The following is a 112,249-nucleotide window of genomic DNA, read 5'->3' as shown; positions in this document are numbered from 1 at the left end:
GCTTAGTAATAAGGGTGTTAGTTGAGCGGTCTGGGTTTCACAACAGTAGAAAGAGCACTGGAGTGGGAGCCAGCGGGTCTGGATTCAGGTTGGGGCTGGGCATCTTATTAGCTGGGTGGTTTTGGGTAAGTCACTGATGCTGAGCCTTAGATTGCTTGTATGGGACTAATAGTATCTGCTCCCACAAAGTTGTTCTGGGAACAAATGCTAAAATATTTTCAAAATAGTAAAGGTCAGAGCCATGGCCGTATGAGAGGTTACCCCTATGACTATCTGGAAATAGAACAGGGTCTCCAGAATCTGCCAGTGTAAACCCAGCAGAATGCCTAGAAGATGTGAAATTAGAATAAAATTTCATTTAAAAAAAAAAAAAGACTGGGTGCAGTAGCTCATGCCTGTAATCCTAGCACTTTGGGAGGCCGTGGCAGGCAGATCACCTGAGGTTGGGAGTTCGAGACCAGTCTGACCAACGTGGAGAGACCATGTCTCTACTAAAAATACAAAAAATCAGCTGGGCATGGTGGCGCATGCTGTAATCCCAGCTACTCGGGAGGCTGAGGTAGGAGAATCATCTGAACCTGGGAGTTGGAGGTTGCAGTGAGCCAAGGTCTCACCATTGCACTCCAGCCTGGCAACAACAGCGAAATTCCATCTCAAAGAAAAAAAAACCAAACAGGACGTGATTTGGCAGGAGATAGACAAAAAGGTACAAAGAATAACCTGGAACAGGATCTGAGGTGAGGGAGCCAGGTGCCCTGAAATGGCGGAATACTTGATACGTGAGCAGAGGGAGGGACTGAAACAGCTGCATTTCCCCTCTGGGTAAGGCGCCGTTGCTTGAGACAGAATTTGGGGCTGGATGAGGTGGCTCACACCTGTAATCCCAGTACTTTGGGAGGCCAAGGCAGGAGGATTGCTTGAGGCCAAGATGTTGGGGTCAACCTGGGCAACATAGCAAGATTCCATCTCTACCAAGAAAAAAAAAAAAAAAAGATTGAAAAATTAGCTGGGCGTGGTGGCACCTGTAAACCCAGCTACTTGGGAGGCTAAGGCAGGAGGATTGCTTGACCCCAGGAGTTCGAGGCTACGGTGAGCTATGATCATGCCACTATACTCCAACTTGGGTGAGAGAGCAAAACACCAACTCCAAAATAAATAAATAAATAAAAGGGGCCAGGTACAGTGACTCACATCTGTAATCTCAGCACTTTGGGAGGCCAAGGTGTGCAGGTCACCTGAGATCAGGAGAGTTCAAGACCAGCCTGGCCAACATGGTGAAACCCCATCTCTACTAAACAATAAAATACAAAATCTAGCCAAACGTGGTGGCACGCGTCTGTAGTCCCAGCTACTCATGAGGCTGAGGCAGGAGGATCACTTGAACCCGGGAGGTGGAGGGTGCAGCACACTCTGGCCTGGGTGATGGACTGAGACTCCATCTCCAAAGAAGGAGGAGGAGGAGGAGGAGAACAACTTGGGCGGTGTGTCACGGAGGGAACAGGGATGGGCAAGGGTGGTAGGCAGAGCCAGCAAGAATTTGGAGTTTTGAGAGGCAGAAGCAGGACTGCTAGGGATTGGGGAAGGAACTGGAACGTGGGCCTGAGGGAGAAACTACAGGTAAAGAAGACCCTGAGGTTGAAGTGCAATAGTGAAGAACAGGAGAACCAAAGGCACTTCCGCCATAGCAGCTCTTAGCCGGGCTGCCACACACTGCTTGGAATGCGAAGCTGGGCCCATGGAGTTGAGGCAGGCCGTGGAGGTTGTAGTGGTTTTATGCGCTATGCTCACTGGCGCTGGGCTTTGCTAATCAAGTTCTGTACCAGGCAGTGTCTTACACAGCACTTCGTACTGCACACCAGCCAGCACAGCGCCCGCTCCCTCTGCACCAGTGAGAAAAGACTGCCCACACTCTCTTCTCTCCAGGAAACGTGATTCCCACTGCTAGGAATCGTGGCCCCGTGGCCCTTCCTGTGGGCCTCCTACCAACCAGGCTGAAGAAGATGGAGACAAGACTAGAGTGATCTTTACTTGTTTCACCTAGTTAGCAAAATGAGACGACAGAGAGTATGTTTACAGACCTTGATACTATGAGCTGATGGTACAATGAGCAGAGCTCCGTGATAAGTAGATGTAAGGTACAAATACAAACAATTTATGTGACTGTCCTAAAGTGGTTCACACTGCATTCTGGGCAGGGGAGGTTGTATACTGCCCCCATCCTGCCTCCCACCACGCTGAAGAGAAGCAATGAGACAGCAAAAGGGACTATAAAATAAGAGACTAGGGCCAGCTGCAGCGGCTCACGCCTATAATCCCAGCACTTTGGGAGGCCGAGGGGGCAGATCTCCTGAGGTCAGGAGTTCGAGACCGGCCTTACCAAAATGGAGAAATCTCGTCTCTACTAAAAATACAAAATTAGCCGGGTGTGGTGGTGCATGCCTGTAATCCTAGCTACTCAGGAGGCTGAGGTAGGAGAATGGCTTGAACCCAGGAGGCAGAGGTTGCGATAAGCCGAGATCGCACCATTGCACTCCAGCCTAGACGAAAAGAGCAAAACTCTGTCTCAAAAAAAAGAGCCTAATGAGCCCTGAACTGAATGGGCATGAGGGTTACAGAGGGCTACCTTGGGCTGGGCCCTGGAAAACAGGTAATCATGATAGTCCTTCTAATCTTCCTTTAATGTTCACAGAGATACATTTTTTTTTTTTTTTGGAGACAGGGTCTCCCTTTGTTGACCAGGTAGGGGAGTACAGTGGTGTGACCTTGGCTCACTACAGCCTTGAACTCACAGTTTCAAGCAATCCTCCTACCTCAACCTCCTAAGTGCCTAGGACTACAGGCGTGAGCCACCACCCCCGGCCTTTTCTTTTGAGACAGTTTCACACTTTGGCTCAGGTTGGAGTGCAGTGGCACCATCATAACTCACTACAGCCTTGAACTCCTGGGCTCAAGAGATCCTCCCACCTCAGCCTCCTGAGTAGCTGGAACTCCAGGTGTATATTCACTTTTAAATCACTTTTCTGCCTGTTATTTTAAGAGAAAGCTCTTTGGCCAGGCGTGGTGGCTCACACCTGTAATCTAGCCAAACGTGCCTCTTGCCAATCTAGCCACCTCGGCCTCCCACTACTTTGGGAGGCCGAGGTGGGCAGATCCCTTAAGAGAATTGAATATCTTCCCCCACTGACTGTTGCTGGGGGAAAGCCACAATCATTGGCAGCGAGAGAAATCAGATGACATCTGGAGGTCAGGAGATGGAGACCAGCCTAGCCAACATGGTGAAACCCCGTCTCTCCTGAAAATACAAAAATTAGCCGGGTGTAGTGGTGTGCACCTGTAATCCCAGCTACCAGGGAGGCTGAGGCAGGAGAATGGCTTGAATCCAGGAGGTGGAGGTTGCAGTGTAGTGAGCCAAGACCTTGCCACTGCACTCCAGCCTGGTGACAGAGTGAAACTCCGTCTAAAAAAAAAAAAGAGAAACCCCTTTGCCCACCGAAAAGGGTTCCCACTGGCATAAGTAAGTTTTTCTGAGAATGAGACTGAGCTTAGGGGCCACCTCTGTGATTGGGTAAGTAAGTGGAAGCTAGAGTGAAAGAGGGGCAGAGAGAGCTAGCTTATCAAAGAGAAGTGATGGGCATGCCAGCCCTCAATCCCAGGCAAGGCCTGACCCATTTCTGGAATGGTCTCTGCCTTACCACTCCTCCAAGACCCAGGTTGTAGGTAGGCTTTACCTAATAAGAGTCTAACAAGCTCTTGCTAGGGATGGGGCGGCTGTGGGGGCACATATTTCCCTGTAAGAGCCACAGTGAGCTGTTTCCCATCTGCCTACTTAATGCCCTCATGGGCCTGAGCTGGGGTGTAGACATATAAGGAGGAACAGAAACAGGAATAACAGGAAGTAAGGAGGCACTGAAACAGTTCAAGTATCTGGTCCTGGAGGTGAAAAGAGGAAGTGGAAAAAGAAGAGGCATTGAATGACAAGGGAGTGAGTGCCGTGTCCCTGGAGAAGTTCAAGCAGAATTTGGGAAAGCCATTTTGTGGGATGGCATGTGTGGTGCATGTTTGAGGTGGGGGAGGAAGCTGAAGCAGTAAGTTGAGCCAGTTTCTTAAAGCCCCTCCTGCCCCTGAGATTCTCTGCTTCTGCGGTTCAAACAGAGGAAATCTGGGCATTTGTCCAGCCACTATGTTTGTAATGGAGGTGGGAGAGCCAGGGTTCCTGGAGGGTGCTGTGGAATGGGCACTTACACTTCTCTACCATCTCTAGTCCCACTTCTGTAATTTTTGTACAGTATTACAGTATTTTGTTTTCTAAAATACCAGATTGGCAGTAAGTGACAAAACCAGCATCTCATTGGTCAGGGCTTATGGGGGAGGAAGGGAGAAGAAAGTGGATTTCAATGTATTAACGTTTTATTGGCTGAGAGGGTGTTTCTGAACCAATTAAATATCTTCCCCATTGACTGTTGCTGGGGAAAAGCCAAAATCATTGGCAGCAAGAGAAACCAGATGACAGCTGGAGGAAACCACCAGCGCTAAAAATGCTCAGAGAGAGGGGGGTCAGGGAAGGCGGGGGAGAACAACACTAAACAACTTCCCCAGGCAGGACCTTACATGCGGACAGGGCTAGAGTATTTAAGTAGAATTAGGAAGGAAAGGGAGGGGAGGAAGTAGAGTTAAGCATCCCTCACAGTCTTGGGACAACAAACAGGCCCCATACACCCACACCAAGAGTGAAACATTGACATACACACATCCAACTTCATAGAGACACACTAGAATATTCTCTCTCTCTCTCTCTCTCTTTTTTTTTTTTTTGAGACAGAGTCTCATTCTGTCATCCAGGCTAGAGCGCAATGACATGACCTCGGCTCAATGCAACCTCCATCTCCCAGGTTCAAGCAATTCCTCTGCCTCAGCCTATCGAGTAGCTGGGATAACAGGCATGCACCACCATGCCTGGCTAATTTTTTGTATTTTTAGTAGAGATGGGGTTTTCCATGTTGCCCAGGCTGGTGTTGAACTCCCAGGCTCAAGTGACCTGCCCGCCTCAGCCTCTCAAAGTGCTGGGATTATAGGCATGAGCCATGGTGCCTGGCCAACACATGCTCTTGATAATGTAAATGCAAATAAGCAGTAGGGAGCTGAAAATATACGAATTTTGGCCTGAAAATGGATCTGAAGAGTAAAAGATACTAATTGGCCTAAACTTGCATTGTGAATTGACTGTTTATCCCATTTATTTGTTCAATAAATAAGCCAATGGGTTGTAAACATTGTAAACCTTCCACAGTGTGTGGAAAGGACATGGATTTTTGGAGTCAAACTGAATCCAAGCCTTGCTACTTACTCCCATGTAATAATGCAACCTTAGTTACTTGATCTCTGTAAACCTCAGTTTCCTTATCTATAAAATGTGTGTACCATTACCTGGCTCATAGAGAGGCCCAGACTTAAGAATATAATAATGTAAATGCTTGGCACTGTGTCTGGCTTTTAGCAAGTGGTAGAAATAAATAAATAAATAAATAAATGCCGATTCTCCTTCCCTTATATCTCTTCCTTTGCCTGTTCCCCCACTTCTAACCCCTGCATCAGCATGAGAAAATAGTTATATCAAGGAACTGTCTAGGTCACATCTAAGGGCCATTTTGTAAATGTGTGCCAAAAGTTCTGGCTTACACTGAAGGGATGATAAAAGGAAAGACATGGTCCTCATCCTCAGAGAGTTCACAATCTGGTGGCTGAGATAGTCAGGTAGGACAAAAATTCCAGACCTGTGTGATGGGTGCCATGATCGAGGAGGGGCACCTAGCACAGAATATGAGGTCACAGAAGTGTTTCTGGAGGAGGTGTGTGTCTCCCCTTCTAGCAGTAAGCAGTAAGGCTAAGCACAGTGGCCCATACCTGTAGTCCCAGCACTTTGGGAAGCCGAGATGGGAGGACCACTTGAGGCCAGGAGTTCAAGACTAGCCTGGGCAACACAATGAAACCTGGTCTCAAAAAATACAAAAAAAATAGCCAGGCATGGTGGTGCACACCTGTAGTTCCAGCTACTCAGGGAAGGGGGCGGGGGCTGAGGTGGCAGGATCACTTGAACTCAGGAGGTGGAGGCTGCAGTGAGCTGTGATTGTACCACTGCATTCCAGCCTGGGTGACAGAATGAGATCTTGTTTCAAAAAAAAGCTGTAAGACTGCAGGGAACCCAAGGATGGTGGGAGGGTGTCAGGGGGGCATGATTTCTGTTTGTTAGGTCAGGTTCAGTTTCTTCTACGTTATACAGAACCAAAGGGAGGGGGCGCAGGGAGGTGGGGCTAGCGCTCCTGGGGGCAGAAATTTAAAGAAAAAAAAACCAAAGTGAGGTAAAGAGACCAGAAACTGGAGGATAATATGGTAAGAGAAAGAGCTGAGTGGGAGAGAGATCTGGAAAAACAGCGTGGGCTGAGGGGAGTTGGAAGGGATAGTTTTGGGGAGAAATACCCTCCCAGTAGAAAATGTTGAATGGGAGAGAGGATTTTTTTTTTTTTTTGATGGAGTCTCACCCTGTTGCCCAGGCTGGAGTGCAGTGACACAATCTTGGCTCAGTGCAACCTCTGCCTCCTGGGTTCAAGTGATTCTCCTGCTTCAGCTTCCTGAGTAGCTGGGATTATAAGCATGTGCTGCCAGGCCAACTAATTTTTGTATTTTTAGTAGAGATGGGGTTTCACCATGTTGATCAGTCTGGTCTCAAACTCCTGACCTCAGGTGATCAGCCTGCCTCGGCCTCCTGAAGTACTGGGATTACAGGCGTGAGCCACCGCGCTAGGCAGAGAGAGAGGATTTTAAGATGTTGGGCTGTCCATTAAAATGTGCTCCTGATCCACTGCCCTTTCCCCTGCCTCTGATGTTTCCTTGATAAATTAAGTAGAGATTTAAATTAGTTTTGGATTACTAGACTGGGTTTCTTCTGTTGTGTTATGTGTCCTGACTGGGTCACTATGGGCCCCAGGATTTATTCAGAATATAAAAAGACAGGATGTTGTGGTGGAAACCAGCATGTGAAAATTTAAGTTTTCAGAAACATAACAGTTCTAGGTGCTAAGTCCAGGGTGTGGCCAGGGTGAGACAGAGCGGAAGTGAAGGTTCTTCAAAACAGGGAGCTCACAAATTAATGTAAGGGAATGGCCAGAAAATAGCAGATAGGCCTTTGTGGTGGCTCACAGGAGGCTCACTTGAGGCCAGGAGTTCAAGACTAGCCTGGGCAACAGAGCGAGACTCCATCTCCACAAAAAAACAAATTAGGCTGGGTGCGGTGGCTCACACCTGTAATCCCAGCACTTTGGGAGGCCGAGGCAGGTGGATCACGAGGTCAAGAGATCAAGACCATCCTGGTCAACATGATGAAACCCTGCCTCTACTAAAAATACAAAAAATTAGCTGGGCACGGTGGTGCATGCCTGTAATCCCAGCTACTCAGGAGGCTGAGGCAGGAGAATTGCCTGAACCCAGGAGGCGGAGGTTGCGGTGAGCCAAGATCGCGCCATTGCACTCCAGCCTCGGTAACAAAAGCAAAACTCTGTCTCAAAAAAAAAAAAAAACAAAAAACAAAGACGGAGTTTCACCATGTTGGTCAGGCTGATCTTGAACTCCTGACCTCAGGAGATCCGCCTGCCTTGGCCTCCAAAGTGCTTGGATTACAGGCGTGAGCCACCACGCCAGGCCAAAATCAAGGCTTTTTGAGTTATATCAGAAGCTACAAAAAATAATAAAAGTAAAACAAACAAAAAAATCAAGTTTGAGAGGTCACAGTGGGAGGATCACTTGAACTGAGGAGTTGAGGCCAGCCTGGGTAACATAGTGAGACTCTGTCTCTCTTCTTCTTTTTTTGTTTTTTGAGACGGAGTTTCACTCTCGTCCAGGCTGCAGTGTAGTGGTGAGATCTCGGCTTACTGCAACATCCATCTCCCGTGTTCAAGCAATTCTCATGCCTCAGCCTTCCGAGTAGCCGGGATTACAGGCACCCGCCATCATGTCTGGCTAATTTTTGTATTTTTGTAGAGACAAGGTTTCACCATGTTGGCCATGCTGGTCTTGAACTCCTGACCTCAGGTGATCCACCTGCCTCAGCCTCCCAAAGTGCTGGTATTACAGGCATGAGCCACCGTGCCCAGCAAGACTCTGCCTCTTAAATAATAATAATAATAATAATGATAATAATAATAATAAAATCAAGGCTTTGTCTTGGCTTCTACTTGTGCTCAAAAGTTTTCCATAGATCTCACTAATTATCACAAAACCCCTTAAGACTAGAGTTCATTTTACAGATGAAATCCAGAGAGTGTGTTGCTTAGTACACAGCCAATGGGTTTCAAAGCTGTTATTGTATTTAAACCCAGCATTATCTCATTTTGAGCCTCCACCAGCACCTCAAACTCATTATGTTTAAAGTTTGTCACCTCCACCCCTCCCCTCAAACGTGCTTCTTCCTAAGTTTTGTTTCTCATTAAATGGCACCACCCAGTGGTCCAAATTAGAAATCTGGATGTCCTTGTGGAGTCCAACACCTAAGCTGGCACATCCAGTCAATTAAGTCTGTTTGCCTCCTGAAAGTTCTCAAAGGTTCTTTCTTTCCTCTGGTCCCCTGGGTGTTACCTATTCTGCGTGAGCTTCATCTTATTCATGGATTTCTGCAGTAACCTTCTAAATAGTCTCCCTGCCTCCCGTCTTGACTACTTCAATTAGTGCTCCACATTTCCTAAAGCTCTGATCATAGCACTCTCTATTTACAGCACGTTAATGCCTTCTTCTTGCCCTGTGGATAAGATCCAAACTCTTTTAATGTGGTTTGTGGGGTCCTTCATTATTTGGCACCTGCTTACCTCTTCAGTCTCATATCTCAACATTCCCTTCACTCTACTGTCCAGCCTTGGGGGCCCAGTTTTAATTTTCCAAAGTCCGTAATTTCTTCCTCATTTCCAGACTTTTGCACTTATGGTGTCCTCTGCCTGGAACACTGCTCATCTGCTAAAAGTTAACTTTCAGACGGGCACAGTGGCTCACATCTGTAATCCCAGCACTTTGGGAAGCTGAGGTGGGCAGACCACCTGAGGTCAGGAGTTTAAGACCAGCCTGACCAACAAGGAGAAACCCTGTCTCTACTAAAAATACAAAAATTAGCCAGGCACGGTGGTGGGTGCCTGTAATCCCAGCTACTCAGGAGGCTGAGGCAGGAGAATCACTTAGCCTGGGAGGTGAAGGTTGCAGCCACTGCACTCTAGACTGGGCAACAGAGCAAGACTCCATCTCAGAAAAAAAAAATGAACACATTTGCCTTGAAGACTGGGTATTTGGAAAAAAGGAAAGGGAAGGAAAGGAAAAAAGAGGAAAGGAAAGGAAAAAAGAGGAAAGAAGGAAGGAGAGAGAGAAGGAAGGAAAAAAGAAATTAAGAGAAAAATGAACACGTGTTGATTTTACTTAACTCATGAAGAAACCAGCAGATGTTATAATACAAGAGAAAATCTAGAGAACAGACATATTTATGGATCAGGAAAACAGAAATGAATATGAAAATGAAGGCCCAGACTGCTTTTTCTTTTTTTTGAGATGGAGTTTCACTCTTGTCCCCCAGGCTGGGGTGCAGTATCTAGATCTCTGCTCATTGCAACCTCCACCTCCCAGATTCAGGTGATTCTCCTGCCTCAACCTCCCAAGTAGCTGGAATTACAGACATGTGCCACCATGCCCAGCTAATTTTTGTATTTTTAGTAGAGACAGGGTTTCACCACGTAGGCCAGGCTGTTTCCGAACTCTTGACCTCAAGTGATCCACCCTCCTTGGCCTCCCAAAGTGCAGGGATTACAGGCGTGAACACAGTGCCCAGCTCCAAGCTGCCTTTTTTTCCCCACAATGTGGAGAGTAGCAGGTTAACTGAACCTCTACCAGACAGGACAGAATTTGCATACAGATCAGTTACCTATACTGAATTGTAAAATAATTTCCATGAAAACAGACTCTTTAAAGCAGAAGGATATACTACAGATAAGTCCTTCAGATTTCCCGTTAGCCGTCACTTCTGGGAAGCCTTTCTGGCATCTCCATGTATGAATGAGTCGCCACTTGTAGGCCAGCATATTTATCACATTATATTGTTTACATCCCTCCCTCCATACAAGATACATAATATCATGGGCTTTCTGAGGCAGATTCTGTGAGTTATTCAAGTCTCTGATTGTTTCTTCAGCGTGAACATCTGCTTCAAAGGAACACAGTATATACTAGGGGGGAGTGTTTGTCGTAAGGTAAACATATTTCATATTAACGGAGCATCCATTTTACTCTAATATCTGGGGAAACACAATTTTACTTTAAAAGAAGACTCTGCCTTTCCCTCCACATTCAATGTTTCGTTGTTCTATTAACTAATCGTTTTTTTACTTCCAGGCCTGCGAGATTCCATGGGAATACAAAAACGCTCTAGAGCAGTCCGCAACGCTGTAGCCTGCGTGAGGAACAATTGATACTAAGTGGCACTAGGCTGCAGGGGGTGCCACTGACACTGGGAGAGGGCTCAGCAAACCCCAGGGTGATAATGAGGTCAGCGGGAGCACCAGAAACCCGCTCGGCCCAGAGGAAAAGCAAGGGCTTGAGCTTCTGCTTTTATAAATCTGAGGGGCAGGAAATGAAATCCCACTAGCAGTCTACGGAGTGGACCTGAGCTCCCGCTCCCGCTCCCCAAGGGGTAGCCTACGATGCGTTCGAGGCGAACAGTCTCCTGCGCCGCTCCCGCACCAGCCCCCGGCCACGCGGTACCTCAGCCCCCGGCCACGCGGTACCTCAGACCCTGTGCCTCCCCAGCCCGGGTTGCTCCGCCCCGAGGCCACGCCCCGTGACGCGAGGCCCCGCCTCCGCGGCGCCCGCTTCCAAGATGGCGGCAGTGATGCTTGCCCGGCTGCCGGGGTGGCGGTGACGACAGGCAGCAAAAGACCGGGTATGTACACTGGGGACGCGTGGGGACGGAGGTCTGGGATAAAGGTTCGGGCAGTCGAGAGGGTGAGAAGTTTGAGTAATGCCTGGAGACGAGCCTGAGCAGGGACGGGGTCCCAGGTGGAAGTAAGGACGGGGGCCGGGCGGGCTCACGTTGCAAGGTAGGGCAAAAGCTAGAGACTGGGATGGGATGGGCGTGCTCCGAAAGAGCTGGGTTTTAACCCCCTGTATAGCGCGGACCACGCCCCTCCAGGTGAGCCCTTCCGCCAACCCCGACCGTGGCTACCCCTGCTCTTCCTCTCCCCTTCTCTTCAGCAGTAACCCTCCTCCTAACCCCCCAGAACGGGGGAAAGGTTAAAAAAAAGGTAGAGGACGCCACTCACACCCTACTCTCTGCCGAGCTCTGGGGCTGTTCGCTTTCAGCTCCCAGGTGGTCATGGTCCCTGCACCTGAGGAGCTGGCGCCCAGGCGCAGGAAGAACAGAAGGAGCCTGTTTCCTACTTCACCCTGGGTACTCCTTAGTCCATTCCACGGTCCTGTCATGACCCTGTCGTCACTTGAACGGGTTCTTGGTCTGGGGGAAAACTGTTTCCATTAGCTGTCCTATCCCCACTCCCCAAACAAGTCTATCCTGTTGGGGTGGAGGTACGGGGGTGATTAAGTATGCACCTGACACTGTCCTTCCAGAGTAGCACGGGAGAGAGGCAAGGGACCCACCATCTCCTGCTCCTCCTCTTCCTTTCCAACCACTTTGCTTCACTTCCCCTGCTGGGAAACCGGCTTCACCCTGATCCTGATCTCTGGCGGTGCAGGTGGCTAGTTATCCTTTACCACTTCTGTTCCAGCTGGTCCCAGATTTGCTGCTGGAGTGCTAGATGGAGCCTTTCTCTGCCCTCTGTGACATTTCCAATATTAGATAATGCCTCACATCTCTGTCCCCCCGGGACCCCCTGGAGCCCCCATGATCCCCAAGAAGACAGCTTGAACCTAGGTGAGTCTGTCTCTTCCCCTCTAAAATTGGAAGAGGAGTATTCTTAGAGACTTCTGAAATGAACATGAGACTTGAATGATGTAAACATTCTTGGGGGTGAGGACGGACAGTAGATGGTAGGAGTAGTTTGCGGGGAGGTAGAAGAGAGTGACACTTCGGCTGAAGTGACAGGTGGTAGGGCTACTGGTGGTTACATTCTATTTTGTTTTCTTGTGTGACTGTGCACCTGTGTGCTCCCTTCTGTGACTTTGTTCTCTGCCTCTTTTTCCTCTTTACCCCTGGCACCACCTTCATCCCTACCCACTGACCTCTCTGCTGGCTTGCTCTCTTCCTGCCTACCCCTAGAATTCCCCTTTCCCTTCCTAGATCTCACCCCCAGGATGTTGCGGAGGCTGCTGGAGCGGCCCTGCACGCTGGCCCTGCTTGTGGGCTCCCAGCTGGCTGTCATGATGTACCTGTCATTGGGGGGCTTCCGAAGTCTCAGTGCCCTATTTGGCCGAGATCAGGGGCCAACATTTGACTATTCTCATCCTCGTGATGTCTACAGTAACCTCAGTCACCTGCCTGGGGCCCCAGGGGGTCCTCCAGCTCCTCAAGATCTGCCCTACTGTCCAGAACGATCTCCTCTCTTAGGTAAGTGCAGGAGGAAGGATGTTGTGAAAGGACAAGGTGTGGGAACAGGAGGCTTGGGGACAGGGAGGCGTGAAGTGGCAGGAGTGGGACTTAGAAGAGGATGATGGACTCTGAAGATAGGCTGAGGTTGAGATAGAGTGGACTCTGAATCCGGAGTTTAGATTAGACTGTTGCGTTTCCACTTTTTTTTTTTTTGAGACCCAGTCTTGCTCTGTCACCCAGGCTGGAGTGCAGTGATGCAATCTCAGCTGACTGCAACCTTTGCCTCCTGGGTTCAAGCAATTCTCCTGCCTCAGCCTCCTGAGTAGCTGGGACTACAGGCGGGCACCACCACGCCCAGCTAATTTTTGTATTTTTAGTAGAAACAGGGTTTCACTATCTTGGCCAAGCTGGTCTTGAGCTCCTGACCTCATGTTCCACCTGCCTCGGCCTCCCAAAGTGCTGGGATTACAGGCATGAGCCACCCTACGCTTTCTACTGCCTGCCCCTTTATGGGCTTTTCCTGCCCCAGGCTAGGAATTGTTTTCCTTGTAGATGAGCCCTGGTTTAATTAGTTGCAAGTCTTGTTCTCTCCAGCCTTCAACTGTAGCTTCCAACCCTGTGAGATAGGAGAAAGTTATGCAACCCTAAAATGAGAAAAGTAGGCTAGGTAAGGATCCTGCACCTTCCAGCCTTTGTAGAGCTGTCCCAGTGAAGGGCAATCAAGGCATGTGAGATTTCTGAGTGAGCGCTAAGAACTAACCCCCAGAACCAGACTGCCAGTGCCAGAAGTATTCCCAGACCCTAGTTTGATTCTTTTCTCTCTTTACCCCTCTGATCCCTCTACTTGCCATTCCTTCCCAACAGTGGGTCCTGTGTCGGTGTCCTTCAGCCCAGTGCCATCACTGGCAGAGATTGTGGAGCGGAATCCCCGGGTAGAACCAGGGGGCCGGTACCGCCCTGCGGGGTGTGAGCCTCGCTCCCGCACAGCCATCATTGTGCCCCATCGTGCCCGGGAGCACCACCTGCGCCTGCTGCTCTACCACCTGCACCCATTCTTGCAGCGCCAGCAGCTTGCCTATGGCATCTATGTCATCCACCAGGTACCCCCAGTCTCCGCTTCATTTTGACTTTCTTTCTTCTAAGGACTCCTCAAGCACATGCCATTCCACTCACATCTAATGGGTCCCTAGAATAATTTTAAGAAAGCCAGACTATCGATTGTGGAGAGGCACCCGGCACTGCTCTTCCAAATCTGTTAGTCCCATACCTCTCCTTAATCTGCTTAGGTTGTTCCCACTGTCCTGCACTTTTCTGTGATTTTTCCTTTGTTGAATATTGGACACAATAGGGCTAAAATTCTAGTTCTGTCACTTGTTACGTATATGACTGAGCAAGAAACTTAACCATCTAACGTGAGGAAAGAGCAGAAGATAACTACTACACACCTGTTCCACACCACACCATTGCTGGCTGCGTTGTCAGGATTAAATGCTAGACAGCAGCATGTAAGTATCAGGCCCATAGCAGTACGCAAGCTAGAACTGTCAAATGACTAAATGGAAAAAGAAGAAGATAGTCTTTCTTTCTCATTCTCCTTTCCCTCCACCCACTTTGATTTCTGTCTTTTTACTTTGATTCTTTAGCCCCCTCTTCTCCATGCCACCTACAGACATAGTCTGGTCCCCCTCCATTATCTTCCAGGCTGGAAATGGAACATTTAACAGGGCAAAACTGCTGAATGTTGGGGTGCGAGAGGCCTTGCGTGATGAAGAGTGGGACTGCCTGTTCTTGCATGATGTGGACCTCTTGCCAGAAAATGACCACAATCTGTATGTGTGTGACCCCCGGGGACCCCGCCATGTTGCTGTTGCTATGAACAAGTTTGGATACAGGTAGAGGGCATGGAAGGGTGCTGGGAAACAGGGAAGCCCACTGTCCAGTGGAAGGAGGAGAGCCAAGGGGATTGTGGTTGGGGATGTCTCCCCAGAAGACTTGTGGCATGCAAGAATCTTTCTCTCCCCAGCCTCCCGTACCCCCAGTACTTCGGAGGAGTCTCGGCACTTACTCCTGACCAGTACCTGAAGATGAATGGCTTCCCCAATGAATACTGGGGCTGGGGTGGTGAGGATGATGACATTGCTACCAGGTCAGACTTCCTGCCACCCCCTCCCACCTGAGCTCAGTTTGGATTCCTGTCCTCTAAGACCACCTCTGGCCATAGTCCTTCAACACTAACCTTTAGCTCCCTGGTCTTGCACTGAGCCCATTTATTTCCCTTAGTCTTTTCAGGATACCAAGGTCAGGCTTGCATGCTGCTGCCCATTGTGTCATCCTTCAGTCTCCTGTTAGTTTGTTCTTGGGAGAGGACGTAAGATCAATAGGACATGGTATCACTGGATTCCAGAGCTGGAAAGCGGCCCAGAGACAGTTTAGTCTTGCCTTCTGCTGGGGTTCCAGCCAGACCACTTCCTATGGGGTTAGGAGAGAGGGACTCTGCTCCATTGTATCCCAGAATCACTGTGTAAAAGGCCTGTGCCATTGGCACAGGGCCAGCTCATTTTAAGCATGTGAAACATTCTGACCTTCAGCCCCAGCTGACCCAATTTCATGTCTGTGGTATGAATATCTGGGCTTGGTATGCAGGACCAATTGCCTCCCTTCCCCCCGTGTCCTCTGTGATGACATCTCTGAATTCTCATCCTCTGTATGTGTGTGAAGCACCCTGTGAATTGTAAATATATATAAATATTCTTCTAGTTCCTTCCCAGGCCATCTGTACTCCATGCTTCTGTGTCAGAGGTGGATTTTGTTTCTTTCAAGGTCCTGATTACCTGGTTCTACCTTTTTCTTTTCTTTTTTCTTTTTTTTTTTTTTGAGACAGAGTTTCGCTCTTGTTGCCCAGGCTATAGTGCAATGGCGTGATCTCAGCTCACTGCAACCTCCGCTTCCTGGGTTCAAATGATTCTCCTGCCTCAGCCTCCCCAGTATTTGGGATTATAGGTATTCGCCACCACGCCCAGCTAATTTTATATTTTTAGTAGAGATGGGGTTTCACCATGTTGGTCAGGCTGGTCTCGAACTCCTGACCTCAGGTGATCCGCCCGCCTCAGCCTCCCAAAGTGGTGGGATTACAGGCGTAAGCCACCGTGCCTGGCCTCTTTCTTTCGAGGTTTTTTTTTTCCTCCCCTAGAGACAGGGTCTCATTATTTTCCTAGGCTGGTCTTGAACTCCTGGCCTTAAGTGATCCTCTGCCTCAGCATCCAAAAGTGCTAGAACTGCAGGTGTGAGCTGCTGCACCTGGCCTACCTTCTTCTTAGCATGGGGGATGTGGGGGAGAATTTGGGGTAGCTCAGTCACTATTCCAAATAGGAATTGCTGAGCTTGGGTCTGCAACTCCCAGTCTTTTCTTATCTTTTTGACAGAATGGCCTCTCTCTGTGTCCCTGTGTCCTTCCTAGACTGCAAGGGCAGCTCCTAGGAGCCATTTAGGAAGCCAGGGAGGAGGTGCAAACCTACCTTTGCCAACTGTTTAAAGGCTCCAGGGTGATTGGCACTGGGCCCTGAGGATTTGGATACATCCAGCTTTTACATTCTCTTCACCTGTTTCCTTCTTTCTGTTTGACTTCAGCCCTGGGCTCTTTTTTTTTTTTTTTTTTTTTTTTTTTTGGCTTACTGAGCAATAGTTGTTCGTTGTGTACAGAAACATGGAATCCGTTCTTTGCTTTCTTCCACTCTGGATCCTCCATGATCCCCTCACTTTTCCCATAGGGTGCGCCTGGCTGGGATGAAGATCTCTCGGCCCCCCACATCTGTGGGGCACTATAAGATGGTGAAGCACCGAGGAGATAAGGGCAACGAGGAAAATCCCCACAGGTAGGAAGAAGGAAGGACTGCCTGGGAATTGCTACTGGATCCTCAGGGTTCTGTACCTCTAGCCAGGAAACTCCTAAAAGTCCCTAGATTTCTGGCTCTTCCTTTCTGTGTCTTAGTCTCCAACTTCTAACCCTCAGATTTGACCTCCTGGTCCGTACCCAGAATTCCTGGACGCAAGATGGGATGAACTCACTGACATACCGATTGCTGGCTCGAGAGCTGGGTCCTCTTTATACCAACATCACAGCAGACATTGGGACTGACCCTCGGGGTCCTCGGGCTCCCTCTGGGCCCCGTTACCCACCTGGTTCCTCCCAAGCCTTCCGTCAAGAGATGCTGCAACGCCAGCCCCCAGCCAGGCCTGGGCCTCCACCTACTGCCAACCACACGGCCCTCCGAGGTTCACACTGACTCCTCCTTCCTGCCTACCTTAATCATGAAACCGAATTCACAGGGTTGTATTCTCCCCACCCTCAGCTCCTCACTCTTCTCAGAGGGGTGTGGGGGAACTGAACTCTGGTGCCGTGCTAGGGGGCAGGGGTCTCCGCACTGCTGGACTGGAGCTGGGCTCCTCTAGACCTAGGGGGGCCCCTCTTTCTAGGGTCTCCTGTAGGGTTTACGACTGTGAATCCTTGATGTCAGGATTTTATGTGACAATTCCTGGGAGTCCCTGCCCCTAGGGTAGGAGCAGGGCTGGACCCCAAGCCCCTTCCTCTTCATGGAGAGAAGAGTGATCTGGCTTCTCCTGGGACCTCTGTGAATATTTATTCTATTTATGGTTCCCGGGAAGTAGTTTGGTGAAGGAAGCCCCTCCCTGGGCATTTTCTGCCCATGCTGGAATAGCTCCCTCTTCTGGTCCTGGCTCAGGGGGCTGGGATTTTGATATATTTTCTAATAAAGGACTTTGTCTCGCATCTGCTTCTGCTTTCTGCATGCCAGGCACACTTTGCCTCTTTGATCCCCGCTATATTTTTATGCCTATAGGTGATAGAACAGCCAGACCAAGCCAAGCTCCAGCAACTTTTATTTTCATGAGTGAGAGTTAGAGATCAGCTGTTAGGTTCTGTGCCCACGACACTGACTGCTGCCTGGCGCCCACTCTCTATACAGTCATTAACAGCAACCCCCTCATAGGAGGCTCCAGCCAGAGTCAGGGGCAACCTGTGAGCGGCCAGGAATTGCCTAGCTGACTCTGGAAGGAAAGCATGAAAGGAATGTTATAGCTGGGGGCCTGATGCCCTTGCCCCTCCTCAACCCAGCTATTTTCCCAACTTACCTAGTTTTTGCCAGTGACCTAGTGTATACTGGGGGATGCAGTTCTGAGAAGAGAGCAGAGGATGCAGGGAGTTTATTATTGATGCCCCAGGCCTTGGCTGACATACAGTGGCAAATGTTCCAGTCCCTGTCTTCAAGGCCTTGAACGGAGAGCTGAGGGAAGTTTATCCCAACTTACCTTGTGTAGATGGACCAAGCAGTGACTCGGCAGCTCCTTCAGTCCTAATTGTGTGGCAGCTGCTTCCTGTGCCCGCTGTTGAAACAGCTCCTGAGATAAGACACAGCCACTGGCCTCCAGTGTCTGTAACCAGGAACCTCCCAGCATCACCTAGGGAGGGAATACAGCACTGATCAGTCTGGCCTTGCCTATACTAGAGCACAGAGGAGCCCTCTGGAAATGCCACTAGGCAAAGTTTCCTCCTCTCACAGTCACTCTGAGGCCAGCGGGGCTCCCATCCTGCTCAGGGAAAGCAACTGAGTCATACACAATTCCCAGGACGCCTGGATCTTCTGAAGATGGCACCAAGTGTCCAAATCCCTAGAGAGAAGGACATTCATGGGTCAGAAGGAAAAGGCTCTAGCTGAGCCTGTCTCTCCTTCTTTTTTTGCGGTGAGGGGAGAAGGGAACCAAGTCTTGCTATGTCACCCAGGCTGGAGTGCAATGGCACAATCTCAGCTCACTGCAACCTCCACCTCCCAGGTTCAAGTGATTCTCCTGCCTCAGCCTCCCAAGTAGCTGGGATTACAGTTGTGTACTACCACAACCAGTTAATTTTTATATTTTTCATAGAGATGGGGTTTCACCATGTTGGCTAGGCTGGTCTCAAACTCCTGACCTCGTGATCCACCCACCTTGGCCTCCCAAAGTGCTGGGATTACAGGTGTGAGCCACTGCACTCAGCCTCTCCTTCCCTTTTTTATCATACCTGGACAGGCAGATGAGCTCCTCGGTACTGCAGATTTACCACAGCTACAGACACAGCAGTGATGGCACTCAGGGCGCGAGCCAGAGGTGCAGCGTCAGCGGGCAGCAGGTTGCTGAGCACTAGCGGTAAGGCAGAGGCCTCGTTCAGGAGGTGTTCCCACTACAGCTGTCAGTCCTCTTTGGGATTAGACTCCCATAGAGATAATCAGTTCAGGGGCATGGTGTGGTCCTGCTGGCCCAAGAAGGTACAGCTTTTGCCTCTCACTGGTAGGGGTGGGGGAAGGGGAAGGTGGCTATCCCATTACCTGAAGCTGGAATGGCACTAATGACATGGTCAGCCTCCAGACTGCTGTCCCCTAGAGATACCTGAGAGAATGAAAACATTTGAGAGACCCAGAAAATGAGAATTTGATGAGTGAAAAGAGACTTCTGGTGCCTCACTCTCAGTTTCCCAGGCACCCATGTGGCCGGGAAGACTGCGTACTGACCCAAGATGAAGAGATTGGGTGACTGTGTAGACTTCACAAAAATCACTCCTCTGTGTACTCCAGGAAGTGGACCAGACAGGCCAGTGTGGCTGTTTGGAAATGTTCAGTAAAGCTGGGTTCTTTTTTTTTTTTTTTGAGACAGACTTTCGCTGTTGTTGCCCAGGCTGGAGTGCAATAGCACGATCTCAGCTCACCACAACCTCTGCCTCCTGGGTTCAAGCAATTCTCCTGTCTCAGTCTCCTGAGTTGCTGGGATTACAGGCATGTGCTACCATACCTGGCTAATTTTTTTGTATTTTTAGTAGAGACAGGGTTTCTCCATGTTGGTCAGGCTGGTCTCAAACTCCTGACCTCAGATGATCCGCCTGCCTCGGCCTCCCAAAGTGCTGGGATTACAGGCGTGAGCCACCATGCCCAGCAAAGCTGGGTTCTTTCCCCTAACTCTAAGCCACTTATAAGTACTACTTCTATCTACAGACTTGCATAGGGTCTTTGAGGAAGATTCACACAAATAGGGCCTAGGATTCTGGGGTAGCCCATGTCTAAGTAGCTTCTAAGGCATGAAAACAATGAGGAATTCCAGTCCTATTGGCCCCGGCCTAGTTAAACAACTCGGATAAAGATGGAAACATTGACAGGTTCATTACACTCCAGGGGTTCCCCTACCTTCCAGCGCCCTTCTGCCTGGATGCTGAGCCCACAGACTGGCTGGCCTCTGAGAACAGTGACCCCCCTACTAGTTAGGTGGGTTTCAAGGGCCTGAGGCAACATCTCTAGACCTCCACGAAGTGACCACTGGCTCCAGCGCTCAGCCGAGGCCTGACGAATAAGTGCTGAGTCTGGCTGTGGGGTCCGCCCTGCAGAGGAAGCAAAGAAGTATCATCGAGGGGCTGGGCATGGTGGCTCATGCCTGTAATCCCAGCACTCTGGGAGGCCTAGGCAGGCGAATTATGAGGTCAGGAGTTCGAGATCAGCCTGGCCAACATGGTGAAACCCTGTCTCTACTAAAAATACAAAAAATTAGCTGGGGGGAGTGGTGGGTGCCTGTAATCCCAGCTACTTGGGAGGCTGAGGCAGGAGAATCGATTGAACCTGGGAGGCAGAGGTGGCAGTGTGCTGAGATGGCGCCACTGCACTCCAGCCCAGGTGACAGAGACTCAGCCTCAAACAAACAAAAAAAGAATCATCGAGGCTGGATGTGGTGGCTCACACCTGTAATCCCAGCACTTTAGGAGGCTGAGGCAGGTGGATCACTTGAAGTCAGGAGTTCAAGACCAGCCTGGCCAACTTAGTGAAATTCCTTCTGTACAAAAGAAATACAAAGATTAGCCGGGCATGGTGGCACGTGTTGGTAATCCCAGCTACTTAAGAGGCTGAGGCAGAAGAATTGCTTGAACCTTGGAGGCAGAGGTTGCAGTGAGCTGATCTGAGATCACACCGCTGCACTCCAGCCTGGGAGGCAGAGCAAGACTCCGTCAAGAAAAAAATAATAATAATTAATAGCACCCCTTGTCCTCCGTCCCTCACTTTGGCAGTCCTTAATATCTTCACCCTTTGAACCAATCCCCCTCACCTGGCCCCAGCAGTAGGCCCAGTAATATGGAACGATGGGTTTGCTCAGCTTGGAAGAGAGTGGGAAAGCAGGACCTGATGCTGAGCTCACGGCTATTGCCTGCAAACACTCCACGGCAGAGACTGTCCATGGCTAGAGACGCCACCTTGAGGGTGAGACTGGGACTGAGGAGCCAAAGAATAATCTGCACCGACTCATTTCCACAGCCCCTGTGGTAGGGAATGGGGGTGGGATAGGGTTTGGGTTGGGGGACATTCACACTGTGACAGAAGGATGGAAGTGAAGGCCTTCACTCCCAATAATGAGTTTTGGGAATGATGAGGGGGTGGGGTATGAAGCGAAAAGGGCATCCTCAAGTGATACAGAAGAGCCCCTAGGTGGTGGGTTCGAATAGAGAGCTCTGAAGCTGGTTTAGGAGGGAAGAGGTTTGGGGCCTCTGAGCAGGTGTCACCTCAGGTCCAAGGCGGCGCTGGGCAAAACTGTGCACAGTCTCATCAGGCTCTTTGCCCCGGGGCTTGGTCAGCTCCCTCAGTCCAGCCCAAAACAGAGGTTTGGTAAACGGGGGTGAAGGGCGGAGAAGCCCCCTGCATGGAGAAAGGCATAGTGAGGGGGAGGCTCCTGACATACCTCCCCAGCTCCAGGAGCTAGGGTCATTTTCACTCATTTGGCTCCCTTTTGCTGGGAAGGCTGACAGGGAGATAAAGAAATATATGGAAGGTATATGAGGATGAGGGCAGAGCAAAAGGGGGTACAGTAAGGAGGTGTTGGTGTTACCTGAGGCCAGTGGGTAGGGCATGCAGGGCACCGCCCACGTAGAGGAACCTGTTCTGGGCAGCTGGGTGGTCTCCCCGGACAGGCAGCACTTCTGAATCCAAGCCAAGCTCAGAAACCTGCTCTCCACACGCCCTCAGAAGAGGAGAAACTAAGGGAAGATCTGACCCACCAAACATACTTCCTCTCCTAAACTCTATTCCCCAGTGAAAGCCCCTCCACAGCCTCTCCTAGACACCCACAAGCCTCTCACCAGGAGCAAGGTCCGGGCCCCTAGGGCTCCCGCTGGCCTAATTCCCCGAGGTCCAAGCTCAAAAATAGCGCCATTCGGCCCTCGAACGGAGCGAATCCAGCCTCCCAGACGCTCACTGCCCTCCACCAGGACCACCTGGCGACAAGAGAGAGAGACACCGCAGCACCTCCTGTAGCCGGGATCCATCTAGCTTTTGATGGAAATGGGAAAAGGGCATTAAATGAAGCTCCCTCTGGCAAGAATGGAGCACTCACCTTAGGGGGACAGGGGGCCCGGCTCAGATGGTAACTGGCGGCCAAGCCGCTGATGCCTCCGCCCAGCACGACCACGGTCCGGCCCATGGGGAAACCTAGGGAAAAGGGGGCGATATGGACAGGCAGACCGGGGGTATCCTGCGCTCCAGAAGCCCCGCCGATTTTGAGTTCTACCCCCGGCCACTCACTGCTTTAGGGGAAAACTATGCGTGCACGGATGGGCTGGTGGAACAGTGAGGTCCCCGTCCAGGGGCCAGGACTCACCCACAAGAGGTAGGGATGAGAGAAAATGAGGGAGGAGGTCGAGGTCCTAAGACCGTACCCCGCCGGCGCTCCGCTGGGTGTAGATAAGGGCCACACCCTAGCTATCTGCCCTCGCAAGACTCGGGCGGCGGACAGCACGCCTGCGTTCTGATGCGCTCTGCTTCCCACGCCTCGGTAGGCCAACAAGTGCTTCAAATCCGCTACTCCCACCCCCAACTCTTTCGGTCTCTCCGACTTTCCGTCCACTCTATTCTCGCGGCACGCGCCTGACCCCATCATTCCTACTTCTGGATTGGCGAGCGCTGGAAGGCCCCGGATCACGTTCACCAATGAAAACACTGAACTGGCAGAGGTGGAGCGACGGTCGCTGGAAGAGCCTGAGGTTAACCGCGTCAGCGCCAAGCTGGAAGTGAGCGGCCGTACCCGGCACTGCCCTCCCTAGGGCCGCTGCGGCGAGCGCTGGGGAGTTAGCGTTCTCCAGCACAAGCTTCGTACGCCCAGCTAGGGTGACAACCCTGGAGGGAAGGCCCCAGAAGCTTGGTTCTAGGGAGAGCGGATAGGGACACTGGAGACCGGTCCACGGGGAGGCGGTTCCATAAACAGCTCCTTGATGTTAGCAACAGACCGGGCCTACGGGAGCTAAGGCCGCCAAGCAACGTCCGTGTTTGTCAACAGCGTCAGCCCCCATCGCCCACCAAACCCGTCGCCCCAGAGCTTGCAGTCTAGTTCAGGCCTCCCTGCAGCCTCACTCAATGTGCCTTCCCTCTTTACTCCCAGTACTTAACCTTCACTGCTGGGGCGCACAGGTCCGGGTCCAGCACCATCCCCGAAACCTTCCCCCTCGGCTCTAAAGCGCCCCCACCTGTTACAGAGGGAACTGGGTCCCAGGAAGGCTCCGATTTAGCCCAGTCCTGTTTCACCCCCTAAGCAAAAATACAAATAAGCACATCATTTTTTTTCTTAATAAATTTATTCACAAAAAGTGAAATTGCAGAGGGTCTGGGGGCTGTACATGGGCAAGGGCTTGGTGAGCTCTGTACATGGGGCTGGGAGACAAGGGAGCCTCCACGTGGAAGGGTACTTTTTAATAAAAAAAATAATGGAGCTACGACCACCCCCTCCCCCCTCCCCGATTAAAAAGACACAAAAATAGACGTCTCTGAGGTAAATGGGGAGTCTGGGGCTTAAGGGTGTTTAAAGGGCTTCACAGGTGCCAGGGCTTAGAGAGGGCATCACAGGCACCGGGGTGGCTCCTGCATCAGTTGGTAGAACAGCACGTAGCCCTCGCTGGATGCCACCTGGTTTTCACTGACAGGGGAGACACTAGGAAAAAGGAGATCGGGAACAGGTTGTGGACATTCCGGTTTACCCCCTCCTCCCTACATCAGAGCATCCAGGAAGAGATCAGGCAAGACCTTCACCTTTCCTTTCACCTGGCACTCTGCTCTCCTGGGGCTGCACAGAAAGGGAGAGTGTCAGGGCTGCAGTGGGAATGGGGCAGGATGTAAATAGGAGGCTGTTCTCACCGAGAGTCGTTGTAGACATGCCAACCAGTCTGGCACCGGCACAGGGCTGTGTAGTGGCCATAGTGGACGCTGCCTGAGTGGTTGCAAAGGGCATACAGCTGGTATACAGGACTTCCTGCAGGTTGGAGATGATCAAGTTCTAAAATCAGAGCTGTGCCCCCACTCCTTCAGCTCCTTAGAACCTTCCCCACCAGACTCACCGGCTTTGTCACTGGCAAAGTCCCCTAGGCTCAGTCGCTGCAGCGGAAAGTCTACGCCTACTGAACTTTTCTTGATGGAGCCTCGGGAGGCAGAAAATCGATTCAGATCTAAGCCCTGGTTAAGGAGCATTTGGGAGGCAGAGGGCCTCTGAGGGGGACTTCTGTCCTGAAGGCTGTTCTTTCCCCCCTCCCAACACACACGCAGAGTGGCTTGTGGAAAGGGGGGTGGCAGGCTTTTCCTAAAGAAAATTCAATTCTCTGGAAACATGGAGAGTGAGGAAAGAGAATGTATGGGAGGTATCCTAAGAGAAGTAAGAATCTAAGATTAGGATATGGAGCACGAGGATCCGGGGGAATCTTTGTACTGTCAACTTTTTGGTACTTCGAGTTTTCTGCCGACATCGGTCACACACCTGAATAAATGGCAAACAGTGTTAGGTTAATGTGCTCCTAACCTCAATTGGCTTTTCTGACACCCCGATCCACATACAAACTTAGTGTGCTCCCAATTACGGCTGGATCCTCTTGGCCTCTCCCCTTTGCCCCAGGAGTACTAGAACGCGTCTGAGACTCCTGCATAAACCCAGATACATAAATATTATTCCCCATACTAAGGCATCATGCAATCCCTTTTATCCACATGGAGTCCCCCCAGGTATCCCACCCTTACTATAACCCTTGTGAACCTCCACATACTGGGGCATTCTCCGACTCTAGCTCTTCTTCCTTGGTGAAAAGGTTGAAACAATCCCGCAGAGACACCTTGCCCCCAGCAAATCCTTTCTGGGGGAAAAGGGGAAGAAAGGGTCAACATGTTCTGAATTTCCTTTTCCAACTCTTCTCAATCAATCCAGGCTTCAGTTCTGCTCCAGAGACCCACAGGGTTCCCTCCCACATTTTGGGGGTGGGTAGGCTTGGGTCACAGAGCCCTTGTCCTATCCACCCTGGAATCCTCTGGAATCCCACCTTGGGGATGGGCAGGGACAGGTCACAAAAAACCTCGAAGGTCGTGGAGCGATACCCACAGGCCTGGCACTTGAGACAACTTTTCAACTGGCCCACAAACAGGTCTAGATAGAAGCACAGGGACAGGAGAAAAAGTCAGTGTTGGATGCCATGAGATGATTTCTTGGACTTCCATCTCTTCCTGTCCCTTTGCCTGACCCTTCCTTTCCCACTACCAACACTCTAACCACCTCTTCACACAACTTCACATTTGCATCATCCAGTCTTGTTCCCATACCCCTTGATAGTATCGATTTCCTCCCCTCAAGCCTGTACCACCTCACACACTAACATTCCCTCATTGCTTTGCCCCGTTCCATACCCACAATCTTGCTGTCCTCTCGCTCCAGGTAACGCTTCCACATTAGGTTGGCTCGGTCATCATCACTACCACAGATCAAGGGAAGTGGGAAGCACCCATGAGACAGTGGGAACACTGGGAACCCCCAGCAGCCACCGAAACAACCCACAAAGCCCTATACCCCACCCACACCCTGCTCCTTCCCTAAATTTCAAGGAAAAGTCAGAGAAATAATGCCTCAGTGAACTTTCTAGGGAAATCCAAGGTGAGAGGAAAAGAAAGGAATGCACACAAGGGAAGAATATGCTGTCATCCTCTACTTGTAAATTAATTATCCCCTTCTCCTTCTATTTGGTGACATCCCTAGCATGATCTTCTGCCTCCATCTGCTCCCCTTAGACTCCCCCTCTTCCTTCCTTCCATTTCTTAGAAGAACTTCTCACACTATATTCTGCACTCAAGGGTTTCCCTGGACGCTACATCTTCAGTCTTGACTAGTTCAGTTCTATGAAGTGTGAATGCTGCTGATAAACTACTGGGGAGAGGAGGCAGGGGGAGCGACCCTTACCTTAAGTCAGGTTCTTCTAGCAGAGCCCCTCCTCGGCGGGGTGGAGAGGGAGCTGGACCGCTGGCAAGGATTGGTGGAGCCCGTCGGCCTCGGCGGTTGATTTCAAGGTGCAGCCGCTCCATGAGGAGCTTCAGGAACTCTTGGGCATCCTGCTGGCTACAGCCAGGCAAAGAGTATGGGCAACTGACCCCCCTCCTAGTCCACAGACACTATTCCCTGCCCAGATATCAGGCCCCACCTCCTGGATAAAGAACACCACAAGGCTCAGAACAGTGCTGCCAAGGCCCTTGCTTGGCCCTACCCCTAGACATAGCCAGAGAGAAACCCCATAGCCTCCGGCTCTCCCACCTGTATCCAGAGAAGGAGGGAACATATTTCTGGAAGACAGCTCGGAATCGAGTAGGATTCACAGCTTCGCAGGAGTCAGGGTGCCAGAGGGCGCCAATCACATCTGCAAAGGCTGTTGGGATATGAGAGGGGAAGGGAAACAAAGGTTAATGTCTGGAAGAGGCAAGCAACAGGTGGCTAAGAGGGCGAAAACAACCTTTAGGAAAGTAGGCACCGGGAGAAGTAGATACAACTGCCAGATTTAAGGGTTGGGGGCCACCAGCACTGGCAGATGGACCTGCAAGAGGTTGGGGAAAAAGGGACTTGAACAGAGGGAGCAGGAATTGTTGCCCCACCTTCGGTGAGCTCTTGGGCTCGGCCTCCTCCAGGCACCTCTTGCCGGAAGTCCCTTCTCAGACAGAAGTCCCGAAGAGGTCGAGTGCTGCTCAGACATTGCAGCACAGCATTCAGGAAGCACTGGGGAGCAGCAGGGACACTGCTGTTGTCTCTCCAGACCATCGCCCAGGAAGCCTTACAAGAGCTTCAGAGCTCTCCTTCCACATGCCTTCCCCAAGCTTGCGGGTTTTCCCCAGCCCCAGCACCATTTCACATTCCTTTTAGAGAGGAAAGATAGGAGAATGGCTCTCACCGTGTTTCCCAGGTTTCGAAGGCCGACATGACCAGAGCCCAGAAGCAGTGTGTGATGAGCCTGGAAGGTCAGAGTACAATCGGCAAGTTCCTATATATCCTAGCTGGCACTTTATCCTTTCAACAGCATGCTGCCCACTGCCTCCCTCATCCCATGCATGTTTCATCCCCAAACTCTACCCTATTCCCCTCACTAGGTATTCTAGTCTCCCTACCTCACTGGTCATGAGCAGTAAGCCCATCACAGCTGAATGTACCACGGACTCAGCCATGGCTGTCCCACCTGTTGCCCACTTACTCCTCTGCTCAGCTAGCTGACGTTGCAGCTCCTGGGGCAACTCCCCAAGGACTGGCATGGTTGCCCAGCTGCTCACCACTCCCACCTTTCTGCCCCCAAAACCCCCTCCTGCCCCCGTGGCCCCTTCTTGCCCCTTCTCCTGCTGACTCCAATTGCAATCAGCCTAGCTTACTTAGCTCAGACAATGTGCAACCACATTTGCTAAGATGTTCTGAGCCCGCCTCTCTTTAGCTCCAGAGATTAATTAGCCCCAGGCAGAGTCCCAGCAGAGAAGGTGCAGCAAGGGAAAGGAAGGGCCTGGGGACCCAAAGAAGAATTCTAAATAGCTGGGCTAATTCCCTGGGGACCGAAACAGCACACCATGCTGGGGAGTCACCAACAACCCAGAAAAGGGTCTGCAAGGCTCAAGGGTATGAGAAAGGAACTTGAAGGAAATGGGGGACAGGAAAGGCAGAGGATGGCAGAAAAGCATAGAGGAACATGGGCATGAAGGCCACGTGCACTGTCAAGTCCTCACCATCTTGTCATCAGAGTAGAAAGGCTCAGAGGACCGGGCGGATATCATGTGGAAGGAGCCATGGGAAGCAGGGGGCTCTGTCCGTATGCTGAACAGGGTTGGGGGTCCAGGAAAGCCCCCTAGGCGGCGGAGAGAAGTGCTACGTCTCAAAGTGGGTGGCTCAGGCCGGAGGGCCAAGCGGCTCAGTGCAGCCCCAAGCTCTCCGGTGCCACGGTGCCCTCCCAAGGCAATCCCCATTGGACGCAAGTCCCCACTGCTCACAGACTTGGAACGGGTTAAGTTGGTCCGAGATGGGAGAGGCAAAGCCACAGTTGGGGGTGGTGAGCCAGGCAGGGGAACCCCATGATCTGCTCGAAGGGGGCCTCTGGGACGAGGGCCTGAGGTACGTCCCCGTCCCAGCTCCAGTTTCTTGAGCCGTTCATCAGGGGGACCTGGCCGGGGAGGCAGAGGTCTTAACATGGGGTTTGGCCCAGAGGCTGGGTTTCTGCGCTCCTTGCTGCGGGCCCTGGGGGCAAATGGTAGCTTGGATCCCACTCGGGGCTGGATATTAACAGGTGGCTCTCGGGTCCGGCCCAGGCGGTGCTCAGAGGCCTGGGGCATTGTGGACACCACAGGCTGGACCTGGGAGGAGAAGAGAGTGTCAGCATTTGAACATGGAGGGAAACAGGAACCCAGGCTACTGTACTGCAACCTGCCACACTAATTTTCCCTTATTGCTTTGCCCCATTCCATACCCAATATCTTGCTGTCCTCACTTTCCACATTAGACTGGCTCAGTCATCACCACTCCCACATCAATGAAAGTGGGGAGCAGTATATGCACTAAGGGCAGGAACCAGGTCTACTGAATCAGCCATCATATCCCCAATACCTGGCATCGTGTTTGGTATAAATACTTAGTATCTATGGAGTAAACGAATGAATGAAAGATAGTAGCCCATGGCTTTGACCCTTTCTATACTCCCGTCCCCTGCCTGCAGAATACAGCCTTGCTGAAAACCCAGTGATAACTTCTATCTGGGCTCTAACATAACATGGGACCCCATACCTGGCTAATAAAGTAGGATGTGCCTCGGGTCACTTAAGACCTCCAACCAAATGATAGTGCAGATGCAAGAATAATTGCCCAAAAGACGGCCCTCCATCCTCAAATCTCTGCCCCTTTGGGCTGCTAAATGAAGCAGACTAAATGGGTGACTTACGATTCATTCCCTCCCCCACCTCCGACCTCCGACATGGTGTCGAGGTTCAGGGGGTAGTGATCGGGGTTGGAGGACGAACAACTCCTAGACCCTTAATCTCTGCACCTCTCCCACCACAGCAGGGCTTTAGCCGGGTCCGCCCCCCTCGAGGGCAGAAAGGCCGAGGCCGCTGATTGGCTAGGGAATCCGGCGGGGTATTCCCCGAGGTCCAGGGATGCTGTCCCTCCAGCCCAGTTCTCCCAGGTCCCACCGGGCCCCACGCGCCTTTGTGAAGAGTGTCCTCTCGGGTCTGGAGCAGTCTTCCCTCTGCACCCCCCCACCACCCCGCCATGCCATAACGCCCCGGCCCGTACCTGTCCCCCGGTGAGGCGGCGGGAGAGGCCAGCCGGGGCCAGGCGCAGCTCAGGGCCACCCCCTACTACCCCCGTGCAGTGCCCCCGTGGGCCCGGCTGCAGCTTTAGCCGCAACCGTTGCCCAGATCGCTCCCGCCGCAGGGGCCGCCGCCATCTTTGTTGGTCCCGCCCGGCCACCGGCCACGGGCTTCACCGTCTCTCAAAGCGCCTGCGCATCCACACTCGAACTCCTCCCACCCGGTCCCTTGGCGCTTGCGTGAGCCCGCCCCCAAGGCTCCGCGATCGACACCATGGAAACGCGGCCAAGTTTAGGGCCGCTAGTTCTCAACCCTGCCCAGAGTGGGCTTTAATCCATGACTCCAAAGCAAGTCCCTGAGGTATAGGGTGCCGTCGCCCCATCCTATAGGCCATAGGGATGGAGATCTGACAGTCGTAGTATGGCCACGAGGCTTACAGCACAGATCCTTTCCAAACAGCAGGGGTGCAAGTGTGGCAAGCTGCAGGCCTGGGTCCAGGCCGCAGACCAGTGGAGAAGCATTGCCACTTCAGAGGGATGGGAAGATCCCTGGAAGGCGACAAGTGCTGGCCCTGCAAAACCATTTCTTGCTGGCTAACACAGGGTGAAGCATGGATCACCGCTAAAGGATAAAGGTAGATCTGAGCAGAAGGGAGAACAGTCAACATTTCATTCCCCACTCCTGACCAGAGCATCCTCTACTTTCGACTCCCTCTCAACCCAGCCCAGCGTAGTTGTTCACGTGTCTCAGGTTTTAGCCCACTTGCCCTCTCTTAACAGCTCCCAATGAGAACCACAGGCTACCAGGGGAAGCAGCTTTTTATTTATGAGTTATCTCCAGAAACCAGAAAGACTATGTACTCACTTTCAGTTACTCCCTATGCCTCCAGGATCGCATGTTGCTCCACCTGGGGCGGATATAAATTGCCTCTAGATTTTCCAAAGCCCAGTCTTTCCCTTCCCTGTGCAGCCTTAGAAACTAAGCAGCCACACTGTTTGGTGTTTGCTTCTCCCCCAGCAATGCCTGCTGCAGCTACTTAGTAACAACTAGAGGTTGGGGGGTGTTCAGGGAAGCAGTTAGGTGAGTTAAGTGTGATGCACAGGAAAACAGGATCATAGCCTATCAAAGGTCCCTCTGCCCTGCCTCAGTGGCTTGATCCTTCATTGGCTGCATTTCTCTTTGTGTTGGATGACGCCCTTCTGAATCAGATCAGGGATTTCCACTGCCAGCCATGGACCCAGCTGCAATACAAGGAAAATCGTGTGAGATTACAACCGGTCAGTGCTTCTTGTTCCATTAGAAGCTCCCTCCTGGAGACATGCTTAAGGGACGACACTCTTACTCCTTTTACTCTTAGCTGCTTTTCCTATACTGCTCAGGGCCTAAGCCCCTTTTCTTCCTCTTAAACCAAATATACAAAACTTACCCCCAGAGCCATGAGATGAGCTAGTCCAAATTTGGGCACGTTCCTGGCCCACAAAGGTTTGAAGTGATCCGTCAGGCATATTTTTCCACCCCTATGAGAGGGACACATAGAAGGTATTGACATGCAAAGGTTTTTTTTTTTTTTTTTTTTTTTTTTTTTTTTGTGTGTGTGTGTGTGTGTGTAAGCTATTTATTAGAGAGAGAGAAGACAGCTCCCACACTGTTGTGGGAGGGGAAGACATGCAAAGTTTACCATAAAGCACAGCAGACTCTTGGGGGCATAGGAAGACTATGATTGATCACAATTGAGAACAAGGTCAGCTAAGTAGTTTGCCTAGGCTCAGCAGAGGAGAGCCTGGCACCCTACTAGGCCAGCGGACCCTGGTAAAATCTCTGCCTCCAAAGTTCTTTGTTGAGAGTTGCTGAATGAATGATAGAATATAATGTTTGCTAGGAAGAATGATGGCAAGGAAAACCTAGCCACCTCCCCGCACCTCCGCCCAAGTAGAAAACTACTTGGGGAATTCCAAAGAGGCAAGACAGATGAATATCATACACAAGTTAAAACAATTCTTTAAGCGGGGGCTATGTGACCCTGCCCCCATGGCTCCCTCGTGGAGAATACTTTCTAGTTTGTCCTTGATCAGTGGTAAGCAGGCACCAGCTGCCTACCTAGTTTATCTTGGTTCTCTGAGAAAACACAGAACACCTGTTTGTTAATAATAATCACCTGTTCAGAGAGACTACATGAGTCAGCGTCTGCTTGAGGCCCTCAGCCCAGAATGCTATCGGCCCCCAGAGGCTCTCAGCTCGGAAAGCTGCTGGCCCCCTGTATAGTCCCACTTTGCTGTTCTATCTGGGTGTCTGCTTCTCAATTCCTTCAGCACCGCCTGGGTGGGAGTCTCTATGGCTGAGCTGGTCTCAGTAGTTCTGCTTTTTTTTTTCTTACAGCTTTTAAGTTCAGGGGTACATGCGCAGGATGTGCAGGTTTGTTACATAGGTAAAAATCTGCCATGGTGATTTAATGCATAGATCATCCCATCACCCAAACATCAAGCCAAGCATCCGTTAGCTATTCTTCCTGTTGCTCTCCCTCCCCCCACAAAGTTCTTCCTTAAGGCCTTCTTTGACCCCTTGCCATTTCCTATTCAGTCCTACCTGTACATCTTTGCTGTCTTTCCATCAAGCTCAGGGACTGCAATTTCTGGGGCAGTAGTAGGATATGTGATAGGAATCTGGAGAAATTATAAAACCTTAATCAAACAGAATCAGGATAGAGAGGGACTAATTTAATCAGACATACATATTTCTTGATAAAATTGAAATGTTAAGCAAACTCCCCAAGCAGCATGTCCATACCAGGATTCTGGACACGGAGATGATTAACTGTAATTTACGCTTGCCTCAAACCTCAACCTTTCCCTTCCATTTTTAAAGTTTTCTTTGGTCCCTTCAAGAAAGGTTAGCTTGTTACCAATCATCTAATCCCTCCCCTTCTACTAACTTTCATATTTCCCACTCCATCATACTCACGTCAAACTCGATGTCAAACTCGTATTTCAGGAGATCATGGATATACCAGCATTTTCCAAACCACCTGTAACAGACCAAACCTCAGTCTAATTTGCCTACTCTTCCAATACTCAAATGACATCTTTGCTTAGGCCACCAGCCTGGGAGACTCATTGAATGGGAACTGGGGAACTCTGGAGCTGTGGCAGTGGAGACAGCTGACATGAGACAGGGCAGTTTTGGTAGTGGGCACTAGGATACCAAATTGCCTAAGTCATATAAGACTCCTACCCCATACTTCCCGAGAGACTCTACCTACCTAGTCCCTTCCTTGTTGGACTCCAGTCGGAACCAATCGTTGTCAGCATTCTTGTTGTTCTCCACATACTGGAAGCAGAGAATGAGGTTCTTTGAGAGAGGAGTAGGGGTCAAGAGCAGTCCCCCTCTCGAAAGAAAAGTGTGGGGTTACTTTAATGTTTATCTAATTTTTCTAACATAAAGCTGAAGACAAGGCTATACCGGTAAGTGGGGGTTTGTCCATAACAGAGAATAGAATGTTTGAGTTCCACCACTCAATTTAGCAAGCACAAAAGACCTGAAGATATCATCTGGATTCTCCTCTCACTACTGATAAGTGTCTGCCCTCATCCCGCACCCTTCCTTGAGTGACTCCCTTCCTTCTAGCTTCATATAGTCGTTTTCAACTAGCACCCACATGCTAATGACTCCCAGATTTTTATCTTTGGTTTAGGTCTTTCCTTAGAACTTCAGACTTTAGTATCCAACTGTATTTTGAAATTTCGACCTTCATTTCAGATACTTCAAACTCAGCATTTCCATCTGGAATTTATAATATTCCTTCGGATACACTTTCTGAATTACCAATTTCAGGTGGCAGTGTTAGCATTCACCCAAGGAAAAACCTGGGAATCATCCTTGACCCTCCCTATCCCTTACTCCACTAATCAATGATGTCATGCTGATTTTACCTTCTGAATATTCTTCAAATCTACCTCTTCTTTCTAGCCTTACTACAACTGCCTAGTTTAGATTGCCTTTTGTTTTGCTGAGATTAATGACAGCCTCCTAACTTGTCTCCTGCCTTCAATCTCGTCCCTGTCAATTCTATTTTCTCCGTATTGCCAATGCAACTGACCTAAACGCAAATCTGGCCATGTTATTCCTCAGCTTAAAATCCTTTAACGGCATCCCAAAGCCTCCGAGAGAAAATTAAAGTGCGCAAACCTGTCTCCTAGCTTTGTCTACCATTGCCTACCTCACATTTGATGCTCTAACAACTCAGGGCTACCTTGTTTCTTCAAACACATCATGCCGGTGCCATTTCTAGAGCCTATGCCTTTGCTCATGTTGTCCCTTTTGCCTTGAATGTCCTTCCACTCTTATGTTTTATCACGCTAACTTATGTTTACTCCTTAAGTTTCAGCGAAAGCATTACCTCTTCAGGAAGCCTTCTGTGACCAAATGCAAGCTGGGTATCTCCCCTCATGCTCTCAAAACATCCCAGCCATTTCTCGCTTTACATCTGTCCCTATCTGTCTCCGTCTTTCTCCACCTAAACACTGTATTCTAGTGATCTCGTTTTGTCTACCTCAGTAAGTCCTACCTTATTCGGCTTGGTATCTTCTCCCTAGGTTCTGTATGCACAGTAATTTTTTTTTAAGTGAATGAATACATGAGGTAGGAGAATTAGAACTGCTGGCCTTTGAAGCAGACCGAAACGACTACAAAAAGACAAACTTTTTTATCCTCCCACAGTAGAGAGATTAGGTGAGAAGACCACCCGTTTCTAACTATGAGCTAAACTCCCCAACTCTGTGTAGTTAACACCTACTTGAATTTTCAGCCCTAACGTGGTTTGAAAGAGTGAAGGAGGGAGCAGAGAGATGCGGACTGGGGCTTGGCGCCCTGAGGATTTTTGACCCTCTCCTACATCCAGGTGAACAAACACCTGGAGCCGGGGAGACACGTCACCTTCCGGGGAGGCGTATCCCAAAAATAACTGCTGCTTTTATTGAAAAAATTTTTTTTTTTGAGACTGAGTTTCGCTCTTGTTACCCAGGCTGGAGTGCAATGGTGCGATCTCGGCTCACCGCAACCTCTGCCTCCTGGGTTCAGGCAATTCTCCTGCCTCAGCCTCCTGAGTAGCTGGGATTACAGGCACGCGCCACCATGCCCAGCTAATTTTTTGTATTAGTAGAGACGGGGTTTCACCATGTTGACCAGGATGGTCCCGATCTCTTGACCTCGTGATCCACCCGCCTCGGCCTCCCAAAGTGCTGAGATTACAGGCTTGAGCCACCGCGCCCGGCCTAAAACTGCTGCTTTTAGCCGCAAGGTCTGGCCCCACTGTGCACCTCACCTGAGTCTTTTTTGCCCTTTCCCCACCACCCCTCCTTAGTCCCCCAATCCCGCAATTGTACCATTTCTATAATTTGGGCGTTAAACTTAAAAACCGGAAGCAGCTTCCACACGGAGCCTATTATTGAGGACACCTGATTTCCCGCAACCCTTCCGCTATGCGTTAGACAGTAGAAACTCAACTGACCCGGATAAGGGACTGATATTCCTCCTTCAGTCGCTGCACCCATAACTCCCGATCTCGGGGTCCGGCATTTGTCTTCAGCACCGGGATCTCTGACACAACACGTCGCGTGGCCTCATCCGCCATCTTGGACCAGGGCGCAAGGGAAACACGGAAGTGGCGTTGCTTGTAGCTTACTTCAGGGCGCCGCCATCTTTACTATGGGAAGATGAGACGTTCGGTTGCCGTCAGACTTCTTTGAATAAGATCTTTATTTTCTTGTCACCCAGTTACCCGCTTGTGAGTGCATCGAGAACAGAATGTAAATAGATTACTCTGTCTTATATATGACAGCTGTCATTAAAATCACCGCAGAAGGCACAAAGGGTGACTTCCGTTCATGCTCAGAGAAGTAATCGCAGAAAACCCGTACACCTTCCCACACCTGGAAAGCTCTTAGAACTTCAGGCTGCTCAAGGCACTGCCTTCCTAAAGCGAGCGATTCGTGTGTTTCCTCTTCGAAGACTTTTTCTTTGCTTATATATAGTCCTGCCTAGATGCAGTTATCCCGTAAAAGGATGTTTAACTCCTAATATTAAAAACCATGCAGAATCAAAAGACAAATCCCAGCAAAATGTGCGCTTTAGTCTAGTCATTCGCTGAGTCCTAGATTTTTTTTTTTTTTAAGACAGTGTCTCACTCACTCCAGCCCAGGCTGGAGTACAGTGGTACAGTGGTATGATCATAGCTCACTGCATCCTCCATCTCCCAGGCTCAAGCGATCCTCCTGTCTCAGCCTCCCAAAGTACTGGGATTACTGGTGTGAGCCACCTGGCGCAGCCCCCTACACATATTTTGATCTGGAATTAACTAATCTAGGAAGGAATACTGTCTCTCTAACCCAAGTGAATGACACACAGTAGGTACTCAATAATCCTTTTGCAAAATGTTATATTTCAAGGCTGGGCCTTTAATCCCAGCACTTTGGGAGGCCATGGCAGGCAGATCACAAGGTCAGGAATTCAAGACCAGCCTAGTCAACATGGAGAAACCCCATCTCTACTAAAAATACAAAAATTAGCTGGTGTGGTGGCAGGCACTTGTAGTCCCAGCTACTCAGGAGGCTGAAGCAGGAGAATCATTTGAACCCTGGAGGTGGAGGTTGCAGTGAACTGAAATTGTGCCATTGTACTCCAGCCTGGGTGACAGAGTGAGACTCAGTCTCAAAAAAAAAAAAATTTTAGTCGGGAGCGGTGGCTCACGCCTGTAATCCCAGCACTTTGGGAGGCTGAGGGAGTGGATCACGAGGTCAGAAGTTCGAGACCAGCATGGCCAATATGGTGAAACCCCGTCTCTACTAAAATACAAAAAAGTAGCCGGACATAGTGGTGCAAACCTGTAGTCCCAGCTACTAGGGAGGCTGAGGCAGGAGAATCGCTTGAACCTGGGAGGTGGATGTGCAGTGATCCGAGATCACATCACTGCACTCCAGCCTGGTGACAAAGCAAGACTGTCTCAAAAAAAAAAAAAAAAAAAATTCCTCTAGTGTTTTTTTCCCCCAAAATTACAATGGTTATTTGAACAATAGAGAAAAATAAAATTAACTCAAAAATATCACCCCAAGAGATTTTTTAAAGCCACTACCATTTTAGGTATATATTCTTCCAGACATCTCTATGTGCACATTTCCATTCTTCTAAATCCTTTCAGTTTAATTTACTGTTCTAGGTTTTTGAGATGGATGCAGAACCCACAAATTCTCAGCTTTTCTTTCATCCTAAAATTTTTATTTATTTACTTATTTACTTACTTATTTTGAAAAGACAGGGGTCTCCCTATGGGGCCCAGGCTGGTCTCAAACTACTGGGCTCAAGCAATCCTCCTTCCTTGGCTTCCCAAAGCCCTGGGATTACAGGTGTAAGCCATGAAACCCAGGCTCTTTTTTCTCATGTGCTCTTAAAACTACGTATTTTCCTGTGAGTATTTCTTTTTTCTTTTTTTTTTTAAGACAGAATCTTGCTCTGTCACCCAGGCTGGAGTGCAGTGGCACAATCTCAGCTCACTGCAACCTCCACGTCCCAGGTTCAAGTGATTCTCCGGCCTCAGCCTCCCTAGTAGCTGGGATTACAGGTGCCCGCCACCACACCCAGCTAATTTTTTGTGTTTTTAGTCGAGATGGGGTTTCACCATGTTGGCCAGCTGGTCTCAAACTCCTGACCTCAAGCAATCCACCTGCCTCAACCTCCCAAAGAGCTGGGATTACAGGTGTGAGCCACCACGCCTGGCCTCTGAGCACATTTTTAGTCATACCCCATAAATTGGGGTATATGCTATTAAAAAAAAAAAACAACTTTTTTTTTTTAAGAGACCAGGTCTGCAGGGCACAGTGGCTCATGCCTGTAATCTCAGTACTTTGGGAGGCTGAGGTGGGTGTATCATCTGAGGTCAAGAGTTAAGAGACCAGCCTGGTCAACATGGTGAAACCTCTTCTCTACTAAAAATACATTAGCTGGCCGGGCGCGGTGGCTCAAGCCTGTAATCCCAGCACTTTGGGAGGCCGAGACGGGTGGATCACGAGGTCAAGAGATCGAGACCGTCCTGGTCAACATGGTGAAACCCCGTCTCTACTAATACAAAAAATTAGCTGGGCATGGTGGCGCGTGCCTGTAATCCCAGCTACTCAGGAGGCTGAGGCAGGAGAATTGCCTGAACCCAGGAGGCGGAGGTTGCGGTGAGCCGAGATCGCGCCATTGCACTCCAGCCTGGGTAACGAGCGAAACTCCGCCTAAAAAAAAAAAAAAAAAAAAAAAAAAAAAAAAAAAATACATTAGCTGAGCATGGTGGTGGGCACCTGTAATCCCAGCTACTCGGAAGGCTGAGTTGGGAGAATTGCTTGAATCTTGGAGGTGGAGGTTGCAGTCAGCCGAGATCATGCCATTGCACTCCAGCCTGCGTGACAGAGCGAGAATGTCTCAGGAAACAGAAAAAAAGAGACTGGGTCTCATTCTGTCACCCAGGCTACTGGAGTACAGTGGCATAATTATGAATAACTGCAGCCTTGAACTCTTGGACTCAAGCGATCCTCCGACCTGAGCCTCTTGAGTAGCTGGGACTATAGGTGTGAGCCACCAAACCTGGCTATTTTTTTTTTTTTTTTTTTTTTTGAGACAGTCTTGTCATCTTGGCTAGGCTGGTCTTGATCTTATGGCTTTGAACAATTTTCCCACCTTGGCCTCTCAGAGTCCTGGGATCACAGGTGTGAGCCACCGTGCTCATCCACTTTGTGCCTTTTTTTTTTTTTGGTAGAGATGTGATTTCACCACTTTGGCCAGGCTGGTCTTGAACTCCTGGCCTCAAGCAATCTGCCTGCCTTGGCCTCCCAAAGTGCTGGGATTACAGGTGTGAGCCACGGCACTGGCCTTGCTTTGTGACATTTTACATTATCATTCAGGTCAAAATACTTTTTAACTCCAATTGTGATTTCTCTTGTGAGTCATTTAGAAGTGTATTCAGCACACTACAGCCTCAAACTCCTGCAATCAAGGGATGCTCTGGCCTCAGCCTCTGAGTAGCTGGGACTGCAGGCATGTGTCATCCTGCCTGGCTGTATTTAACTTGTAAATATAGGAACTTCCCAGTTATCTTTTTGTTACTGATTCTATCCTAACTATAGTGTAGGCAAGAAACATACCTTGAGTCTTGCTCTGTCACCCAGGAAGGAGTGCAGTAGTGTGATCTTGGCTCACTGCAAACTCCACCTCCCTGGTTCAAGCAATTTAATTTCCCTGCCTCAACCTCCCAAGTAGCTGGAAGAAATCTGCTTTATAGAACAATCTGTCCAGTTTTTTAAATGTTCCAAATGTGCTTGCAAATAATTTATAATTTGAAGTTGTTGGGTATAGTGGACTCTATATGCTTGTTGAATCAAATTTGCTGCTCATGTTATTTAAATTTTCTGTATCCTTGCTGATCTTTCTCTTTTTTAGAGAAAGACATGGTCTCATTCTGCCTCTTAGGCTGAAGTACAGTGATGCCATCATAGCTCACTGTAGCCTCAACCTCCTGGGCTCATGTAATTGTCCCACCTCAGCCTCCTGGGAAGCTGGAACTACAGGCATGCACCACCATGCTCAGCTAATTTTTGTTTTTAATTTTTGTAGAGATGAGGGGTCTCCCTATGCTGCCCAGGCTGGTCTTGAACTCCTGGCCTCATGCAATCCTCCCATCTCAGCCTCCCAAAGTGCTAGGACTACAGGCATCAGCTACTGCACCTGACCCTTACTGACTTTTTCTATCAGTTCTGAAAGAGGAATACTCTATTAAATAGAGAGGTGTGCTAAATCTCCTACTATGATTGTGAATGTGTCTATTTTTCCTTGTAGCTCAGTTGCTGTATATTATTTGAGGTTTTGTTAAGTGCATACAAATTTAGAAATGTTTTAATGGCCTGGTAAATTAAAGTGATTAACAAAATGCCATTATTTCTAATAATGCTTTTTGCCTTCAAGTCAACTATGTCTGATTTTAATATAAGCTGCTTTTGGTTTATGTTGCATATCTTTTCCCATACTTTTACTTTCAACCTGTTGGTAACCTTATTTTATATTTATTTATTGAGGTGGAGTCCCGCTCTGTTGTCCAGGCTGGAGTGCAGTGGTGCAATCTTGGCTCACTGCAACCTCCGCATCCCGGATTCAAGCGATTCTCCTGCCTCAGCCTCCTGAGCCCCTACCACCCAGCTAATTTTTGTATTTTTAGTAGAGACAGGGTTTCTTTTTCTTTCTTTTTTTTTTTTAAAGACGGGGTTTCACCATATTGGTCAGGCTGGTCTTGAACTCCTGACCTCAGGTGATCCACCCGCCTCAGCCCCCCAAAGTGCTAGGATTACAGGCGTGAGCCACCACACCTGGTGAGACGGGGTTTCACCATGTTGGTCAGGCTGGTCTTGAACTCTTGACTTCGTTATCTGCCCACCTTGGTCTCCCAGAGTACTTTGATTACAGGCGTGAGCCACCTCGCCCGGCCATATTATTTTTTATTTTTTAAAAGGAGTGATTTATGAGCAGTGAGATGAAAAAGCAATGATGCCCAGAAGCCTGCAATGCTTCATCAAGATATGATTCAGTCCCCCAAGTTGTTAGCTGTTCTTCCAGGTCTTTTGCAGGTATCCTTTCTCAGCCTAGAAAGGATAGGGTTCAAGCGATTCTCCTGCCTTAGCCTCTGGAGTAGATGGGATTATAGACACCTGCCACCATGCCTGGATAATTTTTGTATTTTTAGTAGGATGGGGTTTCACCATGTTGGCCAGGCTGGTCTCGAACTCCTGTCCTCAAGAGATCCACCCACCTCGGCCTCCCAAAGTGCTGGTGTTACAGGCATGAACCACCATGTCCAGCCTGTTATTTTAAAAAGTTAGAGAATGGTGTGAAATATAAGAGCATATAAGGACATTCCTCTCCATTCTCCACAAAACAGATGCCGCCTTCATGTCTTCTTCTTCCCCCCGCTTTTTCTTTTCTAGAGAGACGGGGTCTTGCTCTGTCGCTCAGACTGAAAGGCAGTGCAGTAGGGTAATCACGGCTCTTTACAGCCTTGAACTCCTGGGCTCATGCAACCCTCCTACCTCATCCTGCCAAGCAGCTGGGACTACAGGCACATGCCATCACCAGCTAATTTTTAATTATTTTTGTAGAGACAGAGGTCTCACCATCTTGCCCAGGCTGATACCAAATTTGCCTCAGTCTCCCAATATGCTGGTATTACAGGTGTGAGCCATTGTGCCAGGCCCTTCCTTCATGTCTTTTGGCTTCTATTATATGTTACCTCCTCAAAGAGAGGCTTTCCGGCCGGGCATGGTAGCTCACGCCTGTAATGCAAGCACTTTGGAGGCCAAGGCGGGCGGATCACATGAGGTCAGGAGTTCAAGACCAGCCTGACCAACATGGTGAAACCCTGTCTTTTAAAAAAAAAAAAAAGAGAGGCTTTCCCTGGTTTCTGTCACAACATTCTGTTATTTTATTTCATAGCACCTATTTCAACTTAGAATTATATATTTGTTATTTGATTTCCTTAATAATGTCTGTCTACCCATGTAAATGGTAAGCTCCAGGAAAACATGGACCCTCTCTGATTTGTTCTCCATTGGGTATCTTATCTTATCTTGTATGTCTATCACATACCTGACATTAGTAAATGCTTAACATATATCTATTAAATAAACGAGTGAATGAGTTTTCCTTCTTGTCAGTGTTACTAGATTAACAGATTAGGAGAACATCATAGATGCAGTGTATCTTTTTTTTTTTTTTTTTTCCTTAGAGACGGCTGGAGTGCAATGGTGCAATCTTGGCTCACTGCAACCTCTGCCTCCCAGGTTCAAGCGATTCTCTTGCCTCAGCCTCTGGAGTAGATGAGATTACAGGCACCTGCCACCACGCCTGGATAATTTTTGTATTTTTAGTAAAGATGGGGTTTCATCATGTTGGCCAGGCTGGTCTTGAACTCCTGACCTCAAGAGATCCACCCACCTGGGCCTCCCAAAGTGCTGGGATTATAGGGATGAACCACCATGTCCAGCCTGTTATTTTAAAAAGTTTGAGAATGGTCTGAAATATAAGAGTATATTTATTTAATTGAACAACCAGCCAAAGAAAAATTGGTTAATTTTCTAATTAACTGGTGGGACTGGTGAGACAGGGCCGTTTTATGTTATGGTCTTTGGAGTAACCAATGACTTGGAAAAGTCATCCCCATGGGGGCAGCAGAGAGTCGCTGATAAAGAGCCTGCTGAATTTCTGAAACCTGGTGAAACTTGTTATATATATAATATAATAATAAATATTAGGTAACATTTATCGAGCACTAGGCCCTGTGCAATACTTTCTATACATCATTTAATATAATCATTACCCCAGGTGCGGTGGTTCACGCCTGTAATCCCAGCACTTTGGGAGGCTGAGGTGGGCAGATCACCTGAGGTCAGGAGTTCGAGACCAACCAGACCAATATGAAGAAACCCCGTCTCTATTAAAAATACAAAATTAGGCCGGGCGCGGTGGCTCACGCCTGTAATCCCAGCACTTTGGGAGGCTGAGGTGGGCAGATCACCTGAGGTCAGGAGTTCGAGACCAACCAGACCAATATGAAGAAACCCTATCACTATTAAAAATACAAAATTAGGCCGGGCGCGGTGGCTCACGCCTGTAATCCCAGCACTTTGGGAGGCCGAAGCAAGTGGATCACTTGAGGTCAGGAGTTCAAAACCAGCCTGTCCAACATGGCGAAACCCTGTCTTTACAAAAAAAAAGCAAAAAAAAAAAAACCAACAACAAAAAAACAAAATTAGCTGGGTGTGGTGGCACATGCCTGTAATTCCAGCAACTCAGGGGCTGAGGCAGAAGAATCGCTTGAGCCCAGGAGGCAGACGTTGTGGTAAGCCGAGATCGTGCCATTGCACTCCAGACTGGGCAACAAGAGCAAAACTCCATCTATCTATATATATATACACATAAATATTCATTACAACAATGATCTGTCAGGTGGATGTTATATTTCTTTCACAGATAAGTAAACAAGTTTAGAGAAGTTAAGGAACTTGCCTATCATATTAGTGAGGGTCAGAGCTGGGGAATGAAGAAAAGGGAACAGGTAGAGGAGACTTTTGAACAGCAGATCATTAGGATTCAACAACTGACTGTGGTCCATACTCCTTTTTTTTTTGTATCTTTTTTGGTTCCTTTTTTCTTTTTTTGTCTTCTACTTACTCATCTTTTTCTTTTTTCTTTTATTTTTCTTTCTTTTTCTTTCTTTTTTGAGGCAGCAGGGTCTGGCTCTGTCACCCAGGCCAGAGTGCAGTGGTGTGATCTTGGATCACTGCGACCTCGACTTCCCAGGCTCAAGCCATCCTTCCACCTCAGCTTCCTGAGTAGCTATAACGACAGGCACATGCCATCATGCCTGACTAATTTTTGTATCTTTTCTGTAGAGACAGGGTTTGGCCATGTTACTCAGGCTGGTCTTGAACTCCTGGGCTCAAGCAATCCACCCGCCTCAGTATCTCAAAGTGCTGAGATTGCAGGTATGAGCCATCATGCGTGGCCAAGGTCCCTACTCTTTTATTCAGGAGCCAGAGATGCCAGAATTCCAGTTAAGGACTTAGAGCTAGGTTCAAAGCTGAACTGAAATTAGGAGGAGCCAGTAGTATAAAGCCTGGATGAAAACGAGTAACTGGAGCAGCTTAGAGTTAATAGGAAACCAAGAAGTAGAGCAGGTCATCAGGTCAGCAAGTCCCTGCAGGGTAAAGTAGAAGAGTAAAGCCCTAGTAGGGACATAGGGATCCGAGTGGCCCTGGAAGAGTCAAGAGGATACTTGTGACAAGGGGCTAGTGCTAACAAGATATAGACTTCCTTTAGGGAATATCTCGTTTGAAAAGATTAATCTGGCAGAGTTGGAAAGGAACATGGAATAGGGCAAGCAGCCTTAATAGAGTATTCAGATCAAGAAAGATTATGCATCTACTCTAAACTGGTACTACCATTGACTTGTAAGAAAATATTATGATGTGTTGATCCACAGAGAAAAAACAGAAACATTAAGTGGGGAAGTTACAAAGAGATTTATCTAAGGATAGTAAAAAGGCCTTTCTAATTACTGAGAATTACAGGGAGTTGAAAACTATAGTTAAGAACATAGTGGGAATGTGAGCCTGTGGAGAGACAGCTGAAGGATTCCAGGTTGCCGATTCCAGTGAAGGAAGAGATAACTGTGGGAGTAGTGTTTTGATGAGTTGAAAAGGATGGGTGTCAAGGTAGAGCTGAAGGCGCCAGTCTTTGAAAGCTGGAGGAATGTTTTCTCAGCTGAGGAAGAGATAGGAACTAATGTAAAGGAAGAAACATAACAAACAGAGGACTTCCACGGGAGAATTCTACACAGGGTTTTCAATCTTCTTGGAGGCGCTTCCTCCAAGTTTTTAGTTGAATCAAGGAGAGGGTGATTCATCAGGCAAAAGATGAAGTTTTTGTATTAACTGTACAGATGATGCACAGTTCAAGCTAAAAGGAACAGCAGTCTAGCTATAGCTAACAAAAAACCCTAAACTGTTTGAAATACTTTTTTCTCAGTGATGGACATGAGGGTGCCCATCTCTACAAAGGAGGTCCCTTTGGCTTAGCTCAGGAAATCTGCACAGCTCTCCTTGTTGGCATTAAGATCTTAACACTTCATGTTGAAAGAGTGAACTTCCAAGGCTCCCCAGGCGGAAAACATCCCTCCAAATAAACTGACTAGCTTAGGAACAGCTGGTCAGGCAACTGTCCCAATGTTTGGAATTTGGAAAATTTGGTCTGTGAAGTCTGGCCCCAGGGAAAAGAATTGAGTTCTGTCAGTCCTGCAGAGGAAGAGGGATTACTTTAGAAGGCCCTAATGAAGGCAAATCTCAGCCCTTCCTTCAGCTTTCCATTCTCAGTGAAAAAGCTATCTGTTTTTTCCCCCATTGGCTGCAATACGAAGACTGGACATCATACTATGACTAGAAAAGACAATCCTCTCTTCTCTATGCTGGCTATTAAAATTTCAAAGAAAAAAAGAAAAGAAAAGAAAAGGCAATCCTCAACTTTCTCTAATCCTCTGAATGGAGCTGGGTTAGGTTTGGAGAGGAGAGGTGGGTTCATGGAAAGGAATTGCCATCAAACCACTTCACAATATGGGTATGGAGGGAGAACATTATTCTACTTTAAGAAGTAGTGCCTGTGTCTGCCTGTTTTGTGGGCTTATGTGGATTACATCTGCACTCCACACATCAGAGCTACCTCTGTCCTGATGGCTATTCCTCTAGAAAAAGCTTAGGAGCAATCTGTGAAGACAATGAGTATATAAGGGAGGTTGTTTACAAAAGAAAAGCATTCCATTGGGTATAGAGGAAAACATTGTCAGAGGTGAGGTAGAAATTTTTGACTTTTTTTCCAATTAATGAATACCTTTTCCCTTCAACCTTCTACAGGCTGTTTATTCTTGCTCCTGTAGGAAGAGGTGGCAAGGTATCAGCCCTCTCTTTGCTACCCACTGCTACTTTCAGACCACTGTGCTTCCATCCTCTTGAAAAATTCTTGCCCCTTTGAAGCTTATGCCATCTGGCTTTACTGCCCTTTAGCACCTTTATTCTTTTCTTTTTTTTTTCGGTCGGGGGAGCGCAGTGGCATAATCATAGCTCACTGCAGCCTCAAGCTCCTGGGCTCAAGTGATCCTCCAAACCCAGCCTTCAGCACCTATTAAATAACCATTTTGTACCAACTCTTACTATCACTCTGAGAAATTTTAGAAAAACTCATGAAAAATAGTTCCTGACCTCCAACTCCAACTAATACTCCTACTTTCAATTCCTTAATTTCACCATTTCTAGAAAAACAAGTTTTTCTTGATGGCAGCTTCAGGGCTATAGTAAGGACTGGGAGAGAGTAGCATTCTTCTTCTTCTTTTTCTTTTTTTTTGAAACGGGGTTTCCCTATGTCACCCAGGTTGGAGTGCAATGGTGCCATCAGGGCTCACTGCAACCTCAAACTCCCCAGGCTCAGGTGATCCTCCTCCGCCTTCCAAGTAGCTGGGACTACAGGCACGTGCCACCATACCCAGTTAATTTTAAAAAAAAATTGTAGACATGGGGTCTCTCACTATGTTGCCCAGGCTGATCTTGAACTCCTGGCCAAAGTATTGGGATTACAGGTGTGAGCCACCACACCCAGCGAGAGTAGGATTCTTGAGTGTAGTAAGATTGATGGTGCCAGCACTGGCTGGTGTTGCCTTGAAGACTCACTGAAAGACTGGGACTGGCAGCCATATTGCATAAGGGCAGAATAGCATTGGGGTTGTACTGCCTAGTGATACTTGGGGGAAGGTTCAAGATCTGGATTTGACTTTCATGCCAAGCTTCCAAGAAACCTGGGTTCAGAGGTAAAAACACCTTTCCTATTAGTTGCCTCTCTGGGGACATCTGACACTTTCAACATCTACCCCCTTGAAATACTCTTCCCTTTGATTCTGTGACAATTTTCTCCCAGGTTTTCTTCTTCCTCTTTGGTTGTTCCTTTTCAAAGATTCTCTAAGAGCTCTTCTTCTACTCGTGCCTTAAATGTTGCAATTCCCCAGAGCACTCTTCCTAGTCCTCTGCTCTTTTCTGGGGAACTTATTCAAATCTATGGCTTCAATTACCACTGAAATGTTGATGTTTCAGAATTTCTGGCCTATATATCATAGGACTTTCTAAAAAGTAGTTTTCTGGGCAGGCACCATGGCTCACGCCTGTAATCCCAGCACTTTGGGAGGCCGAGGCGGGTGGATCACGAGGTCAGAAATTCCAGACCAGCCTGGCCAACATAATAAAACCCTGTCTCTACTAAAAATGCAAAAAATTAGCCGGGCATGGTAGCGCATGCCTGTATTCCCAGCTACTCGGGAGGCTGAGGCAGGAGAATCTCTTGAACCTGGGAGGTAGAGGTCACAGTGAGCTGGGATTGCGCCACTGCATTCCAGCCTGGATGACAGAGCAAGACTAGGTTTAAAAAAAAAAATAGTTTTTTATAAATAATATGTGCATAGTAAAACAATTTCAGGCAATAAAGACAGATGTAAAATGAAAAGTATGTCTCATCCCTCTTAGGCCTGCTCTTCATAATTTTTTTTTTTTTTTTTTTTTTTTGAGACGGAGTTTCGCTCTTGTTACCCAGGCTGGAGTGCAATGGTGCGATCTCGGCTCACCGCAACCTCCGCCTCCTGGGTTCAGGCAATTCTCCTGCCTCAGCCTCCTGAGTAGCTGGGATTACAGGCACGCGCCACCATGCCCAGCTAATTTTTTGTATTTTTAGTAGAGACGGGGTTTCACCACGTTGACCAGGATGGTCTCGATCTCTTGACCTCGTGATCCACCCGCCTCGGCCTCCCAAAGTGCTGGGATTACAGGTGTGAGCCACCGCGCCCGGCCCATAATTTTTTTAATGCATGTGTAAATGTGTCATATTTATTCTGTTTGCTTTTTCCACTTATATTTTTCTCTTACATTTTAGATCTGTATATTAAACATGCCATTAGGACATATCTATCTAGCTACCCCACAGGTAGCTAAAACTTCTTCCCTTTGGAATTCTCCCTCCTGCAACACCCTACCACTAGTCTCCTTTTTACATCAACACCATGAAAAAAACTGTCTTTATATGTTGTGCCTTCTCAATTCAATCTGTTTTCTATCCACCATAACTACAAAACAGCTTTCTCCAAATTTCCTAAATGATCTCCTTGTTGCAGTATCTTTTTCTTTTTTTTTGGAGACAGAGTCTCACCGGAGGGCATTGGTGCAATTTCCACTCTCTGCAACCTTCACCTCCCGGGTTCAAGTGATTCTCCCACCTCAGCCTCCCAAGTAGCTGGGATTACAGGTGCCTGACACCACGCTGGCTAATTTTTGTATTTTTAGTAGAGACGGGGGTTTCACCATGTTGGCGAGGCTGGTCTTCAACCCCTGACCTCAGGTGATCAGCTCACCTCGGCCTCCAAAAGTGCTGGGATTACAGGTGTGAGCTACCGTGCCTAGACTTTTTAAAAACAAACAAAAAAACACAAAGTCTTGTTCTGTTACAAGGAGCGCAGTGAAATGATCTCAACTCACTGCAACCTCCGCCTCCTGGGTTCAAGTGAATCTCATGCCTCAGCTTCCAGAGAAGATGGGATCACAGGTGTACACCACCACCCCTGCCTAATTTTTGTATTTTTTGTAGAGATGGGGTCTTGCCACATTGGCCAGGCGGGTTTCCAACTCCTGGCTTCAAGTGATTCCCCTGCCTAGGCCTCCCAAAGTGCTGGGATTACAGGTGTGAGCCACTATGCCTGGTCCTTGTTGCAATATCTGATAGATACATTTTATTTACTTATTTTTTTGAGACAGCCATCTCAGCTCACTGTAACCTCCGCCTCCTGGGTTTAAGTGATTCTTGTGCCTCAGCCTCCCCCGTAGCTGGGACTACAGGCGTGCATCACCACACCTGGCTGATTTTTGAATTTTTAGTAGAGAAGGGGTTTCACCATGTTGGCCAAGCTGGTCTTGAACTCCTGACCTCAAGTGATCTGCCCATCTTGGCCTCCTAAAGTGCTGGGATTGCAGGTGTAAGCCACAGCACTTGGCCTATTTATTTTATTTTTTTTGAGACAGGGTATCACTCTGTTGCCCAGGCTGGAGTGCAATGGCGAGATCTCAGCTCACTGCAATCTCTGCCTCATGGGTTCACACAATTCTCATGCCTCAGTCTCCCAAGTAGCTGGGATTATAGGCATGTGCCACCACACCGAGCTACTTTTTGTATTTTTAGTAGAGACAGGGTTTCACCATGTTGGGCAGGCTGGTCTCAAACTCCTGGCCTCAAGTGATCCACCCACTTGTGCCTCCCAAACTGCTAGGATTACAGGTGTGAGCCACCATGCCCAGCCCTGATGGATACATTTTAGTTTGCATTTTACCTTATCTCTGTTACACTAAATGCTTTAACCAGTTTCTTTGATAGTTCTCTATGGTTTTCTTCTTTCCTTTCGGTTTGCTCCTTCTCAGTGTTCTTTTCAGCTTCCCTCATCCTATCAGCAAATGCAGGTATCCTTCTCTCTAGCCCACTTCATGGCTTCAACAGCTACCTGTATGCACACGCACACACACCTCAACCCTTTCTTTTGGGTTCCCAATACACACTAGCTAGTATCCCAGGGGCACCCAAAACTCATTATCTCCCCCTAAACGAGAAAGGAAATGGTATCATTATTCCCCAGTTGTCCAAGTCAGAACATTCATACCTCTTAATCCAATTTATTTCTCCTCATCTGCACTCTTCCTTCCACAAGACAGACCATCATCATCTCTTGCCTGGAAAAGAGCCTAATTGTTCTCCTTGCTTCTCACTTTGTCCCCTCAATTCATCCTTCACACTGCACGCAGCGATCTAAAATGCAAATAACATTGTTCACACCTTTGTTGAGATTCTTCAAAGAGACTTTTCGTTGCCTTAAGGATAAAAATCAATTAATTTACAAGGCTTTGCATAATCTGGTCTCCCCCTATCTATTACCTCTTCTTAAGCCACATCAGGCTGTTGGCTGCTCCAGAACTTACCCGCACCATCCTCCCCACCCCCAATTCCCAACAGCCCTACACGGAGCAGCTAGGCGACACTTCCTACAGGAAGCCGGCGTTCAAAAGGTAAATGCTGAACGAATGAATTCCGAGACGGGATCTGGGCAGCGCTTTCAGCTCCGGATCCGGGTTTACGGAACGTCCGGGTTATCAGGAAGCTCAGAGGAAAGGTGAAATCCAGATCTTGACCCTTCACTCAAGTTCGCCAGGCAAACCGATCCCCGTGCTATTCCGCCCTTATGAGTCATGGCTGCCAATCCCAGCCTTTCAGTCGGTCTTGAAGTCGCCACCAGCCAGCCGTGGCGCCACCAATGTCTCCACATTCAAGAATGCTGTCCTCTCCCATCCCTTATTACCGCCCTAAGCAGCCGTCAAGAAAAGCCGGCGTTGCCAGTTTGCCCCAAAGCAAGATGGCTGCCAATCCCTCTCTCTCCTCCCTAAGTGAAGCTATCCACTTCCCGCTTAATGCCGCTGCCAGGCTGCCCTCACTTACTATGGCTACTCCGGCTCATGTCTCACTATGGTCTCGAAGCCGCCACTAACCGGCCAGGTTCCGGGAGGCGCCGTTCAGGATGCAGCCACCCCCGCCCGCCTCTCCCCTCCCCCACGCCCGCGACGGCGGCGGCGGTGGCGGCGGCTGGAGCCCGGATGCGGCGCCGTGAGACAGGCCCGGGAGAGCGGCGCGGATGGATCCAACATGGCGGCGCCGAGCCTGACCCGAGAGTGAGGCGGAGGGGCGGCCGGAGTGGGGAGAGGGAGTCGAGCGGGACGGGGCGGGGCCGGGCGGGGCCGCAAAGGGCTTGGGGAAGGAAAGTGGAGGGGGAGGCAGTGGCGACGTCCAGCCTGAGAACCTCAAGAGAGGGAGGTGACGGGACGCTGAGAGGTGGGGGAGGGGAGCTGCCGAGGGGGGCGTGCAGGGGAGATGGCAACTGCGGGAGAGGGCAGGGGTCGAGGCGGAGGAGTGAGGGCTTGGGGAGGGGCGTAAACAAGGGCTGAGACTGGGCCCGGCCAGGGGTATTAGAGAGGCCGAGGTGGGGAGTGGGGCTGCGATCCGCTCGTGTGGAAGCGGGTAGGACCAGGAGGGAGAGGCTGAGGGTGTGAAGGGGAAGGGGGCCGTGGCATGTGGTTGGAGGGAGGACTGGACTCTGATGCGGGGTGTTGCGAGGAGGTGGGGAAAGGTGAGAATTGGAGTTAAGACGTTTCTGCGGGGCTTCGAAAGTGCTGAATTGGAGGTGGGAGGGGGAAGGGCCTGGGGGAGAATTTGGGTGGAAAAGGAGAGAACGGAGGTTTGGGGAATGGAGAGAGTGTCGGTGGGAGGAGGTAATGGAGAAAGTGAGAGACTGGGAGGAAAGTTTGGGAGGAAGGGGAGTGGACTGGGAGACAGGACAGTGGAGCTGCACGGGTGATGGAGGTTCGGGGGTTTCCCTTTCCCGGTGCCCAGGAGGAGAGAACAGAGTTAAGCAGCATCAGTTGCAGCCAATTCTAATTGCCAGGCCCTTAGCTTTTAAGAGGGTGGGAAGGGCAGAAGGGAATGGTCATGTGGGTTTGCAGAATTGGGGTTGGATGAGAATTCAGCTGGGTTTGTTTTCCAAAAGACTCCCTAGCTTACTGTCCCCTTGTTTTTCCTGGTTGGGAAAATGGGAAAACCGGTGTCGCCCAAGTGTGGAGGAGCAAAGGACTTTTCTAGTTTTTAGCATTAGCAGTACAAGAGTCGGGGAGCAGACATGGCTATATTGGAATCCTGTATGCTAAGGTGGAGGCTCTGGAGGTCTGAGGAGGGAAAGAAAAGATAGCGTGGCATCTAGACAGGCTAAATGAGTGCTGTAGTTTCCAGACCCTTTTGCTGTTGAAGTCTAGAAGGGAGGGGGTAACATGCATACTGTATGTAGAAAAACTTTCCCTGGTGAACATAGATGTATGAGTGGATGCTGCCCCATTGGATATTTTGTTCTCATTGTGTGCAAGTTAAGGGAAAGGGCCAAAGGCAGAATTTGGAGGATAGTGTTGGTCTGATATGTGAAAGTAATGGGGAAGAAAATGCCTTATTTGGCTGTAACCACTTTCCTCCCAGTTGTTTCTAAAGATGAAAGTTAACATTAATATTGTAACAAAATAGGAATAAGGAATTGAGGAAGATGAGAAGGTGTTAGAGGGTAATTGGTTTTCCCAGAAGTTCTTAAATTTGGGAACTTTCTTGCCGCAAGCCATTGAGACTGGAATTCTTGGAGTTGGTATTGTTTTTGTAAATTGACTAATCGAGAGTTAGAGAAGCCTGGGGAGTTGTTGGGGGCGAGTTCTCTAAATGACTTTAGGCTTGTTTGTGTATTTTTGCAACAAGATTGACTAATTCTGTGGGCCTTTGAGGTTTCAAAGTAAAACTTGAAATTAATTATTTTCCCCTCCTTATTTGTTTTTGTTTTGCTGCTGGCTGTGAAACTTGTGCTAGGAAGAGACCTGGGAAATTAAATTTATTGCAGAGGTAAGTCTGGAACTTTTTTATTGTTTTCAAACAACGGAAGGGAATGGAAATAGCATGAGAGTTGTTTTGAGGTTGGGTCCATTAATGAGGAGGAGAATGCCAGGGAAAATGAGTTTTCACTCACTCGTCTGAGTGCATGAGATCTATTGCAATCGCTGTCTTTAGTTAATTGGAGATAGGAGGGGAAAGAGAAGATTTAGATGTCTTGGGACAATCCCCCAGCTTTGGTTTGTTATTGTCTGGTCTTCTTGGTCAGCTCTCAAACATTTTTTTTTTTTTTTAACATATGGAAGACTTTATTCTAGTACATTAGTCTGCTAAATGTTGGCCTTAGAAGTTACCGGGGCACCTTCCTTCCATGGGAAACCTTTCCTCTTTCTCTTTCTTCCAGCTGTTGGGGGGTTCCTGGCATCTTTCTTTTGAAAACATACAATGTAACTTTGACTTCCAGATATTTGAATACATTTCCTAGTCTCACCAGCAAGAAAACTCTTGATGTACTCTTAGCCATCTTTAAGATTTCCCATGTACATTTCAAGTTTCAGGACACCACTTTTTTTTGTAGTTCTTCTGCATGACTTTTCCTTTGAGGAATTCGGAAAGAGTCAGCTCCAATTCTCCTATTAAATTACAAATATCTCTGTTCGGAGCAGATGACTGTCATTTTCATTTCAATATATTACTCTTTTTTATATATTTCACGTGGCTTTCCCCTAAGAGCCTCTGAGAGAGCCAAGTACCTCAAAAAATACAGATATTCCTGGTTGGGATGAGACCAGATTTTGTTTGGAAGTAGAAACACAGTAGAGAAGGACCAATCAGGAGGAAATCCTGAAGATGCCTATAGAGTTGGCTGACTTGGACTTCTCTAAAGAATAAAGCAAAACTCCAGGAATATAGCAATTCATCAGAATCAATTATTCTTGGGAAACTACGGGAGAATTCATGTGTTACTATCTCAAATGGAGTCAGACCAGTCAGTGGGATCAGGACTCTCTGTGTACTAGAGTTTTGTCTCTTGGTATTTGGAAATGTTTCAGATACCGAGACTTGAATTATTTCTAATCTGTTCTCGGGGTTACATTCTCCTCACCATTCTGATACCTAAAATCTCTATGTTTTAAGTTGAGCTCCCTTGCTTCACTGCCACAGAAATATGAGTATATTTTGGTTTTAGAGGAAACTGGTCATGGTTTTTTTTTTGATTTTTTTTTTTTTGAGATCGAGTCTCACTCTGTTGCCCAGGCTGGAGTTTAGTGGCATAAAGTTGCAATCTCTGCCTCCCAGGTTCGAGCCATTCTCCTGTCTTAGCCTCCGGAGCAGCTGGGATTATAGGCACAAGCCACGATGCCCAGCTACTTTTTGTATTTTTAGTAGAGACAGGGTTTCACAATGTTGGCCAGGCTGGTCTTGAATTCCTTACCTCAAGTGATCCACACACCTCAGCCTCCCACAGTGCTGGGATTACAGCTGTGAGCCACCTTGCCTGGCTTTTTCCCCCTAACTTTACTAATTAGTTGAACTTAAGATTTATCACATTTTTTTTTGAGGCAAGATCTTACTCTGCTCCCCAGGCTGGAGTGTAGTGGTGCGACCAGAGTAGCTGGGACCACAGGTGTGTCCCACCATGCCCAGCTAATTTTTGTTTATTGTTTGTAGAGCTAGATACTTGGAACTCTCATCTGGGTTGCATTAAGTGGAGAGGGCTGCCTCTTAACCTGCATGTCAGTATCCTCATATTTCTCCCAAGGACATGGCCTTGAGGAACTTACATATTTCTATATTTTGCTTCATTGAATAAACAATGTAAGTCTGATTAGTAACCTAACAAGGAGAGTCTGCTACTTTTCTAGTTTCAAGACTTTAAAGATGGCCCTGAGGCTTATGAGCAGGATCCTTTGTGTCTGTCTTGCAGAGGATTACAGAACTCCAGATTGAACTAGGTCCCAGTAGACCTCCTGGGATGGGACAGAAGTGGGTGTAGCCCTGCTTCACCTGCTCTTCAGCGGAATGCCTACAGCAGGTGATGGAGGAGCCAAGGTTGGAGTGGCATGAAACACCTTAGTGCTAGTTGGACTTGGAAGTTAAATGAACCTCTATGTCTGATAGGTCTTTCTTTTTTTCTGGATGTTGTTTGATGGGCTTGGATTAGAGGGACCAAATGGCTTTTTCTAGATCTAATGTGGAAAGTGACATGCATTCTTTTGACCCTTCATCATGGTCCACCTAGAATAGGGTTTATTGACATTTTATGCTAGATGATTCTTTGTTGTGGCAGACTGTCCTGTGCATTGTAGGATGTTTCTTTTTTCTTTTGAGATAGGGTCTCACTCTGTCACCTGGGCTGGAGTGCAGTGGTGCTATCACATCCCACTGCAGCTTCGACTTCCCAGGCTTAAGGGATTCTCCTACGTCAGCCTCCCAAGTAGCTGGGACCACAGGTGCAGGCCACCACTCCTGGCTAATTTTTGTATTTTGTGTAGAAATAGGGTTTCGCCATGTTGTCCAAGCTGATCTCAAACTCCTGGGCTCAAGTGATCCACTCACCTTGGCCTCTCAAAGTGCTGGGAATTCAGATGTGAGCCACTGTACCTTGCCTGTAGGATATTGTAAATATCCATGGCTTCTACTCATTACATGATGATTGCAGCTCCTTCCCCACCGAGCATGATAATCAGAAATGTCTCCAGACATTGCCACATATCCCCCAGGGGTCAAATTTGCCCCTGGTTGAGAACCACTGACCTAAAAACTCTGATAATTCTTAGTACGTTGATGATCTAGCCTGGGATCTAGGACTTAAAGGTGGCTAGTGTGTGTGTTTGCTTGTTTCCTCTCAAATGTAGGGAGTTAACTTTCAAGGGATTGAAGCTGATAGAATTACATCCATTGATGCCTAATTAGGACCACAGTGCTTTCCTGTATTTTGCCTCATTTTCCATTGTGAGGGTATGTGGGGACAATGTTCATTTCCTGGGGTTTAAGCACACTTTAAATTAGGGATCTCTGGAGCAACCAGCTCTTCTGGTTGGTTTAATGTGAAACCTACCCATCTGCTTTATCTGAGATCCTCATAATCAACAGCTGGCCCAAGGGAACAGGTGGGATAGGCAACAAGGAGACGTTGCAGGGGCTCTGAGGAGGCTCAGTTTTCTCATGTTGCCTGCTATGAGCAAGAACTTATTTTCCTTTAGCACCTTCATTTGTACCCAGTGACAGCAACAGGTGAATCGAGAGGAAGGAATAACAGTCTCTAGTTGAATAGCTATTTTCCCAGCTGTTTCCCATGCTTTGGGTGGAGCATCTGGGCTCTCAAAATTATATATTGATTATATTTCCTTTCCACATACCAGAACCCATGGTATAGGGTTAAGTGATCCCAGAGTATACCTCCCTTTTTTTTAAGAGAATGAGTTTCTCTCTGCTTTCATCTTAGTTTCTCATCTGAGGAAGAGAGGACCAGTTCCTATTTACTCTTCAGCTTTACAAGTCTCTATCAGCTTTGTTTTTCCAAAGGAGCTTATTATTTTATTCTCTTTCCTAGTCTAGCCTCAGTTCCTTTTTGTATAAAATGGACAGAGCAACCTGTGTTATTGTTGAGTAGGGTAGTGTGGTGTGGTGTGGTATTTCTGAACAGTGCAGAGGAGACTATGGTTAGAATATATGCATGGTAACTGAGTTTACCTGTGTGGAATTTCACTCTTTTATTCAGGATAAAGTGATAAAAGGCAAAATTGCTTCTGGTTTCAAGCAATTCTCCTGCCTCAGCCTCCCAAGTAGCTGGGATTATAGGCGCCTGCCACCACCTGTGGCTAATTTTTGTGTTTTTAGTAGAGACGGGGTTTTACCATGTTGGCCAGGCTGGTCTCGAACTCCTGACCTCGTGACCCACCTGCCTCAGCCTTTCAAAGTGCTGGGATTACAAGCGTGAGCCACTGCGCCCAGCTCCTGTATCTGTTTTTAATGGGGTCCTCTCACTCTTGGACTTTTGTGAGTTTGTTTCTTAATTGGAATTGCTTGTGGTAATCTCTTGGAGATTAAGTTCAGTTCAACAGTGGGTTGCCCCTACTGGATTTGAGGCTTTGTCCATTACTAGGCACAAAGATGACTATGACATAGTCCCTCTCCATGAGTTGAGTAGGATCTAATGGGATAATAAGTACACAAATAATTTTAGTACATGGTGATAAATGGTGTAAAGGAGATATGCGTAGTGTTCCATAAGAGCACAGAAGAGGACTACTTATCTCAGCATGGGGGTGTAAAGAATGCATTTTGAAGATGGCATCTGAGCTGACTCTTAAAGAATGAGTAGGAGTTAGCCATCTGAAAAAGAGTGATGATGGGGGTGTGGAATAGAGAAGGGAGAGGGGCATTCAGGCAAAGAGAAGCGCCTGAATAAAGTATAGAGAAACAAACTGCGTGCTGTTTGTGAACTATAAACAAACTGATAATGTTAGAGAATAAAAAGTGGATGTGGTGGGAGATGAGGTTTGGAAGGTAGGCCTGATCTTAGAAAGCTTGATGTATGTGTGAAAAATTTGGAGTGTTCTTATAGGTAAGGACAGAGCTATCAACAGGTCTCAAGCAGGAAAGTGACTTGGTCAGTTGTGCACTTTAGATAGCTAACTGAACTAGATATGGTGGGGGATGGATTTAGGTAGGTTAAGATTGGTGGTGCAGAGAACCCTTAAAGTGGCAGTTGCAGTACTCCAGGTGAGAGATTATTGTAATCTGAACTGTGGCAGTGGAGGTGGAAAGGTAGGAGAGATTTAAGAAATATGTAGAAGTAGCATTAACAGGAATTTAGGATTGGTTGGGTGATTGGAGATTGTGACTAGAGAGTGGACAGTATTGGATGGTACTGTCTGGTGGAGCAGTAAATATGAGTGACTTGAGTGGAGTGAAAGTGGTTGGACTTGAGAATTGATTAATGGCTGTGTCATTGTTAATACCCACAATTATGGAAGAACTTTGTGAATCAAGTGCCAAACTATATAATGAATGTGGGGCTGTGATTGGTCATTGATAGGGGATTGGTAAATGACATTCATAAGGAAAGCTTAGAAGTTGGTATTGCCAAGGCTGGGCACGGTGGCTCACGCCTGTAATCCCAGCACTTTGGGAGGCCGAGGCGGGAGGATCACCTGAAGTCAGGAGTTCGAGACCAGCCTGGCCAACGTGGTGAAACTGCATCTCTACTTAAAAGTATAAAAATTAGCCGGACGCGGTGGCATGCGCCTGTAATCCCAGCTACTCAGGAGGCTGAGGCACGAGAATCGCTTGAACCCTGAAGGTAGAGGTTGCAGTGAGCTGAGATCTTGCCACCGTACTCCAGCCTGGGCGACAGATTGAGACTCCGTCTCAAAAAAAAAAAAACAAAAAAACTTGGTATTGTCAAATAGTGTGAAGATCAAGGGAGTACAAATGGTATAGAATTATAAGAATGCTTATTGCAGAAATTTAATAAATGTTTGTTGATTTAAATCCATGAGTTTTGGTGAATATTATTGATAAACTTTCTGAGCAGTAGATGTGGTTGGATTGTAGGAATAATGTGGAGGGATGAGTCTGGGCTGCAAAGGTCAAGAATGCTTGTATCTTTGAAATCTGTTTCACAACCATTTATATAAACGTTACCAAGTGATTTCTCATTGGATTCTTAACTCTGAGGTGTAGATTCATTCATCCCTGTTTATAGATGAAGGCACTGAGAATTTGAACTTAAGTGACTTGTTTAAGGTCACACAGCTACACAGCTATTCAGTGATAAAGTCAGAATTTAAACTAGTTCTTTTCTTTCTCTTTTGAGATGGGGTCTCACTCTGTCGCCCAGGGTACAGTGCAGGATTATAGTTCACTGCAGCCTTGAACTCCTGAGCTCAAGTGATCCTTCTGCCTCAGACTCCTGAGTAGCTGGGACTACAGGCACATGCCACTATGCCCTGCTATTTTTTTCTCTTTTTTGTAGAGATGGGATCTCGCTATGTTGACCAGGCTGATCTTGAATTTCTGGCCTCAAGCCATCCTCCCACCTCAGCCTCCTGCGTAGCTGGGACTACAGATGGATACCACCAAGCCCAGCTAATTTTTTTTTTTTCTTGTAGAAACAGGAGTCTCCCTATGTTGTCCAGGCTGGTCTTAAACTCCTGGGCTCAAGTGATCCTCCTGCCTTGGCCTCCCAAAATGCTGGGATTATAGGTGTGAACCCCTGTGCCCAGCCAGTGTTTATTTTTAAACAAATACTTTTGAAAATTTAATAAACATGTATAAAGCACCATACTATACCAGGCATTGTGTTAGTGACTGCAAATATGGGAACGCCTAAGACTAGTTCCTGCCATTGAGTGACTCATTGGTTCTTTCCCTGACCTTTCAGTACGGTGGGGATTGCAGCTGCTGAGCAGGGATTCCGCAAAGTGTTGCATACCTGAGCCCCCAGCATGGCGGGCCTAAAGCGGCGGGCAAGCCAGATGTGGCCAGAAGAGCACGGTGAGCAGGAACATGGGCTCTATAGCCTGCACCGCATGTTTGACATCGTGGGCACTCATCTGACGCACAGAGATGTACGCGTGCTTTCTTTCCTCTTTGTTGATGTTATTGATGACCATGAGCGTGGACTCATCCGAAATGGACGTGACTTCTTATTGGCGCTGGAGCGCCAGGGCCGCTGTGATGAAAGTAACTTTCGCCAGGTGCTGCAGCTGCTGCGCATCATCACTCGCCACGACCTGCTGCCCTACGTCACCCTCAAGAGGAGACGGGCTGGTGAGGGTGTATTAGGGGCTGGAATCAGGGAAGAGTTGTGGGAGGCCAGGAAAGAGCAGCATAGGCATCTAAAGGGGAGAACACATTGACCGTGGGGAGTACTTAGGAGAGTAAGTTGTGAGGCCCATTGGAGGTTTGGACTGAGAGAAGGGAAGGGTGTATATTTTCCTGAATGATTTCTTCTCCTCCTACAGTGTGCCCTGATCTTGTAGACAAGTATCTGGAGGAGACATCAATTCGCTATGTGACCCCCAGAGCCCTCAGTGATCCAGAACCGAGGTCTCCCCAGCCCCCTAAAACAGGTGAGAAGACATTAACTCCCCTTACTTTCCATAATCAAGTAAAATGACACTGATTTCATCACATTCGGGGCTTTGCCAGATTAAATGAAATGATGCTGTGCCCCCACATTGTGTGCCATAAGAAAAAATCATGGCTGGGCACCGTGTCCCACGCTTGTAATCCCAGCACTTGGGAAGGCTGAGGCAGGCGGATCATGAAGTCAGGAGATTGAGACCATCCTGGCTAACATGGTGAAACCCTGTTTCTATTAAAAGTACAAAATTAGCCAGGTGCCGTGCTGCACACCTGTAGTCCCAGCTACTCAGGAGGCTGAGGCAAGAAAATTGTTTGAACCCAGGAGGCAGAGGTTGCACTGAGATTGTGCCACTGCACTCCAGCCTGGGCGACACAGTGAGACTCTGTCTCAAAAAAAAAAAAAAAAAAAAAAAAATCAGGTGAGGTGTTGACATTTCTCCTAGGTCCTGTATTTACTCTCACATTGTATCTTTTCAAGTCACATTATTGTCACTGCTTTGAGTGCTAAGTCTAAATGATTCCTTCCTCATTCCAAGAGACATGTTTGAATTTCTGCCTTAATCCTACTGTGTTTTCTTCCCTTTTACTTTCTGGTCAGTGCCTCCCCACTATCCTGTGGTGTGCTGCCCCACTTCGGGTCCTCAGATGTGTAGCAAGCGGCCAGCCCGAGGGAGAGCCACACTTGGGAGCCAGCGAAAACGCCGGAAGTCAGTGACACCAGATCCCAAGGAAAAACAGACATGTGGTGAGGAAGTTCAAGAGTTCCAGAGGTGGAGCAGACTTGAGGGAGACTATAAAGAACTGCTGGAGGCTGGGTGCGGTGGCTCACACCTATAATCCCAGCACTTTGGGAGGCCGAGGCGGGTGAATTGCTTGAGGACAGGAGTTCGAGACCAGCCTGGCCAACATGGTGAAACCCCATCTCTTTTTTTTTTTTTTTTGGAGACGGAGTTTTGCTCTTGATACCCAGGCTGGAGCGCAATGGCGCAATCTCGGCTCACCGCAATCTCCGCCTCCTGGGTTCAGGCAATTCTCCTGCCTCAGCCTCCTGAATAGCTGGGATTACAGGCACGCGCCACCGTGCCCAGCTAATTTTTTTTTGTATTAGTAGAGACGGGGTTTCACCATGTTGACCAGGATGGTCTCGATCTCTTGACCTCGTGATCCACCCGCCTCGGCCTCCCAAAGTGCTGGGATTACAGGCTTGAGCCACCGCGCCCGGCAACCCCATCTCTTAAAAAAAAAAAAAAAAGAAAAGAAAAAAAAAAGCTGCTGGGACACTGGACAGTTTATGCTCTTCAGTGTGAGATTCACTTTGAATGCCATTGCAAAGTGAGGCTGAATGGTTTGGTGTCTGGTGGAAGAACTGCTCTGTATGATTGTGGCAGGGTACATTTAAACTCTTGTTAATACTCTACATCACCGGGATGTTGTTATGACATCCTTATTGTAGGATGAACCAAGTCAAGATGAGAGTATTAAAATGAACTTCTGTGCCTGGTAATTAGCAAAATATCTCCTATAAGCAAGTTGCTGCTTGTGAGTTAGTGGGAGCAGTGCTGACCTGGGCATGTTCCATTTAAGGCAGCCTCCTGCAGTCAGGCAAGGATTTTAGAGATACATAGAACTAGTCCTGGGGAAGAGGTAGAGAAGCTGTCAGATGATGTTCCCTACTTTATTCTGCTGTGATTTTCAGTTTTCAAGCTTGGTTTGTAAACTCATCCCTCACTGTAACCTCTTCTGCTCTGTATCTTCTCTTTCTAACAGACATCAGACTGCGGGTTCGGGCTGAATACTGCCAGCATGAGACTGCTCTGCAGGGCAACGTCTTCTCTAACAAGCAGGACCCACTTGAGCGCCAGTTTGAGCGCTTTAACCAGGCCAACACCATCCTCAAGTCCCGGGACCTGGGCTCCATCATCTGTGACATCAAGTTTTCTGAGCTCACCTACCTCGACGCATTCTGGCGCGACTACATCAATGGCTCTTTATTAGAGGCACTTAAAGGTGTCTTCATCACAGACTCCCTCAAGCAAGCTGTGGGCCATGAAGCCATCAAGCTGCTGGTAAATGTAGATGAGGAGGACTATGAGCTGGGCCGACAGAAACTCCTGAGGAACTTGATGCTGCAAGCATTGCCCTGACCTTTTCCCTCTTCTCACTTCCTTGGGGACTGTTCCCATCACCCACCTCTGGAGCTTACACTGTTCTGGGGTTTGTTCTCTACCCTTCCAATCAATGACACCCCTGGCTTTTTTTTTTTTTTTAAAGAAAAAGACAAAGGAAAGTGGAAGTGGTGTTCCCCACCCCTCCCTGCACCCATGTGCCTGGGCTTCCCCTTTGTTTCCCTTTTCCATTTACCCCTCAACGTGTGTCTCTACAGCTACCTTACCACTGAGCCGTAAGACAACTGTATAGGGAGAAACAAAGTCTACGGAACATAGTCTTTGTAAGGGATTGATGTGAACACTGCTTTTGGGTGCACTAAGGGGTTATCAATATTTCTGGCTTTATACGAGCTCTTAAATTTTGTCTAAAAGAAAACCAAAGGGCTGTGAGTAAGGGAGCTATGTGGAAGGTGGGACTCTGAAGTGTATTTTGAAAATTAATTGCCACCCTCTTCCAGATTATAGAACTTTTTTTAAAACAAAGAAGCTGTGGCCCTTTCCACTCTCTCCTGGCCTCTGGTGCTGCTCCTCTCTGCCTTCTTTCCTCCATTCCATGGCTGAAACCTCTGCCTGATGTGGCTCTTTCCTTTTTCGCATTTCTCAAACCCTCTTCAAGGGAGGAATAGATAAGAGGACTGGATCAGCCTAGTCACGCCTCCCAATTGTGGTGGCGTATGTGTATGCACATACACAGGGTGGATGGAGAAGAGGTTGCTGATTAAAATACACTCCCCCTGTAAAGGGGAAGGGGGAGTGTGACACTTTCTTTCCATGTTCAAGTGAAAATAAATAATGTACCCTGCAGCCCTTTTCCCCTTTGCTTGCTTCTGGCTTGGGCAAAGGGCATCATAGGTGAAAGTGAAGTAATTCCTTTTTCCTTCCCCCTCCCCTCCTGTGCCCACTCCCATGCTTGGGAGAATGGGGCTGGGACATGCACTGAGTGTTGCACTTTTATTTAGGTAGGGAGGCATGTTGAATGAGCCAGGAGGTCTAGAACTGGAGCCCAGTCCAGCTAGTACAATACCAACTCCCCTTGTAGCTCCCAAAGGAGATGTCCAGACACAGACTTTATGATTATTATATTTTTCAATGCCAGTGCTGCTCAGCCCTCAGCGTAACTTCAGTTTTCATGAAATAAACAATGACTATATAAAATGCCACCTTTCTGAAATTGCAATCTGACCTCAGGTGAAAGCTGCTTTCCCAAGAAGCCAAGCCTGTGTTCCATCAAGAAAGAAGCTTCTCCAATTGAGGGGAGCTGTGCTTGGGTCCTGCCTCCAAGTCACATGAACACTGGCTCACAATGTGGGGGGGGGGTAACTCACAGAAGTCAAGTCTTAAGATAGTGGGTGACCCAGATTACCATAGAGGTCAGGCCTGCGGTGTTGGAACACAGGCAGGTGTTGGCGCAACTGTCGTAAATAGTTGAGGTCAATTCGGGCAAGGCAGAGCCCTGGGCCTTCAGAGCAGCGGGCCACCACTGTTCCCCAGGGGTCTACCACCATGCTGTGGCCATAACTTGCTCGTTTCTCATGGTGGCGTCCACACTGTGCTGCTGCCACTACATAGCACTGGGTTTCAATGGCACGGGCCCGCAGCAACACCTGGGGATGAGATGTGTGTTCAGTTAAGTACATGTAGCAAATAGTGGGGAAGTGACAAGGGACACTACAATCTACCCATTGTGACTTTTGATACTTACCTAGGAATGATTTTACTATTTTAACTATTCTGTAACAGAGAATTATCTGGGGAATGAGTTTTCCTACTAGGTGGAAAGGGGAAGGAATTTAACTGGTAGGGCCAAGGGAGGAGGCTGAGGTTAAGAAAAGGCCCTTATGTTTTTAAAAGGTGCCATCTTACCTCCCAGTGGGCTGGTCCTGTAACAGATCCAAAAGCTGAAGGATAGGTAAGTATCTCCGCTCCAGCTTGAGCCAATGCCAGAGAGAGTTCAGGGAACCGCATGTCATAGCAGACAGCTAGACCAATCTGGAATGAAAAACAGCCTACTTAGTCTTCCTGCCCTGTTCGTCAGAGCATCTAGTCATACTTTGATTACCCCCCTCCTTAGGACTTTCTATTCTCTACTACCAGTTCAAAGTATTCCAGTTCCCCTCCCTCACCCTCTCACAACTCCCACCTTGCCTGCTGGTGTGCTGACAGGCGACTCAAGACTGGGCCCAGGCATGGTAGAGTTGCTTTCACACATAGGCCCCTGTCCTGGAATCTCTACATCACACAGATGTGTCTTCCTGTAAGTGGCCACTACTGCCCCTAGAGTAAGAAGGAATATTCAGTACCCGTATTCTAGAAGCCTTGCTTACTCTTCCCAAGGAGTAGATAGTTTATAGGCTAGGAACAGAAGTAACACCCCTAAATCCTAGGGTCAAGGAAATGGAGTTGAGAAACAATTCTGGAGAATCTAAGTTTAGGTGGAAGAGGCAGGCTAAAGGGTTATAAAGTCTCACCTTTGCTGTTCAGCAGCACATGACAATTGTAGATTTTCTGAGTCTGCTCCCAGTCTTGGCCACGCTCATGGAAACCACCCAAGGACAGCCAGAGTCCACATTCCCTGGGGGGAGGGGACACTGACAACTCTTCACTGACTTCTCAAGGCTGTACCCTCATATTTGGCAATCAAGGGACACTGCCCAACAAAGATTCTACCTCTCCCTCCCCAATTCCCTGATACCTGGCAAGCTGCGTGTATTCTTCCAAAAGTTTCCCACCCAGTGGTTCAGACAGGCGTAGCGTCTCTGCAGAGTCCCGTGCAATGAAGTCGAATGCTTCAGGCAGGAAAGCCAGGCAGGCACCCAGTCTGGCAGCCTCTCGAACCAGCTCAGCACATGTTTTAAAGTTCTGTTGCTTGTCTGGCGTTGATGTTACCTGGCACACAGCCACGAGGGGCAGTTTGCAGGAGGAAGAGGAGAGAGCCATGGCTCTGGGCCTGTGAATAGCATAGGCAGGATTCTCAGATTTCAGTGCATGGGGAAACAAAATTAATGCTAAGGCGTGCAAGGGAGGAAAGCTGGACTTCCTTTTGATCCTGCTCTTACAGGCCACGTTGACCCAGGGCTAGCTGGGCTTACCCATCAAATGTGGATAGTTGACAGTCCTGTGTCTCCATTATCCATTTAACAAACTGAGCATCTAAGTGCCAGGCACTGAGGACACAACAAAACGTGTTACCTGAGCTGAGCACAAAGTACTGAGAGTCGAGGTATCCGGAGTCCGGGACACAGAAGGGACAGGAGTCGGTGAAGAGGCCTGGTGAGGAAGCCCAGCCTGAGGAATGTGAGAAATGAGGACACCAATCCCTTCCTCAAGCAATACATTTCTTGGATTCTCTGACTTCTCTTTATGCTGTGAGTCCGAATCAGGGCCCTGCCAGTAAAAACCCTCTGGTCTTCAAAACACTTTTTACTTCTGTAAGTAATTATGGGCTAAGAGACGAGATCCTACAGTCGAAAGATGGAGGAAGGGGCTCTGCTCGCCGCCTGAACAGATCAACTTCCAATGATCTCACATTAAACTGAAGCCCTTTTCCTCTGACAAACGTTTCCGCAGTCCAAAGTCATCTCCGGGAACTATCCTTGGTTTTCCCAAGACTCTCTTCTTGACTGTGCACTTGCACAGATTTACTGACTCAAAGCGTATTTCCCCTTTCACCACAACCTCTCAGGAGGAAGTTCACCCTACCTCGACTCCCACCCTTCCAAGGTGGGCAAGGGGCAAAGGAACCCAGGCCCCACGCCGCGCCCCGCTCTCCACCCCCCGCTCCAGTTGGCCCGTCCCTCCCCGCCTCTCCCAGGGGCAGCATCTCTGTTGCACAGGTTAAAGCACCGCAGGTGGGATTCCCTGCGGCCGACGAGATAGGGAGTAGGTCCTACATGAAGATACCGCCAAAACCATTCGCAGGATCCGAGCCGATCCGGAGGGCGGCCTGGAGCCAGAGGCGCCAGCGAGTGGGCGGTAACTCGCAGGCCGGACGTGACGCAAGGCGGGGGCTGAGCCGCGCCGGCCGGAAACCCAGCAGGCGACGAAGATGGCGGAGAACAGCGGTCGCTCAGGCAAGAGCAGCGGGAGCGGCGCGGGGAAGGGGGCGGTGTCCGCAGAACAGGTGAGGAGTGGAGAGCGCGAAGGAAGGTCCCCATCTGGGTCTGGAGTACCTGCGAGAAGGGGGAGCCTGTGGCTTGTGTAGGCCTTTACTCCAGTACCACATGTGCGTGGCACCCAGAGAGGGAAGGGTTCCCGGAGAAGCTAGTCGAGCCCCTTCGGAGAGGTAGGCGGTTGGGCAGGTGAGGGCCACGCCTCCCTGGGGTGTCGGGTGAGTCTGGGGGAGGGGAAAACCCTGACCTGCAGGGTCTGGGAAGATGCACAGGTCTGAGAGATGGTTCGCTGCTTTCTCCATATCTCCTCAGCACCTCCAAACAGGTTATGTCTGGACAAGACAGCTCGAAAGTAACCCCCCAGAGGATTAGTTAACGGGCTGGTTGTGTAGTCTGTTACGTGATCCTGAACCCACTTTGACAATCGCCGTCACGCTGCAGAGCCACGTGACTCACATACTCGAACAGCCTAGTGTTCCATACTATATGGATTCGAGAGTTCGGTACTAGATCGAATTTCTTTAGAGACTAGAAACCCCTTTCTAATCCCAGTTTGCATTTTCCCCAGTGCCTAGCTTCGGGAAACGTTTAATAAGTTAATCACAAAGCCCTTGTGGCTTGAGAACCGTGTTTTGCCAAGTGGAAAAATAGGAGTGGGAGGAAATCTACACAATAAAAATGAAAAAACAGCTATTTTTTTTGAGACAGAGTCTTGTTCTGTTGCCCAGGCTGGAGTGCAGTGGCGCGATCTTGGCTCACTGCAACCTCCGCCTCCCGGGTTCAAACGATTCTTCTGCTTCAGCATCCCGAGTAGCTGGGACCACAGGCGGGGGCCATCGCGTCCGGCTAGTTTTGTATTTTTAGTGGAGACGGGGTTGCACCTTATTGTCCAGGCTGGTCTCGAACTCCTGACCTCGTCATTCGCCCGCCTTGGCCTCCCAAAATGCTGGTATTACGGGCATGAGCCACCGTGCCCAGCCTACAGCTATTTTAACTATAGGTTCATTCATCAAGTTTTGCTGAACAGTTAATACAGACAGAGGTATCCGCATAAAGATTTTTATTTTTTGAGGCAGAGTCTCGCTGTGTCGTCCATGGTGGAGTACAGTTGCGCGATCTCGGCTTACCGCAGCCTCCACCTCCCGGTTTCAAGCAATTCTCCTGCCTTAGCCTCCCGAGTTGCTGGGATTAAAGGCATGTTGCCCAGGCTGAGTGCAGTGGCGTGATGATAGTTCTCTGCAGCCTTGAAATCCCTGGGTGATGAAACCATCCTCCTGACTCAGCTTCCTGAGTAGCTGGGACTATAGTCATAAAACATTTTGAGTGGCTAATTTAAAAAAATATTTTTGGTAGAGATGGGGGAAATTTCACTTTGTTGCTTGGGCTGGTCTTGAACTCCTGGCCTCAGGTGATCTACCTGCCTTGGTCTCCCAAAGTGTTGGGATCGCAGATGTGAGTCACCTTGCCCAGCCCCCTGTGATACTTTTTAAGGGTACCATGTGTCAGGCACTCTGCTGGGTACAGCAATACAGATACAGTAGCTCCCCCTTATCTGAGGGGGACATGTTCCAGGACCCCAGTAGATGCCTGAAACCTGGGATAGTATTGAACCCTATGTTTTTTCTCATACCTATGATAAAGTCTAATTTATATAATAGGTGCAGTAGCTAATAAAATAGAACAGTTCTAACAATATAATAAAGATTACATGAATATGGTCTTTCAAAATATTTTATTGTACCTTCTTGTGATGATGTGAGATGAAAAAGTGCCTTCCTGATGAGATGAGATGAGGTGAATGACAGCATTGTGATGTAGCCTTAGGCCACTATTGACGATAAGTCAGAAGGATGGATCTAGATTTCATCATGCTATTTTCATAACAGCATGCAACTTAAAACTTATGAATTGTTGGCCGGGCGCCATGGCTCATGCCTGTAATCCCAGCACTTTGGGAGGCCAAGGTGGGCGGATCACCTGAGGTCAGGAGTTCAAGACCATCCTGGCCAACATGGTGAAACCCTGTCTCTACTAAAAATACAAAAATTAGCCAGTCCTGGTGTTGGGCACCTGTAATCCTAGCTTCTCAAGAGGCTGAGGCAGGGAGAATCACTTGAACCCAGGAGATGGAGGTTGCAGTTAGCCAGGGTTGTACCATTACACTCCAGCCTGGGCAACAGAGTGAGACTCTGTCTCAAAACAAAAGACAAAAAAAACAACCTTATGAATTATTTCTGGAATTTTCTGTTTATTTTCAGACATTGGATAACTCTGGATAATGAGAGACTATTGTAAATGAAATAGACTTTGTCTTCAAATCACTTTACTCACAGACTCATTTGCAAAAAGATGAATCAAACAATAAAGATTTATAGTGTGCTACACAATCCCTTCATTATGGCAGCTAGAGGAGAGACCTCTAACTAATCATGAGGTTGTAGGACTGTAGGCAGGGGCTGGAAAAGGGGAACTGTGGTATAGTAGGATGGCAGAGCATTCTTATGCACTAGGGTCAGATAGACCTAAGTTTGAATTTCATTTCTACCATTTACTATTTATATATGACCTCCCCTAAGTTACATCTTGGCCTCCCCCATCTGTAGAAACATAACAGTACCTACCTCATGACTGTATTTAGAGTATTAGGCAAGACAATACATGCAAAGACATGACAGTGATTAGACCATAGTGTGTGTTTAGTAAATGCTTTTGTTTTCTAGAGAAAATCCTTCAGCTCAATTCTAAAGGATGAGAAAAGTTAGTCAAGCAAAGAAGGAAGTGGAAGATTTTGTAGGTAGAGGGAATAATGTGTTCCAAAACACTAAAGGGTGAAACTGCCTGGCATGTTTGGGATGCGGGTGATTCTAAATGTTTGCGATAGATTACAGAATTTGAATATGGAGAAAAGGGGATAAAAGAGGAATACAAGATATCTCTCAGGTTTTTGTCTTTGATGGATAATGGTACTATAGGGAATGTAGGAAGACAGACAATTTTGGGAAAAATATAAATTTATTTTAGGATTTTGAGTTTAGGTTTCTTGTGGGACATCCAGGTTAAACATTCAGTAAACAGTTTGATTTTTAAATCTTGAGATACAGAAAGAAATCTGAGTTGGAGATACAGATTTGAGAGTTGCATTTACGGATGATAAGGCCATGGTTGTGGTGGATAAAAATGATCACTCTTTATAGTTTGTACAGAGAGTGACAAAATAGAACAAGCGTGAAACCACCATTTTAGTGGCGCTAAAGAGAAGCCCTCAAACTTCCCTCAGAGGAAACCAAGGAACTGTGATAATTGAGTTTTGAAGCTGTTCCTTGATTAACATTCTCTGGGCTTTGTTTATTCTGGAGAGAACACTGGGTAAAACATTACAAGATTTATCACTGCTGCAAATTTGAGCCACGTATGTCCCTTACATACACGATGGAAGCAAGTAACACATTGTGTTAGGCACTTTACTTGTTTTACCTTCTATTACCGATTGAGACGGTCTCATTCTGTTGCCAAGGCTGGAGTGCAGTGGTGTGATCACGGCTTACTGCAGCCTCAATCTCCTGAGGCTCAGGTGATCCTCCTACCTCAGCCTCCCAAGTTACTGGGACTACAGGGGTGTGGCACCCTATCCAGCTAATTTTTGTATTTCTTGTAGAGATGGAGTTTTGCCATGTTACCCAGGCTGGTCTTGAACTCCTGGGCTCAAGCAGTCCACCTGCCTCGACTTCCCAGAGTGCTAGATTACGGGTGTGAGCTGAGCCACTGCTCAGGCCTACCTTCTGTTATTTAATTACTGACATTTGAAGAAGGTTGTATTGTCCTCCATTTATAGGTGAGGATATTTGAATTTCAGAGGCTTTAGTTAACTTGCCCAAAGTCAGTAACTGGAAGAGCAGGATTTTTAAATGAGGGACTTAAGAATCAGGCAGACCTATTTTTTCCACTTATACCATGATTATATTGGAGATATTTGAGCAGAAACCTGAAGGAGTGGATGGCTTTGAACAGGTGACAGTGAGAATAGAAAATAGGGAATATAATAAGAGGAGAGTCGTTGGGTAAAGCCATAGAGGTATTTGAGTGCATGGCAAAGAATTTGTGACTTTTTACATAAGCAGTGAGGAAGTAACAGAAGGATATATAGTATTAATTATTTAACTCTTATATAAAATGTTTATTGTTGGAACTGTAGAAAACACAGGAAAAAGTTCAAACCAGGAAGTAATTTGCCCATAATCCAACCATCCAGAGATAATTATTCTTGCCATTTTGGAGTATATCCTTTGAGAGATTTTCCCCCTTCCTGTATCTTTTTTTTTTTTGAGACAGTTTCGCTCTTGTTGCCCAGCTGGAGTGCAATGATGTGATCTCGGCTCACTGCAACCTTTGCCTCCTGGGCTCAGGCAATTCTCCTGCCTCAGCCTCTGGAGTAGCTGGGATTACAGGCAGTTGCCACTACGCCTAGCTGATTTTTGTATTTTTAGTAGAGATGGGGTTTTGCCATATTGACCAGGCTGGTCTTGAACTCCTGATCTCAGGTGATCCGCCTCCCTCGGCCTCCCAAAGTGCTGGGATTACAGGCGTGAGCCACCGCTCCCAGCTAATTTTTTGTATTTTTAGTGGAGATGGGTTTCACCATATTGGCCAGGCTGGTTTTGAACTCCTGATCTCAAGTGATTTACCTGCCTCAGCCTCCCAAGGTGCTGGGATTACAGGTGTGAGCTACTGTGCCTGCCCACATTATGTTATTTTGTTTTGTTTTGTGTTTTTGAGACACAGCCCAAAAACATTACACTCTAGTCTGGAAAACAGAGCAAGACTCCTCTCAAAAAAAAAAAAGAAGGGCCCGGCGCAGCGGCTCACGCCTGTAATCCCAGCACTTTGGGAGGCCGAGGTGGGCGGATCACGAGGTCAAGAGATCAAGACCATCCTGGCCAACATGGTGAAACCCTGTCTCTACTAAAAATACAAAAATTAGCTGGGCGTGGTGGCATGCGCCTGTAGTCCCAGCTACTCGGGAAGCTGAGGCAGGAGAATTGCTTGAACTCGGGAGGCGGAGGTTGCAGTGAGCCGAGATTGTGCCATTGCACTCCAGCCTGGCGCCTGGCGACAGAGTAAAACTCTGTCTCAAAAAAAAAAAAAAAAAAAAGGAAGACTATTGCAGTAGTTCAGATAAGAGGGTAATGAAGATCTGAACTAGGGTGATGTCAGTGAGTCAAAGAAAAATTGCTGAAGTAAGTGCAATACATTTGGCACTTGATGGGATTATGGTAAATTCAAAGATGAACCTGGGTATGGTGGCAAGTACCTGTAGTCTCACCTACTCAGGAAGCTGAGACAGGAAGATCACTTGGGGCTGGAAGCTTGAAGCTATAGTATGCTATAATTATGCCTGTGAATAGCCGCTGCTCACCAGTCTGAGCAGCATAGGGAGACCCCATCTTTAAAAACAAAACAAAAGATGAAACTAGGGTTTCCTACCAGGAGGGCTAGAGTGGTGTCAGTAGCAGAAAGAGATCAGAAGATCACTTCCGCTTTGAATGACATGAGTTTAAGGTATCCATGGGACATTTAGGTGGAGATGACCTGTAATGATAGCAGCTACTATTTATTGAAAACTTGTTGTATGATAGATATTGTCCTAAATTCTTGATGTAATTACTTAATCCTTATGGCATTCTGTGAGACAGGTATTATCTGTATTTTATTGGTGAAAAAACATTCAGAAAAGAAGTAATCCTTATGGCATTCTGTGAGGCAGGTATTATCTGTATTTTATTGGTGAAAAAACATTCAGAAAAGAAGTAATCCTTATGGCATTCTGTGAGGCAGGTATTATCTGTATTTTATTGGTGAAGAAACATTCAGAAAAGAAATAACTTGTCATGATCAGACTTTGAGCCATTTCTGTCAGGCACAAAAAAGCTCCTTCCTCTAACTTGTAAATATGCAGGACTAGAATTTCTGAAAAGGCCTGGTTTTGCAGGCAATTAGAATAAAGGCAATTGTTGGAACTATCGAAGTAGCTAAGAATGCCACTTAAAATAGTATAGGTTACCCTGATTTGATTATATGAATGTATCAAATTATCACATATACCATGAAAATGTGAATGATTATGAATAAATAAAAATAATTTCAAAAATAGTACAGGTGATGAAGAAGTACTATGAATAGAATCTTAGGTCATGTCTCCCTTGTAGGAGTGAAAGAGGAAAAACTTTCAGAAAGGAGAAAGAAGGAGGCCTGAGATAGGAAGGAGAACTGAAGGGACCTAGAAACCAAAGGGGAGTCGAAGATCTACATTGTATCGGGCACTTGACCTATTATCTCAGTTTAGTTCTCATTGCTACCCTATAGCAGTGCTTCTCAACTGGCATGATTTTTTCCTAGGAGACATTTGGCAATGTCTGGAGGCACTTTTGGTTGTCACAAGTAAAAGGGGCTGCTACTGGCTTTTAGTGGGTACAGTCCAGGATGTTGTTAAACATCCCATAGTGCCTGAGACAGCCCTCATCGCAAAGAAGGATTTGGCCTAACATGTCAGTAGTGACAATGTTGAGAAACCCTGCCCTGTGATATATTAGGTCCATTTTACAAATGAGGAAACAAGATTAAGTAACTCAGTCATATAGCAAGTAAATGGTAAAACTGGGACTTCAACCCAGGTCAGAATCGAAAGTTTGGGTTCTTTTCACTTTACTATGTTGCCACTTGGATCCCAGTACTTGGGGAGGCTGAGGCAGGAGGATCGTTTAAAGCCATGAGTTTAAAACCAGCCTGGGCAACATAGTAAGACCTCTATCTCTACAAAAAAATAAACAAAAATTTCATGAAGAGAAGGGATGAGTACTATTATTTGATGGAGTAATAAGGTCAAAAAAGTTTTCTTTGACAGAGAGTTGAGTATGTTCATCAGAAAAGGGGGCACTGAACTGAAAAGAAGGCAATTTGTGGAGCAGTATCCCAGATCATGCTTTTCCAGATGCATCCGATCATAATTCTCTACCTCTTCTATTCTTCCATTGAACCCAGTAAGAGTAAATGTCATGTCAGAAGACCCAAGGACATTTTGGAGAGAAAGGTAATGATTATAGATATTTTTCCTAAAATTGTCAAAACTTTATGGGAAACAAAAAAGAAAACAATAATATAAATCAAATGGAAATAAATTTGCTTTTATAAGAAATTAATATATGATGCCAGGCATGGTGGCTCACGGCTGTAATCCCAGCACTTTGGGAGGCTGAGGTGGGTGGATTGCCTGAGGTCAGGAGTTCAAGACCATCCTGGCCAACATGGTGAAACCCCGTCTCTACTATAAATAGAGAAAAATTAGCTGGGCCTGGTGGCATATGCCTGTAATCCCAGCTACTTGGGAGGCTGAGGCAGGAGAATTGCTTGAACCAGGAAGGTGAAGGTTGCAGTGAGTGGAGATAATGCCACTGCACTCCAGCCTGGGCAACAGAGCAAGACTCTGTCTCAAAAAAATAAATAAATAAATAAAAATTAATATATGACGAGCCAGGAGTGATATATTAACAAAGATAGATTTTTAGTTAGACAAACCTGGGTACAGGTCTGATTTCTGCAATTCACTAGGTTATTTTACTTTTTTATTTTTTGAGATGGAGCCTTGCTCTGTCACCCAGGCTGGAGTGCAGTGGTGTGATAGGCTTACTGCAACTCCTGCCTCCCAGGTGCAAGCAGTTCTTCTGCCTTAGCCTCCCAAGTAGCTGGGACTACAGGCATGAGCCACCACGCCTGGCTAATTTTTTGTATTTTTAGTGGGGATGAGGTTTCACCATGTTGGTCAGGCTGGTCTCGAACTCCTGAGCTCAAGTGATCTGCCTGCCTCAGCCTCCCAAGGCACTGGGATTACAGGTGTGAGCTACTGCACCCAGCCCTACACTATTTTATTTGTTTTTTTGTGTATGTGTTTTTGAGACACAGTCTTCTTCTGTCACCCAGGCTGGAGTGCAATGGCATGATCTGGGCCCACTGCAACCTCCACCTCCCAGGTTCAAGCGATTCTCCTGCCTCAGCCTTCAAAGTAACTGGGATTACAGGCACCTGCCACCATGCCTGGGTAATTTTTATATTTTTTTAGGGACGGGGTTTCACCATGTTGGCCAGGCTGGTCTCAAACTCCTGGCTTCAAGTGATCAGCCCGCCTCAGCCTCCCAAAGTGCTGGGATTACAGACATGAGCCACCACGCCTGGTCCCACACTATGTTATTTTAACTACCACCCAACACCCCACGAGCCTTGGTCTCCTCATTTACAAATTGAAGGTACAGGTCTTTTTTTTTTTTTTTTTTTTGAGACAGTTTCGCTCTTGTTACCCAGGCTGGAGTGCAATGGTGTGATCTCGGCTCACTGCAATCTCCGCCTCCTGAGTTCAAGCAATTCTCCTGCCTCAGCCTCCCGAGTAGCTGGGACTACAGGTGTGCGCCACCATGCCCGGCTAATTTTTGTATTTTTTGTAGAGACGGGGTTTCACCATGTTGACCAGGATGGTCTCGATCTCTTGACCTCGTGATCCACCCGTCTCGGCCTCCCAAAGTGCTGGGACAGGTCTTTTTTGTTTTGTTTGTTTGTTTTATGAAGGTATAGGTCTTATAGTCTTTCATTTTTTAGAATTAAGTCAGAGAGTATAGCACAGTGCCTGGCATATAGTAGGTGTTCCTTTACTGTTGAGACTGCGGAAGGCAGACTATAGTAGGACTATGAAAGAAATGGATATTTTAAAATAGATTGCCTTTGCATATTTAAAATTTTAAAAGAAGATAAAGAATAGAAGGCAGTCTACATGGTGGAAAATAACAATATAAATAGAAAAGATTTTGTCAGTTTGACTAATATGCATTTTTATGTGAGCACATAGAAAGGGTTAACATATGGGAGTGGAAGATGGCCAGATTCTTCTGCTTCCTAGAAGAATCTAAGTTGAAACCTGAAGACAGAATTAGTCAGGCAGAGAAAAACTGAATGAGAGAAGTTTAGGAAAGCATACCAGGTAGGGTGAAGATTCTATGCAGATGCCCGAAGACAGCTGTTAAGGGAAACTACCAGTGACTTAGGACATTGAGTGCTGACTAAAGATGTGGAGGGGGCTGGGCACAGTGGCTCACACGTGTAATCCCAGCACTTTGGGAGGCCGAGGCAGGGGGATCATGAGGTCAGGAGTTTGAGGCCAGCCTGGCCAACATGGTGAAACCCCATCTCTACTAAAAAATACCAACAATTAGCTGAGCGTAGTGGTATGTGCCTGTAATCCCAGTACTTGGGAGGCTGAGGCAGGAGAATCACTTGAACCCAAGAGGCAGAGGTTGCAGTGAGCCAAGATTGTGCCCTGGCACTCCAGCCTGGGTAACAGAGCAAGACTCCATCTCAGGGGTGGGGGCAGGCAGAAAGATGTGGAGGGAATGACTAACTGGGAGAGGTAAGCTGGAACCTGGTCTTTATGGGACTTTTGAGGAGTTTGGATTTTATCCTGTGAGCATCAGAAGGTTTTAGGCATAGGAATAATTGGTTAGATTTATATTTTTGGTCCCTTATGCTGCAGTGTGGGGAGTGGATTAAAGGGGGCAAATCAGGAGGCAGTATAGAAATCAGAAGGATACGGTGGTACAGATGTAATTAATTTGATGTGGATAGTAAATCAAGGATGATTCCAAGGTTTCTGGAGTTACTTTTAGAGTAACTCCAGAGTTTTTAGTTTCCAACTCTAAAAATTATTAAATTAACAAAAATAAGATAAAAAGGAAAAAGAAATATACCTGAATTGAACCTTAGAAAGACTGAAAGAATTTAAAAAAAGATAAAAATAATAATACTAAAAGCTACCATTAGGGCTCTGGGGAAAGAGAGATAATCATGATGTTGCTGGTAGCAATATAAATTCATCTGGTCATCTTGGAGAGCTTTCTAGCGACATGCAATAGAAGCTATAATAATGCTAATACCCTTTTGACTCATTGATCTTACTTTTGAATATGATTCAAGAAATTCAAGAAAAATGGCTGTAAATTGCGTACTGTTTGTCCAAAGTGTTGTTTGTTTGTTTGTTTTGAGAAGTAGTCTCACTCTGTTGCCCAGGCTAGAGTGCAGTGGTACGATCTCAGTTCACTGCAACTTCCACCTCCCGGGTTCAAGTGATACTCCTGCCTCAGCCTTCTGAGTAGCAGGGATTACAGGCATGTGCCACCTCGCCCAGCTAATTTTTTTGGTATTTTCTTTAGTAGAGACAGGGTTTCACCATGTTGGCCAGGTTGGTCTCAAACTCCTGACCTCAAATGATCCTCTGGCCTTGACCTCCCAAAGTGGGATGATGGGGTGATCCACTGCACCTAGCCTTATTATTATTATTATTATTATTATTATTATTTTTGAGACGGAGTTTCACTCTTGTTGACCAGGCTAGAGTGCAATGGAGCAATCTCAGCTCACTGCAACCTCCGCCTCCCGGGTTCAAGCAGTTCTCCTCCTTCCGTCTCCCCAAGTAGCTGGGATTATAGGTGTGCACCTCCATGCCTGGCTAATTTTGTATTTTTAGTAGAGACAGGGCTCTTCCATGTTGGTCAGGCTGGTCTCGAACGCCTGACCTCAGATGATCTGCCCTCCTTGGCCTCCCAAAGTGCTGGGATTACAGGCATGAACCACCATGCTTGGCCTTTTAAAAAAAATTTTATTTTGAGATAGGGTCTCACTCTGTTGCCTAGGCTGGAGTGCAATGGCGTGATCTTGGCTCACTGCAACCTCCGCCTCCTGGGTTCAAGTGTTCTCTCGCCTCAGCCTCCTGAGTAGCTGGGATTACAGGCACCCGCCACCATGCTCGGCTAATTTTTTTCTATTTTTAGTAGAGATGGTGTTTCACTATGTTGGTCAGGCTAGTCTCGAACTCCTGACCTTGTGATCCTCCTACCTTGGCCTCCCAAAGTGCTGGGATTATAGGCATGAGCAGCTGTGCCTGGCCTAATTTTTGTATTTCTAGTAGAGACAGGGTTTCACCATGTTGGCCAGGCTGGTCTTGAACTCCTGACCTCCAGTGATCTGCTTTGGCCTCCCAAAGTGCTGGGATTACAGGCATGAGCCACTGAACCTGTCCTTTGTTTTGTTTTTTTTGAGACAGAATCTCACTCTGTCACCCAGGTTGGAGTGCAATGGTGCGATCTTAGGCTCACTGCTACCTCCACCTCCCAGGTTCAAGCAATTATCCTGCCTCAGCCTCCCAAGTTGCTGGAACTACAGGTGTGTACCACCACACCTGGCTAATTTTTGTATTTTTAGTAGAGATGGGGTTTCATCATATTGGCCAGGATGGTCTCGAACTCCTGACCTCAAGTGATCTGCCCGCCTTGACCTGCCAAAGTGCTGGGATTACAAGCATGAGCCACCACGCCGGCCTATCCAAAGAGATTTTATATCAGTACTATTTATTACAGAAAAACTGGAAACAACTGAAATGTTCCAACAACAAAGGATTAGTTAAGTACAGTTTTTAAAATGTATCAATAGGGTATCAGCCTGGTAACTCATGCCTATAATCCCAGCACTTTGGGAGGCTGGGATAGGAGGATCACTTGAGCTCAGGAGTTCAAGACCAGCCTGGGCAACAAAAAAATACAAAAATTAGCCGGGCATGGTTGCACATGCCTATGGTTCCATCACTCAAGAGGCTGAGGTGGGAGGATCACTTCAGCTCAAGAATTCAAGGCTGTAGTGAGCCATGATTGTGCCATTGCACTCCAGCCTAGGGAACAGAGTGATACCCCAACACTACAATAAGTTTAAAAATTTAGCCAGAAGTGGTGATAGGTGCCTGTAGTCCCACCTACTGTAGAAGCTGAGGCCAGAGGATCACTTGAGCCGAGGAGTTCAAGGCTGCAATGAGCCTTGATTCCACCACTGTACTCCATCCTGGGCAACAGAGTAAGACCCCGTCTGAAAAAAAAAGAAAACAAAAAAAAATTGTTTGTATATAGATGATGATTTAATAGGGTTGAGAGAAGCAACACTGACCTGTTAATCTGCTTACACCAGACAGCTTAAAAGAGAATAAGGAAATATAATTAGGTCCTAGCTGTAGGGGAGAAGACTATTAGAAAAGTTGTGTTTTTCTAAACACTGCACTGGCCTTAAATTTAAAAAAAAAAAGAAAAGTTGTGTTTTAAGAGGAAGAATGTGGGAATAAAGCATAGCCTTTGTTTTCATTACCTGTCAGACCCCAGAAATGACTTAACATTGGCTTATTTTGCATATAGCCTACAGTTAAGTTGCCATTAGCTGCTCTATTAGGCCATTCTTGTGTTGCTATAAATACCTGAGACTGGGTAATTTATAAGAAAAGTGGTTTAACTGGCTCATGGTTCTGTAGGCTATACAGGAAGCATGGCAACTGCTTCTGGGGTGGCCTCAGGAAGTTTCCAGTCATGACAAAAGGCAAAGGAAGAGCAGCTGTCTCATGGTGGGAGCAGGAGGAATAAACGGGGGTAGGTGTCACACTTTGAAACAACCAGATCTTGTGTGAACTCAGACCAATAACTCACTTATCATCAAGGGGATGGCAACCAAGCTATTCATGAGATATCTACCCCCGTGATCCAAACACCTTCCACCAGCCCCCACCTCCAGCATTGGGGATTATATTTCTATATGAAACTTAGAGGGGACACATAAACTATACCAATTGCTAAGAGATATCATTTCCTTTAAATGCATTTATGGCTGAAATTTTTCATAATAACTGTGGATAACTCACATGTTTAAATAGATTTTAGTTTGGTTTTTGATTAAAAGTTCATGAAATGAGGAAATTAGTTATTAGCAAGAATGTTGAAGAAAAGTTGGAATTAAAAAATCTCAGCCAGGCATGGTGGCTCATGCCTGTAATCCCAGCACTTTGGGAGGCTGAGGCATGTGGATCACCTGAGGTCAGGAGTTCGAGACTAGCCTGGCAAACATGGTGAAACCCCATCTCTACTAAAAATACAAAATTAGCTCAGCGTGGTGGTGGGCACCTGTAGTCCCAGCTACTCAGGAGGCTGAAGCACAATTGCCTGAACCCGGTAGGCGGCGACAGAGCGAGACTGTTTCAAAAAAAAAAAGAAAGAAAGAAAGATAGATTCGTATTAATTACCAAGGAAAATAAATTCTGCCGGGCATGGTGGGTCCTGCCTGTAATCCCAGCTGTTTGGGAAGCTGAGGTGGGAGGACTGCTTGAGGCCAGAGGTTCAAGATCAGTCTGAGCAACATGGCGAGACCCCATCTCTCCAAAAAAAAAAAAAAAAAATAGCTGCTGTGGTGGCACATGTCTGTAGTCCCAGCTACTCGGGAGACTGAGGCAGAAGGATCACTTGATCCCAGGAATTAAAAGTTGGGGCATCAGAAATTTTAGACACTTAAACTGATTTCCTTAATGTATTTAACAACATACATCCAGAAAAGTGGATTATTTGGGTGCTAAAGGAACATCTAGATTCTGCTTTAGTCGTAATTTTTTTAGATGAATTTTTTTTGATCTGGAATATTAACAGTAGATAAAAAGCTAATATAAACGGGGAATGGTTTTGAGACAGGCAATGAAGGTAAAGGAAAAACAGCCTGTAGATAAATTAGATTTTCAAAGCATTTGTTGAAATGAATGGATAAAGTAGGGATGATAGATGAGAGAAAGGAGGAAGTTGCTGGAAAGACAAGTTCTTGGTCAAGTTTTACTTCTTGGTTTATTGACAGTAGAAGGGATAGAAGGGATATAGGGGTGGTACTGGTCAGCCATTTGGATAATATTTGCTGTATATGATCCTTGAAGAGGGTGAGCTAGAGATAAGGGGCCAGGCCAGGCACAGTGGCTCATGCCTGTAATCCTAGCACTTTGGGAGGCTGAGGCAGGCAGAGCGCTTGAGCCCAGGAGTGTGAGACCAGCCGGGGTGACATAGTAAGACCTTGTCTCTACAAAAATATTAGGTGGTATGCACCTGTAGTCCCAGCTGCTTGGGAGGCTCAGGCAGGAAGATCACCAGAGCCCAGGGAGATTGAGGCTACAGTGAGCTATGATTGTGCCACTGCACTCCAGCCTGGGTGATAGAGTGAGACCTTTCTCAAAAAAAAAAGGAAAAAAGAGATAGGGGCCCTAGTAAAGATGAAGTGGTTAATCATCTTTACTAGGGCAAAGTTTCTGGCTGTGTGACTGGAGATGATATTTATAAATACAAGTGAGAGATTTGGTAATGGTTTGAATGGATTGTGTCCACTGTTGTCAGATGACCAGGAGAGCTTAAGGGGGCAGTTCTGGACTTGGAGAGAAGGCCATGATAGTATTAATATACTTTACTGTTCACAAAGACATTTCACACTCATTGGTTCACATGCTAAAATAACCTTATGAAGTGGGTATCATTATCTGCATTTTGCAGGTAAGAAAATTACAAGACAAAGGGGTTAACCCAATAGTTCTCAGTTCACACTGCACATTAGAATTATGTGGGAGATCTAAAAATACTGAGGCCTGGGCCTTACCCCCAGTGGTTGTGTAGTAGTTCTGAGGCTCCACTATTCATGTTTTTAAAATGATTCAGGTGATTCTAACACATAGCCATGGTTAAGAACCATAGGGTTAAATGTCTGTCCCAGACCATAGAGCCAAAAAAGTAGCAGAGGCAGAACCTGAAACCTGGTCTTTTGTCTCTGAGCCTCATATTTTTCATTTTTTTCCAAACACCCTCCCTTCCCCTCTGATTTTTCAGGCTTCATTTAAGACGATTATCCGTGGAAGCCTGTATCAGTTAGGGTTTATAGGCTATAGAAACCATCTCTGGCCAACTTACTTTCTTTCTTTTTTTTTTTTTTTTTTTTTTTTTTGAGACGGAGTTTCGCTCTTGTTACCCAAGCTGGAGTGCAATGGCGCGATCTCGGCTCACCGCAACCTCCGCCTCCTGGGTTCAGGCAATTCTCCTGCCTCAGCCTCCTGAGTAGCTGGGATTACAGGCACGCACCACCATGCCCAGCTAATTTTTTTGTATTAGTAGAGACGGGGTTTCACCATGTTGACCAGGATGGTCTCGATCTCTTGACCTCGTGATCCACCCGCCTCGGCCTCCCAAAGTGCTGGGATTACAGGCTTGAGCCACCGCGCCCGGCCACTACTTTCTTTCTTTTTTTTTTTTTTTTGAGACAGAATCTCACTCTGTCCCCAACTTGGAGTGCAGTGCTGTGATCTTGGCTCACTGCAACCTCTGCCTTCCAGATTCAAGCGATTCCCCTGCCTCAGCCTCCTGAGTAGTTGGGACTATAGGTGCATGCCACCATGCCTGGCTAATTTTTTGTATTAGTAGAGACAGGGTTTCACCATGTTGGGCAGGATGGTCTCGATCTCCTGACCTTGTGATTCACCCACCTCAGCCTCCCAAAGTGCTAGGATTACAGGCGTGAGCCACCATGCCTGCAGCCTCCGCCCCCCGCCGCCTTTTTTTTTTGAGATGGAGTTTTGCTCTTGTTGCCCAGGCTGGAGTGCAATGGCATGATCAGTTCACCGCAACTTCCACCACCCAGATTCAAGCAATTCTCCTGCCTCAGCTTCCTGAGTAGCTGAGATTACAGGTGTGCACCACCATGCCTGGCTAATTTTTGTATTTTTTGTAGAGACGGGGTCTCACCATGTTGGTCTTGAACTCCTGACCTTGTGAATCTGCCCACCTTGGCCTCCCAAAGTGCTGGGATTATAGGCATGAGCCATCATGCCTTCCCAGCCCTTTTTTTTTTTAAGGACTATTTTTGGATAATAGTGGGTATTTCACAGAATTGAACACCAAAAAAAGACTAAATAACTAGACTGAATAAAGTTCAAGAACTGGGGCAGCTTTAGATAATCTAGGAATGGGAATGGAAAGTCATCTCTATAGAACCAATAAGAATGTTAACTCCAGCTGCCTTCTATTATACTCATCTGTCTGTCCACAGAATTCCAATTCCTGTAGAGAGACTCTGTAGGTCACTGCCCCTGGGTAGGGGTCCTGTGGTTAGTAGCCCCAAAAGAAGCATACCAAGTTAAGGAGTGGCAGTTCACCAATGGATGGGCTACTGAGCAGACCCAAACAAGAGTTTCTCATTACAAAGCTCTTCCCGACAGCCCTGTCTGCAAGTCTAGGCTCCCCTGTAGGTACTCCAGTAGCTCTCCACCCCTATTCATTTTTTTTTTTTTTTTTGAGACAGAGTTTCGCTCTTGTTACCCAGGCTGGAGTGCAATGGCGCGATCTCGGCTCACCGCAACCTCCACCTCCTGGGTTCAGGCAATTCTCCTGCCTCAGCCTCCTGAGTAGCTGGGATTACAGGCACGTGCCACTGTGCCCAGCTAATTTTTGTATTTTTAGTAGAGACGGGGTTTCACCATGTTGACCAGGATGGTCTCGATCTCTTGACCTCGTGATCCACCTGCCTTGGCCTCCCAAAGTGCTGGGATTACAGGCGTGAGCCACCACGCCCGGCCCTCCACCCCTATTCTTATATTAAATGCCTATTTCCTACTAAACTATAAGCTACAAGAAGCCAGAGGCCAAATCTGTTCTGTGATATCCCTCAGTAGACCCTCACATATCTCAAAAATAGTAGGTCCTCCGTGTTTGGTGAATGGAATTCCAGAAAAATTTTAGGTAGAAATCACTTGTGGTTCTATTTCTTTTCCAAGGTAGGTGCCCACTACTGCACCTTTGGAAAGCCTGCCACCCTGTGTGCTATCTGGACCCTTTGCCATTTCCACTGTCCCCTCTTTCATCTCTTCTCTCATCTTAGGTAATTGCTGGCTTTAACCGCCTTCGGCAGGAACAGCGGGGCTTGGCATCCAAAGCCGCTGAGTTGGAGATGGAGTTGAATGAGCACAGGTGAGAAAGTCAGGGAGAGGCAAACAGTAGGACAGTTGTACTGGCTACTCCGTGAGGGGGATTTGTGGTAGAGTGAGGCTGAATCCTCAGGTCCTGCCTTGTTCTCCTATCCCAGCCTAGTGATCGATACACTGAAGGAGGTAGATGAAACTCGTAAGTGCTACCGCATGGTTGGAGGAGTGCTGGTGGAGCGAACTGTCAAAGAGGTGCTTCCTGCTTTGGAGAACAACAAAGAGCAGGTGAGCAAGAATCTTTGAATAGGATCAGGTGCAGTGGCTGTAAACCCAGCACTTTGGGAGGCCAAGGGGGGTGGACTGCATGAGTCCAGGAGTTCGAGACCAGCCTGGGCAACATGGCAAAGCCACATCACTACAAAAAATTAGCTGGGCATGGTGGCATGTGAGTGTAGTCCCAGCTACTCACCTGAGTCCAAGAGGTTGAGGCTTCTATTAGCTGTGATCACCTCACTGCACTCCAGCCTGGGTGACAGAGTAAGACGCTGTCACAAAAAAAAAAAAAAAAAAAAAAGCGTAAAATAGCCTTTTCGCCTATGTTCATTATGCTATGCTAAGTCCAGCTCTTAGACAAGAGGAATCGCTGGCTGCTGTGGGCTCTGACCTGGCTGAATTGGGGTGGGAGGATTGGGGTTAAAGTAATGTTTCTCATAGTGTGTGGTCCAGGGATACGTCCATGAAAATCACCTGAAGGAGTCATTTGTAAATTCAGCTTCCTAGACCCACTGGATCAGAACCTTCGGGAGTGCCATGAAGTGACATTTTAAAAATAAGCTCATGCCTGTATTCCCAGTGCTTTGGGAAGCCGAGGCAGGAGTTTGAGACCAGCCTGGGCAACATAGCGGGAACTTGTCTCTATAAAAAATAAAAATAGGCTGGGCGCAGTGGCTCATGCTTGTAATCCCAGCACTTTGGGAGCCAAGGCGGGTGGATTACCTGAGGTCAGGAGTTCAAGACCAACCTGGCCAATATGGTGAAACCCAGTCTCTACTAAAAATAAACAATTAGCTGGGCATGGTGGCAGGTGCCTGTAGTCCTAGCTACTCAGGAGGTTGAGGCAGGAGAATCACTTGAACCCAGGAGTCTAAGGTTGCAGTGAGCCAAGATTGTGCGACAGAGACCAGCCTGGGTGACAGAGCAAAAAAAAAAAGCAGCCCTGCGAGCCCTGGTGATTCTAAATACATTAAAGTGTATAAACCACTAAACCACTGTGTTAAGAAGGGAATAATTTTAGTTTCTGGGCTCCTCTACTTAATTAAAGGTAAGGTTAAAAGTATTAATACTTCCCCCAACCGTAGTCCATTCCAGGTGGAGGAAGGGAGTTCTGAATTCCTTATATAATCCCTGTTACTTGTCCTCTAGATACAGAAGATCATTGAGACACTGACACAGCAGCTTCAGGCAAAGGGAAAAGAACTAAATGAATTCCGGGAAAAGCACAACATTCGTCTCATGGGAGAAGATGAGAAACCAGCAGCCAAGGAGAACTCAGAAGGGGCCGGGGCTAAGGCCAGCTCAGCTGGAGTGTTGGTCTCCTAGGGACCAAAGCCTTTGCATTTTTTTCTACCCTGACTCCCACTTCTAATTTCTCTTTATTGTTATTATTTTCTCTGCTATTGTAATATTTTTTTGTTAATTAAATGTTTTGGTCAGATTGCTTAGCTGTAGCCTGAAGTTTTCTCCCACTTAGGGGTGGAAATCGTTATGAGGCACAGGACGGCATGTAATATGTCGTTTTTGCTTCCATTAGGTTAATGACTCATAATATTAAGAGTAGGATCCATTTTTATCCTTTCCTTGCAAATAAAGATGTGTCCACTTATTTACTGCCCTTCCCCCCACAAAAAAAATTTCAGAGACAAATGTTGACTGTCAGATTGAAATTTAATAAGCTTTGAAGTGAAGCAGATAGCTCTGTTGATAATGCTTTATAGGTTTGCAACAAAACAAAACAAGGCTTAGTGGTGTGTCTTGGCACAATTTAGATAAAGAGGTCCAGGATGCAAACCTGTGGACTGGCCGTCCTGCCATCCTCACCAAAACCCCCAACCAGGTAAAGCTGATCATTCCAAAGGCAGGTGCGATGGCCCACGCGTTTCAGCCGGCGGTCTGCACAGGGGAAGTGGAACCACAGAGGAGGAGACTTGCCTGTTGGATAGGGGCAGAGGGTTATTGAGGCAATGCACTCTATCATTTGTAGAACTCAACACGACCAAGGGCTTGCCCGTCGTTATTCTGCTCAGTTGATTTGTAGGCCTCTTCCAGTGCTTAATATTCTGTGTACTCCTTTAGCTCCTGTCAACTAATTTTTCCTCCTCCCCACCCCATCACTCCATCCTCTTTCTGCAGTCTTTAGGTTCCCCTATCTTCCCACCTTTCCCCCTTCAACCATTCGTCTGGCTCTCACGGGTATCATAGATGTAGAGATCATTGCAGATGGTGTCTCTAGCTCTGGTCAGAGTTTCTCCACCAAACAGCACAGCAAAGGGCCCGACCACAGAACATGAGTGGTGCCGTAGTCCTTGGGGCCCCTTCTGGGACCCCTGCCCACTGCTCACCAGCCTTGCAAGCTGTTCCATCAAATGAGGGGCAACAGGTGGTTCCTCCTTAGGGAGAAAGAAAGGACTGTCCGAAGAAACCTGGGCACCACAATTTTAGCCTCTTCCCGTCCTAAACAAGATGTGTGAGGAGCTAATACCTTGATTTTCCCATGACTCCAATGCCCAGCTACTTCTGATTCAGCTAAGTTGCAACCTCCAAAGAGCAACAGCTGATGACCTGGGTGGGGCCCAGGAATTTGGAGCAGGGCCGCACAGTGACCTGAGCGTGAGGCTGTGTGGCAGCCTTCTTCCTTGTAGCTGTGGACATGGCAGAAAATCAGGCCTGAGTGGGTTTTCTGGAAAATGTAAGTGCCACCGCCCTTGCCAAGGATGGATGGAGAGGAGGCACAGGGCAGTGCGGCAGGTGGGATGAGAGGGAGGGTAATATTGTAGAGAGCTCAGCTAGCTTAAACATGGTGGGTTTCCCCGGAAGGAGGAGGGTGCTAGGGTGATGACGCGGATAAACTGCCTGAGAAATCGTTCAGGCTTTTGTTTTTCCAGAGTGTAGATGAAAGGAGAGAGAAAGGTTTTGGGCAGGGGGTGCCATACCAATAGGTGCGGGCGTTGGGGTCCAGCCTTAACGTGTAGATGCTTCCATAGCGTCGCTGAGTGCGGATACCGCCCTCCCGGCCAGCCACCCGCAGCTCTTGGTCGGAGAGGCGGGTGCAGGTGTGACTACTGAGGCCGGCGGGGGGGCAGTCGCCAGGGGTCGCTGTCCACGCCTCCCACACACCGCGCTCTGTGTCCAGCGCGGTCACTGTTGCCAGGCGGCGCGACCCATCCCAGCCGCCCACCACGCAGAGCCAACGCCCGCCCACGGGTGCCGCGTCGTGGTGACTGCGCGGGGGAGTTCCCTGGGCTCCCAATCGTACGGCCTGGCCTCTAGCCGGGTCGAAGACCACCGTGTCGCTGCTGGGCTCTCTCGCTCCTCCTGCTAGGAGACCACCTACGAGATAGAACTGTCCCCGCAGTTCGGTGCATGAATGGAAGGCCCGAGCCAAAAGCGCGTCCCGAGCCACCGGCCTCCAGGCCCAGCCCGAGGCCCGACCCGGGGGCACCGCCACCGCCATGCGGCCCGAGGAGAGGGAGGGCGGTGGGGTCTGAGGCCGGGAACGCGCCCCTACATGGCGGGCCAAGCCCCTCGCCTTCCGCGGTCTTCTCCGGGAACCTCCCCCTACCGGACGCCAGCCGGGGTTTCCACCTCAAGCCCCCGCCTTCTCTCCGCCGTCACTCAGCAACCACTGCAGCGGCTGCAGCGCGACCGCTGCAAACCTAAGGTCGCAAAGCAACTGTTACCGTGGAGACAGGACACCTGGGTGGCTACCCGGACCCGTACGGGTGGTACCACCAAGGCTACGGGAGCTGTATCAGGTCAATAAGAATCCTGCAAGATTGTTAACCTCAGAAAGTCGGAGCGCGGTCGGGTCCTTAGAAGAAACCCCTGTGATCTCAGCTGTGAACTGATTTGCAGTTATGACATTTGAGGTGCAGGTGCTGCTCCACTAGGGCCGGGAGGGATCATTTGGCTTCAGGGTTTCTAACGCGGGCTGGGCTAGGAAGGGGAAGCAAAAGTCTGAGGGTGGGGAAGTGAAATTTGACTGAGTACTGGCCCGAGAGATAGGAGACCTGGGTTCTAGTCCCAGCTGTGCCCCTGACCCTCAAAGGCATTATTTCTCTCTAGGCCTTCTCAGCTGGTTTATTCCTAAAGGCTTGAAGGTCCCGATTGATTGAGTGAGAGAGTCCTTCTTCTCGCCACTAGAGGGTAGCAGAACCCAGTCTCTCAGGGGACACACACACAGAAAGAGAAGAGAGACGGAAACTACGTAGGCTTAGAAATGTGAAGTGCGGGAAGAGTGAGAAATGAGAAAAACAGACTCCAGCCCTTCCCTGATAGCTTTCTTTTATTTAAGCCAGGTTCCCGATATTAACTCTGGCTCCCAGGACCCAGGGATGTCTGAAGAGGCCCAGATGGAAGCTCACTGGTTTCAGTTGAAGGAGGAAATACAGACAGATTTTTTCCCTCCCAACACAGCTGGGGTGGGGCAAAAACAGGATCTGTGTCCTCTGGGACTGGGCTGTAAGTGTAAGTAATAACTGCCTCTTGTGGCCTTTGGTTTCTACACATCACCTTGCTCCCCATCATACCTGAGAAATTGAGACCATAGAGAGTGGCCAGGCAGGAGGATCACTTGAGGCCAGGAGTTCAGGAGTTCAAGACCAACCTGGGTAACATAGCGAGACCCTGTCTCTACAAAAAGAAAAAAAAGAGAGAAAGAGTGGCCAGGGGTGCAGTGAGGATGGGCATGTGATGCAGGGTCCAATATAGCAGAGCAGTGCGAACCCTCCTCTTCCCAACTGGTGGTCCTCAGAGAACACAGCATGGGGACAGCATGGGCAGGAAAGGCACAGTTATAGAGACTGGAAGGTTACCAGGACCTGTTCCCCGCCTGTACCTTAAAGCCAAGATTCAACAAGAGCTTTGAAAGTCTCTGCCCTCCCAACTATAGCTTTCCCTGAGTATGACAGGCAGTATTCTCAGTTTTCCAAAATCACGGTAAGAATCTCTAAAAAATTACTAACTTTTACTGTCCTTGGCTGAAATCTGAAAGTCAGTCTTGTACCTCAGGCTTCTCACTGGCTATCCTCCCAACAGCTGGATTCAGATCTGTCACACTCCTAGGATTAGGCAAGGGCCTGCCTCAGGGGTGGGGCAATTTTCCTTAAATCTTATTGGCCTATATGTCCATTTTAGGCTCTTGCTTTTGCCTAAGTCTTTGGCTGTTCTGTCAGACTTATTTTCAGCCTCTCCTGGATAGAAATGGGAACTCCCCACCCCAGGGGCCTTTCCAACTCCTCTCTCCCAGCTTCCTCTCTGACTCTGAGTCCTCAGCAGTAGGCATCTTAGTTAGACGTGGAGCTTGAACCTCACATATTCCCTGGCTGTACCCTCTCCAATTCTGTACCTGGATGCTTCCAGGTCCTCCTAATAGCTGGAAGCATCTACCCATTGCTTTGCCAACCTGAGACCCTGAGAGAGGAACTGCCTAGGACTCCTACCTTCTTAGGTTAGTTTGAACCAAATCTATATTCTGGAGGAGGGAGAACAGAAGCCAGAAGGAGAGACACAGAGAGAAGAAGAAAGCAAACCAGCCAACTTGGACTTGTATGATACATGCCTCACACCGCGGGACAGCATCTGCAGTGCTCTATAAGGACCTTGTCAATGATACACAAACTGAAAGGGCATTAAGAGGAGTGAAAGGAGCCGGGTGCGGTGGCTCACGCCTGTAATCCCAGCACTTTGGGAGGCTGAGGTGGGTGGATCACGAGGTCAGGGGTTCAAGACCAGCCTGACCAACATGATGAAACCCCATCTCTACTTAAAACTACAAAAATTAGCTGGGCGTGGTGGCACGAACCTGTAATCCCAGCTACTTGGGAGGCTGAGGCAGGAGAAATGCTTGAATCCAGGAGGCGGAGGTTGCAGTGAGCTGAAAGCATGCCATTTTACTCCAGCCTGGGTGACAGAGCAAGACTCCATTTAAAAAAAAAAAAAAAAAGATAAGTGAAAGGGAAAGCTGAGAGAAAATTCTGAGACACAGGGAGAAGGGCAGCCAGGGCTCTGGACTTGCTTTCACCTGCTAATAATATACAGGGACAACCTCTGTCCAGGCATGGGAGCAGGGACTGAATATCCCGAAGGTCTTCCAATCCTGATGTGACCTCTGACTTTGGCTTTGTTTCAGTCAGCCAAGGGTCTACGTTATCTCTAGCAAGCAAGCAAGCACCCAGCTTCCTACCTCACCTTAAATGTCTGTCCTAGCCCCAAATCTAGGCCTCCTTGCCTCAAACCTTCACAAAGCTCTTACTCTGTCTTCTCCCTTCCTTAGCCCCATTTTCTGACACTGGAACCATCTCTGGTTCTTAGCATTGTTCAGTACATACAGAAAACCAGCAATTGGGCTGGGTGTGTTGGCTTACGCCTACAATTCCAACACTTTGGGAGGCCAAGGGGGTGGGTCACTTGAGGCCAGGAGTTCGAGACCAGCCTGGCCAACATGGTGAAACCCCGTCTCTACTGAAAAAATTAAAAAAATTAGCTGGGTGTGGTGGTGCATGCCTGTAGTCCCAGCTACTCTGTAGGCTGAGGCACAAGAATCATTTCAACCTGGGAGGCCGAGGTTGCAGTGAGACTAGATTGTGCCACTGCACTCCAGCCTGGGTGACAGAGTGAGACTCTGTCTCAAAAAAAATGAATGGGCCAGGCGTGGTGGCTCATGCCTATAATCCCAGCACTTTGGGAGGCCGAGACGGGTGGATCACGAGGTCAAGAGATCGAGACCATCCTGGTCAACATGGTGAAACCCCGTCTCTACTAAAAATTAAAAAAAAATACAAAAAAATTAGCTGGGCATGGTGGCGCATGCCTGTAGTCCCAGCTACTCAGGAGGCTGAGGCAGGAGAATTGCCTGAACCCAGGAGACGGAGGTTGCAGTGAGCCAAGATCATGCTACTGCACTCCACAGCCTGGGCAACAGAGTGAGACTCCATTCAAAAAAAAAAAAAAAAAAAAAAGACATGGACAAAAGAACAGAGAAGTGACCAGGTAAAGAGACCGCATGAGGTCAGATCTTTTTTTTTTTCTTCTTCTTTTGTTATGAGGTCAGATCTTGAGAGCTCCTTTAACTGGATGTGAGCTCGAAGGAGATTGAGAGAAAGGTGAAATTATAAGCAGGCTTTAGGGTGGAGGGGAGTGGTAATCAGCCAATAGGTAGGATAAGGATGGGGAGGAGTTTATGTTGTTGAGGGAGTAGGCAATGTTGAGTAGGAAAGTATCATTGGGTCATTGCTGAGTGGTGGGAATTGAGGGCAGAAGAGGGAAGGACTTGAGTGATTATAGCATCTAGAAATTTCTCTTTGGGTCCTTCTGTCTCTGTTTCAGATTTTGTCTTGGTCACTTCAGCCACTTTGTCTCTTTGAATTCTCCCCCTTCAGTAACTCTGTGTGTGTGTGTGTGTGTGTGTGTGTGTGTGTGTGTCTCAATACAGACTATCCCTGACTTAACAATGGTTCAACTTACAATTTTTTTTTTGAGATGGTGCGATCTTGGCTCATTGCAATGTCTACCTGCTGGGTTCAAGCAATTCTCCTGCCTTAACCTCCTGAGTAGCTGGGACTACAGGCATGTGTCACCATGCCCAGCTAATTTTTTGTATTTTTGGTAGAGACAGAGTTTCATCATGTTGGCCAGGCTGGCCTCTATCTCTTGACCTTATGATCCGTCTGCCTCAGCCTCCCAAAGTTGAATTTGATATTTCCTAGGGTTAGCAACTGGTATATTAAATGCATTTTCAACTTGCATGTTCAATTTGCAATGGGCTTATCAGGACATAACCCCATCATAAGAGTCAAGGAGCATTTGTGTATTTTTCTGTCTGTAAGTTTCCATCTCACTGTGCCTTGACATCTGTCTCCCACCATTTCTACTTTTGTGTTTCTCTCTCTGGGTTACTGACCTTTTTTTCCTGCTGAACAGAGCCAGCCATCTGTCTTTCCTGCAAGGAGCTTTAGAACTTTCCAGAAGTGGCCAGACTTGTTCCCTTTGGCAGCTTTCGAGAACTGTAGCACCAGTTTGGGGCCCCTGGGCAGTCATAATGTCTGGATTTTTGATGAGGACCTGAGTGAGCCTCAATACATAGGGCCTCAGGAAGCAGGATTTCCCCAGAGAAGACCTCAGTGGGGGCTTAGTGTCAAAGACGTTCGTCCCTTACCCCATACTCTGGTCCTAGATTTTGTGGTAGTGTGTTCATGGGAACTTGGGAAGTTCGTGGAGTGAGAGCAAGGAGGAGGGGCTCTGCACACAACTGGACCTACTGAGAAACAGGACCTGAACATGCCTTGCATTCAGCTGCCTCCTCCCCTGGATGGCGCACTCCAGCTTTAGGGCCCTCGAGGAACAAGCAGATTCAGCCCCCTGCGCACCAAGAGTTGTTAGGCAATCAGGAAATGTGGTTATCATTAAAGGATGGGGCTGGTATTGGGGAATCAGTGGGCCTACAGGATAGGCAAAGAACAACATAGCACATGGCAAGGCTTCGATGTAATTGCCTAGAAAACAGGAGGCCACCATCCTGATACTGGGCGTAGTGAAGCTCCATCTGGAGGGGAGCAAAGGTGTTTTCTAGGGGAGGAAAAGCTGCTGGAGCCCCTGTGTTCTGTATGGGGGTATGCTCACACCTCCGTGGATGGAGGGGGGTGATCCTAGGGAGGAGCAGGAGGAGTGACTTTGAAGCCTCGGTCCTGGGGGGTGGGATCAAGGCCCGTATTGGTAATCTTTCACCGCATCATCAGCTCCTCAACACCTTTCTGTACAAACTGCAGAAAGTTTGCAATGAGCAGATCAGGAATAGCTTATCACAGAGACAGAGTTGTATAGAAATGGATCACAAATATTTTATCCACACTTATGCTTCCAACTAGTTCCACTCTGATTTATTTTTCACCCTCCTCTCTCCCCAAGCACAAAGGACTCTCCCCCAGCCTCTGACTCTTCTCTGACCTGGGACCTCACTGCAGACAGACAGGATATTACTCACCAAGGAGCTCTCTCATCTACTTCTACCCCCAACCCGTCCTCCTGCACCTCACCCTCCCTCCCACCCCTTACCACCGGGGCCCACTCCCTCCCTCCCCCACTCACTCAATCTGACCCTCACTCTCACTCTTCTTCTCCCCCACCCCACCCCACCCATCTTGTCCCTCCCTGACTCACCTCAAGTCCCATTGACACAAACAAAAATTTCAGCACAACCCACTCCAACCGGTTTGGCTGAGGCGTGCAGCCTGTCATGGGGACAGAGACAGGTATGAGGGATGCTTGGATGCCTGCAGTTCGTGAAGAACATCCGCTGCTGTGCACACAGAGATGGTCCCACATGTGTGCATAGCATGTGTGTGTACACAGATACATAGGGAACACATGCTGGTGGTATATAGTATGTTCTAGTTGTTTCTAGTTGTTTCTGTGTCTGTCTCTCCTGATTCGAGGGCTCCTGGAGGGCAGGACTACGTGTTCCGTGTCTGGGTCTCCTCCCTTGAGCCTGACACATAGTGGTACTCACTTGATGCCTGTTGAAGGAACGCATGGGTGCAGGCGTGCACGCAGCAATGCCACTCAGACAAACACACACGATAAAGACACTATCGTGGCTTGAGTTGTTCTCATAACCGAACCAGGATACCAAGCATTGGTCTTGAAAATCTTCCCCATCCAATATTTCCTTCCAGCCCCCATCCTAGAATATGCCTTCCCCAGCCTTCGTCCTAGGAGAGGGTAGGAAAGGCCTAAGTTTGAGGGCATATTCTCTAAGAGCATGGCCCGTGTGAGACATGCAGGGCTGAGGGAAGGAGGAGACAGAGGGACTTGAGATAGATACTTGTGAAAGGAGGAGAGAGAGGTCCCGACCTCCGTCAAAGGCCTGGAGAGGGCTGCCAGAATCCAGTGGTGCCCTTAGCCTACTTCGCGGCTGCCTCTGGTGTTTACTGGGACCCAAACATACCCGTGAAATAATGAGTACGGCCACACCCTAAGACCACCTCTGGGCAGTTGTGCCTCCCTTCCGTGCGCCATATGGCTAGAGCCCAGGGTGAGTGACTGAGGGGCCCAGCCAGGGGTTCACAGACATCCTGACTGGTAGCACTTTCACAGGGCTGTACTGTGAATGGATAGGCTGAAGGAGATTGGACCCCCATCTGTGATCTAACTGCTTTCCCACTCCCATGCCTCAGTTTCTCCTGTGGCTTCCTCTACCTGGAGGGGTGAATCCGTGGGAAGGAAAGCAGTTCCTCCGAAAGCATGCGCTAGGATCCAAGGTGTGATCATTGTAATTATAACACAGGATGCTCCCCCTCCCATTCCCGCTGGCCCTGCTCCACCTCTGCCACAGTGGATCTCAAAGCGGCATCTGGGCGGGGCTGTTCCCTTGGCACAGGTGGGGACTTGAAGAGGGGAAGGGGTTAGAGGTGGAGAGAAACTGGGGAGTTCTGGCATCCAGCCTGGCCTTTAAGCGCCTCTGACCTGCAGGAAATAGCCCCTGAAGAAGAGGTCACTGCCATGGTCATTGCTGAGAGTTGGGATCCAGAGCCAGAGTTGGGGTCACAGTCCAGTGACAGGGATAAAGTCCAGGTCACAACCCCAACTCACGGCCAGTCACGATCTCTGCTTTACTGATCCTACTTCACCACCTTTTCCATCTGAACAGCTCGTTTATTCAGAAATTCAGGCCTTCACCAAAATTTCTTCAGTTCCCAGGAAATGCTATGGCCTGTCCTAGCATGGAAGACTGAGACAAGATTACAGATCAAGCCCCACTTTCAAGGCGTTCACAGGCTACAACTCTTGCCCTGTCCCACAATTTAATACATTTACGGAATCCCTGGCACACAGCAGGCCTCAATCAATGTTTTTTTGACTTGAAGCTTACAATTTAGTTAAGGAGATAAGATGTACACAAATTATGAGCACATAAGCTATAATAAAAGGACTAGCAAAGGCTGAGGAAGAATAGAAGAAAGATTAATTTGGGTGGGAGGAGCAGAGAAGGCTTCACGAAGATGTGGCATTTGAGGTTGGCTTTGAAAGATGAGTAAGAGTCTTACAGGTCGAGTTGGTGTGGTGGTGGTGGAAGATCCGCATGGAACGACCCTTCCTTATGGCTTCTTTATTCCTCCTTTCTGCCTCCTCCAGATGGAAGGGTCCTATTGTAGAACTTTATATTTCTTCTTCTCCCACGTCTATCACTATGTTTACCTGGTTCTTTTTTTTAGTCCTAGTCTGCAAGTGATCTTGCCCCTGCTCTTCACTAAGTTTTCGGTGGGCTGAGAATATGCCCTCTTCCTTTGGCTATCCCAGGGAGGCCAGTAAGGTTTGGTGTAACTCGGCAGTCACATTTGATGCATTCAGAATGGAAACACGTGGTCTGACAAGGCTGAAAGTACTTATAGGAATACAGGGCCAGAGGCTTGAAACTAACATTGTCTTTGCAAAATCCAGACCTGTGGTCTTGTACAATCACCTTGGAGTAAAATGGGTAAAATGACCATGGAGGCTGGGCACGGTGGCTTACGCCTATAATCCCAGCACTTTGGGAGGCTGAGGTGGGTGGATTATGAAGTTAGGAGTTCGAGACCAGCCTGGCCAACATGGTGAAACCCCGTCTCTACTAAAGACACAAAAAATTAGCTGGGCGTGGTGGTGGGCACCTGTAATCCCAGCTACTTAGGAGACTGAGGCAGAAAAATCACATGAACCAGGGATTTGGAGAGCTGAGATCGCGCCACTGGACTCCAGCCTGGTGACAGAACGAGATTACATCTAAAAAGAAAAAGATCATGGAGACGGTAGAGCGGACCTTTCTCCTCAGATTGTGCTGCTGCACTTTTGGGACTCCTGGCCAGGTTACAAGGTGTTGAAGCTGAGAGAAGGCCCTGATAGGGAAGCCTGGAACCTGTAGGGCTAATTTCTTGGCCTCTCCTATGTGGAGTTGGGGTTAGATAAGTTACAGAAGCTCTTTCTCAGGGGTCTTTGAAGTACTTCCCTACCTCAGGGATAGAAGTGTCTGAGCAAACCACGAGACTCCTCTGGCAAGGTCCTCCCCACTCAGGGCCTCAGCTATCTCATCTGAGGAATGAAGTATATAGGCGAGCACTGACAGACGACTCCTCGGTTCTGGCCTTCTCTGATTCTGTGGCTCCAAAGCTGAGACCTTCCAGGAGATCCAGGAACTTGTCAAGACCCCCAGGAGGTAGAAAGGCTAGCTGGGGTGTGGGACGCTTGGGTTCCTTTCTACCCACAAAGGCCCTGCCCCCGTTCATCCTGGCCTGGCCTGGAGCCCTGGGCCTCCCTTCGCCCCCACCCTTGCCTCTCCCTTCCACATACATACAGGCAAAGCCTGGAGCTGAGGATGGGACCCCACCGCCCCCACCCAGGTCCTGCCCTCCTTCCCGCCCTCCCTGGCGCCCATTAGCCAGCCCAGGCCGTGGGGGTGGTGACTGCTGAGTCTCCGTGCCAGGCCCAGCCCCCAGAGACGCACCTGTTCTGACCTGCTGAGCAGGTTCCCAGGTTTCTGCCGTCGTTGTTGGCCACGGCGTGGGAAGCAGCTCTGGGGGAGCTCGGAGCTCCCGATCACGGCTTCTTGGGGGTAGCTACGGCTGGGTGGGTAGAACGGGGTCGGGGCCGGGTCCCCTAGTGGAGACCCAAGTGAGAAAGGCAAGAACTCTGCGACTTCCTGCCTTCTGGGTCAATTCCTTATTCAAGTCTGCAGCGGCTCCCAGGGAGATCTTGGTGGAACTTCAGAAACACGGAGCGGTCTGCCTTCAACCATGCCCCTGTCCCTGGGAGCCGAGATTTGGGGCCCTGAGGCTGGGCTGCTGCTGCTGCTGCTGGCATCGTTTACAGGTAAGACTTGCCTGAACCATCAGGACACTTGCTTCTGAGCCCAACCCGGCACTGACACACATACACATAGACACACACGCATGCACACAAACATTCTCCTTCCTTTGACTCTGAACTCAGAGCCAGTCTCTCTTCCAGCGCCAGCTTCCAGCAGTGCCCCCAGAAAAGCCAGTAGAGTCCTTCCCCTTCATGTTTCCTCCCAGCCCCGAGGCCAGGTCACTGTGTTTGGGATCCCTGACACCTCTGCCTTGCCTAGGCCTGAGCTGTCTTGGGGAATAGATGTGGTGGCCCAGTGCAGGTGGGCAGGGAGGTGGGACTTGTGAGGATCCTGTTCACCCCAGGGATTCCGGAGGTGCCTTGGCCTACCCTCTGGGCTCTGGAACGGCTGCCTGGAACTGGGGCTGACTCAGGGCTCAGTTGGTCTCTGCAGTCATCAGGGTGCAGGAAGCCTGATGCCCAGAGAGTGGATGGGGGATTTCTATTTCCTTCTCTTCTCTCCATGATGTTCTAGAGCACCAGGACTGGGGCACCTGTTGGGGACTATGGGAGAGCTGAGAATGTCTGTCACTCAGGCCCCTCCCTTTCTCTAGGCACAGTATTAGGTGCCAGGGTGGTAATGAGGGGGTTTAGATGGGTGGGGGTCTAAGTGGGAAACCTTCTGGCTAGGGTGTGGTTCCCTTTTGTTCATCTCCTGTTCCCCCATTGTCGAACTAGATGCCTTGTATTACTCCTCACCTCCCGCCTGTCTAACGTATATAGAGCAGATATGAATTCTCGGAATGTATAATCTTCAGAGAGGAGGAGAGCGTGTGTGCATGTGTGTGCACAGTGAGACCTCAGTGGGATTCCATAGGCTGTTCCTAAGGTAATGAGTAACTGAGAAATCTTTGTCCTTCAAAAGATGGGGCCTGATCTGAACAGCACAGTTTGATCCTCAGCCCCAGGAGCAGTAGCATGGGAGCCTCAGTTGCCCAGCAAGATCTAGCAGTGATTTCTACCTCTGTCTCCAGCCGAAGCTCTCAGGAGGGTAATAAGGCCTAGATATGTGGGTTGGTGAAGGTATGGGCTGCTCCCATTCTGCTTTCTTTTTCTTTTCTTTCTTTTTTTTTTTTTTGATGGAGTCTCACTCTGTCGCTCAGGCTGGAGTGCAGTGGCATGATCTCAGCTCACTGCAACCTCTGCCTCCCGGGTTCAAGCGATTCTCCTGCCTCAGCCTCCTGAGTAGCTGGGATTTACAGGCTTGTGCCACCACACCCAGCTGATTTTTGTATTCTTTTTAGTAGAGACAGGGTTTCGCCATGTTGACCACAATGGTCTTGAACTCCTGACCTCATGATCTGCCCGCCTTGGCCTCCCAAAGTGCTGGGATTACAGACATGAGCCACCGCTCCCGGCCCCACTCTGATTTTATAATAGGTCATGGGCCCAGCCTCCAGTCACAGGATACTGAGCTTTACCCTGCCATCCGCTTACGGTCCCCTACCATCTGTGTTTTAATCGCCATCTTCCAGATACTCCTTCTCACTTGTTTAAGGCAAAAAGGTAGGGCCTAGTTGCTGCAGTCGGGGAACCCAGCAGTCACTTTCCTGTGGGATCTACCCACACCTAAAGAGAGGAGCCATGCCATCTCAGGACTTGGAAGAGATCAAAGAGATCACCACTTCAACTCTCTCATTTTACAGATGAAAAAACAGAGAGAAATAGATAGGCAAGTGAGATCTGCAAGATTACTCAATGTTAGAAGTAGACACACGCATGCATGCACACAAACATCTCTTTCCTGTGACTCTGAACTGAGGAGCCAATCTCTCTCTCCCACACCCAGCTTCCAGCAGTGTCTCCAGAAGAGCCAGTAGCCCTTCCCCTTCATGTTCCCTCCCAGTCCCCAGGCCAGGTCACTATGTTTGGGATCCCTGATTACCTCTGCTCTGTATTTGGAGCATAACCAGAGTTAGTGACTTGGTCTTCTGACTCAGAGTTCATTGAAGAATAGTACATTTGAGTGCACACTGGGTACAGCCTGGATACTAGATGCTGGAGATGCAATGGTGAATGTATCACATGGTCCTTGCCTTCCTTTTCCATGATGGAAAAACTGTTCTTACTAAGAGAAGCCGAGGGAAGGGGAAAGGAGACCCTCTTCTAGTTAGACCTCATGCAATGCCTGACAGTAAGGAAGGAAGCCTGGCCCCAGCTCGCCCCACGAAGCTGGTACCTTGTAGGAGGCCACTCTGCTGCTGCTGCTGCAGCTATCATCTGGACAGAAATGAGGTTGCTTTGGGAGCTGGAGACTTCCAGCCTGAGGGTGAGATGGTCCCACCTCCACTACCACCACCATTCTGGCTCTTCTGTGTGTGGACATCTTCAGAGCTCCCAGGAACCTGGAATGTTTCATGTCTCTGATGAATCCTTGGACTGGGAAGTCAGGAGTCTTGGGTCCAGATCCCGTTTCTGCTATTAATCTGTTTGGTTACCTTGGGCAGCTATGAAACCAGACTTCAGTAGACCAAGACGATCTCTGTAATATGATGACTCTATGATTGTCCAGCCCTGGCTGAAGCGGGGTGCTGGGGTGTTGGAACAGCCACTGGCTCTGGCCGTGGAGATAGAAGTGGGGAAGGGTTCTGGTCTTGTCTCTCGGAGGGTACCAGGATGCTGCCTTCCTGGCCCTACTGCAGATTCACCCCCCACCCAAATGCTGGGCCAAATCCTGGGCCCTAGGAGCTCTGAGCCCCAGGGCCCTGCCCCACCCCTGACAGGGAAAGGAGCCCAGGCTTGGGAGGCGCCTCAGCACCAAAGCTCTTTGTCTCTCCTTAAAGGGATGAGTTTCCGGGTGAGGGCTCCTCCCTTCTCCCTCCCCCATCTCTTGCCCTGGGGCTGAGGGACCCAAATCCACGAGACACCCCTCCCCCATTAGATCCTAGTCCCCAGCTCTTTGTCTGGGTTCAGGAACCCTGCAGGACCAGAGGGCGAGTGGTGCTCTGAATTCTGAGGTCTGCCTTCTGGGGGTTAGGATCAGCTTTCTGTCTGAGGTTAGTTTCCTAGAAAAGGAGGGGCCCATCCTTGCTACTTCTGTTTACAAAGGGGGGCAGGCCCTTTCCTGTGGGACCTACCCAAACCTGGGGAAGCTGGCAAGGAGGAGGTGGTGAGAACGGGGAGAGTCCCAGGGAAGCCCCGTGACCCCAGTGACCTTGTTCCCACCCTAGTGTTTAAGGAGGATGGGCCAAGGAGGCCCCAGCTAGAGATGGTGGTGAGGAGCTTAGAGTTCATGATTCCATGAGGCAGACCAGAGCCTCAGGATCCAGGGCTCCTCTAGGCAAAGTGAACGGGGGACTAGCTACTTTGGGGCACAAACCCAGTGAGGAGAGGATGATTGGACGTTCCAGCCTCTAAAAATTTGCCTTTGCTCTGACCAAAGTCTACGCAGAGAGAAGGGACAGCGGTGACGTGAAGTGGTCACACCACTGCACTCCAGCCTGAGTGACAGAGTGAGACTCTGTGTCAAAAAAAAAAAAAGAGGAGGTGAAGTTCAGAACTGGGGAGGCATCTGCCATGCCTCTGGGAGGAAGGCTGTGGAGAAGGTGGCTGGGGTCATTCTTTCACTAGAACAGGCAGCCTGTGGCCTCAAGAGCTTTTCTCAGCATTTTCTGGCCACCCCCACCCCCTTCCCTCTACATTTAGTGTGTCCTGAGAGCTGGAGTTGAGGCTGTGACTTGGGAGGGGCAGACCTGGCTACAGTGGGTAGAGAGGCGGTATGGAGCAGGGGCTAGGATCCCAGGAGTTTGGGAGAAGCTGAATGCTGGGTCTCCCACCCACAGTGTGGCTGTTGTGGTGACTCAGCCGGGCTCAGACTCTGGCTCCTGGGGGTTTAGGGGACTTATCTGTGCTGGGAGCTGTGTCTGGGCCAGAGCTGGGGCCGCCTCAAGGCCTGTCCTCCCCATTGTTCTCATCTCCCTTTGTGATTGTGTGGCCCCCCTCCCCAGACACTGATCTGTGGGTGGGCATTTTGCCCAGGCTGGGAAGCTCTCACTAAGCTGGGGGGCTTAGGACAATGTGGGGTAAGTGAGGGAGGTGGATGAAGGCAGAGAGGGAATCTTGTGGTTTCTAAAGTTCCTTAGCACTCCAAGGCCAAGGTCATGGAGGGAAGAGTGGATGGAAAAGGGTTTGATGGGTTGTGCGTGTCACCTGTCCTGGATGGGGAGCTTCTGTGCGTCCCTCCCAGGTCCCTTCTCACCCCAAACTCACCCACAGACTCCAGCTCCCGGGTAGAGGCTGTTGCTGTGGGGTAAGGGAGGCAGGAGTTAACAAAGGAGCCTGAGACCCTAGACAGCTTGGACCCCTCCCCCTAGCCCGAGGCAGGATCCCCCACTCCCCGCAAAACCACACCAGACAACCCTTACCCAGGCCTGCAGCCAGAGCTGGTTTTTCTGGTGGTGGCAGCAGCAGAGTCCTGACAGAGATTCCCAGGGAGAGGCCTCCTTGGGGGGCCAGAGCTGCTGAGGGCCCAGGGGAGTGGCTGGGGGTAGTGGTGAGAAGGGTGGGAGTCCTTTTATTAGGAACCTGAGGAGCAAAGGCAGAGCGAGCACTTGTTTTGTTCTGCTGGGGAGCCCTTAATGGCAAGTTCCCATCACCTGGAGGGACAGTGACCTCATCTCTGGGTACTTCCACCTTGAGCCTGAGATGAATCTTTCCTCAAGTCTTGGGGTGAGGTGGGGAGGGATGCTGGGGGTGACATTCCAGGCATGCAGAGGTAAAGGCTCAGAGCCACACGCCACTGACCAAGGGCAGCTGAGACAGAGACATATGTGGAAGCCAAGATAAACTGACAGCAAAATATTTACTATGTGTGCAGAGTTCCGCGAGACAAGAATGCGCTGCGTGCATACAGAGGGTGTGACACGCACATGGAATGGTGTGTGCACACACGTTCTCACATACTCATGCATAGCTCTTCCCTCTGAACACGGACAAGTAAGTATGGATATGTCCCTAAGAGAAGACATGAACACGTATATGTGCCAAACACCCACCAGTTCATGCGAGGAGCTAGCTTCACATGGGTGAACCGGCACTAAGACTGGCCAGGCCCTCAGCCACAGATCCCTATACACAAAAAGCTCACACTACTCCCTTCCTCCTTGTCCCAGACCCACTTCTGGGACCCCTACATTTACCCTTGTAAGTACCAGCAGGGGATACTGATGGAGAAAGGCCCCTCATAAAGAAAAGATACTTCCTTAAAGATGCTCTTGATGGCTGGGTATTGGCAAGTGCCAGCCTCAGTCTCCCCTCCTGAGATAAGAGGCCAGGCTCACACAGAAAGGAAAGTTGGGACCCAGGCATAGGGTGCGGAACAGCCAGCCAGTCCAAACCAGGAATGGAGGGCCTGTCTGGGAGCGGGCGGGGTACACAAAGGGCTGAGCTCCAAAGAGGCCCGTGGGGGCCTGGCCGGGGTGGGGGAGGCCAAGGGCAGGGATCCCGTCTGGCCAGTTGGGCCTGTTCTCTCCCTTGCGCAAGGTGGTAGTGGCTGTGGCTAGGCTTGCTGCTGTGCTGCAGCTTCTGAGTCACCAAGGCTCCTGACCAGCGTCCTGGTGCTCCAGGGAGGTGGGGTGGGAGGGCCAGAGGGAGGAGTGCCCAACCAGCCAGAGTCCACCAGCCTCAGCAAACAATTTGCAACAGAAGGGTCCGTGGGCTTGGCCTGGCCTGGCCACCACATGCCCTCAAGGTGACCTCACCAGGCAGGCAATGTGTCTCCTTTGGTCTGATGACATCATCATGCTGACGCCAGGCTGACACTGGGTGGAGGAGAGGAGGAGGCAGTCCTGGCCTGCCCTGGCCTGGAAGCCTGGACTCCTGGGTCTGCTTAGCCAAGGACAGGGATTCTAGGGCCCAAATTCTGTTTTCTCTCCTCTTGTACCCTCGGGTGGTAGGGGGGTACGCAACTGGAGGAAGGTGTTGCCTCAGGCTGAGATGCTCCTTCTAAATAGTGGATTTAGAACAATGAGGACCTGTGGGAGATATCCAGAAGGGAATTTCCTGTTTTACTGGGTTCCTCATCTGCAAAGTTTCAGTTTGTCCCCTAGGGGTGGGATCGTGGACTCACAGGTGAGAACATGGAGGATCGAGATTCAGGCATGCGCTGGATACCTAATGCCTGCTGTGCCCCAAGAAGGTATTTTCCAAGGGAAATATAGGTGATTAGTGGTGGGGAGGGAGCAGATGGTTGGCTGGTATAGGAATAGGGATGGAAAATATGCCATCTGACATTGTCTCAGAAACAGTCTTTAGAAGGGTTTGAGTGTCCCAACAGGGCAGGTCTTGGGATCCCTGTGACCTGCACAGACATTGAAGCAGAGGATGTGTTGTGCTGGAGATCCCCTACCCAGGCCCACTTGCAGCCCTTCCTGGCAGCCCTGTTCTCTCCAGTGCAGGAGGAGAAGCCTGGGAGGGGTGCGGGTGGTTAGCTGGACTCCCAGGCTGGGCTGGGTGGGACCAACATCAGCTTAGGCAGGTCAGGGCCCTGGTATCTGGCCCTGCAGGTCTGTCCTGTCCCATCTGGGCCCTCCCAGCACCCAACAGCATCCTTTTTCCCTGTCCTTCTGGCAGCAGGGCCACAAGAACCCCTCCTGTGCTCTATGCGCTGCCTCACTAAAACCCTCTAATCCATGCTGGTGGGGCTTCATTTCCTCCTGCCTCCATGCCTGCCTCCTTCCATCCCTGTTTTTTTACTCTGTCCAGTCTGGAGGTGCTCCCTTTGGCAGTGAAGCCAATTAGCCAGCCCAGCCTATCCTGCCTCCGCCCCAAGGTTACCATGTCAATGCGCTCCCTCCCTGCCCAGCCCAATGCTTGTTCCTCCTCTTTTTTTTTTTTTTTTTTTTGTGGGATGGCATCTCACTTTGTTGCCCAAGCTGGAGTGCAGTGGCATGATCTCAGCTCACTGCAACCTCTACCTCCTAGGTTCACCAATTCTACCTCAGCCTCTGGAGTAGCTGGAGCAACAGGTGCGTGCCACCATGCCCGGCTAATTTTTGCATTTTTAGTAGAGATGGGGTTTCACCATGTTGGCCAGGATGGTCTCAAACTCCTGACCTCAGGTATCTGCCCGCCTCAGCCTCCCAAAGTGCTGGGATTAAAGGCGTGAGCCGTTGTGCTCAACCTGTTCCTCCTCATTCTACACTTTCCTTCTGTCTCTCTCATTTATTAATTCACTTGTTCATTCATTCGGTCGGTCAATAAATGTTGGCGGAACCCACGTACCACTGAGCACTAAGTCAGAAACAATGCTTCGTATGTGATGTGAGACCCAGCAAATAGAGATAAAGAGCTGTGACAGAAGTAGAAGCAGGGTGCTGGGGAGCACAGAGGAAGGACACCTAATGCTGCCTGAGGTGGGGGTGGGAGGAGGGAGGACTCCTGCAGGAAATGATGTCTAAGCAGTCTTAAAGGATGAGTAGGAGCTGCCAGACATAGGGAGGAGGGCATTCCAGGCCGGGGGTAGATGTGAGCAGAAGTGAGGAAAAACAAGGGGTGTGGTGTGTGGGGCAGGGGCAGGGACAGCACACTGTTGGGAGTTGCTGGGGCCACATTCCAAGGTGAGGAGCTCCTGCCATCCCAGCCTGTCCCTCTGCTCTACCCCCAGGCCCCAGGCCCCAGATTTCACTTTTGGTTCCATGACTCCAAATTTATTTCTTCCCAACAATGAACATCCTCAGGCCCTGTCTCCCTCATAAGTTACTCATCCTAGAAATTGAGGAGCTGTCTTTGAGTCTTTCGTCTCCGTCACCTCTCTTTCTGGTCAGTGACCAAATCCCTGTCAAATCTCCCCGTCAAAGCTGTCCCCTCCTCTCCACCCTAGCACTACTGGGCCCGGGCTGCAGCTGCAGCCTTCAGTGACTGCCCCTCACCACTTGCTCACGGCATTCCCTAGCTAAGGAACCTTCAGTGACTCCCCATTTCCTCTTGACCAAGTCTGAATTCCTTTGCTGGTGTGGAAGTTCCCCGGTGATTTGGCCCCACCCTGCCCCAACCATATTTTCCACGCCTGCTCAACACACACACCCTGTCTTAGGTTGGGTCCTCTCCTCTTTGGTTCCTGAACAAGTCATCGTCTCCCTCTCCACCGTGTTTGCTCACGGTGGTCCCTGACTTAGAATGCCTTTCTAGGTCTCTCTCCCTCCTGATCCCATCCAGCTCATGCATGCGGCCCTCCCAAATGATTCAGTCCCATAGTGATTGCCCCATCCCACAGTTGGCCTGTAACACACCCCTGAGCACTAAATCAGACAGACACACGTTTCCATATGTGTCTCTATATGTATCTTTTGCTCCTGAGCAGACCTCAAGTTACATGAGAGCAGGGACTGGATCCTTATTTGCAGATAAGGTAACATGATGGACATCTCTCATTCCAGAATTTCTGAAGGCGTTATTAATATGAAAAATACTAGCCCTTTGAACTAGCTCTTTGTCCCAGCTCTTTGTCCCTTGTCCTCTGCTTCGGGCTTACCATTCTGACCCCGTTGCTGTGTGTCTGCCCTGACCTCATCTCTCTGGGCCCTTTCTGTTTTTAGTGGCTTGCTCATTCCTGCCTCTGAGCCTTGGTTCATCTCTTTCCTCCCACATGGAATACTTCCTGCACTATGGGAATCCAGGTCTCTCATCTTCAAGCCATGAAAAGAATGTTCCAAAGGGCCTACTGGATAGACCCTTCCCTACTATGTGCCCCATCCAGATACCAACGGTTTTGGATTCTCGCTGTGGCTCCCAGCCATGCTTTCTGAAACTATATACTTTTTCCTGGTTGGTAGGTTGAACCTCCTCTGAAAGTGTGTTCATGGCTTTCCCTGTTTCTTTGTGTATAAATTCCACTTCCCTGATGACTGTGAGCTCCCTGACGGCAGAGGCTGGGTCTCCTGTCCTGTCACAGCCTTCCATCTTACAATTGCTCAGGATCCAACCCTAGGCTGCAAGAGGGTGTGAGTCTTCCATAAATGGTCTGTGTGGCCTTAGGCAAGCCACTTCCTCTCCCTGGGTCTCAGTTTCCTCATCTGTTAAATGGTGATAATAACGCCTACCTCTTGGGAATGTTTTGTAGATTTAATAAGGTAATGAACTGAATGCGCTTTGCAAGCACAAAATGCTCCAGGAGTTCCGGCCACCTTTGCTGTCATTATCATTATGACTCTGCTCCCCCAGCCCTGGCAGCACCCCTAATCGTGGCCGTTTCTGTCTGCCCCTTGCAGGCCGGTGCTTAGCGGGTGAGCTGGAGACTTCAGACGTGGTGACTGTGGTGCTGGGCCAGGACGCAAAACTGCCCTGCGTCTACCGAGGGGACTCCGGCGAGCAGGTGGGGCAAGTGGCGTGGGCTCGGGTGGACACGGGCGAAGGCGCCCAGGAGCTAGCGCTACTGCACTCCAAATACGGGCTTCATGTGAGCCCGGCTTACGAGGGCCGCGTGGAGCAGCCGCCGCCCCCACGCAACCCCCTGGACGGCTCGGTGCTCCTGCGCAACGCAGTGCAGGCGGACGAGGGCGAGTACGAGTGCCGGGTCAGCACTTTCCCCGCTGGCAGCTTCCAAGCGCGGCTGCGGCTCCGAGTGCTGGGTAAGTGGGGCTCTCTGGGTATGGTCTGGGCTGCTGTGTTGCAGAGGCGCCAGGACTCAAGGCTCGAGGTCTCGGAGGGGAAGAGCTGGAGGCAGGTGGAAGCAGAGATGGGAACTGCAGAGATGGATGGGGCAGAGGTAGAACAGGAATAAAAGTAGCGTCCTCAGCGGGGCGCGGTGGCTCAAGCCTGTAATCCCAGCACTTTGGGGGGCCGAGGCGGGTGGATCACGAGGTCAGGAGTTCAAGACCAGCCTGGCCAACAAGGTGAAACCCCCTCTCTACTAAAAACACAAAAATTAGCTGGGCATGGTGACGCGTGCCTGTAATCCCAGCCACTTGGGAGACTGAGGCAGGAGAATTGCTTGAACTGGGACTCGGGAGGCGGAGGTTGCAGTGAGCGGAGATCGCACCACTGCACTCCAGGCTGGGCTACAGAGTGAGACTCCGTCCTCCACCCATCCCCGGCCCCAAAAAAAGTAGGGTCCTGTACGGGTGAGGGAGCTTCATCCAGCCAGCTATCCTCGCACCCAATCCAGAAATTCTCTCCAAGTAACCCCCAAAACTGGGGAAGAATCCATTTATTAGGAAGTTCTTTCTTCCGACGACTTGAAACTCCCTCTCTGTTACTTTTGCCCTGTGGCAATATGGCAATATGGCACTGGCTGTCTTCACAACAACCTGTCCAAAGCAGAGGCTCTTTGTCATGCCCCGCCCAAATCTACTCTTCTCCAAGCTAAACTTACTGGTTGCTGCCACAGTTCCACCAAAGACAGTTTCAAAGCCTCCCTCGCCATTCTGGGCTCCATGGGTTTTTTCAATGTGGGTCCCGGATGTAGACACAGGCCCAGCTATGGTGTGGCCATAGGCCACCAGTGGGGCTAATACCTTCCTTGATATGGACCTTCAGTGAATGTGGTCTGAGATCACAACCACTTTTTAAACCACCACTTTGTATTGTGGGGACTTGTGGCCAACCCTGGACTTATGGTCAAGTTAAGTCTTTTCCATTCTGTGTTAATGTTTTGAAGAGAAAAATAAAGGTTTTTGGCTGGGCCTGGTGGCTCATGCCCTGTAATCCCAGCACTTTGGGAGGCAGAAGTGGGCAGGTCACTTGAGGTCAGGAGTTCAAGACCAGCCTGGCCAACACAGTGAAACCTCATCTCTACTAAAAATACAAAAATTAGCCAGGCGTGGTGGCACGCACCTGTAATCCCAGCTACTCCGGAGTCTGAGGCAGGGGAATCGCTTGAACCCAGAAGGCGGAGGTTGCGGTGAGCCGAGATTTGCCGCTGCACTCCAGCCTGGGCAATAGAGGGAGACTCAGTCTCAAATAAATTAGTAAATAAAATAAAGGTTTGTATTGTTTCTCTTATTCATATTTAAGTTAATAACATCAACCTTGAAGTTTAAAAAAAAAAACAACAACAACCAAGTGTAAATCTAGACTTTGTCACCTAATAGCTGATGACCTGAGACAAGTCACTTAGCTTCCCTGAGCTTTGGCTTCCTCATCTGGAAAATAGAGATAATAATACCAAACTCACTGTTTGTTGACAGAATTCGAGATAACATTTATAAAGTATTTAGCATAATAGTTGATACATAGTAAGTGCTTACTAGATGGGTTATTATATCATTATTACGTAGATGATATCTGGTTAGTTTTTAAATTACTTCATTATTTTTATTTTTAAAAATGACCCATGTTGATCGTAAAAAATTCACACAGTGGAGACGGATACAAAGTCACCTGAATTTCTACCACTCATCTGTGTCTCCATTAAATAAGAGAAGGAAAGGGGGCCTGAAAGTTTGTACTTGTGCAAGATTGAAACGGGATGAGCGGGGGCCTCCTGACAGGAGTTGTGCAGACCTGTGACACCTGCCTTTCACCATCTGCAGTGCCTCCCCTGCCCTCACTGAATTCTGGTCCAGCACTAGAAGAGGGCCAGGGCCTGACGCTGGCAGCCTCCTGCACAGCTGAGGGCAGCCCAGCCCCCAGTGTGACCTGGGACACGGAGGTCAAAGGCACCACATCCAGCCGTTCCTTCAAGCACTCCCGCTCTGCCGCCGTCACCTCAGAGTTCCACCTGGTGCCTAGCCGCAGCATGAATGGGCAGCCATTGACTTGTGTGGTGTCCCATCCTGGCCTGCTCCAGGACCAAAGGATCACCCACATCCTCCACGTGTCCTGTAAGTACTTGGATGCTTGGGTAGGGAGGCCCAAGGGGTTCTAAGCGGATTGGTGAGACACCATAGGTCCCTGAGACACACCAGGCTGGCCAGCCGGGGTCCTGGAGGCTACAGTGTGTGAGAGAGCACTAGTCCGAATGTGGAAGACCTGGAGCCCAATTCCAGATGGTAGACCTCTCTGAGCGTCTGTGTCCTTATCTTTACGAAGGAGATTGCCCTGCTTCACTGGGTTGTTGGGAAAATCAACCATAAACACGGAATTGAAAGCACTTTGTAAAATGTTGGTTTAGGGTTTGGAGACAGATAAACTTAGACAAGCCCTAGTTCTACTTCCCAGCTGTCATTCAGTCCTGTTAGGCTTCATTTTCTTCATCAGCAAAATAAGTATAAATTATGCTCATACCAACTTTAGAGGTTTTGATGGGAATTAGAAACTGAACTCAGAGCAACTTGCACAGTGCTTAGCGCGTTGAAGGCACTTGGTACATGGTAGATACTGTTTTCCCAGTGTTCGATTTCAAGCCTCTGGAGGGGATAAGACTGTTTTCAGCATTTGGCTCAAAGTAGGTCCTCAACAAATGTTTGTTGAATAAATGAACGAACTAGTAGGATTGTTACACCTTTGAAGAATCAGGCAACATTTATTGAGCACCTGTTCTGTGACTAGCACTATGCTAGGCACCACAGGACATCCAGAAAATGTGTGATGGATCACTACCTTGAGGGACTTATGGCCTCACTGTGCAGGTAAACCAACATAGACTCTCTGAGCTTAGAGAGGGAAGGGAACAGTGTGGCCAGGAGCCATCAGCGGGGTGGGGCTGAGCGAGGTTTGGCAGCAGATGAGTAGGATGGAGAAGGGCAGGGGGAGCATATTTCAGGCAGGGTAGGTGGGGGCAGGGCCCTTTGAGGTACCACATGATCAAAGGCATCATTCCCATTCTTTCCTCTCCCACCTCCCATTCCAGTCCTTGCTGAGGCCTCTGTGAGAGGCCTTGAAGACCCAAATCTGTGGCACGTTGGCAGAGAAGGAGCTATGCTCAAATGCCTGAGTGAAGGGCAGCCCCCTCCCTCATACAACTGGACACGGTAAGGGCCCCAGCCCGGGGAAGGCCTAACTAGAGACTACGTTCCTCCCCTCTCAGGGCCAGGATATACTCACTATGGGATGAGACAGTATATTCTGAGCTCCAAATAAATTGGGGTATGTGTTCAGATCCCTTGCATTAATTATTATACTCATTATATAAGAATGTGCATGGTCACCAAATATTATTGGCCTGCCCAGGGAATTTACGATACATGGTCATTAGTAGGGAATAAATGGATAAGCCCTTAAATTTTTTGTCTTTTATTTTTATTTATTTATTTTTTTGAGACGGAGTCTCGCTCTGTCGCCCAGGCTGGAGTACAGGGGTGCAATCTTGGCTCACTGCAACCTCTGCCTCCTGGGTTCAAGAGATTCACCTGCCTCAGCCTCCCAAGCAGCTGGGACTACAGGTGTGTGCCAGCACGCCCAGCTAATTTTTTGTATTTTTAGTAGAAACGGGTTTTTACCAAGTTGACCATGCTGGTCTCAAACTCCTGACCTCAGGTGATCCACCCGCCTCGGCCTCCCAAAGTGCTGGAATTATAAGCGTGAGCCACCGTGCCCAGCCTTGTCTAACTTTTAAACTGTGAAATATAACGTGAAATTTTGATATTAATATTTTATATATTTATGTGAGTGCATAAAGTGCACAAGACAGCTGTGTCTTTTTGTAATTGTTGTTAAGCCAGCACTCCTGTAACCACCACAATATTGGCAGTACCTCGAAAACACCCACTACCTCCAGTTCCCTCAAGGCATCCTTGGCCTTCCTCCAAGGCCTGAAATAGCTAGAGAGTCAGGGAGAGGTTGGGTACACATGTGTGTGAGCCTATGACAGGCATTTTCTCATGTGAGCATATGAGTGATGCATGTGGCCTTGTGCCTGGGGCTATGCTCATGTGTCCTGCCATGCGACATCATGGGTGTTGGAGCAGGCAGTCACATTTTCCAATTACCTCTGCACCCAGTGATGAGTGGGGTGTCCTCCTGTGTGGACTTTATAACATGTGTACCTGGTACCCAGTGCTGAATGACGTGATGCCTGTGGAAGCATGTGGGATGGCACACGTGTGGATCTTCCCCGGGTGTGTGTGGGGGGTGCCCAGGTCAGGCTGGGCAGCAGGGAGAAGGGACCTCTGCCTAGACCTGCCTGGCAGAGGGAGGGGTACCGTGGGAACAGCTGGCGGCTCTGGGTGACGTCATGGGGGTGGAGGGTGGAGAGCTGTCTGGGCATGCTGAGTGGTGGTGGCTTCAGCCCTTCCCGGCCAGCACCCTTCAGCTTCCCTGTTTTCCAGGCTGGATGGGCCTTTGCCCAGTGGGGTACGAGTGGATGGGGACACTTTGGGCTTTCCCCCACTGACCACCGAGCACAGTGGCATCTACGTCTGCCATGTCAGCAATGAGTTTTCCTCGAGGGATTCTCAGGTCACCGTGGATGTTCTTGGTAAGCACTGGGGCAGAAGAAACGGGACCTGGGCCAAGGGCTTCGTGGGGGCAGCAGGAAGCAAGACAGACAGTGAACTGGAAACGTGTTTTTTCAGAGGGGGCTGGACTGTGTGTCTTTTGCAGAGAGTCAAACCGGGGTGTGGTTTGGGATGTTTCTGGGGGGAGCTGTGAGGTTGGGGGTGGCTTGTGGCTGCACGCGTCCACCTCAGACAGCGGCCTGTCTCCAGCAGACCCCCAGGAAGACTCTGGGCAGCAGGTGGACCTAGTGTCAGCCTCGGTGGTGGTGGTGGGCGTGATCGCCGCCCTCTTGTTCTGCCTCCTGGTGGTGGTGGTGGTCCTCATGTCCCGATACCACCGGCGCAAGGCCCAGCAGATGACCCAGAAATAGTGAGTACTGGCTGCTCCTGGGTGGGGAGAACTAAGCTGAGAACAAAGAAGGAGATAGCAGGAGGTGGGGCAGGACCGAGGAGACTGGGTGGCCTGAAAACAGGTGCTTCAGACTAGAGGTGGGCAGAGTGTTTCTAGAGCCAAGGAGGAGCTCAGGGTCTGGAGCACAGATGGAGCTCTCAGTCTTTCCGAGTGAGGTCAGATTCGTGTGTCCGGGTGTCACTAAGTATGCACACGCACACAGCACACACGTGCTCTCCAGCCGCACTGCCACCTGCAGCCACACACTCACACATGCAGGGCTGGCACGGCACGCACACCCTCCAGGCTTGTGTCACTGGGCTCGGCCAGGCTAGGCTCACCTTGGGAGGCTGCTCCTACCCTCAGCTCCTGACAAGACTGTGTCTTTCCCAGTGAGGAGGAGCTGACCCTGACCAGGGAGAACTCCATTCGGAGGCTGCATTCCCATCACACAGACCCCAGGAGCCAGGTGAGCGCCAGGGTTGGGTGCATGTGTGCAGGGTGTGGTGGCACTGGGGTCTGCTTGTGCCTGGGCCCCTCTGCAGACCAGGAGCACAGCTCTCTGCTGGGTCAGCCGCTGACTCGCAGCTGGGGCTGGCTGGGGTAGAGGTGAGAGGGTGGAGCTGCTTTGGGTCTGCTAGGGCTGCTCTGGAAGGCCCCCTTCAGCACTGGCCTAGGGCCTTCTCTGGGAAGCCACCATCAGGGCTGCTTCCAGGGTGGGTTTGGGGTGGCAGCGGGGAAATGAGGATGTTTGTTTCCAGGAGAGAATGGACCTGCTGGGTTGGGGGACAGGCGAGTAGGGAGGAGGCTGGTGGCGGACAAGAGGGGAAGAGGCTGAGCTCTGTTCTAACTCCCCCATGTCTGGGCCCTGCAGCCGGAGGAGAGTGTAGGGCTGAGAGCCGAGGGCCACCCTGATAGTCTCAAGGACAACAGTAGCTGCTCTGTGATGGTGAGGCCCCCGGCCCCACCGGTGTCCCCACCACTCTCCTCAGGCCCCTGTCCTGGTCCCAGATATGGTGCGTCAGCAGCCCCCTCACCAGTCCCTCTGCCGTAGCCCTGGCTCACGCAGCCCCGCACCGCATCTCTGCTACGTCTTTGTTCTCCCCCGTCTCCCCCTCCCCATGCCTAACACTCGTTCCTGGTCCTCCATCTCTGAGCCCCTATGCTTCTGAGGCAACCATTCCCCCTGCTTATGCCTGGCCTCTGATCCCACCGTGACCCAGCCATGCCCCTCCATGTCCAGCTGCCCTGCCTTGGTTCCTGACTTGCCCTCTGCCCTTGGCCTCCAGAGTGAAGAGCCCGAGGGCCGCAGTTACTCCACGCTGACCACAGTGAGGGAGATCGAAACACAGACTGAACTGCTGTCTCCTGGCTCTGGGCGGGCCGAGGAGGAGGAAGATCAGGATGAAGGCATCAAACAGGCCATGAACCATTTTGTTCAGGAGAATGGGACTCTACGGGCCAAGCCCACGGGCAATGGCATCTACATCAATGGGCGGGGACACCTGGTCTGACCCAGGCCTGCCTCCCTTCCCTAGGCCTGGCTCCTTCTGTTGACATGGGAGATTTTAGCTCATTTTGGGGGCCTCCTTAAACACCCCCATTTCTTGCGGAACATGCTCCCCATCCCACCGACTGTTCGACCCTTACCTCCAACCCTTCTGTTCATCGGGAGGTCTCCACCGATTGAATCTCTCTCACCAGCGTGCAGGTCACTGTGTGTGTGCGCGTGCCTGTGTGAGTGTTCACTGACTGTGTGTGTGGAGGCGACTGTATCCATGGTGTGTACTGTGCCGTCAGATCACGGTCAAGTGAATTGTGGTGTCTGTGCCACGGGGTTCGAGTGGCTGTGTGGGGAACACTATCAGGGTTTGGCGTGTATGTTGTGTGGCTGTATGTGACCTCTGCCTGAAAAAGCAGGTATTTTTTTCAGACCCCAGAGCAGTATTAATGATGCAGAGGTTGGAGGCGAGAGGTGGAGACTGTGGGTCAGACCCAGGTGTGCAGGAAGAGCTGGGGCTGGAATCTGCCTCCGGTGTGAGGGAGGCTGTCTCCTGCCACTTGGGAGCGCTGGGGGCAAGTGTGAAGCGGCCAGTCCTGGGGTCAGCCAGAGGCTTGAACTGTTACGGAAGAAGCCCTCTGCCCTCTGGTGGCCTCTGGTCCTGCTGCATGTACATATTTTCTGTAAATAAACCTGCACTGGGAGCTTCTTGCAGGAATACGGCTCCAAATCGTTTTTAATTTTTTCTTTTTTTTTCTTGCCCTTTCCAATAGTTGTATTTTTTATTTATTTTTATTTTTATTTTTTAGAGATGGGGGGGTCTCACTATGTTGCTCAGGTTGGCCTTGAACTCCTGGGCTCAAGCAGTCCTCTTGCCTCAGTCTCCCTAATAGCTGGGACTTCAGGTGTACACCACTGTGCCTGCTTTGAATCCTTTAATAAGAGAAATAAAATTATCCAATGTTTACTACTGGGATTGCTTAAAGTGAGCCCCTCCCAACACCAGGGGGTTAATTCCTGTGATTATGAAAGGGGCTCCTTCCAAGGCATCTCTATGCAGGCATCCCCTTGGGAGGGCGCCTGAGAGCTGGTGGAGTCTGGAATTTGGGATGTGAGCCTCGTGAGGCCAAAGTTGGTAAGGTAAAGTTGCATCCACAGTTGTTTGTGATACCCTGGGAAGTTGCTTGAACTTGGTGACAAGACTCCTGTTTAACGGTGGTGTGGGGGAGAGAGAGAGAGCAGTGATTATAGACGGAAAGAGTAGTTCAGGTGAGCTGAAAGAGCTGCTGGGGGTGAGAATGTCGCCTTTCACTCTGGGTTTCTGGATCACTAATTCAAGGCTCTTCTGGATGTTTCTCTGGGTTTGGGATGGAGTTTTATGAGG

At 48.9% G+C, this 112,249-nt stretch overlaps 9 protein-coding genes across 20 annotated transcripts; 4 read left to right on the top strand and 5 right to left on the bottom strand.

Moving 5' to 3' along the window:
• Positions 1-10,413: 10,413 nt before the first annotated feature.
• Positions 10,414-17,348, top strand: B4GALT3 (beta-1,4-galactosyltransferase 3). Of its 2 annotated transcripts, none has more exons than XM_012449620.1 (8): positions 10,414-10,960; positions 11,802-11,947; positions 12,293-12,580; positions 13,427-13,662; positions 14,264-14,454; positions 14,586-14,708; positions 16,330-16,434; positions 16,572-17,348. In XM_012449620.1, exons 3-8 carry the CDS (start codon positions 12,328-12,330, stop codon positions 16,843-16,845), a joined length of 1,182 nt encoding a protein of 393 aa, XP_012305043.1. In that variant the 5' UTR covers positions 10,414-10,960; positions 11,802-11,947; positions 12,293-12,327; the 3' UTR covers positions 16,846-17,348. The 2 variants fall into 2 exon arrangements, with proteins under 2 accessions (XP_012305043.1, XP_012305042.1); XM_012449619.2 differs by having other exon boundaries at positions 10,871-10,960; positions 12,314-12,580.
• A 93-nt stretch (positions 17,349-17,441) lies between these two features.
• PPOX (protoporphyrinogen oxidase) lies at positions 17,442-23,104 on the bottom strand. 3 transcript variants are annotated; one of them, XM_012449622.2, is made up of 13 exons: positions 23,023-23,104; positions 21,974-22,068; positions 21,720-21,854; positions 21,470-21,585; positions 21,147-21,279; positions 20,696-20,840; positions 19,789-19,979; positions 18,940-19,000; positions 18,636-18,754; positions 18,137-18,247; positions 17,888-18,037; positions 17,711-17,753; positions 17,442-17,626 (listed from the first exon to the last, which is right to left on the bottom strand). In XM_012449622.2, the coding sequence occupies exons 2-13, from the start codon at positions 22,058-22,060 to the stop codon at positions 17,484-17,486; spliced, it is 1,434 nt and encodes a 477-aa protein (XP_012305045.2). In that variant the 5' UTR covers positions 22,061-22,068; positions 23,023-23,104; the 3' UTR covers positions 17,442-17,483. The 3 variants fall into 3 exon arrangements, with proteins under 3 accessions (XP_012305045.2, XP_012305044.2, XP_021523040.2); XM_012449621.2 differs by lacking the exon at positions 23,023-23,104 and adding an exon at positions 22,238-23,013; XM_021667365.2 differs by lacking the exons at positions 21,470-21,585; positions 21,720-21,854; positions 21,974-22,068; positions 23,023-23,104 and having other exon boundaries at positions 20,696-20,904; positions 21,147-21,273.
• Positions 23,105-23,194: 90 nt separating this feature from the next.
• Positions 23,195-29,237, bottom strand: USP21 (ubiquitin specific peptidase 21). Of its 5 annotated transcripts, none has more exons than XM_021667361.2 (13): positions 29,183-29,237; positions 27,628-28,248; positions 26,814-26,873; positions 26,521-26,641; positions 26,186-26,297; positions 25,838-25,993; positions 25,291-25,355; positions 24,930-25,033; positions 24,660-24,746; positions 24,298-24,376; positions 23,964-24,071; positions 23,764-23,878; positions 23,195-23,560 (listed from the first exon to the last, which is right to left on the bottom strand). In XM_021667361.2, the coding sequence occupies exons 2-13, from the start codon at positions 28,225-28,227 to the stop codon at positions 23,470-23,472; spliced, it is 1,698 nt and encodes a 565-aa protein (XP_021523036.2). In that variant the 5' UTR covers positions 28,228-28,248; positions 29,183-29,237; the 3' UTR covers positions 23,195-23,469. The 5 variants fall into 5 exon arrangements, with proteins under 5 accessions (XP_021523036.2, XP_021523037.2, XP_064226756.1 ...); XM_021667362.2 differs by lacking the exon at positions 29,183-29,237 and adding an exon at positions 28,830-29,094; XM_064370686.1 differs by lacking the exon at positions 29,183-29,237 and having other exon boundaries at positions 27,628-27,746; positions 27,889-27,964.
• A 762-nt stretch (positions 29,238-29,999) lies between these two features.
• UFC1 (ubiquitin-fold modifier conjugating enzyme 1) lies at positions 30,000-49,419 on the bottom strand. Of its 3 annotated transcripts, none has more exons than XM_012449634.3 (8): positions 49,330-49,419; positions 48,500-48,645; positions 34,703-34,897; positions 32,456-32,523; positions 32,158-32,221; positions 31,783-31,859; positions 30,626-30,716; positions 30,000-30,440 (listed from the first exon to the last, which is right to left on the bottom strand). In XM_012449634.3, the coding sequence occupies exons 3-8, from the start codon at positions 34,823-34,825 to the stop codon at positions 30,360-30,362; spliced, it is 504 nt and encodes a 167-aa protein (XP_012305057.1). In that variant the 5' UTR covers positions 34,826-34,897; positions 48,500-48,645; positions 49,330-49,419; the 3' UTR covers positions 30,000-30,359. The 3 variants fall into 3 exon arrangements, with proteins under 3 accessions (XP_012305057.1, XP_012305056.1, XP_012305055.1); XM_012449633.3 differs by lacking the exon at positions 49,330-49,419 and adding an exon at positions 48,856-49,230; XM_012449632.2 differs by lacking the exon at positions 49,330-49,419 and adding an exon at positions 48,772-48,862.
• A 23-nt stretch (positions 49,420-49,442) lies between these two features.
• On the top strand, positions 49,443-61,729 carry DEDD (death effector domain containing). 2 transcript variants are annotated; one of them, XM_012449624.3, is made up of 6 exons: positions 49,443-49,559; positions 51,283-51,315; positions 57,695-58,083; positions 58,278-58,385; positions 59,000-59,146; positions 60,169-61,729. In XM_012449624.3, the coding sequence occupies exons 3-6, from the start codon at positions 57,759-57,761 to the stop codon at positions 60,543-60,545; spliced, it is 957 nt and encodes a 318-aa protein (XP_012305047.1). In that variant the 5' UTR covers positions 49,443-49,559; positions 51,283-51,315; positions 57,695-57,758; the 3' UTR covers positions 60,546-61,729. The 2 variants fall into 2 exon arrangements, with proteins under 2 accessions (XP_012305047.1, XP_012305048.1); XM_012449625.3 differs by lacking the exon at positions 49,443-49,559 and adding an exon at positions 49,638-49,719.
• On the bottom strand, positions 61,632-64,345 carry NIT1 (nitrilase 1). 2 transcript variants are annotated; one of them, XM_012449628.2, is made up of 6 exons: positions 63,759-64,345; positions 63,262-63,516; positions 63,038-63,141; positions 62,710-62,843; positions 62,433-62,558; positions 61,632-62,173 (listed from the first exon to the last, which is right to left on the bottom strand). In XM_012449628.2, exons 1-6 carry the CDS (start codon positions 63,902-63,904, stop codon positions 61,907-61,909), a joined length of 1,032 nt encoding a protein of 343 aa, XP_012305051.2. In that variant the 5' UTR covers positions 63,905-64,345; the 3' UTR covers positions 61,632-61,906. The 2 variants fall into 2 exon arrangements, with proteins under 2 accessions (XP_012305051.2, XP_012305050.1); XM_012449627.3 differs by lacking the exon at positions 63,759-64,345 and adding an exon at positions 63,659-63,726.
• Positions 64,346-64,590: 245 nt separating this feature from the next.
• PFDN2 (prefoldin subunit 2) lies at positions 64,591-83,226 on the top strand. The gene is made up of 4 exons (XM_012449635.2): positions 64,591-64,689; positions 81,467-81,555; positions 81,671-81,794; positions 82,932-83,226. Exons 1-4 carry the CDS (start codon positions 64,615-64,617, stop codon positions 83,106-83,108), a joined length of 465 nt encoding a protein of 154 aa, XP_012305058.1. The 5' UTR covers positions 64,591-64,614; the 3' UTR covers positions 83,109-83,226.
• Positions 83,227-83,434: 208 nt separating this feature from the next.
• KLHDC9 (kelch domain containing 9) lies at positions 83,435-85,414 on the bottom strand. Its single transcript, XM_012449623.3, has 4 exons — positions 84,719-85,414; positions 84,268-84,427; positions 83,977-84,175; positions 83,435-83,717 (listed from the first exon to the last, which is right to left on the bottom strand). The coding sequence occupies exons 1-4, from the start codon at positions 85,237-85,239 to the stop codon at positions 83,551-83,553; spliced, it is 1,047 nt and encodes a 348-aa protein (XP_012305046.1). The 5' UTR covers positions 85,240-85,414; the 3' UTR covers positions 83,435-83,550.
• On the top strand, positions 85,383-111,719 carry NECTIN4 (nectin cell adhesion molecule 4). The gene is made up of 12 exons (XM_012449616.2): positions 85,383-85,660; positions 86,084-86,252; positions 93,832-93,972; positions 94,485-94,625; positions 103,868-104,227; positions 106,130-106,420; positions 107,389-107,509; positions 108,806-108,954; positions 109,187-109,343; positions 109,758-109,833; positions 110,239-110,313; positions 110,654-111,719. The coding sequence occupies exons 1-12, from the start codon at positions 85,643-85,645 to the stop codon at positions 110,876-110,878; spliced, it is 1,923 nt and encodes a 640-aa protein (XP_012305039.2). The 5' UTR covers positions 85,383-85,642; the 3' UTR covers positions 110,879-111,719.
• The last annotated feature ends 530 nt before the right edge of the window (positions 111,720-112,249 follow it).

Source organism: Aotus nancymaae, unplaced genomic scaffold, assembly GCF_030222135.1.
Source record: "Aotus nancymaae isolate 86718 unplaced genomic scaffold, 86718_ANA_hifiasm-v0.15.2.pri h1tg000108l, whole genome shotgun sequence".
NCBI classification, from domain to species: Eukaryota; Metazoa; Chordata; class Mammalia; order Primates; family Aotidae; genus Aotus; species Aotus nancymaae.
Note: the sequence above shows the minus strand (reverse complement) of the source record. Positions and strands in the feature narration are given on the sequence as shown.

Bases quoted from the DNA above. Each gene is read 5' to 3' on its own strand.
- B4GALT3 (XM_012449620.1), top strand. From the start codon at position 12,328: ATGTTGCGGAGGCTGCTGGAGCGGCCCTGCACGCTGGCCCTGCTTGTG. The intron at 12,581-13,426 runs GTAAGTGCAGGA...CCTTCCCAACAG, and splicing joins AGAACGATCTCCTCTCTTAG to TGGGTCCTGTGTCGGTGTCC. The intron at 16,435-16,571 runs GTAGGAAGAAGG...TCTAACCCTCAG, and splicing joins AACGAGGAAAATCCCCACAG to ATTTGACCTCCTGGTCCGTA.
- PPOX (XM_012449622.2), bottom strand. From the start codon at position 22,060: ATGGGCCGGACCGTGGTCGTGCTGGGCGGAGGCATCAGCGGCTTGGCC. The intron at 21,280-21,469 runs GTAACACCAACA...TTCTCCATGCAG, and splicing joins GCCCTACCCACTGGCCTCAG to GGGGCTTCTCCGCCCTTCAC. The intron at 19,001-19,788 runs GTAGGGGAACCC...TCATTCTCTCAG, and splicing joins AGGCAGAAGGGCGCTGGAAG to GTATCTCTAGGGGACAGCAG.
- USP21 (XM_021667361.2), bottom strand. From the start codon at position 28,227: ATGCCCCAGGCCTCTGAGCACCGCCTGGGCCGGACCCGAGAGCCACCT. The intron at 26,874-27,627 runs GTGAGGACTTGA...CTGACCTTCCAG, and splicing joins TCTACTCTGATGACAAGATG to GCTCATCACACACTGCTTCT. The intron at 26,642-26,813 runs GTGAGAGCCATT...GCTGCTCCCCAG, and splicing joins TTCGAAACCTGGGAAACACG to TGCTTCCTGAATGCTGTGCT.
- UFC1 (XM_012449634.3), bottom strand. From the start codon at position 34,825: ATGGCGGATGAGGCCACGCGACGTGTTGTGTCAGAGATCCCGGTGCTG. The intron at 32,222-32,455 runs GTAGGTAGAGTC...GGTCTGTTACAG, and splicing joins TCCAACAAGGAAGGGACTAG to GTGGTTTGGAAAATGCTGGT. The intron at 30,441-30,625 runs GTAAGTTTTGTA...CTTGTATTGCAG, and splicing joins CTCATCTCATGGCTCTGGGG to CTGGGTCCATGGCTGGCAGT.
- DEDD (XM_012449624.3), top strand. From the start codon at position 57,759: ATGGCGGGCCTAAAGCGGCGGGCAAGCCAGATGTGGCCAGAAGAGCAC. The intron at 58,084-58,277 runs GTGAGGGTGTAT...CTCCTCCTACAG, and splicing joins CCTCAAGAGGAGACGGGCTG to TGTGCCCTGATCTTGTAGAC. The intron at 59,147-60,168 runs GTGAGGAAGTTC...TCTTTCTAACAG, and splicing joins CAAGGAAAAACAGACATGTG to ACATCAGACTGCGGGTTCGG.
- NIT1 (XM_012449628.2), bottom strand. From the start codon at position 63,904: ATGTATTGCTTGAGGAAGGGATTGGTGTCCTCATTTCTCACATTCCTC. The intron at 63,517-63,758 runs GTAACACGTTTT...TGCTATTCACAG, and splicing joins GTACTTTGTGCTCAGCTCAG to GCCCAGAGCCATGGCTCTCT. The intron at 62,174-62,432 runs GTAAGATGGCAC...TCTCATCCCCAG, and splicing joins CAGGACCAGCCCACTGGGAG to GTGTTGCTGCGGGCCCGTGC.
- PFDN2 (XM_012449635.2), top strand. From the start codon at position 64,615: ATGGCGGAGAACAGCGGTCGCTCAGGCAAGAGCAGCGGGAGCGGCGCG. The intron at 64,690-81,466 runs GTGAGGAGTGGA...CTCTCATCTTAG, and splicing joins GGGCGGTGTCCGCAGAACAG to GTAATTGCTGGCTTTAACCG. The intron at 81,556-81,670 runs GTGAGAAAGTCA...CTCCTATCCCAG, and splicing joins ATGGAGTTGAATGAGCACAG to CCTAGTGATCGATACACTGA.
- KLHDC9 (XM_012449623.3), bottom strand. From the start codon at position 85,239: ATGGCGGTGGCGGTGCCCCCGGGTCGGGCCTCGGGCTGGGCCTGGAGG. The intron at 84,428-84,718 runs GTATGGCACCCC...CCATGTCCACAG, and splicing joins CCCAACGCCCGCACCTATTG to CTACAAGGAAGAAGGCTGCC. The intron at 84,176-84,267 runs GTATTAGCTCCT...TTTCTCCCTAAG, and splicing joins GGAGTCATGGGAAAATCAAG to GAGGAACCACCTGTTGCCCC.
- NECTIN4 (XM_012449616.2), top strand. The intron at 94,626-103,867 runs GTAAGACTTGCC...TGCCCCTTGCAG, and splicing joins GCTGCTGGCATCGTTTACAG to GCCGGTGCTTAGCGGGTGAG. The intron at 108,955-109,186 runs GTAAGCACTGGG...TGTCTCCAGCAG, and splicing joins GGTCACCGTGGATGTTCTTG to ACCCCCAGGAAGACTCTGGG.